This window comes from Chanodichthys erythropterus, chromosome 18 (genome assembly GCF_024489055.1).
Source record: "Chanodichthys erythropterus isolate Z2021 chromosome 18, ASM2448905v1, whole genome shotgun sequence".
In the NCBI taxonomy this organism is placed as follows: domain Eukaryota; kingdom Metazoa; phylum Chordata; class Actinopteri; order Cypriniformes; family Xenocyprididae; genus Chanodichthys; species Chanodichthys erythropterus.
Window position 1 is genome coordinate 9,500,483 of NC_090238.1, and position 144,179 is coordinate 9,644,661.

Below are 144,179 nucleotides of genomic sequence, written 5' to 3' on the forward strand. Positions count from 1 at the left end.
TGACCATTTGGACCTCTGTCGTCTGTAAAAACAGAAGAGTTTCTGCCTGATATTAACATTTCACACAACTTTAATTACATGTCCAGTAAAATAACTTCCCTGATCAGATCCCATATGATCCAGCGCCCTCAGAGAGGAGTTTGCTAACACTTTGTCCACTTTGTTTGTGGTTTTGTTGCAAAGGAAAATCAAAACTTATACTTCCTCTTGTCACTGGGTTACAGATCAATAGAATTGAATTTTTTAATTCATGTTTTGATCTTGAATGGATTTAGCCTATTCAAGATATGACAATCGGGTTGATTGTTTTAGTTAATATTGGGCATTGTAATTTTCTCATTAAAGATTCTTGCACAGATAGTAGATAAATAAGTTATTTTCCATTAATTTGATTCCTTCCTTCCATTTTTCTTTCTTAACAGTTTACAGTAATGCAATTGTGAAGCACATTGTAGCCTTATGGCAATTCTATGCTCCTGTACATGGTTTAACTGCAGCTATATGGAAGATAGCTGAGTGTTCCACTTAGGAGACTAACTAATTCAACATAGACACACATACAACTTGAAATTGTTGTACAATTTCAGTACTAGTTATTCCAACTTACACAAGACACATGGCCTAGAATGCATAGCATCTACAACCTTAAACCTAAGTGTGTCAACTCATCACTTACAGTTAGGCAGTCATGTGTTTTAAAGAATAAACTCAACTAGTCTAGGTGCACATGTAGTAGCACAAACAACTAGAATGTGTTTTCTATGAGAACAATGTGTCTAACACAATTACAAATTTGAATCCTTCCATTGATTCTTCATAATTCTCTCAGCACTGATAGTGCTTCCAACTTCTGTCTACATTCTGGTTCCATCTTACTACATTCTAATTCCTTCTGCTCCTCTCCAAAATCCTTTCTTCTTCCACACCATTGCTTGAATCATCATGAGATTAAAGGCCATCCCTGGCCATTATAATATAATATATCATGATGTGATCATAATATAAATTATATTATATTAAAATAGTATAAATTAAAAATAATTTTATTTGCTGGTATCAAGAGGGTCTTGGCTGAGTAATTTTTCCCAGAGTGACTTGTTTTCACCTCACTGATCTTTTAGAAGGCATTTGGCCCTGCAGCTACAGCTGTGATGGCATTACATTGTGTTCACAGCAACAGGCTAAACTGGAAACAGTTATAGACTTTGACGCTGTGAATATTGGGTCAAATCATTTGCTCAATTTTAAGATTTTTGTGACTACAATATAGAATTGGACACAATTTTCTTATTTTTGGGCTAAGATGTCATCAATTACACTCCTCTGAGAATCTATTTGGATATGAAAAGAAAGGTTGGACAAACACGGGTCTGATTGAGAGCACAAAGATTAATTGTTGGTCTGTTTGTTTTTTCAGTTTCTTTTGAGACACTGAACAACATACAAGAGTGCAATAATTTTTAAGTTCTGAACTAAGACCAAGGTAAAAGATGTTTTATAAGACTGAGCATAACCAGTGCTGTTTACACCATTTGTGACATCAGTCGTAAAATTTCTTAGCACCTTTTGTACAATTACAAAGTGATATGATTCATCTAAATTTCTTTTATGAAACAAAGACAAACTGAACATGTCCTCTGAATGGTTGAAACCCTCAGGCTTGGTTACAAGTCTCTCTGTAACATCATAATTATCATTATACACATCCGTTTTAACATTTAGTGTATTTTCCCAGTTGCAGTCTCTAGGACTTCTGCATGGCAGCAGTTCTCCAGGACTGAGACAGAATTATGTCCAAATCTTTTCTTTTGAAAACTTTTTAGTTTTACAACATTATTTTGTCCAGCTTAACATTCCACACACAAAGGATTCCAGTGAGAGATTTTTCTCCCTTGTTATCTTTTGGCTTATCCAATCACAAGATTTTCCCACAACGTGACCATTTGCTTATTTTCAGTGTTGCAACGTCGTTGCAGCAAGACAAATAAACATGTAGCTGGGCATTCTTTACCTCAGAATTTAGGTTTTAATTTACAGCCCTCTGTTGAATACCAGAATAAAATTTGGATGATGTTATTCCAATTTAAGGTTAATCTCTTGTTGCGTGGGCAAACAAGGAGATCTTTAAAGTTTTAAGCAAGGGATATCATTTCTCATCTACGCTGCCGCTATCATGTCCCTGATAACATGTGGTTTGTCTAATTCTCCAGCCCCACCGGATTTCGGTCTCCGGTCTTAAATCTATGGGTATGCCGACCCATTCTACAAATGTGTAGGATGCAATTATCTTTCCCTCAACACTTCTAAAAGGCAAATAAGAATGGACTTACCACAGCTGAAGAAAGAGAAGATGATCAAGCCTCTTACTTGTTGCAAATCCCAATTTTCCACTGAAAAGACACTCGCCAACAAGATATGGGAGATCACGGAGGGAACGTCACCACTTTGTAAGGCCCGCCTAATGGGTCCAATGACGGTTTCCCACAGGACAGGGAAGGTTTAAGCGTGTATGTCTTTTCAGCGTCTCTATGAAGTTCACTTAATTTCACTCGTTTAATCTGACTCCAATTTCAAATGATTCTTACACTTATGTTGTGTTTCCAATTAGAAATTCATCATTAGTTATGCATTAGTTTAGATATTTATGATTCTGGATATTCCATATTTCAATTGTTCAGTCATTAGGGACCCGATGCCGCACAGAGATACTCGCCCCGGGATTTCGCGGTAAACTCACGGACATAAACTCGCCAGTCTGATCTTCGTCAGAGGGTGTAATAAGTTGGCTAATACCTTTAGTCGGTTGCCTACTGCTCACTCGAACAAAAGTGTATTTTAATTTAGCCACTTCCATACAACTTGCTAAATCAGTGGTAAACAGAAATCAAAAGGTCTTCAGATGAGGTGTAACCTAGGTTACTATAGCAAAACCTGTAAAAAAAAAAAAAAAAAAAAGAGAAATTAAAATGCACATGAAAACAATTTTATTGATTTATTTTAATGTTTAAGAAATTAAATATTATTGTAGAAATATAGAAAATGTTACAAATTGAAAAAATAATTAAATGAAACAATTAAGAATAGCTCCGCCCTTAGTGTGTTGCATCATCTCTCGCGCTCAGCAGAGTTGCACAGCCTCTCGTCACGGAGGGAAGTGAATTGGCCGATTGAGCAGTGATGCATGTTAATCACGGTTCTAAAATACATAAAGTAAGTGAGAAATGTTAGATTAATTATTGAGATGTGTATTTTGAAACTTCGTTAACAGGAAAATGTTATTTAAATTGTTCTAATTGCGTTTGTATTAACTCTTAAGGATTGAGTAAGAAGTTGAGACGATTTGTCTGATGAAAACTGCATAGAGCAGATTACCTCGATATATCTATTCCATTTCTGATCTTTTCCGATTTATCCTTGGTAAGTGAGCTCATAAATGAACATATTTTTGGTTATGATTTCTGCATTTTTCCAGTCTTTTGTGAGTCAAGTGTTCTTAAATGATACTGTGATGTATGTTTTGTGAAATATGTAGAGAAATTAGTTCTTATGTGAATTTATTACCTAAATCAGCTGTTTATTTGCGGTTTAAAAGTGTTTATATCCATTTTCTAACTTTATGAGCACATTGAGTGTAACGTAGCTCACGTGGAGTTTTTGCTAACCATGCGGGCCATGTGCTACGAGCTACAAGCTAAACGAGTGCACATACGTCACTCCTAAGATGTTATTCTTTATTAATATAGTTATACTTATGTTAAGAAATGTGATAAAAGAAAGAGATGTGTTGAGAAATGTGTATTGATGCATTTTAGAGAATTTATTTTTCTATAAATGATAATTTGAAATGTTAATGCTGTTAAATGGGAATTAATTGTGACTTTTCTGCCTTGTCTTTGCAAGGTTGGGTTTTTTTTTTTCCCTTCCTTTTGTTTTTTTTTTCTTCTCCTTTTCTCTATCTTGATGTCCCAAACTTCTGCATCTTTTTGAAATTGAACGAGGAGTTTCTTGGAGTTCTGAGTTAGAACGTTTCTGCCTTCAATGAGGAGTGCTCGACATTGGTGGAAACTGGCGGGCCAACCTGGTTTTCTCGAGCTTGGACAACATTACATTTGTTCTTCGAAGTGGTAGGATCACACGTATTGTGAGAACAAGAACATTTTTCCTATTTTTCCTTTTTTTTTCCCCATAATTTTTCCATCTTGGAGTTGCGTACCAGTGTTCTTTACCTGAACACTGGAACAGGACACTGAACTGAGCTTAAGTCCTGTTTAATTTGCTTGAGTCATTTCCAGCAAAGACAATTCATTGAAAAGGACTCTGATTCGGTGTCATTTGACATTTTCTTCATTGACATTGTCCCATTACTGTAATTTTGTTTTTTATTTTTGTATTATTGATATTGTTCTGAAAAGAAACCACAAAGGTTGTTGAGTTGGTTACCATTTTATATATATATAAAAAAAAAGAAAAGGTTGTTTAAAGATACATAGCTATAAACCAGATTTAGAAACTAGTAAACTAGTAAATTAAGAATACTAAAACTAATTAAAGAATAACATACTAATTAAATAACTGAACTACTATAATATTATAAAGTATAAGATAAACTAATATAATACAACAATAATAATAATATATTATATATATAAATATTATGCAATCAACTACAGAAATAAAAAATACACAAAGTCACAGGGGTATAAAAAGCTTTATTTCGAGAAGTTCAACAAAAAGGTTTCTTTTGTGAATTGTATTATTGTTGTTATATTTTCCTGTTTTATTTTGCTGTCATTTTGGGGTTTTTCCAGTTGTTGGTTTTTTCCCCTTAACGAGACTATATGATAAAAGAAATACTAAAGAAAAATACTTACCTCTTCAATTATAATACTGTCCCCTTTCGTCATTTCCCTTGTCTTGCTGCAACGCTGGCTCAAGAGCGAACGTAGACTTCTGATCTGGTCCAAGGTATTAGAAAGTGGTTTATACATATTGTGGTCACGTGTGCTACACAAAAAGTTGGCGAGCCAGCCAGGAGTCAGCTCTTGCAGCGAGGGTAGCTGTTAAAGAAACAGAGAAGGGAAATTAGTAAAACAAGAGAAACAACTTATTGAAATTTTCAACCGTTATAATGGAAATCGTGAAGCGGGAAAACGTTAATGTAGCAAATGCGCTCATAGTTGAAGGCCTTACATTAACTGAAGTAGACAGTGAACTGGAAACGTACCTGCAGAGATATGGTTCAATTAGCCGTAATATTATCATTGATGACCCAGCTTCAGAGTTTCACAGAAATGCCATCATAGAGTATAACCATAACTCAGCAATCCAAAGTTTGTCCCCTTTCCTACCCTTAACTTTGGGGAGTCTCTCTGACCCAGATGTTACCTTCCGAGTGCGCGCCTTAGCTACTGTCTATACTCAAACTGCTAGCTGCACTGCCACTGAAGGGTATCTTGAAGAACTGAAGGCCATTGCCAAAGAGAGCGGAAGGTCTTTCCAAAGTGTGCTTCAAGAGGAATTGGAGAAACTCAGAGAATCCCATTCGGCAGATCAAGATACAGCAGAACATGTGAGCTGCAATGGCTCTAGCAGTGACTCCCAGAGTGCAGAAGCCATTGTCCCACCACCAATAAGTAGCTCCCAGACTCCCAACCTGACTCATTCAAAAGTGACAAAAGCTCAAAGCTCAGAACCTAAAAACCCAACCAAGTATAAAACTACATTTGTGTCTCCCCCTTCTCCAGAAACCACCACCGATGATATCACTGTGACAACCTGTCCTGCTTTCCCCACAAATATTGTGGACCCACCTGCTGTCCAGAGAATGGTGGTTGAACACATAGTGAAAACAAGCGAAGCTACCCTGTCACAGCAAACCTCAGTCCGTCTGAGAGTTTTCTCAGGGAGGTCTCCTCGTCCCCCACACGAACCAGATTTCGACACCTGGTGTGCAAGTGTAGACTTCTTGTTAAATGATCCTTCCATCTCTGACTTACACAGAACACGAAAAATACTTGACAGTCTCTTACCCCCAGCGGCCGACATTGTAAAACATGTGCGCCCTCCAGCCCTACCTGCTGTGTATCTTGAGCTGTTAGAGTCTGTATATGGTTCTGTCGAGGACGGAGATGAGTTGTTGGCCAAACTCATGGGCACTCTAAAAAATCAGAGTGAAAAACCGTCAGACTATCTCCACCGCTTACAAGTCATTCTGAGTGCAGCAATCAGGCGAGGTGGCATAGCAGAAAGTGAACGTGACCGTTACCTTCTGAAACAATTCTGCAGAGGGTGTTGGGACAATCGTCTCATTGCTGATCTTCAACCTGAAAAAAGAGAAACCCAACCGCCCACTTTCGCCGAATTAGCTGTGCTTATTCGAACCCAAGAAGACAAACACGCCTCTAAGGAGGAAGGGATGAGAAAGCATCTTGGGATGACAAAGCCCAATAATGCCTACCCCAAGTCACGGGCAGTCTCTAACCAAGTGTCATTTTGTTCATGCGATGTGCCCAACTCTGACAGTTCTGAAACCAGTCTCTTAAGAAAACAAATTGCGGAAATCCAAGCCCAATTTACTGCCTTGAAACAATCTCCAGATCATGAGTCCAAAAAGTCACTCTGAAAAGGCTGAGTTGACCGCTTTAAAGAAGATGGTTGAAGAATTATGCACACAAGTAGCGGTAGTGAAAGCATCGGTCACCCAGGGACTGAAACAAAACCAAGAAGAGTCGGAAATAGCTAGCCTGCAACGTCAGGTTGCGGAGCTACAAACTCAAAGTGCCGCTCGTAAGATGCCTCGAACTTCCACCACACAGAGACCGCTTGAAACTGAAACAGACAGGAGTTCCAGGACGGGCCAGCTGAGAGTTAACAGACCACGACTCTGGTATTGTTTCCGGTGCGGAGAGGATGGGCACCTGGCCATAAATTGTGAGAATGCTCCAAATCCTTCCAAAGTCGAGGAGAAGCGACTTAAGTTAAGAGAGCAACAAAGCCAATGGGACTCTCTGCATGGAAGGCCTGCCCAGCCTTTAAACTGAAAAGGGTCTCTGTAGAGGGGCATATGGAGACCAGAAGTTCAGACTTTCGCCCTGGATGTTATAAACATGATGTGAATAGCCATGGTGCACCGCCATTGAAACGCTTGCCAAAAGGGCTTGTGGGAATTAAATGCACAGCCAAGGTCACCATTGGAGAAAGAGAAGTAGATTGCCTTTTAGACACAGGGTCACAAGTGACCACAATTCCTCAGTCATTTTATGAATTAAATTTGACAAACTTCCCCTTGAAGCCATTGGAAAACTTGCTGGAGGTAGAAGGAGCTAACGGACAGGCTGTGCCGTATCTGGGGTACATTGAGTTAACCCTGAAATTCCCCAAAGCATTCATAGGAGCTGAAGTTGAAGTCCCCACTCTGGCCCTGGTGGTGTTTCGCAAATTCTAGTTGGAACCAACTCTTTAGATGTGCTTTACAGCAAGTGTGCTAAAGAGAATGCAGCTAACTTTCAGTCAAGCTTCCATGGTTACCAAGCAGTACTTAAAATTTTGGAAGCCAGGTGGAGACAAGCCAGCAGTGAGACTCTGGGTTGTGTTAAGTTGAGTGGAAACTCCCCTGAAGTTGTTCCTGCAGGAAGCACAGTGGTCTTGGACGGTTTTGTCCACCTACATGGCCCCCAGACAGAGAAGTGGGTGACACTCGAGCCTCCTTCAGTCCCCTTACCAAGTGGCCTGCTGATTGCAAATTGTTTGCACACCTTACCCTGTAAACGTCCCTCCAAATTGTCAGTTTTGCTGAGAAATGGAACACAAACCGACATAAAAATCCCTCCTAAAGTTGTGCTGGCAGAGATTCATGCAGTTCAGAAGGTCCTGGATCAGCAGCATCAGAGTTCAGGTATCAAAGCTGAGGAAGAAACACTTGCCTGTGCTAACCTTACCTTCGAGTTTGGTGACTCCCCCCTGCCCACAACCTGGAAAGAGAGGATATCGAAATTGCTGAACTCCATGCCTGAAGTCTTCTCCCTGCACGATCTTGACTATGGCCACACTGAGAAAGTCAAACATCAGAATGTTGAATGACGAAACACCGTTCAAACACAGAGCCCGACCCATCCACCCCCAAGACATTGACGCTGTGAGAAAGCACCTCCAAGAACTGTTAGAGGCTGGTGTCATCCGTGAGTCTGAGTCTCCGTTTGCATCACCAATAGTTGTAGTCCGTAAGAAGGATGGTACAGTGCGGCTGTGCATCGACTTTCGAAAGCTCAACTCGCAAACGATTAAGGATGCATACGCCTTGCCAAACCTAGAGGAGGTCTTTTCAACACTAACCGGCTCCAAGTGGTTCTCGGTGCTCGATTTGAAATCTGGATTCTACCAAATTGAGATGGAAGAAGCTGATAAGTGTAAAACAGCGTTTGTCTGCCCACTTGGATTCTGGGAATTCAACAGAATGCCGCAGGGAATTACCAATGCACCGAGCACGTTCCAAAGATTAATGGAACGGTGCATGGGAGACTTGAATAGGAAACAGGTACTAGTTTTCATCGATGATCTCATAGTATTTTCAAAGACTCTAGAAGAACATGAATCCCGATTGCTGCAAGTTCTTAACCGACTGAAGGAGTATGGGCTGAAATTGTCGCCTGAGAAATGTCGATTCTTCCAGACGTCAGTGAGGTATCTGGGCCATATAGTCTCACAAGATGGGGTAGAAACTGATCCGACGAAAGTTGAGGCCTTAAAAACCTGGCCAAGGCCGACAAACCTAAAAGAGTTGAGGTCCTTTTTAGGTTTTGCCGGATACTACCGGAGATTTGTGCGTGACTACTCCAAGATCATTAAACCACTCACCGACCTTACAGCGGGATATCCTCCACTCCGTAAGAGCAGTAATAAGAAACTGAAGTATGGGGGGTACTTCAACCCCAAAGAAGAGTTTGGTGATCGATGGTCTCCAGATTGTCAAAGTGCCTTTGACTCCATAATTGGCAAGTTAACATCTGCACCTATTTTGGGTTTTGCTAACCCCAAGCTTCCCTATGTGCTTCACACCGACGCCAGTACCACCGGGCTTGGTGCAGCTTTATATCAGGAGCAGGAGGGTCAGATGCGCATCATAGCTTATGCCAGTAGAGGATTGACCAAGGGTGAAAGTAGATACCCTGCGCACAAACTAGAGTTTTTGGCGCTAAAATGGGCGGTCACCTCCAAACTTAGCGACTACCTCTATGGTGCAGAATTTACAGTCATAACGGATAGCAATCCCTTGACATATATTCTAACTTCAGCAAAGCTTGATGCCACTAGTTACCGCTGGCTGTCCAGCTTGTCAACTTACAACTTTAAGCTGCAGTATAGAGCAGGTAGCCAAAATCAAGATGCTGACGGGCTGTCCCGACGACCACACAGTGAGCCTCTAGATGACCTGGTCTCACAAAAGGAAAGAGAAAGGATTAGGCAATTCACCTTACACCATCTCATGGGGCCAGGAGCTGAGTCATCTGTTCTCATGGCAGACACAATAAAGGCGATTTGTGAAAGGCATCAAGTGGTGGGGTCATCTGAAAATCCCAGTCTCCCTCACTCCTCACTTACCTTAGTTGAATCCCTTACTCACCATGTGGATGTTCTGCCAAATGAATTCCAACATGAAGATAAACATGGTCTTCCAGACCTTCCTCATCTCTCAGAAGCTTCCTTGGCAGATCTGCAGAGGAAAGATCCAGAAATAAGAATTGTTATTGAATGGATGGAGAAAGGCGTGAAACCTTGTAACCTGAGAGACCAGCCACCTATCATGAGTCTGTGGTCTAAAGAGTGGAACCGACTTGAGCTGAAAAATGGAGTGCTCTATAGGAGAAGGCAGGAGCGTGGAGCCTCTCACTATCAGTTGGCACTGCCCACCACATTGAGAGACATGGTGTTAAAGAGCCTTCATGATGACATGGGTCATCTAGGTATTGACAGGACCCTGGATCTCGTCAGGACAAGGTTCTTCTGGCCGAAAATGTCACAGGCAGTGGAAGAAAGGGTCAAAACTTGTGAACGCTGTGTCCGTAGAAAAACACCCCCGGAAAGAGCAGCTCCTTTGGTAAACATTCAAACTAGCAGGCCCTTAGAGTTGGTATGCATAGATTTTCTGTCCCTGGAGCCAGACCAGAGCAACATCAAAAACATACTGGTTATCACGGACCACTTCACAAAGTATGCCGTTGCGATACCAACTAGAAACCAAACTGCCCAAACTGTTGCTAAGAGCCTGTGGGACAATTTCTTGGTACACTATGGGTTTCCAGAGAAACTACATAGTGACCAAGGGGCAGACTTTGAGTCGCACACAATAAAGGAGTTGTGTAAGGTCGCAGGAATCCACAAGACAAGGACTACCCCATACCATCCGAGGGGCAATCCAGTGGAACGATTTAATCGTACACTTCTCCAAATGCTGGGGACACTGGAAAATGAAGTCTCGTTGGAAGGAGTTCGTAAAGCCCTTAGTACACGCCTATAACTGCACCCGCAATGACACCACTGGGTACACTCCTTACGAACTCATGTTTGGGCGACAACCCCGCCTGCCTGTTGACCTGGCTTTCGGATTGCCAGCAGACACTCCCATCAAGTCTCACTCTCAATACGTGCGGAATCTAAAGAATCGGTTGCGTGAGAGTTACGAGGTGGCTGCTAAAAATGCTGGGAAGGTAGCTGAACGTAATAAAAGAAGATTTGACAAGCATGTGGTTGCTTCAACCTTGGAGGAGGGCGACCGAGTTCTTGTAAGGAACGTGCGATTGAGAGGAAAGCACAAACTGGCTGACAAATGGGAGCAAGATGTTCATGTAGTTGTCAGAAAAGTTTGTGATCTGCCAGTGTATACTGTTCAACCAGAGAGAAGAGGCGGTCCTCTCCGGACGTTGCACCGGGACTTATTGCTTCCCTGTGGATTTTTGCAGCCAAGCAACTCTGAGGAACGACCAAAGCAGAAAGGCGTTCGAAGGCCTAGAACCAGAGCTTCTGCTGATAATGAAGGGATAAAGGAGTCAGAGTATGTTTCTGAATGCTCAGAGTCTGAGGATGAGCAAATTCCCTTTTATGTACCTGGAAGAACACTGGGCTCTGAAACTCAAATTATTACAGGCCCTGAGCACTTGCCTTGTGTCCAAGAAGTTGCACCCGACTTACCTGTCCTTGATCCTACTAGGAAGTACTTACCTGCTCAGGAATCTGTGGAGAATAATCCTGAAGAACCTACAAGGGAATACTTACCTGGATGGAATCCTGTGGAAGATGATGAACCTGCAGGAATGGAAACATGTGTGGATGAGCCTGGATCCAGTTGTACTAAACCAGATGTCACAGTGGAGCAAAGACCAGAACCAGAACAATCCACTATGTCCCTGAATGAACACACCACTCAAATTGTTGAGACAGCACCACTCAATTCCGAGTTAAAGAGTAAAGAAAGACATCTGACCTCAAATGAGAGGAGTCACACTAGAAACATTCAAAATGAAGAAAGGAGCACAGAACCTGAAGACAACATTGGCCCCAGACGCTCACAGAGAGAGCGACGCCCCCCTAAAAAATTTGAATATCCCCAGTTAGGAAATCCACTTACCTTAGTGATTCAGTCCTTGTTGCAGGGTCTTAACGAAGCTTTTAGTTTTTCTTTAGAAGAGTCAGTCGTTGCCCCAGTAGTCCACTTGTAGATGCAACGGGATGTGCATATATTCCAGAGGGGAGGGTGTAACCTAGGTTACTATAGCAAAACCTGTAAAAAAAAAAAAAAAAAAAAAAAAAAAAAGAGAAATTAAAATGCACATGAAAACAATTTTATTGATTTATTTTAATGTTTAAGAAATTAAATATTATTGTAGAAATATAGAAAATGTTACAAATTGAAAAAATAATTAAATGAAACAATTAAGAATAGCTCCGCCCTTAGTGTGTTGCATCATCTCTCGCGCTCAGCAGAGTTGCACAGCCTCTTGTCACGGAGGGAAGTGAATTGGCCGATTGAGCAGTGATGCATGTTAATCACGGTTCTAAAATACATAAAGTAAGTGAGAAATGTTAGATTAATTATTGAGATGTGTATTTTGAAACTTCGTTAACAGGAAAATGTTATTTAAATTGTTCTAATTGCGTTTGTATTAACTCTTAAGGATTGAGTAAGAAGTTGAGACGATTTGTCTGATGAAAACTGCATAGAGCAGATTACCTCGATATATCTATTCCATTTCTGATCTTTTCCGATTTATCCTTGGTAAGTGAGCTCATAAATGAACATATTTTTGGTTATGATTTCTGCATTTTTCCAGTCTTTTGTGAGTCAAGTGTTCTTAAATGATACTGTGATGTTTGTTTTGTGAAATATGTAGAGAAATTAGTTCTTATGTGAATTTATTACCTAAATCAGCTGTTTATTTGCGGTTTAAAAGTGTTTATATCCATTTTCTAACTTTATGAGCACATTGAGTGTAACGTAGCTCACGTGGAGTTTTTGCTAACCATGCGGGCCATGTGCTACGAGCTACAAGCTAAACGAGTGCACATACGTCACTCCTAAGATGTTATTCTTTATTAATATAGTTATACTTATGTTAAGAAATGTGATAAAAGAGATGTGTTGAGAAATGTGTATTGATGCATTTTAGAGAATTTATTTTTCTATAAATGATAATTTGAAATGTTAATGCTGTTAAATGGGAATTAATTGTGACTTTCCTGCCTTGTCTTTGCAAGGTTGGGGTTTTTTTTTTTCCTCCCTTTTGTTTTTTTTTTCTTCTCCTTTTCTCTATCTTGATGTCCCAAACTTCTGCATCTTTTTGAAATTGAACGAGGAGTTTCTTGGAGTTCTGAGTTAGAACGTTTCTGCCTTCAATGAGGAGTGCTCGACATTGGTGGAAACTGGCGGGCCAACCTGGTTTTCTCGAGCTTGGACAACATTACATTTGTTCTTCGAAGTGGTAGGATCACACGTATTGTGAGAACAAGAACATTTTTCCTATTTTTCCTTTTTTTTTCCCCATAATTTTTCCATCTTGGAATTGCGTACCAGTGTTCTTTACCTGAACACTGGAACAGGACACTGAACTGAGCTTAAGTCCTGTTTAATTTGCTTGAGTCATTTCCAGCAAAGACAATTCATTGAAAAGGACTCTGATTCGGTGTCATTTGACATTTTCTTCATTGACATTGTCCCATTACTGTAATTTTGTTTTTTATTTTTGTATTATTGATATTGTTCTGAAAAGAAACCACAAAGGTTGTTGAGTTGGTTACCATTTTATATATATAAAAAAAAAGAAAAGGTTGTTTAAAGATACATAGCTATAAACCAGATTTAGAAACTAGTAAACTAGTAAATTAAGAATACTAAAACTAAAGAATAACATACTAATTAAATAACTGAACTACTATAATATTATAAAGTATAAGATAAACTAATATAATACAACAATAATAATAATATATTATATATATATATAAATATTATGCAATCAACTACAGAAATAAAAAATACACAAAGAGTCACAGGGGTATAAAAAGCTTTATTTCGAGAAGTTCAACAAAAAGGTTTCTTTTGTGAATTGTATTATTGTTGTTATATTTTCCTGTTTTATTTTGCTGTCATTTTGGGGTTTTTCCAGTTGTTGGTTTTTTCCCCTTAACGAGACTATATGATAAAAGAAATACTAAAGAAAAATACTTACCTCTTCAATTATAATACTGTCCCCTGTCGTCATTTCCCTTGTCTTGCTGCAACGCTGGCTCAAGAGCGAACGTAGACTTCTGATCTGGTCCAAGGTATTAGAAAGTGGTTTATACATATTGTGGTCACGTGTGCTACAAAGTGCCTACTGCTCCTTCATTCATGCGCCTTCAGTTTTTTACCCTGGACACAGATTTACGGTAGCATTAGCCTCCCATAATTTACTGGTAATAATGATATCAGGAGAATCCAGAGCAAATCAAATATAACATTTTATTTGTCAGGTAACAGTGTATCGTGTCAATTACACAAATAACCAATTAAAGCCAATTCAGAAATGATGAATGCATAACATCGATTACTCAAAGAAATGCATATATACACAGTGATGGGTGAATGTCCTCAGACATTCACCCATCTCTGGGGGGCCTCTCCTACAGATGATCCCACATGACTGCTTTGCTCTTTACCTTTTATACCAGAACCAGAACAAAAGGATCGTAAATGTTTATGACACCAACACCTGTTTTGGGGGAGAGGAGAAGAGACACCACCCAAAAAGAGGACAGAATTTTCCTTAATTTTCCATCTTCTTCATAATTCTAGTGACTGCTGTGAAATTGAGACCGTTTTACCAATCGCACTGAGACAAATTAAATGATATCAAACATGAAAAGGGAAAAACAATAGATAAACAAGTTACATTATATGTTTTGAATAACTTTCAGTGACTTGAGGCAGGGGGAAGGAGAGTTTGTGTGTGTGTGTGTGTGTGTGTGTGTGTGGTGGGGGGAGGCGCTGTCCTTTTGGGGTTAGGGCGAGGCGTTGTCCATTGCTACTTCTTTGAGATCTTCTTTCCAGATTAAAGTTTTATTACTTTATTGCAGGACGCTTGATCTCAGTTTTTGTTTAGCAGGAAAATCAAGCCTTACACAACCAATCATGGCTTGCGAGAAGGCAGGATCTACAGAGAAGAGGTCAAAGTACTGTAAACATTTTAATGCATGAGGACTGTCAACTGGAACAGTGGCGTGCAGAGACCTCAGTGTAGAAACTGCATTCTGGGGGCACCTTTATACAACCGAAAATGGCACTTTCACTATTAAAGGGGCAGGGGCTCAAGCCATTTTAGGCTGTTGAGAAATCCTGGCCAGGACATTTAGGGAAAAAGAGGACACATGGTTACCCTAGTTAATGTCAAATTCAAAGAGTTCAGTTGCTACAACCTACCCCATACTAGGGTGAGTTGTAACATTAGCTGGGGATAAATGTAACAATGAGAGCTAATTTGTTGAAATAAGATCCACACAATCTAAATTTATGCAAGAATGTTATTAAAGAACAAAGAATGATCAGTTTGAACTAAGTGAATAATTTAAAGCGACAAAAACCAGTGTATTTTATTACTTTTATTACTTTAAATTGTGTCTATACTGTATTCCTGTCACATAGGGGTTTAGTCACTAGCTATTTTGTGTAAGGGAAAACAGGTCAATTTAACGCAAAGGGAATTAATTAATTAATTGATAGGGAATTTTGAAAGAGTCACTTATTTTACGACGAGCAAAAGAATCATCCAGCATTCATTTAAATGGGCCATAACTATATTTTCTGTACGGATATGAATATCTAAACTATAGTGAAAACACTATTTATCAGCAAGGTAACATAGATTGGCAGTTTAAGACATTAAATTCGTAAGCACATAACACAAAACACTTCTCTTTAAAAATATAAATGATTATTTATTATTCTAACACATAAACTAAAATCTAACACAAACACACACACACACACACACACACACACACACACACACACACACACACACACACACACACACACACATGAGTTACAGAAAGAAAGGAAGCAAGGAAAGGGTGAGTTTAAGAGAGTGAAATGATGAAATCCCAAGTTTCTAGCAATATATGCACCAAATCCCAAGTTTCTAGCAATATATGCACCAAATCCCAAGTTTCTAGCAATATATGCACAAGTTTCTAGCAATATCAGATCTGAGCGAACCATCAATCGCTGATTTCACCTTTCTCTCGCTTCTTAGGTGGGGTTATTAGACTTTATATCAATGCACCAGTTTAGCTACAATCTGGAGGTAAACTCTGTTGTTTGTTTCTTTAAATGGGGATTCCCTTTGCTATGCCCCTGCCTTTATTCCGGGCAGGATATGCTGAGCCTGCAACCCTTTGGATGCGTGCTACGGATGGGGCCTACGCCAAATAACTTTATCTTATTGTATAGCTTTCTGGTTAATTAATTTCTTCATTATGTTATTTTGCCCCCCGAGTCTTTCTGGTAGAATTGTTTTTAGATGATTTTATGCAGTTTAAAAACAACAGTCTCTGTATTCTTTCCTGTGGATTTCAACTTTGTGTCATTCAGGGTCACTCAGAAGAAGGTCTGTTTTGTATCTATGTTTTGGGAATCAAACAACCGCTGGCATTTATCTTCATGGGGCTCAAGCTGTGAGTCATAATGTGTTGCCATTAGTCTTGGGTTTACTGCCAAGTTGACAGCGTTTTTCCTCAGCTAGGAAGCGTGCATGGCCATAAAGTACTTAGCTGGGGGTTTCATTACTTAGCTCAGACGGCATGGAGCCCACTTCATTTATGGTCCTAGACTGTTGATTTGAGGTCTGTTGGGTTGGGTTTTTGTGTGGAATTATGTTTGAACAAATCATTTGGAAGATTCATTTGTCTGGTTCACCCTCAAATCCTACAGTTGCCATCCACATAACTTTATGTGAATTTTGGGATAATAAAAACGCTGGATGGAAATGTCAAAATGCACACAATTCCAAAAATGTGCACAAAAAACATATGTGTGTTGAGGCGGACAATAATTTTTTTGATAAGAACACATGCACATAAACTATGATGGAAACACATTTACCACATAAATCCCTCAATGCGCAACAAAAAAAAACCAAAACTTAATTTTGTCTTATTAGGGAATGTGATAACTGGTATCATCATAAGGGTTGGTTGTAATATTTTTACAGTTTTTTTCAATTGCTAAATGACAGTGGGCACAACTGGAGTCACATGTGCAAAACTCTAACTACAGTCTGCACAGCAGCAGTTCATGTGGACCAAACTCTAGTTCGTTTTTCATTGCTTGAACACAGTTTTCAAAACTCTACACACTTATCCCATGACTTTAACCACAACCTGCACAACACTGTGGATTTACAGCACTTTGTTCAAATGCTAACACACTGCTGTCAAAACTGTGAACCACACATTCAAAACAGAATAGATTTCAGCCTTGTGCCTTTCAAATATTGCAATTTCAGCTGAAAGGCTAAGCAGGTGTCTTGTTTTAGACTTGTTAGTGAACACACACACACATATATATACTGTATGTAACTCATTACTGTAATTTCGTAAATTACTACAGACTATTGAAGCAAACTGCTAATTTCCATTTACCTTAAAGAATTATGTTCTAAAAATTTAAATAAATCATGTGAAAGAATGTCACTCTGTATGAAGTCACTGAAATTGTTCAAAGTGTAAAGATGAAAAGTTTGTATTTTCTGTGTTGGTGTTTGATGCTAGTGTTTTTACTAGTGTGTTCTGAGTGACAGTGTGTGTTATCTCAGTGAGGGTTGTGCATAGTGTTTGGCTGCACTGAGCCTGTTTTGAGCCATGTGTTAACTGTTTAGCTCAGGTGACTGTTGGTAGTGCAGACTGTAGTTAGAGTTTTGCACATGTAGCTCAGTTGAATGGAGCACTGCATATTTTAAAACTGTACTCAATAGCGAACTGCAACTCAGCAGCATCAATCTCATCATGTATTTAGTTCTGGTGGCTTTAGTCGTGGCGTGTGAAATGCTGTGCTGTGGTCACAAAAACCTAACACTCTCTTGCCCTCTTTCTGTCTTTCATGTTGGTTATCCTCTGGAACAGCAAAGTGTGTGATTTGATTAAGTGGCGAGACTTCACAATGTGACCTCACAACCTCACAATTGCTACACAGTTAGTGCTACAAGATCTAGAAAGTTTAAATGCCAATTGTCACATAATCTCAGTGATGATTACGGTACAGTTTTCTGTGATATTGTTCTGGTAATGGCTAATCTGATTATATTTCAGCTTCCATGCCATGTAATAAAGAGATTTAGAAGTAACAGAAAAAATATTAATTATTCTACACTCATTAAAAAATGGTTGCCAAAGAACCTTTCATTGAACATTTCTTAAAAAGAACCATTTTAAAAGAACCATTTTTGAGAACATTTTCCACTAAAGAACCTTTTGTGCAATGAAAGGGAAAGTTCCATTGATGTTAAATTTTCTTCATGAAGCATTACAGTACCATTACAGTACATGGGAATTTTAATTTTTATTTGACAGTATAAAAAAAATCAACATATTGTTTTGTATTCTGTCCTTTTGAGTTTGAACCTGTAATAAATACAGTACATACACTCAAAAAAAATAACTTGTTGGTCTAACTTAATTCAATTATGACACCTATTTCCACACAGTTGAACTGATTTATTTGAACTTAAGATAGGTTAATTGTACTGATGAGTAAAATTCATCCTAATTGAATGAGATCACACCAGTTTCATTTGACATATTCTGTGAATGTTTCCTGAACATAATTCACTCTTGTTGATCCAACCAGTGCTATTGCAATTCAGACTGGTGCCCTTGTGCAGTGTTGCTCAAGTTTTCTGCGCTTTTAAGGAAATGGAAAGACCTGTTAGTATTTAAGTGTTTAATGTTTAGTTATTTTGAACATTTAAAAGAGTTTGTATAATGTATATATATATGTATATATATATATTTTTTTTACCATCGTGGTGAAGATGTGCGCTTGTGCTTAGGTTGTGTGAGTAGCTCTTGTACCCAGACATACATGTTTCATGACCGTTGAGAGGGGTAAAGCTGATGACCATATGTACACTGTGTAAATTATGTGCTGGCTCTCAAACTAATTTATTTATATTTCTATAAAAACTAAACTAAAATAATACTTTTTCATATGCTAAGTAACATTTATAGCATGCAAGTAATGATCAGGTAAAGAACTTCTCATCACTGGCTTTAACACAGTTAAAGCTTGTTGAGAACAACATAAATTTATTTTACGTAGCCAACTAGAGCCTAACTACAAGGTCTACATTTCAGCATAATGGTAACCTCAAAAAAATCGACATAAAATAAACTCTTTTAAATGTCAAATATAACTGAACATCAAACTTTAAAAGGTATTTCCCTTTACTAAAAAACACATTAAACAGCACTTAAGTTCAACATTTACTGTCCTGATCTTTCCCTACGGGAATGCTGGGAACTAGAAATCCACTGCCCAGTTTCAATCAATGCAACATAAATGATTAATGTAGTCCCAACACAAATGGTTTAGGTTAACCTAACATTTTGCAAATTTAATTTCATTTAACATAACTTGCATTTGCACTCATTTGTATTAAGTAAAAAACTAAAGATTTGTGTTGGTTCAGCTTATTTTTGAGTGTACTGAGTTGGTCTTTGTACACTAGGTTGTGCTGTTGCATTTTGCAGTTGAGTTAGGGTTAGTAAGGCTATATTCAGTGATAAATTTTGTAAAATTAAGGTGAATGGTGTGAAACACTTCTGTGCATGTTGGTTTGAGGGTAGTTCCCTTTCAGTCGGTCACGTTCGACGTACATCAGTAGTGACCGACGAATTGGGATATCGCTTAGAGAGCCCTATCATCTTCGTGTAAACTAAAACAAGCCAATGGAATTGGCGTGCGATATTTGCATAATGCGCACCACCCCCGACAGGTGTATATAAATAGGAAGCGGATACAATCGCACTCTGTCTTTCGCTTCGGAGCCATTCACTGGTGTCCTGTTCAGAAGATTCCTTTCTTCGTTTTGTTTTATTCTAAAACATTGCCTCAGAAGAGGATTTACAGCGAGCTTTCAGTGCTGGTGAAAGGGCACGTTCAGCGAGGTCGCGAGTCTCCGAGGAGCTGAGCTATAAGCTCGAAAACTGCTGTTTTCACAGCAACACAAAGAGTGTGTGCGTGTGTAGCGATTTGGGCCGGTTCCTCGGTGTGTCAGGGAGTGGTGTACCTGACACATCGCGTCGCTCCCTGGGTGCTTCAGCACGAGTGAGTTGACTTCCCCTTCTAAAAGAGCTTTACAGACGAACCCTGACAGTATGTCATTTCGTCTGTGCGTTAATGGGTGCGGTCGTTCCCTGGTCCCTGCTGATGGGCACAATCGTTGCATCTCGTGTTTGGGCATTCTGCACGCTGAAGCAGCTTTTGTGGATGGTTCATGTTCCCATTGCAGGAACATGACTATCGCGATGCTGAGGTCGAGACTCTCCTTCCTGAAGTCTCAGGAAGCGGGGGTCCCCTCTCCTACGCCGCGTACGACCTTTTTTTCCGGCCCCGGGAACCGGAATGACGGTACGGCGCTGTATAGGAAGGGTGACCTGAGGATTACGGTCAGGGCTTCCCCGCCGAGCGGAAACGCTCCTCGGGCCCCTGCCGCCTCATCAGCACCGCAACCCATCGTGCCACCGTTGGTTTCCGCTGGGCCCTCTACGGACTGTCCAGCCGTTACCTTTGGTGTGCCGGCGGCGGATCAGATGTCGATCGCTGCATCGGAAGGTGAGCCTGAGTCCTCGGGGGAGGATTCGGACGTGCTGCCGCCCGGGACTGTAGCGTTGCCCGAGTCGGATCCCGAGCTCACGGCTGTGCTCTCCCGGGCCGCCTTGTGCGTCGGGCTTGAGTGGAACCCTCCACCCTGTCCCGGCCCATCTCGGTTGGACGATTGGTACTTGGGGGGGTGTCGCGCTGGTCAAATCCAGCGTCCCGCCCCAATGCCTTTCTTCCCGGAAGTACACGATGAGGTGACCAGGTCTTGGCAAGCTCCGTATGGGGCTCGTACAGGGCCTGGTCCCTCGTCCGCCTTCACCTCCCTGGACGGCGGGCTAGCCAGGGGGTACGCGAGGATCCCGCCAGTCGAGCGGTCTGTTGCGACGCAGTTGTGTCCAACGGCCGCTGGCTGGCGCGGTGAGCCGCGTCTCCCGTCCCAGGCCTGTGAATTCTCAGCCGGTCTGACTGAGAAAGCTTACAGTGCCTGTGGGCAGGCTGCCTCTGCCCTGCACGTGATGGCCCTTTTGCAGGTCTATCAGGCAAAAGCGCTGTCGCAGATGCCCCAGGAAGGTCCTGACCAACAGCTACTTGGGGAGCTGCGCGCTGCCACTGACCTTGCCCTCCGGGCAACGAAGGTGACAGCGCGTTCTGTTGGCCAGGCGATGTCTACTCTGGTAGCCCAGCAACGCCACCTCTGGCTGACCTTGGCAGACATGAGGGAGACCGACAAACATCGGTTCCTGGATTCCCCCGTGTCTCCAGTCGGCCTTTTCGGCGACGCGGTGGAGAGCTGTGCCCAACAGCACGCGGTGGAGAGCTGTGCCTAACAGTTCTCCACTGCACAGAAGCAGGCTGAGGCTATCAGACATGTCATGCCACGGCGGTCCACTGCTGCCTCCACCCAGCCGCCCGTGGCTCAGCCTCAGCCCGCTCGTCACCGAGGGCGCCCGCCTGCGTCTTCCTCCGCCCCTGCTAAGTTGGCAAAGCAGCAGCCTACACCAGCCAAACAGCAGGGTGCCGGTCGCAGACGTGGTGCCCAGCCCGTCTCTGCCAGCCAGGTGGCAAGCGGTCGGGGAAAACTCGGCCCTGAGACGGGCGACCTGGAGCGGAAGGTTCCTGCCCTTTGGGAGAGTATTCCATCTGCTCTCCCACCCCCGGAGGAGGGCCGGGGGGGATTTTGTGGCGGCTGTCCATCTACCGCCGCTGGCTCTCCGGAGTCCAGCGGTACCCACTTTGCCACAAAAAGAGCAGTTTCCTCAAACTCCAGGTCACAACAAGGGGTGTCTGCCAGTGTGCCAGGCTCCGCCTCGCCGCTGACAGCTCCCTCCCCATTCGCCAGCAGGTGGCAGTGTGATGGTGCAGACCGCGTCCCGTGCGCTGTCTCCCATGCACACTGCTGCCTCGCAGAGTCCGACCCCACTCCGGGCCGCTCCCAAGCCGTCCGAGTCGGGTCCCTCTCTGCCTTGCTGCCCCACCCCCGGTGCGTCTGTGGTGCCTTTGGTCCCGCTGGCTCAGTGTCTGGAAGCGTGGATCACGCTCCCCAGCCTGTCCAGTTGGCTCATTCGTACTATCAGACTCGGCTATGCGATTCAGTTCGCCCGGCGTCCCCCGGTCTTCAGGGCTGTCCACTTCACTCCGGTGTCGTTGGATAGTGCACCTGTTCTCCGGGTGGAGATTGCTGTCCTCCTGGCGAAGGATACAATCAAGCCGGTCCCTCCAGCTGATATGAAGTCGGGGTTCTACAGCCCTTACTTCATTGTACCAAAAAAAAAAAAAAAGGGCGGTGGGCTATGGCCAATCCTGGACCGTCCCCAGGATTGGTTTGCAGCAATAGACCTGAAGGACGCGTACTTTCATGTCTCGATTCTGCCTCGACACAGACCCTTCCTAGGTCGGTCTGCGTTCGAGGGTCGGGCATGTCAGTACAAAGTCCTACCCGACATGGTTGTAGCTCCCAGCCGGTTGGGTCTTCAGGTCAACTGGGACAAGAGCAAACTCGCCCCCGGGTAGAAGATCTCTTGTCTCGGTCTCGAGCTAGACTCAGTCGCACGGACTGCGCGTCTCACCGAGGTGCGCGTCCAGTCGGTGTTGAACTGCCTGAGCTCGCTCAAGTGCAGGACAGCGGCTCCACTGAAAGATTTTCAGAGGCTCCTGGGGCATATGGCATCTGCAGCCGCGGTAACGCCGCTCGGATTGCTTCATATGAGACCGCTTCAACACTGGCTCCGCGGCCGGGTCCCGAGATGGGCGTGGCAGTGCGGCACGCTCCGTGTCTCCGTGACACTGAGCTGCCGTCGCACCCTTGTCCGGTGGTTGGACCCTTCGTTCCTGTGGGCCGGAGTACCCCTCGAACGAGTGTTCAGGCACGCTGTGGTCTCCACAGATGTCTCTGCCACGGGATGGGGGGCCACGTACAACGGGCATGCAGTGACAGGTCTTTGGACGGGGCCTCAGCTGCATTGGCATACCAATTGCCTCGAGTTGCTAGCGGTTCGTCTTGCGCTGGCCCGCTTCATGAAGCTGGTGTCAGGCAAGCACGTTCTAGTCCGCTCACAAAGCACTGCGGCCGTTGCGTACACCAACCGTCAAGGTGGTCTACGCTTCCGTCGCATGTCGCAACTCGCCCGCCATCTCTTGTTGTGGAGTCAGAAGGATCTGAGGTCCCTTCGGGCCACTCGTGTCTCAGGTGTGCTCAACCGTGCAGCCGACGAGCTGTCACGGCAGCATCTACTTGCGAGCGAGTGGCGGCTCCACCCCCAGGCGGTCCAGCTGATTTGGCAGCGTTTCGGCGAGGCCCAGGTAGTCCTGTTTGCCTCCCCGGAAACTGCCCTCTGCCAGTGGTTTTATTCCCTGACCGGCGGCACGCTCGGCACGGATGCCCTGGCACACAGCTGGCCCCCGGGTCTGCGCAAACATGCGTTTCCCCCAGTGAGCCTTCTCGCACAACTCATGTGCAAGGTCAGGGAGGACGGGGAGCAGGTTCTGTTAGTGGCTCCGTACTGGCCCACTCGGACCTGGTTCTCAGACCTCATTCTCCTCGCGACAGCACCTCCCTGGGCGATTCCTCTGAGGAAGGACCCCCTGACTCAGAGACGGGGCACCCTGTGGCACCCGCGTCCCGACCTGTGGAACCTCCACGTGTGGTCCCTGGACGGGATGCGGAGGTTCTGAGTGATCTCCCGCAAGCGGTCGTAGACACCATCACTTCCGCTAGAGCTCCTTCCACTAGGAATCTCTATGCGTTGAAGTGGAACCTGTTCGTCGAATGGTGCGCCTCTCGCCGAGAGGACCCCCGATCATGTTCGGTCGGATCCGTGCTTTCCTTTCTGCAAGATGGGTTGGAGCGAAGGCTGTCTCCCTCCACTCTCAAGGTGTATGTTGCCGCTATTGCCGCACATCACCATGCAGTTGAGGGTAAGTCCCTGGGGAAACACGATCTGATCGTCAGATTCCTGAGGGGGGCCAGGAGACTGAATCTTCCTCGCCCTTCCCCCGTACCCTCTTGGGATCTGACCCTGGTTCTCACAGCTCTCCGGGGTCATCCCTTTGAACCTTTGCAATCAGTCGACCTGAAACTAATGTCTCTTAAGACGGTTCTTCTGGTTGCATTGGCTTCCCTGAAGAGGGTAGGGGATCTGCTTGCATTTTCGGTCGACGAAACGTGCCTAGAATTCGGGCCCGGTGATTCTCACGTCATCCTGAGACCCCGGCCTGGATACGTGCCCAAGGTTCCTACCACTCCCTTCAGAGATCAGGTAGTGAACCTGCAAGCGCTGCCCTCGGAGGAGGCAGACCCAGCCCTAGCTTTGCTCTGTCCCGTCCGCGCTCTGCGCGTTTACGTGGACAGAACGCGAAGCTTCAGGACCTCAGATCAGCTCTTCATCTGTTACGGAGGCCAGCAGAAGGGAAAGGCTGTCTCCAAGCAGAGGATGGCCCACTGGATAGTGGATGCCATCGCCTTGGCGTACGAATCCCAGGGCGTGCCTTGCCCGCTCGGGTTGAGAGCCCACTCCACCAGAGGGGTGGCCTCTTCCTGGGCGCTGGCTCATGGCGCCTCGCTGACAGATATCTGTAGAGCTGCGGGCTGGGTGACACCAAACACGTTCGCTAGGTTTTATAGCCTACGTGTAGAGCCGGTATCCTCACGTGTACTCGCATCCACTAGTCGGTAGGCGTGTTGTACCCACTCTAAGTGTTGGCTTGCAATGCCATTCCCGCCACTGGCCGGATACGTGCATACTTTCACTCCAGTTGTGTTCCCCGCTTGGCGAACCCTGTTGAGTTCCTCCGCCTCCCCCTTCGGCTCGGACATTGCGGAGTGTCTGATGCCAGGCCTACATCCGTCGCTGACGCTGTCTGTTGGCTGGGGCCCATATGCCGTGACCCCTCTATGTGAGCGGTCCCATATGTGTATTTTCCACGGTTTAAAACTCCCTACGGGCCGAGTCCGTGTCTTTCCCTTAGCAGAGCCAGCTCTGCTGTCACCTGTCAGATGAGTCTCCCCCTACCAGGTGGAGCCATCCCAGGGACTCCATATGCGTACTGCCCCCCGGGCCAGTCCATGTGTGTATTTCCCACGTAAACTCCTCCCCCATTGGGTAGGTAGTGGTCTCCGCAGCGTCCCTTACGGGTTCGCTTCCCCAGTGTGTCTAGTTTACTTAGTGGGTAGTGGTTAGACAGCAGTAGACTCTCTCGGTGTAAGCTCGCCCCCTTCACCGCCAGCCGGTGCTATGGGCGGCTGAGCTTGCGCTGGGCACTGGAAGGGGTTTCGTAACTGTGGCGCTTTAGTTGGGATCCCAATTCGTCGGTCACTACTGACGTACGTCGAACGTGACCGACTGAAAGGGAACGTCTCGGTTACGTATGTAACCCTCGTTCCCTGAAGGAGGGAACGGAGACGTACGTCCCGTCGCCACAGTTTCTGTACCCTCGCTGTAGTGCGGACACCAGTTGTCTCCTCAGCGAAAAACAGAGTGGGATTGCATCCGCTTCCTATTTATATACACCTGTCGGGGGCGGTGCGCATTATGCAAATATCGCACGCCAATTCCATTGGCTTGTTTTAGTTTACACGAAGATGATAGGGCTCTCTAAGCGATATCCCAATTCGTCGGTCACTACTGACGTACGTCTCCGTTCCCTCCTTCAGGGAACGAGGGTTACATACGTAACCGAGACGTTCCAGAATAACCCAGAACATTCAACATTAACAGACTTCTTGTGTGTTTGCAGTGTTTGTTTGATTGTATCTGACAATGATTTCTATCTGTTTTAGCTTAGTTTACAGTTTTTTTTTCTAAACGACAGTGGGCACAACTGGAGTCACATGTGCAAAACTCTAACTACAGTCTGCACAGCAGCAGTTCATGTGGACCAAACTCTAGTTCGTTTTTCATTGCTTGAACACAGTTTTCAAAACTCTACACACTTATCCCATGACTTTAACCACAACCTGCACAACCCTGTGGATTTACAGCACTTTGTTCAAATGCTAACACACTGCTGTCAAAACTGTGAACCACACATTCAAAACAGAATAGATTTCTGCCTTGTGCCTTTCAAACACTGATGATTGCAATTTTGCAGGGTTAGCCCCTCAATTATTTGTTAGAATTACAGTATGTACTTTTAGTTTCTACCTTTTTTTCTCATTACTGTAATTCCGTAAATTACTACAGACTATTGAAGCAAACTGCTCATTTTCATTTACCTTAAAGAACTGTTATGTTCTAAAAATTAAAAAAAATCATGTGAAAGAATGTCACTCTTTTCTTTGAAGAAAATATTATGTAATGACTGAGGCAAATCAGACACAATTATTGGTTAGTTAACCAATAGTTTAAGCTCACTCTGGAGTCTGTCCCCATCCCCCGGGAAATTTTCAGTTACAAGTTTATTGCGCTGAGGAATGTGGTTGCCGCATGGAGAACAGAGTAGAGACACAGAAAATCTGCATCTTCCCTGCATTTTCCACACAGAACACAGACTCTATGGCATTAATGTATAGACAGACTGTGCTATAAATGAACCCTTCTCATGAAATGGTATCCATTATTACTGTTGTTGTATTGTACTCATCGTATTTACATGTTTTATGATTTTTAAGTGGTATGACATGCAAGGTAACTTCAATCATGCCATGTTTAGTGTCTACGGGTTCCCAGTGGGAAGATTTGAATGTTTGTGTATGCGGTATGTCCATACCTGCGCAACACATAAGTATTACAAGGATCTTGTAATAGTCCTTCTTCAAATCTCAGCCAGTTTAATCTTAATCGGTCATAAAAGCCCCAACAAGGGGAGGTGTATGTCACCCGGAAATACAACATCCTCATTGGCCCACATCATTCCTAAGAGGTTGGCTTTGACCAGAGGTTAAAAGTCAGTGGATAGTGCCACTCCCTCGCTTTCTCCTTGCTCCTGAACGACCGAACGGACTGTCCTTGCAGCCGGCCTAGGCGAGGCCTGCAAGGCCTGTAGGCCTCGGCCTACAAACAAGCCATGTGCTCCTCATCCAACATGGACAAGACTGATAAAAACTCCGGGCTGAATCCTCAAGACCTCTCCTCAGATGGCAGAGCCGATGCTCCTCAGCCTAAGGGCACCTTGCAAGTATCGTACATTTTAACACTAAATAGCAATTTAGTATTAATTTGTAAGATGTACCGTTGCTATTGCTGAGGAAACTGATGATTCCTTTCCAGATTGCCTTTGACATTTCATGTAGCTCTAGTAACAGCATCTCTTCTGGTTCAACTCTATCATTACTCATTCTGACTTGTGTATGTGTGTGTGACCCTTTGTGTATGTTATGTTACGTGTTTGTTAGTTTAGTTATGTGTTTGTGAGTTAGTTAATAAAGATTGTGCACAGGACATGTTTGGTTCTGACTCCGTCTGCTAATGAATTGCCGCTTAAGTGATAGATCCGGACTACCTGCTCTGAGTAGTACAGTACAATAAGAAATATTATTTTTCCATAACTTGGAAATTAACATTTCATAGAATTAATAAACAATCAACACTGAGCGTTCACTGGACGAACAGGTTAACTGATTGTAATATTAATTTTAATGTAGCTATGTCCAGTTAATCTGATTAACGTATTTGCATATTCATAATTAATCATAATTAATAATCATAATGAGTTATGAATAATTATTAATATTTCCCCTTTGAGTTAATTCGCTACATATTTGGTGGAGAACGAAAGGCATCATTTTAAGCAATCGTTTGCAGATGGACCAGTAATCAATCATGTGTTTTGATAATCTTTATTGACATCTTATACATGCACATACGAATTTCTGATAAAATCAGCAAAACTAGGGCTTGAATGCGCATTCCCTTGAACGGCAGAACGTTCCTCGATGCTATAATGCATATTTAAATGGCACGAAGAAGCTAACATGAAATTATCGAAGAAATCATAATTTCAGTTGCTAAACGAGCGTAAGACTTTTCTGACGACGGAATCGCAGATTAGCAGCGCATACAAAGGGTATTAGAATAAATTTACCTGAACTTGGGCGAAGAAACCCCCACTTTCAGCGGTAAACGCATAAGCCTTTTTCTGATGACGGAATTCCAGATTAAGCAGCATAAATTTACCTGTGTGACGAAGAAATCTCACTACAGAGTTTGTAAGGGTGTTCTGGGCGAGACTCCCCATTCACCGATTAAAGGCCTTTTTACTATTCGTTACGTCACCGTATTCATATTAATGCGCTGGACCGCACATATGAAACGCACGCAATGAATTTGTGGTGTAAATTCTAGCTTAGCTAACTAGCAATTCGCCACTCTCTGTGAAGTGATGTGTTGTTGTGATTTGTGAGTTATGCGTGACAACACTGGAGTTCTCAATGCGGACTTGCAGCACGGTTAGAATTCTGCTCTATTCTGATCATGTTGCAGGCTGGCATTGGTCTCCTGGCAACGCATGACAACAGAGCGTGGAGAGCAGACACCTCTGAAAGTCTGATAACAGCACCCACATCACAGACTGTTGTGCAAACAACAAACCTTGTGTAGCCAAATCTAGCTCTATAGAAATCCTACACGTATACCCTACAAGTTAAAACCCTTTAGCTCGACTAAAAGCTGCTAGCACCCTTCTAGCACCTAGACACGTACGAGCGCGAAGCATTCAAGCCGAAGACTTTATAGACTTTGGGATCCCTTTTAGGAGGGACTTTGATTTGAACTGTTGATGGGGACACAAAGCGTTGTGAAGCTCGGAATCAAATGAATCAATTGCGTCACAAACGATTCACTGTTCGAACCGCTCAAAACGCCCCTTTGCGGGTCAGAACAGTAAGCGTAGTGAATACTAGAGATATACGAATACGAGACATCTTTAATAAGCCATTCACAAATGGTTATTATTAAGTTGTAATCAATTAAAAGTGATCAATGAATCATCTAATATCCTTAAACATGAGGTTTCTGTCAAGACATGATATTTCAGTAAACGGTAGTGCTTGTTAATAAAAACTGAACTATATCAGACAAAACATGACAATACGTCACTTCCCTTTATCAAATGCGTCATTTAAATGTGTTAGACACATTTCATGTACAAATCATGTATAGACATGGGTTCATGGGACTTAGAGATGAACCATGGACATCTTGAAACACTTTGAAACTGCTAGGATGCATCACAAAGCCTCGTTTACTGAAATCACGTGACTGTGGCAGTTTGACATACGCTCCGAATCACTGATGCAAGACAAACAATTCACTTGAATTCCAAAGCTTCACATGGCACGCCTCAAAGGCACCCATCTCTGGTTTAAACCATTTGTGTGTGTGTGTGTCTGTGTGCGTGCGTGGCATCACTCACATCGTCAAGTCTGAGTATCTCTATTCAGTCAAGTTGAATTTAAATTAAATTTAAAATTTAATTAAATCAATTTGTTTAGTTTCCTGTCTCCTAAAGCTACAAGGAAATTCTGAGTTTACTCTTTATTTATTTATCTATTCATTTTTTTTCCTAACCCTATTTCTCTATCTTAGTTCTACTTCATGCAAATACTTTGTTCACCTGACTATCCCTATGCAGCCAAGTTGAATTTGGTTAAATTTGAAAAGTTAACTAAATCAATTTTGTCTGTTTACCTTTCCTTTTAGATTTCTAAATCTATTAGGAAATTCTAATTCTATTTTTGTCCAACTTCATTCCTCCTCTACAAGTCATTTCCTTCACCTCCTTTTGGTTTCAGTCTGAATATCTCTATTCAGCCAAGTTGGTTTTAATTAAACTTAGCATTTAATTAAATCAACTTAGGTGTTCACCTTCTCTTTAGGTTCCCTAGAGCTAAAAGGACCTTCTGTTTTTACCCTTTTTGTGTTATTCTACCATCACCCTCTTCCCTTTTTTTTTTTTTTTTAATAGGATTACAGTAGTTCTAGAAACTGTTGTTTCCTTAATGAGGCATAATGAGTTGTAGGTTATTACTACGCTAACACCTATCTCTCAGCTCCCCCTCCTCACTCCTTAGTGCTGACTGAGTACATGAAGTACGGTCACCTTCCAGTGCACTTTTGGCTCCGGAAAGGACTAGAAACTCTTCCCGTTGTTTCTTCTCCTTTCGACCTCAAGGCATCTGGTCTTTCCCTGTTTGTCTAGAGATTAGGTCATCACTTGAACCAGTGACACCTGCTTAACCATATCTCCTAGCAAGACTAAATGGCTAAGAAATCTCTTTCCTTCCTTTCCCTTTTCTTATTTCATTTTTTTTCTCTCTCTCTCTCTCTACCAGTTTGTTCTATTTATTTACCTTATGGTGATAATCTCTGGAAAGGAATCATCTGTGTTCTGAGTAATAGTAATGACGTGTACCAGCCCCGTCATCAGTAAACACCGCTTACAGCTGTCATCCAAGATAGTTAAACAACTTAGTCTCATGCTGGCTTCCTTCACTTCAGCTAGCCACTTCCTACATGGCCCACATAGCTGTACGAACTTGCATTTGCCTGTGCTATCTCTTTCTCTCATGTCCCCATAAGTGTGCCTGTCTGCCCAGTACATCCAGCCCTGCCATCCAGGACCCCTGGAGACCCAGCGGAACAATGTGATGGTTGCCCTTCAGCTAAAGCAGTCAACAAACCTGCAACAGCAGAGCAAGGGACAGCGAGATCGGCAGCACCAGCAGACACTTGACACCTGACCTGAGCCAAAAGGAGCTTCAATTTCTCCTTAGCCCATGCTCATACGGGCTTCCAACAGGAGGTAATTGAACGAACACTGCAAGTCACTGAGTTCCACAGAGAACCAACCCACTCAGCATGAGAAGGCACAGGACAGATGCAAGAACCATGACAGAGCAGAGCAATTGAGGGAGGTCACCAGTCCTCAGGAGGCTCTGACAGCTGTTGAACTTTGCCAGTTAAAGAACGTAAGGAACTGTTTGAATTTAAAGCGACACTAAAGCTAAGGCCCTTGAAGGCCACCCGCATGCAGAACTGAAAGTCAAACATTGACTCCACAATTCAGCAGCGTGAGAGACAAACACATTGTGGTCCGAAAAGAACTGAAACAGCCCGAACAACTACAAATGGACCACACAAGGAACCTGCAACCTGATGGACTTCGCAGCAGCAGCAGTAAGAGCTCCCCCAACCCTTCACAAAGGGGAGGGGCCAGAGCCTGCAGCCTAGGATACCACAGCGCTCATGCCAACTTATGAGACCTTCCTTTTTGCCCGAAGCCCCTGACTGGCGTGACCCACAGAGACAGGCTCTCTGTTCTTGATCTAACCAGAATCACCACGATTTCTGACTTAACAGCCAGTCAACCTCCAATCAGACTATTAGCAACTGAAACCAGTCAGCATAAAGGACTCCTCAGACCCATAAGTCTGAATGCAGATTGAGCGCTGCCCTCGACTCCAGGCAAGGCAGATCTGAAAGTCCCAGGGTTACTGCTACAGACTCAGACAAACCTGGAATGAATGGAGGACACCCACAGGACCTTTGCCTCCTACACCAGTTAGTCACCTCTTTGGACAGCACAACCTGCCCTCATACAATGCAACTCATGGGACCTGACACACAAGGTCCCTCAGCAGGGGTTCTTAAGACCCCAGTGACTGTGAACTGCAAACACAGTGCCTTCCACATTGCTTCTACAAAGGTTCCTAGTCAGCATAGGGCATAAAGCTTTTAAAGTAGATGAAAATGTGTGGTCGCAGAAATGCAGGAGTCCGCATTAGGAGTGGAAGGAAACCTTGTGTGAATGTATAAATCTCAAATGCTCATGACCATCCACGACGAGCTATCTTGAAATATGACACTAGATTGAGCTGGTTAAGCTAGCATGGCCTAACGCCACTCGCTTAAACCATCGTCCAACTAAAAGTGTGTTAAATAATTGATAATTCCGACATGACGTTTGACAACGCTTGATTCGCATGTAGATCGATGGTGCTGGCTGGTTAGGTGCAGATAAAACTATAGCTTGAAGTGACACCTCTGCTGTAACAGAAAGAGTCTTAAGACATTTTAGCATATGTTCAAATGGTATCAGTGTAAAGTTAATCTGATTTTAGCGAAGAAATCCTAATCTCAGTATTAAAGCGTAAGCCTGTGTTGACGAAGAAATCTCAGCTCCGCAGCATGTAAACTGTACCAGAATTGATTATTCTGCGTTGGTGGGAGAAATACCAATTGCAGTATTGCTTAACCTGTTTCTGATGAATGAATCTCAGTACAGTGTTATATAAATGTAGATTTGGGTAATGCTCCCCTTTTATAGTTAAGATTGGTGTCATTCATCTAAACTTTGGCTGCATCTACAAGCATAGCTACCTCTTGACCAAAACTGTGTTTCACTCGCTGAAAGGAATATCAGTATACCTGCACCAGACGGACTTAACTATATATGCTTAAACAAGCTTTGACTTACAGCAAACTGTGTAATTACCCTTTAAACAAGTACAAGACGTTGTTTAAAGTAGAGAGAAAGAGTTTACATGAGTAAAATTTGCAAAGGCCAAAACATATTTGCATTTTACTGAATGTAATATCAAGTTTTTGAAAATCTGAAAGTATAAGCATCACATTTTAACTCTGTACGTAACTAGTTTGAAATGAGCAGACAGTCTTCATGAACTGTTTGAATTGCTGTGGTGTGCATTGGTTCCCATGACAACGACTTGTCACAGGAAGTGCTAACTCATCACCTTGTGATGCCATGGTGTAAACAATCCAGGCTAGGTGGCTAAGCTTACCCCACCTAGCAACCCTTCCGCTCAGGCTAAGCTAACTAATAGCTTCTACAGTTAGCGGTTAGCATCATTTATGTGAAGCCTTTAACTACAGCTTGTGTGTATGCAGTGTGAACTGATCTAAACCTATTCTGCTGTTTTAGTCACTTTTTACTAAATCTTTTATTGATTTTAATTATGATAGCAGTCAGCGATTAATTTTTACTAGTATTATTTCTTTCATCTTTGTGATTTACTTACGTCTTCCTTTTTTTTCTGGTGTGGTTTAATTTCCCAATATAACCACAAGCAACTAGACATACTCTCCTTCTTGATTTTGTTTATTTACAACTGTTGCTTCAATTTTATGAGCCAGCTACAAAGTAATCTGAACAATTACTAGGGCATAATTTTGAGCACCACTAATAAGCAGAATCTAATAGGAAAGCTCTCCTCTTCCTCTTCCTTTTTCTTTCCTATTTGTTCACAGGTCAAGCCTGTCGTGAGCCATCAGTAAGAAATACTAGGAAATAATTTGACCACAAGAACCATCTTAAGTCATTTGTTGAACCTAGCTGTATTTTATACACCTGGCTGCTCACTGTGCCTTTAGCCCTAAATTCTGTTTGATCTTGCAGTAGTCTCTTGCCCTTACTCTCACCACAAGCATGCCTAAATGTTGCAGATGCTCAGCCTAACTGCCCAGATGGCAGACCAAAAGGACTGGCTAGGTGTCGTGAGGAACACCCTCCTTACCAGTGCTGCTGATCAATTATAGCACCAGAGCCAAAGCAACTGGACAAAGATGGAAGAGAAGTAAAGGCAGATGACTCAAACCAGAGGTATGGTCACAATGATCTGACTGAAGTCAACTTCTTCCTGACCCACATCCTCACTGTTTTGAAACAGGAGGTGAACAACCTCAAACTCCAGATCACAGAGACTCACAAGGAGCTGATGCATGCTAAAAGCCACATAGACCAGCTAGAGATGGAGGCTCGGGACAGACACAAGGACCCTGACAGAATAGAGACACAGAAGAAAAGCCACGAACTGCAAACGGCTCTGACAGCTGCTCCACGCAACGAGAGCAGCTGGAAAAGGCAGCCAGAGAAGACGTGATGTGTCCAGATCTGGGACTGAAGCTCTGACCCAGCAGCTGGACAACACCAAAGATGAACTTGACATGGCCCAATGAGAACTAAGACTCTCTTGCCTGCAGCAGAAGAACCTCCCCCAGCCAAGCACAGAGGTACAGAGGGGGAGCCAAAACCTTCTGCTTGACACCTTATCAGCTAGTTTCCTGAAATCCTCTAAAGCTACAGAAGGAGAAGGATTAATTCAGACAGACCCAGGCCTACCACAGGGAGAAGCCATGGACGGAAACATCCTCTTCCTGCTGACACCGCATGATCTCCAACAGCAGGTAGCACAAGGGTGACCGGACATGCCTGCATCGAACCTGTAGGAGCTCCTAACGCTAGTAAGGAGCCCCTTGAACAGTACTTACTTGAGAAGTACTCAGAAGCACAAGCTTCTGGCCACTCACACAAGACTCAGACCTGCTCAAGTTGGCGCTGCCACAAGAGCAGAGGGACACAACAAACTTCAGACTCCCTCGGACTGAGAGCAGAGGTAACAAACGCTTCTGTCATCAACCCTAGGTCAGTCTGAAACACTCTTCACACTACAACTCCCATAACTTCTTCCTGCAACCACCTGCTTCACGGGTGTCCGAACGACAGATGACACTGTCATGGCACCTGCTACCTCGACACCTGCTGAGCAAGCTCAAAGAGCTGATCTTCGCCACCAGCAAACCTCTTGCCCCCACTAACTGACTTTAGAGTGACAGGTGACACACTGTCAAGGCACTGGATGCTTTGATTCCTGCAGCACCAGCTCAGAGACCTGAGCTTACAGACTGTCTGCATCAACCGCCATGAATCGACCACCACTCCAAGAGACACACACAACCAGGGCCCATCACAGCCTTGCAGCCTTGTGTGCCAGTGATGTGTCTGATCTTCCGGCACCTTCAACGTCGCTCACTGTTGTCATAAGAGAGACAACAACGAGCGAAAGGGGGAATTATGTAATGACTGAGGCAAATCAGACACAATTATTGGTTAGTTAACCAATAGTTTAAGCTCACTCTGGAGTCTGTCCCCATCCCCGGGAAATTTTCAGTTACAAGTTTATTGCGCTGAGGAATGTGGTTGCCGCATGGAGAACAGAGTAGAGACACAGAAAATCTGCATCTTCCCTGCATTTTCCACACAGAACACAGACTCTATGGCATTAATGTATAGACAGACTGTGCTATAAATGAACCCTTCTCATGAAATGGTATCCATTATTACTGTTGTTGTATTGTACTCATCGTATTTACATGTTTTATGATTTTTAAGTGGTATGACATGCAAGGTAACTTCAATCATGCCATGTTTAGTGTCTACGGGTTCCCAGTGGGAAGATTTGAATGTTTGTGTATGCAGTATGTCCATACCTGCGCAACACATAAGTATTACAAGGATCTTGTAATAGTCCTTCTTCAAATCTCAGCCAGTTTAATCTTAATCGGTCATAAAAGCCCCAACAAGGGGAGGTGTATGTCACCCGGAAATACAACATCCTCATTGGCCCACATCATTCCTAAGAGGTTGGCTTTGACCAGAGGTTAAAAGTCAGTGGATAGTGCCACTCCCTCGCTTTCTCCTTGCTCCTGAACGACCGAACGGACTGTCCTTGCAGCCGGCCTAGGCGAGGCCTGCAAGGCCTGTAGGCCTCGGCCTACAAACAAGCCATGTGCTCCTCATCCAACATGGACAAGACTGATAAAAACTCCGGGCTGAATCCTCAAGACCTCTCCTCAGATGGCAGAGCCGATGCTCCTCAGCCTAAGGGCACCTTGCAAGTATCGTACATTTTAACACTAAATAGCAATTTAGTATTAATTTGTAAGATGTACCGTTGCTATTGCTGAGGAAACTGATGATTCCTTTCCAGATTGCCTTTGACATTTCATGTAGCTCTAGTAACAGCATCTCTTCTGGTTCAACTCTATCATTACTCATTCTGACTTGTGTATGTGTGTGTGACCCTTTGTGTATGTTATGTTACGTGTTTGTTAGTTTAGTTATGTGTTTGTGAGTTAGTTAATAAAGATTGTGCACAGGACATGTTTGGTTCTGACTCCGTCTGCTAATGAATTGCCGCTTAAGTGATAGATCCGGACTACCTGCTCTGAGTAGTACAGTACAATAAGAAATATTATTTTTCCATAACTTGGAAATTAACATTTCATAGAATTAATAAACAATCAACACTGAGCGTTCACTGGACGAACAGGTTAACTGATTGTAATATTAATTTTAATGTAGCTATGTCCAGTTAATCTGATTAACGTATTTGCATATTCATAATTAATCATAATTAATAATCATAATGAGTTATGAATAATTATTAATATTTCCCCTTTGAGTTAATTCGCTACATATTACTTTGTATTAAGTCACTGAAATTGTTCAAACTGTAAAGATGAAAAGTTTGTATTTTCTGTGTTGGTGTTTGATGCTAGTGTTTTTCCTCTCAGTGTGTTCTGAGTGACAGTGTGTGTTAACTCAGTGAGGGTTGTGCATAGTGTTTGGCTGCACTGAGCCTGTTTTGAGCCATGTGTTAACTGTTTAGCTCAGGTGACTGTTGGTAGTGCAGACTGTAGTTAGAGTTTTGCACATGTAGCTCCAGTTGTGCTCACTGTCATTTAGCAATCGACAAAAAATGTAATTGTCCTGAACTTTACTAATTAATTTTGCACACCTATCATTGTTCTGAAAGTCTGACCAACATGATGACCTACCAGTAGTTGTCCTTCATGTCTGAGGAAAAGTGTTTTCTCAGGATAAGCTACTTTACCATTACTTCATGGGGATCACATCTTTTCAGCAGAAAAGAAGTGAAACATCTGGAATCAATTGGCACAGAAATATTGTTGTTACCCCTGGACTGCTGATGTCAAGGGATTCAGGTTAAGTTTGGAAAATAATGCAAGTTAATATATATATAATTACACAGTAAAATATCATTATTGATGCAATTGTTACCTCAAATTAAGGCCAGGGTATATTGTGCCTTTAATTCCCAATATCAGTGTGTGTGCAACAGCAAGAAAGAAAATTTGTTGAAAATTACACGTTGCATTTAATATTATTAACAAATAGTTAGACATGATAAAGTGTGTGTGGATGTGATATGTAAGCCAGTGCAAAGTTCTGCTCAGGGTTATTGGAAAAAAGGGGGACAAATATTAACTTTTTTTGTGTGTGTGTTCCATAAATTGTGTGTATTTGGTACTGATATATCATTGCAAGTTTCAAGTTATCATTTTTTTTTTTTTTGTCAATTTAGGATTGTCAATCAATTAAAAGTATAATTAAATTAATCACATGATATGCAGATTTATTAATATCAAAATTTGCTGAGAAAATCCCCAAAAGGAAGACAATTAAAAGACATTATTGTGATAATTGAACAGACATTACAAACTTACTTTAGAAGTCAATATATTGTTTATTTTACTTCCATATAACTCAACATAAGCCTCTCAACTGGCAGTACACAGCAATTCATTTCGCAAGGTTCAGTCATGCATGCTTGTGCATTTTGTTGGAGTCTAAAATGTTAATTGTTGAATCAGACTGACGTCATTGGTCATTGCACCATGTCTGTTCTTCAGCGTCTGGTGCTGTGAGCAGTTTAAGATTGCATGTCAAACTAAAAGTACTTCAGTTTTAAAAAGAGACCCCTGCATTCTCTTTTAGAATGATTCTAGCAAGACATTTTTCGGCAATGTTGTCCCTCTATAGGTCAGAAACGCACATACAGTAAGCACAGTGTGTATATTCTCTAAAACTACAGAGAGTGCACAAATACTAACTTTTTTCCTGAGTTTGTGCAGTAGTCACAACTTAATCTCACATTTCATTTTTCATGTCAAACCCCCCAGCAGAGTTGCAACATGTACTTGATTAAGTGTAATTTAATGTGCAGTATTGAATTTGCAGTCTGATTTATAATGAAGAAATTACACTGTGCTTTTTTGTTCATGAGGTCAGCTGAATTCCTGTAGAAATGAGCAACAAAGACATGTAGTCCATGTAAAATATGACATTGGTGTCAGAAAGAGAGTGAGAGAGAAAGAGAAATGGAGACAAAAGAGAAAGTCAGAGAGAGATTTTGCAAGAAAAGCAGTTCATAGAGAGGCCGTTGACGTGGCAGAGAGGAAGTGGTTTCAGTCTGATGGGGGAATGAGGAGTGAGGAAAGGGGAGCCAGGAGGAAAAAAAAAAAAAAGTTAAGAGTAAAACAGAGAAAGAGGAACTGTAAAAAAGGGAATAAAACATCCCTTTGTCTGTACACTGTGAAGACTAAAAGTTGATCAAACTCCTCATCTGTGCAGGGGAGGACAAGGATGAGGACTGGAAAAATAGGGCTAAAATACAGTACATGGGAATTTTAAGAAATAATCTCTCTGAATAAGCATAAGCGTATAAGCATGAGCATAAATGCTCCAAATGTAAATTTGTTTAAATGAGACTGAATCTGTTTATTACAGTTTTAACTATGTTTTATTTACACAATATCACAAACAAGAGAAATGTTATTTTGAATATCAGCATGACTGTGATTTTGCCACAAAAGATAAGATAATAAATTCATTGATGAAATTACAATATGTGTACAGTAGTGCATTTAAAGTGGAAGACTATTGGATAATTGCACTGGAACAAACATTAAAAACATACTGTTTTAAAATATAGCCACAAAGACTATATTATACAAGTGATAGAATATACACCATTCAAAAGTTTGGGGTCACTAAGATTTTTAAATGTTTTTAAATGTTTTTGAAAGAAGTCTCTTGTGCTTACTAAGGCTGCGTTTATTTGTTAAAAAAATACGGTAAAAACAGTAATATTGTGAAATATTATTACATATAATAATAATATTATTATTTTAAATAACTGTTTTATATTTTTATATATTTTATTTTATGTTTTAAAATGTAAATGATTCCTGTTATGGCAAAACTGCATTTTCAGCATTACTCCAGTCTTCAGAGTCATATGATCCTTCAGAAATCATTAATGCTGATTTGGTGCTCAAGAAATATTTCTTATTATTATCAGCGTTGACAACTATATTTTAACGCTGCTTAATATTGTAAAATTGAAATACATTTTTATCAGCATTCTTCGATGAATAGAAAGTTCAAAATAACAGCATTTATTATAAATATATTTTTTGCAAAAAATAATAAAAAATACATATATTTATGTCTGACCCCACGTTTTTTAACGTTTGTGCATACAATCTTTCAACCTCTCTCATGACCATTGTAAAGTATTTAGCATTTGGCAGTTAGTCTCTGCTGCTACATGCTTACATATAGAAATGTCATTATATATATTTGTAGATATATGGACAGAGTACTAATACTTTTTTCTAAAAATAGAGAAGTATAGTTTCGAATGGTGCTCTTTTTGTGTCAGAGCAGTAGGTTGTGTTTCAGAGTTGGAGAGAATGTGAGTATGTGCTGACTGTGTGAGTATGCTCTATTTTCATAGGCCATATGTTTCTGTTTAAACTGTTTTAAAGGGGTGGAGCATCATTTGATTGACATCTGTTTCCCTTTTCTCCGTTTCCCCGCCCCTTGAGCCTTTAGCTCTTGGTTTATTTTCCTCTTCTCATCTTTCAATCCTTTCGTCAGCTACCCCTTTTCCTTTTCTCTCTCTCTTCATTTTCCCCCTTTGCTCCATTCCTTTATTTAGTCAGGCCTGTGTCCTGCTGCAGAAGGAAACTGAACCTCTTAGAGGAGATGCCAGAGTCCATATGAGTCTTGTCGTTGGTTGGACCCCTGGGCCCAGGGCCGGTAGGATGTGCTTCAGCTTGAACTGTGCTTGCTCAAAACCTTTTACCTTGGAACTATGAGGCGGGATGGAACTGGATGAATAGTAGGATTTGTTGTACCTGAGCCTTTTGATTGTTGAGACATTAACACCACATATCTGAGCCTCTTTGGGCCTTGTTTATTTTTGGATGACCCTTGATCTGTTACCACGTGCTGATTAGCTGGGGCTGTGTTGGTGTTGGTGAATGGCGCGGCGTAGTTCAGGTGGACATGGGCGGGGAGGCAGCTGGCTCACGGCCTGTTTTTTTCCGTCATCCTCAGGGAGAGAGCGTGGAGAAACCCTGGGTGCAGAGGAGTGTATGTGTGTGTATGTGGTGACGGCGGACTACCGGCGTCAAGAGAATACAGAAATCAGCCTGAAAGCAGGAGAGCAAGTGGAGGTGATTGAAAAGAGTGAGAGTGGTGAGTGACACACATCCACAACACACATACACAACATATTGTCATATGGAGTCCAAAATTCCAAGACAACTAGTGAAGATGTGTGTATTTTGCATTTTATAATGTAATGAAACATTTTTAATTACAACTTATTATTAACATTACATTTTGAGACAAAAGTTGAATTAAAAAAAAAGATCATGAATTTCAGAATGTCTTTGTATTTGATGACAACAGCACTTAAGCTGCGTGAACTCCACTAGTTTGTCTAAAATCTGATGATCATGTTCTGCAGCATGAATTAAGAGGATACATTTGAAATCTATGATTTAAGAGCATCTTGTTTATTTCCAGGTTTCAGTTAGATTTTTGGATCCCAGATTTTCAATGAGGACTCAAACTTGTGCCCTTTACCAACCCCATCCCAAATGAACAGACTCAAAAAGAAAAAAAGAAAAGAAAAAAAGAATACAAATAAATTTTTATAAAAGCTTCATCACCTCATAAAATGTCTTCTGTACACTACAAAAACATTTAAACAGTCTAAAGGCTTGGTTTAGCTTTTAACTTGAAAAGTTCCCAGATCTTTCTTAAAGCATCAACTTGGTCACATTGGTAGACCAACTTAGGGTTTTTAAACTACGCCTGTGTTGTTCATTATAGGGTGGTCTTAATCATAAGTCTGTTTTTGAAAATGTGTTCTTAAAAAATGCACAAGACATTCAAACTGTAATAATGATGAAACAAACTACTAATGCTGACCTTCAATTATTTGTCTTTCATTTTATTTGCTTATTTTTCTGATGTTACAATTGTTATTTTATGACCTTTTTGGAAGTGAAATGAGAAAAAGGATATATGGCTACTACAAAATGTATTAAAATTTAATTCCAAAGACCTCGTTCATTGTGGATCACCTTCACAGAAAAACTTGTGAAAATAGTTTGCCACTCTACTCCACAACTATTTGGATGCTGGAAAATTTGTATCACAACATGAGTTATGGATGAGTTTTGGTCATTTGGTAAACATTGCTTGGTTTACATTTGGATTTCATTTAGAGAAATTGAATTTTTTCAGCCGACAATGTGTTTGAAACAAATAGCATGTCTGGAGAGAATTCAGAATGACCTTTTTACTGAAATATTGCTTTGAATTTTGCAAATAAACATACACATATACACATGCAAAGACAGAGAACTAAACAACCATTTGTGAGCAAAACAATAAGACTAAGTAATTTTGGAGCTGTAGAAGAGTTTGTGTGTGTGTGTGTGTGTGTGTGTGTGTGTGTGAAAAATCCCACCACAGCCAGCATGTTGTACTTGAGCTAAGGCTTTTAGACCATCTTAACAGATCCTCCAGAATGTGTATGTGTGTTTGTTTGTTTGTGTGTAGATGTCTTTGTGTGAGTGTGTGTGGCTGAACTGTGAGCTTTATGTTAGTCATTATGAGCTTAATACACTATGCTCTCTTTCTTCCACTTACTGCTCTCTCTCTCTCTCTCTCTCTCTCTCTCTCTCTCTCTCTCTCTCTCTCTCTCTCTCTCTCTCTCTCTCTCTCTCTCTCTCTCTCTCTCTCTCTCTCTCTCTCTCTCTCTCTGCCATGTTTGATTTTCTCTATTAGCATGCTTTCTTACATTTGTTTGGAATATTCTGATTCTGTCCTTTAACATATATACACACACACACACAAACAGATGAAGGCATGTGAAGTACATGCTAAAAACAAAAAACAAACAAACAAAAATGCAGACATCTGAGGTACTAAAATTGCCAGTCAGTTTGTCCTTTTTATGTGTCTCACATTTCTCAGTATATGATGCTTTGGCAGAGCATGCTAGAGCAATGCAATGCATGCTAGGTAAAGGTCCTTAAGGTATTTTTTACACAGCATAATAAACTTGTTTGCTCCATAATAAATATACATACTAATAAAAATAAATAGATAAATGTGTTTGCTCCAATGAGCGTTTCACACTGTGAGCACTAACTCAAGGCAGGTGTTTGCAACTAGTGACAGTGTTCTTGTGATAAGCATAAACATTTTAAATATTTGGGCGGGATATTCTGCAAGTATGCATTAAATTGATCAAAAGTGATAGTAAAAATATTTACAGTGTTACAAAAAATGTCTATTTCAAAAAATGCTGTTCTTTTGAACTTTCTATTCAGTGAAAGAATCCTGAAAAAATATCACAGTATCCACAAAAATATTAAGCAGCACAATTGTTCTCAACATTGATAAGAAATGTTTCTTGAGTTCCAAATCAGCACATTAGAATGATCAGATGATCCTTCAGAACTTTTTGAGTACTTCACAGGAATAAAAAATATATTAAAATTGAAAACTGTTTTTATTGTATTTTTAATCAAATAAATGCACCATAACATATAATAATAATATCTGTATGCATCTATGCATGCTAATTTAGGACAGGTGCAACATTCATATTTATAAGTATTTTAAAGGGGGTCTTTGCTTCACCTCTGTATCCACCAAGAGGTCCTCAGCCTGAAAATGGTTGCATTAATCACGGATGCATTTTTCCAAATCCCTTTTCCTCAAAAGTAATATTTACAGTTTTTTTACAGACGCTAGGACACATTTCTCAATACTTAGGTCACTTTTGCAAAACTCTTCACACAGTGAGCACAACAGAAGTCTATGTGGGCTGAACTGAGGATCAATTATCATTGCTTTGGCACAAAATGCATTCAATGACTACATCTCTCAAATTTCATGGATTCTTTTCTTACTCAGACACAACAACTGCCAAAACTCTTTGTACGTACAGGTCAATTTGCACATGCTTACATACTGTTTTCAAAACTGTTAAACTTATGTTCAAAACAATAACATAATACAAAACTGAATAAGACAGCAATTTGCTACATTCCTACAGTAATATTTTAATAAAATATATTTTAAATCTTAAAATTAAATGCTATAAAAACAATTGAATTGTATCTGTATCAGTGGATGGTGTGTATACAAATTTTTGTATTTTGGAATTATAAAAAATTATAAAAATAAATAAACGACATAAAATATTGACAAATTCTGCATCATGTCTGATTCATTCCAGTAACATATATTGCAGTGAATTATAAACAGAGATGTGTCCTTGTTTTACATAAGAGAACATTGTATAATGCTACATGTTGTTAGTGTTTTTCAGGTCATTGTTTTGTGGGTGACAAAGTGTGTTTGTCGGCTGTCAACCTTTGCTAGTGTTCTGAAAGAATAAGTTGATTTGAGACCTGAATACAGTGTTTTGGTAGTTGTAGTGCATTTTGAATGTGAAATGAACTGCTTTGCCAAGATGAAAGTTGGTTAGGAGAACTGTGTGAAGAGTTTTGCAAAAGTGACCTAAGTATTGAGAAATGTGTCCTAGCGTCTGTAAAAAAACTGTAATGATCTGATTTTTTTTATTTTTTTGTTTTTGTTTATGTTGATGTGCGCAGGACTATTACAGTTTTTTACAGATGCTAGGACACATTTCTCAATACTTAGGTCACTTTTGCAAAACTCTTCATACAGTGAGCACAACAGAAGTCTATGTGGGCTAAACTGAGGATCAGTTATCATTGCTTTGGCACAAAATGCATTCAATGACTACATCTCTCAAATTTCATGAATTCTTTTCTCACTCAGACACAACAACTGCCACAACAACTCTTTGTATGTACAGGCCAATTTGCACATGCTTACATACTGTTTTCAAAACTGTTAAACTTATGTTCAAAACAATAACATAATACAAAACTGAAGAACACAGCAATTTGCTACATTTCTACAGTAATATTGTAATGAAATATATGCTGAATCTAAAAAATCACAAACCTACACAAGCATTCGTTTTTCAATTTCATTATCATCCATTCAAAGAGGAAAACTTCTGAATAATTTTGTACTGTTATGTAAACAAGGTTCATGTAACAAACTGCAGTGAATTATAGACAGTGTTATTCTTGTTTTGTTAAGAAATTTTACAAAAGAAATCATTGTATAATGATACCTGATGTTAGTGTTTTTATGTCAGTATTTTATGACTGACAAAGTGTGTTTGCTGGGTGAAAACGTTTGCTAGTGTTCTGGAAGAATGAGTTGATCTGAGACATGAATAAAGTGTTTTGGTAGATTTAGTGCATTTTGAATGTGAAATTAACTGCTGTGCCAAGATGAAAGTTGGTTAGGAGAACTGTGTGAAGAGTTTTGAAAAAGTGGCCTAAGTATTGAGAAATGTGTCCTAACGATTGTAAAAAAACTGTAAGACAGGGGATATGACCCAATTCAAAAGAATACAGCTGGAATCAGTTGCATCAGTGGTATGTACTCATTGTATCTGTATCTCTCTGTATCTCTCTGTATCTCTCTCTCTCTCTCTCTCTCTCTCTCTCTCTCTCTCTCTCTCTCTCTCTTTCTCTCTCTCTCTTTCTCTCTCTCTCTCTCTCTCTCTCTCTTTCTCTCTCTAGGGTGGTGGTTTGTAAGAACAGCTGAAGAACAAGGCTGGGTTCCTGCAACATACCTTGTCTCTCTCACAGGACGTCCAGACAGCCACAGAGCACTGAATGGAGAGAGTAAGGCAAAGATACACTGCTAAACTTCATATTTAATCACCCACACTGCTGTTAAACTGAACTAAGAAACATTGAAGAAACAAGGCACATCTTTTTCAGCAGATATCAGAGCTGCAGGCTTTTGTAAAACACAAGCAGCTGCCAAATGTCCTGTTTTTCTTTGTCTTGCGCAACCCTTAACTCTTACAGTTTCCATCCATTTGCTTCAAGAGATTTGTGGGTGAAAACTGTTGGTGAGTTATGTTATGGGCGCAATTTCATGCCATATCAGCACAAAGAGTCTTGCTTGGATGAAAACCATGCAATCATTAGATCATAGTCTAGGGACCCCCTTGTTCTGCAAACACACACACACACACACACACACACACACCTACACACACACACACACACACCTACACACACACACACACACACCAACACACACACACACACACACCTACACACACACACACACACACCTACACACACACCTACACACACACCTACACACACACACACCTACACACACACCTACACACACACACACCTACACACACACCTACACACACACCTACACACACACCTACACACACACACACACACACACACACACACACACACACACACATGAGCAAGAGCATGCATGCACACACAGATTTCTTGAAGCATTTAACAGCCTGGGAGTGGAAATTCCAGCAAAGATGTCAAATTTTCCATCTCTTGGTCCAGAAGGCTTTTGCTGTACAACTAGGTCCAACACACGCTGACCTATATTACACAAAGAGAATATGACTTGTGGTGGAGATATTCTGCAGTGTCTGCATGTTTTGGTTAGTTTTTTCCCTGTAAAATGAAAATGGCAAAGAAACTAAATGCACAAGCATTACATAAAATGGCACAAAGGAGTATTTTTATCACTTAAGGCATACTTAAAGATTTGTGAATGTTATTAGACCAAAAATATCACTACATACATTAGCAAAAGGTCACTTTTAAAAACCTTGACAATAAACCTGAATAGTGTCACCAATTTTAATCTTCAGAAAAAAAAGCATTTTTGTGTGTTGTATGCACTACTGTGTATTAGTGTGTTGTATCTTGCTGGATTACTAAATTGATTTAATTAATGATTCTGCAAAATGAATACATTTTAATATAATGGCTCAGAAATGTGACTTCTGTGAAAAGGATTAACAAATAATACTGGGTTTAATATTTGCATAACAAATTCAATAAGGATTTTCACACTGCGCTTAACCCCTCGTCAACCTGTATGGGCCTCAGGTTTTGAACTATTTGAATATCTTGGGGCTCAAAGAGCATGGTTATGGGGTGATATCTAAGGTGGAGCAGACGTAGTGAGCTATCTCTTCCCTGATTCAGCATCATCCCTCAAGGCCCTGATCCTTCCCTCCAGGCCACTAAGAACAATATCGGCTTTGGTTGTGACTTATATGGCAGGAGGTCAGGCTTGGTGCATGCTTGCATACTATGGGCATTTTGCAAGCATATCAAACCGACCTGCTTACAGTTTTTTTTTCGATTGCTAAACGACAGTGAGCACAACTGGAGCCACATGTGCAAAACACTAACTACAGTCTGCACTACCAACAATCACCTGAGCTAAACAGTTAACACATGGCTCAAAACAGGCTCAGTGCAGCCAAACACTGTGCACAACCCTCACTGAGATAACACACACTGTCACTCAGAACACACTGAGAGTAAAAACATTAGCATCAAACACCAACACAGAAAATACAAACTTTTCATCTTTACATTTTGAGCAATTTCAGTGACTTCATACAAAGTAATATTTTCTTCAAAGAAAAGAGTGACATTCTTTCAAATGATTTATTTACAGTTTTTTTTTCGATTGCTAAACGACAGTGAGCACAACTGGAGCTACATGTGCAAAACTCTAACTACAGTCTGCACTACCAACAGTCACCTGAGCTAAACAGTTAACACATGGCTCAAAACAGGCTCAGTGCAGCCAAACTCTATGCACAACCCTCACTGAGATAACACACACTGTCACTCAGAACACACTGAGAGTAAAAACACTAACATCAAACACCAACACAGAAAATACAAACTTTTCATCTTTACAGTTTGAACAGTTTCAGTGACTTCATACAAAGTAATATTTTCTTCAAAGAAAAGAGTGACATTCTTTCACATGATTTATTTAAATTTTTAGAACAACAATTCTTTAAGGTAAATGAAAAGGAGCAGTTTGCTTCAATAGTCTGTAGTAATTTACGGAATTACAGTAATGAGGAAAAAAAAGGTAGAAACTATATATAGCCTATGTGTGTGTGTGTGTTCACTAACAAGTCTAAAAAAAACAAGACACCTGCTTAGGCATTCAGCTTAAATTGCAGTGTTTGAAAGGCACAAGGCTGAAATCTATTCTGTTTTGAATGTGTGGTTCACAGTTTTGACAGCAGTGTGTTAGCATTTGAACAAAGTGCTGTAAATCCACAGTGTTGTGCAGGTTGTGGTTAAAGTCATGGGATAAGTGTGTAGAGTTTTGAAAACTGTGTTCAAGCAATGAAAAACGAACTAGAGTTTGGTCCACATGAACTGCTGCTGTGCAGACTGTAGTTAGAGTTTTGCACATGTGACTCCAGTTGTGCCCACTGTCATTTAGCAATTGAAAAAAACTGTAAAAATATTACAACCAACCCTTATGATGATTCCAGTTATCACATTCCCTAATAAGACAAAATTAAGTTTTGTTTTTTTTTGTTGCGCATTGAGGGATTTATGTGGTAGGTCACTTTTGCAAAACTCTTCACACAGTGAGCACAACAGAAGTCTATGTGGGCTAAACTGAGGATCAATTATCATTGCTTTGGTACAAAATGCATTCAATGACTACATCTCTCAAATTTCATGAATTCTTTTCTCACTCAGACACAACAACTGCCAAAACTCTTTGTACGTACAGGCCAATTTGCACATGCTTACATACTGTTTTCAAAACTGTTAAACTTATGTTCAAAACAATAACATAATACAAAACTGAATACGACAGAAATATGCTGCATTTCTACAGTAATATAGTTATGAAATATATTCTGAATCTAAAAAATCAAATACTATCAAAACAATTAGATGAAACTTAACACCTACACAAGCATTAGTCTTTCCGTTTCATTACCATCCATTCAAAAGGGGAAACTTAGGAATGATTTTGTTCTGTAATGTAAACATGGACCATGTAACATGTACTGCAGTGAATTATAAACAATAGAGAGTGTCATTCTTGTTTTATAAAGAAATCTTAAAAAAGAAAACATTGCATAATGCTAACTGATGTTAGTGATTTTAGGTCAGTGTTTTATGACTGACAAAGTGTGTTTGCTGGGTGAAAACCTTTGCTAGTGTTCTGGAAGAATGAGTTGATCTGAGATATGAATTAAGTGTTTTGGTAGATTTAGTGAATTTTGAATGTGAAATTAACTGCTGTGCCAGGATGAAAGTTGGTTAGGGGAACTGTGTGAAGAGTTTTGCAAAAGTCACCTAAGTATTGAGAAATGTGTCCTAGCATCTGTAAAAAACTGTAATATCTCATTTTCTCCATGGGACTTTGAGAATCAGGCCTGAAGCTCACACAAGGGTTCTGGCATGGGATTTGGCCTTAGTACTGGAGGGCCTTTAGGCTGCTCCATTTGAGTCTGTCGAGGAGGTTTCAGAAAAGTTTCTGACCTTGAAGGCTTTATTTCTGTTGGCCATTACATCTCCCAAGAAAATTGGAGATTTACAAGTTCTTTAGGGCACTTGATACTTACGTTCACAGAGCTGCCATGTGGCATAAGTCTGATCAACTTTTTGTGTGATTTGGGTCACCCAGGAAGGGGTACCCAGCATCTAAGCAGAGAATGAGCAAGTGGGTAGTTGAGGCTATCTCTCTTGCTTATGAATTGGCTGGTCACCCTTCTCCTTTGGCTGTTTGGTCCCATTCTACGAGGAGCTTGTTTTCAGGGGCTTCTCTTTATGATGTTTGTGCTGCGGCGGGCTGGTCCTGTCTGCACACTTTCATCAAATTTTATGACCTTGACCTTGGCTTCACTTCACTTCAGGGGCCCAAGTGCTGCAGTCCTAGCTGTGGTCCACACTGGACAGGCAGGGCTCAGCATGGCATAGTGGGTAATTACAGTTTTTTTCAACTGCCTACACACATTTTTAAAACTTTGGCTCTTTTTTTTTCAAAACTTTACACACAAATCTAAGAATTGCACACACAAAATGCAAAATCCCTTACATCTCTTGCAAAATGAAGCACTGCATTCAAAATATCACAAACACATCTCAAAAGCAAACATTTGTCTTACGTTGCAAACACTTTTGCCATAATATTCTATATGGATATCATATACACACAGTTATTCAAAACCTAAAGGTCTTCTTTCATGAGCTCCTATATTTCTGTATAAGATTGAAAGTAATTGGCAGAGAGATGTGGAAAATTCACAGTAAACATGAAAGCAAGACTGAAACCAAACTATTTTTGCTGTAAGCATTTGTGGTTGTGAATACAGTATTACACAGTACGAAATAAAAGAAATACATCAACCATGTGTAGTTGGACAGAAACAATGGTTGTGTTTGAAAAAGGAAATCAAGATACTTCCTGTTACATAGAGAATTGTGTGTTGTGTTTTGCAAAAAAGTGTTATATGAAATTGAAAACCAAGTTGAAGGCATCATCATTACACATTGCCAGTTGTAAGGCTCTTAGTGTCACAAATGCTCATAGTGTCATAAACTTACAACGCAGCATCTTGTTCCCTCTTCAGGGAACCAAGGTTACTGTCCTAACTGAGGCATTTTGTAGTCCGAAAAATTAATTCAGGAAACATTTATATTACAGTCGGCACTATGTAATGATGATGTGCAATGCTAGAGCCTTTATGTAAACAGGTCGAGTGCGTACAATCCACGAAACTGACACTGCAAATATGCAAATAAGAACATTAACCCAGGGTTTAGGGGTGTACAATGTGAAAAATCGGTTTATGAATTCCCAGGATTAATTGTTAACCCTGGGTAAATAATAAGCGGTGTGAAACAAGAAAACCCAGGATTCTTTTATCTGGGGTTTAGAATGACCCAGAGTTAACTATTTTAAGTTTGATAAGCCCTTTTTAAATGTGACTGTTAGTGTCAAATAATTTTGAGGGTACTGTATGAGTACGTTCAAGACACCTACTCACTCCTAAACAGATTTAAAATGGATTTGTGAACGCTTTTTTTCTGTCTGAGCATTGTATTCAGATTTCTATGTATCCTGTAGCAGAACAGTATACAATGTGCTCTCTTCCCTCTTTTATTTGTAGCAGAGTGGTATATTACAGATCAGTCCTTCAGCAGTTCGAGTCAGGATGAACTGGGCTTTGAGAGTGGCGTAATTGTTGAGGTCATCCAGAGGAATCTAGAGGGCTGGTGGTTCATACGGTAAACTCGTTTTCCACATGTTTCTTCTCTTTGAGCTACTTTAATATGCTTTGCTTTCTTTTTCTGTAATTTAGTCAATATTTAATAGGATTTTGCAGAAAAAGTAAATGTGATTTATAAAATTTGGTAGGTGAGCACTCATTAAAGTAAACAACTTGAAAAACACTCACTTAATTATCTGGTAATAGGATTTTGTTTCCTATTCTCTTTTTCTCTTTTTTGACCTTCTTGCCTCTTTGATTTATTATACTATAGTCAAGGGAAGATAGGAAACATTGGGCAGTATTGTTATATTAGACAGGGTTGTTATATTTTTAAACGTCATATTTAATGACACTTTATTTAAAGCATTTAAAGTAATTTATTTGATGGCAAAGCCGAATTTTCAGCAGCCATTACTCCAGTCTTCAGTGTCACATGATCCTTCAGAAACCTTTCTAATATGCTTATTTGGTGCTCAAAAAACATTTCTTATGATTATCAGTGTTGAAAACAGTCTGCTAATATTTTTGTGAAAACTGTGATAATTTTTTTTTTTAGGATTTCTTCATGAATAGAAAGTTTATTAGAACAGCGTTTTTATCTTTTTGAAATAAAAATCTTTTGTAACATTATAAATGTCTTTACAGTCACTTTTGAACCATTTAATCTTTGCTGAATAGGATTAATTAAATTACAGTTTTTTTCAATTGCTAACATACTTTTGTCCAATCTGTAGTCACATTTTCAAAACTCTAAACACATTTAGCAGAACATCTGTCTGTTGTGGCCATACTATTAATACAATTCATGTCGTTTTCATACAAAATGCAGTCAATTAACACTTTTCTAAAATGCTTAAATTTTCTTTTCATATAAGCATACCTCATACCAAAATCATGGATCTTTCTCATCTTATTTGCAAATGCTTAAACACAGCAAGTCAGAAATGAAGACCTAATGTTCCAATCATTAAATATAGGATAAAACCTATACTTCTGCAACAACAGCAGCAGCTCATAAGTATTGAAAATATACATATAACACATACTGAAACAATTGATAAGTATTTTTAATTAGCAGATCACTTAAATATTTGGCAGATTCCAGTCTCAGTAAAATAGGACTCTTTGAATTGGATTTGTTCAGTGTGTATGAAGAACAACAGAGGAGCAGAGAGAAAATAATATCTGGGTGAGGGAGAGGAATTGATGAAGGAGGAGAGGAGAAGTTTGATCAGGACAAGTGAGAAGAAGAGGTAGAGAAGAGGAGGAAGAATGTGTGCTGGATTGTGCATCTCTATGGTTTTCCCCCTTACACATGATGAACCTAGGAAAGCTTATTTCTGCCATAAATAGAAAATAAAAAAAGGTAATTGTGACTTTTTATCACAATTCTGAGAATAATAAAAGTCATAATTGTGAGACATAAACTCAGAATTGCAAAATGTATGTTGGATTTGTTGTTGATCAATGGCAGCAATTTCATGTTTTCATTTCAGTAAAAGCTTTATACTACAATGATTCCACAACCATTGTTTCATATTTACACAATATGTGGTCTGCACAGAGCACTAGCCTCCAAGTGGACACCATCCCACCCTCATGAGTGCACCATCAACACCACCCACCCACCCCCAGAAAGAGATTTCAACCAACAGGGACACTATAGTTCCGCATAAGGGACTCAATTGACCAGTAGTTGCCCTGAGCAATTCTGTTTCTTTCTTCTTCTTCTTCTTCTTCTCTTTTTCTACTGCACATTCAATAAAATAATGACTCTCTTCTGTTGCCAAGAATGCACACATTCAACACTCAACCAAACATGTAGAACGGCTTACATGCATTATACTTTTACTGCAGTAAAAGGAAACTGAATTTTAAAAACTATGAATTTCATATTTTCTGCAGGTAGAACTGAAACATGACAGTAATGCAGTTTTCATAATGCCATCAGCTGTTAGTATTTTGACAGTCATTGAACTTTGATTGACAATTTGTTAATGTTGGATAGAAAACTAGTGCTAGTGTTTGACAGAACGACTCGATTTTGAATCAGGTTTGCTGTGTTTTGATAGAGTTAGTATGTGTAGAAAAAGGTTTTTAGCATTTTGAAATGTAGAGTTTGTGTTTATATAACAAAATATGATTCTGAGCAGAAAATTAACTATTTGGCTAATTGTGTGATGTAGGTGCGTTGCTGTGTTAAGAGATTAGAAAAAGTACTTTAAGTATTGGTAAACGCTTGTTAGCAATTGAAAAAAACTGTAAATTAATAATAATATTATAATGTATATATATAATGTTTTTTTTTTTTTTTGAGTTCCCATGGTTTTTGGGGGCATATGCAATATCTCTATCTCTTTCTATCGTTTCCCCTGTCAGTTATGGCGGAAAGGAGGGATGGGCCCCAGCTGCTTACCTGAGGAAAATGCAAGATGGTGCCATGGCTGATAACCTGGCAACAGAGACAAATAAACCAGTTGTGCATGGTCAGGTGGAAATCATTGGAAATCTTATGGAGATCAGCAACCTCCTGAACAAGAAACCCGCTAACGAACAGCACTCACATACAGAACCTGACACCAATGTACACCTTAACAGCAACGCACTAATGCATTTAGCAAACACATACATGCACTCACAGACTGACACATATACACAGTACAATTGCAATGCAGGGCAGACTGATGCTTACAGTAACAATACACATGACGCCAGAAACAGCAGCAGCAGCATTAGCATAGCCGCTAACACGGGCAGTAGTAGCTCAGAGAGAGACTCTGATGATCAGGTCAGTCAGTACACAAACTCGAGTATGCATCTGTTTGTCTCAGAAAGCAGTGTGTCTGTGTCAGTGCCAGATGCTTGTGTATCTGCATCTGTTTCTGAAGCAAATGTGTCTTCAACACCATCCACACTAAAGACCAAATGTGTCCCTGCATCTCTGGCCATTGCTCGAGTAGCACCTCAGAGATTCCACAGCGTTGAGACCAGTGAGATTTTTACTTTCCTTTTTTTGTACTTTTTTCATTTTCTTTCTTTTTATTTCCTTTCTTTTCTCTTTATATTTCTTTATTCCATACTTCCTCTATTATGTGTCAAAGATAGTAAACACATTTAGTTTTTATTTGTTTTCTCTTTAATCCAGGATCACCATCAAACAATCAAAAACCACTTCCCCGTCGTGAAAACAGCCTGGTCAGTGTATTTTCCCTTTCTCTACGTTCCTTTTCCACTTTCTCTCCATTACACACAACACACACAAATAGGTCATTTTGTGGTTTGTATTATGTTGAACAGCATATTCTTTTTTTTTTTTCACGTTCAGGGATTTCAGTTACCGCAGCCTCCAGATCCCCCTACTGTTGAAGCTGAGTATTACACCATCGCTGAGTTCCGGTCCTGCTTGACAGATGGGATCAGTTTCAGTGGAGGACAGAAAGCTGACGTACGACACTATTCAGTACATGGGTTTATTTGTCACTTACAATTTAGGGGTTTTGGAGAATAATACACTGCCATTCAAAGGTTTGAGGTCAGTAAATTTTTGTAAGAAAGAAATTAATACTTGTATTCAGCAAGGATTGCTGGATTGATCAAAAGTGACAGTAAAGACATTTATTTTGTTACAAAAGATTTTCATTTCAAATACTGTAAATGCTGTTCTTTAGAACATTTTATTTATTAAAGAATCCTAAAATAAATGTATCAGTTTCCATAAAATATTCCATAAAAATAAGCAAAACGTTTTTATCATTGATAATAATAATAATAATAATAATAATAATAATAATAATAATAATAAATATAGCTGCAAGCAGCAATTCGGGGCCAAGCCCCAGAAGGGGCAGTAGCGCAATACGGAGCAGGAAGAGCAAAAACAGCAGAAATTGAATGTACATGCAAAACAGCTGGTTCAGAAGGACAGGTGGAAATGAAATGAAAATCAATAGAAGTTCAGAGAATGAACAGGGAATGAACTAAAAACAGTTGTATCTCATTCAAGAGGAATAAAGATTAGTACAATGCTTATTTGGATAAAAAAGGTATCAAAATGACTCATTACATACAATTGTATAAAGGAACCCCACACAGGATTCGAACCCACGACCTCCGAGTCCAGTGTCCATTTCTCATCTCATTGCACCACTGTGCAGGTGAATGTTGGCATACCTGCCGAAGTTCATTAGTTCATGTGAAAATGAACTCAAAATGAAGAATTTTTATAAAACTGCACTGAATGTTATATTTAATAACTACTTTAGATCATTCTGCAGCTCATCATGCTGTAGCGCAATACAGAGCAGGAAGAGGAAAAACAGCAGAAAATGAACAAACATGAAACAGCTGGTTCAGAATTACGGGCGAAAATGAACTCAGAATGTACATAAGCTTACACAAACACAAGCAAGGTCACATTCAGAGATGAATATCTCTGGAATGGTAGCGAATATCAAAAATCCGTTCAGTCATTTCTGTGCGGCTCGGTCCAAAGATCATCTGAGCTGATTTTGGACAAAATTGACCACAATTTGTAGGAGGAGTAGCGAAAAAACTGTTTTTCATTTACTTCAATATGACAGACAGGTACATTTAAGAAAAATGACAAATGATACATTGTCGGAATCGGCATAAACCAGGGAATAAAATGACAAAGCAGATAAATTTTGGATAATGTTTTCAAAAGTTATAAGCAATTTTGCAAAAATCATTATATCTGTGGAACACTAGGTGGCGCTGTGCTGAAACTTCTCATGTACCTTCAGGACACTCTGATGGTCATATGTACCAAATTTTGTGATGATATGTCAAATTGTTTAAAAGTTATTGCAATTTATGACAAAATTCAAAATGGCGGACACGTGGTTCATCCGATGTTGACGAATTTGATATCCTCGGATTCGGCATGGCACAGGGAATCCATAGACACCAAGATCTTGATTCTTCTAATAAAGTGTTCAAAAGTTATTGGCCAAAATAGCCATTTTTCAGATCTCATGACCTGTAGGTGGCGCTGTTCCCAAATTTGGCATGGAACCTCAGATCATGGTCTTGATCAAGTGTACCAATTTTAGTTTTGATTGCTCAAAGTTTGGCCGAGATACAGCCTCTATAGCAATTTTGGGTCAACCTCGTTAACTTCGTGACATCATAACTTTTGAACAAAGATGAATAAAAAAAATCTGTTCAGTCATTTCTGTGCGGCTCAGACCAAAGATCACCTGATCAAAGTTTGGACAAAATTGGACAAATTTTGAAGGAGGAGTAGCGAAAAAACGGAATACTGTACTTTTCAAAATGGCCGCTACTGTAATGGGCGGAGACTTAATGTAAGAATTTTAATAGAATCAGCATGAAGAGACGAATCAGATGTACTAAATTGTATTTTTCTAGAGCAAATGGTTCAAAAGTTATAAACTTTAGAATGTTGAATTTTTGAACTGGTGGTGGCGCTATAGAGTTGGTCCTAGAGACTCCAAAATTGGTCAGATTTCTAGACATGACCATCACTACAAGTGTGCCAAATTTCATCATTTTCTCATGTTCCGTTGATAGGGCTGCCATAGACTCCCATTCGGGAGGAAGAATAATAATAATAAAAGGGAAAACGTACAATTACAATAGGGGCTACAGCCCCTTCGGGGCTTGGCCCCTAATAACTTTAGTTTAGATCATTCTGCAGCTCATCATGCTGTAGTGCAATACAGAGCAAGAAGAGGAAAAACAGCAGAAAATGAACAAACATGAAACAGCTGGCTCAGAATTACGGGCAAGAATGAACTCAGAATGTACATAAGCTTAGATGAAAATGAACACAGCATGAAACAAAAAGCATTTATTTCTAATCCAAGAGGCAGTAAAGGAATCAAAACACACTATTTTATAAAACCGCTCCACCTGTGATTCGAACCCACTATCTTGGGGTGCAGAGCTCATCAGGTAACTGGCTTTACACATTGAGCTACTTGAGGATGCACATTCAACAACCTGTGGAAGAGAACTTTTAGTGTAAGAAAGAATTTACAAAAAAGCATTACTTAGCATGCTAACCATATTAGCATGCTAAGCTAACTTAATGCTAATGAAGCTCATGGTTAACTTGATAGCTGAAGAGCCACATTAAAGAGAATGACAACTGGTTAGCATGTTAAGCAATTAGCATGCTAAGCTAACTAGCATAAGACAACAAACACAAGCAAGGTCACATTCAGAGATGAATATCTTGGGAATGGTAGCGAATATCAAAAATCCGTTCAGTCATTTCTGTGCGGCTCGGTCCAAAGATCACCTGAGCTGATTTTGGACAAAATTGGACAAAAATTGTAGGAGGAGTAGTGAAAAAACTGTTTTCCATTTATTTCAATATGGCGGACAGGTACATTTAAGGAAAATGACAAATGACACATCGTCGGAATCGGCATAAGCCAGGGAATAAAATGACATAAAGCATACACATTTTGGAAAGTGTTTTCAAAAGTTATAAGTGGTTTTGCAATAATCATTACATCTGTGGAACAGTAGGTGGCGCTGTGTTGAAACTTCTCAGGTACCTTCAGGACCTTCTAAAGGTCATACATACCAATTTGTGTGAAGATATGTCAAATTGTTTAAAAGTTATTGCAATTTATGACAAAATTCAAAATGGCAGACACGTGGTTCATCCGATGTTGACGAATTCTAATAAAGTGTTCAAAAGTTATTGGCCAAAATAGCCATTTTTCAGATCTCATGACCTGTAGGTGGCGCTGTTCCCAAATTTGGCATGGAACCTCAGATCATGGTCTTGATCAAGTGTACCAATTTTAGTTTTGATTGCTCAAAGTTTGGCCGAGATACAGCCTCTATAGCAATTTTGGGTCAACCTCGTTAACTTCGTGACATCATAACTTTTGAACAAAGATGAATAAAAAAAATCTGTTCAGTCATTTCTGTGCGGCTCAGACCAAAGATCACCTGATCAAAGTTTGGACAAAATTGGACAAATTTTGAAGGAGGAGTAGCGAAAAAACGGAATACTGTACTTTTCAAAATGGCCACTACTGTACTGGGTGGAGACTTAATGTAAGATATTGAATGTGATCAGTATGAAGAGAGGAATCAGTTGTATTGACATTCATTTTTCTGGAACAAAGGGTTCAAAAGTTATAACCTTTACAAAAGTGAATATTTGAACTGGTGGTGGCGCTATAGACTTAGTCCTAGATACTCCAAAGTTGGTCAAATTACTTTTAATTACTATCACTACAAGCATGCCAAATTTGATAATTTTCCTTCTTATGGTTCATTGATTACCATACAGGGGGAAGAAGAATAACTACGAATTTGGACATAAAGGAATTGCATGTGATAGCTTCAGATTAGACCAGTTTTAGGCAGAATGCCTAGAACAGACACAAGTTCTGCATCTTTTCCTGCCACAGTACCTCATGCGGTCTGGGCATGTGTCACACTGAGTTTCGAACCCACGATGCAGAGCATTCGGGATCCGTGGCGTAACACATTGAGCTAATCAGCCATGCAAGTTCATCAGTATGCTAAGCAGAGGTTTCAGTGTGAGAAAGAGTTCACAAAAAAAAGCTTCATAGCATGTTAACCATATTAGTATGCAAAGTTATTTAATGCCAGCTAAGTTTTGGTTAACCTGTTGACTGAAGACCACATTAGAAAGAATAGCAATAGTTTAGCATGCTAAGCAATTACTGTGCTAAGCTAACTAGTATAAGACAACAAACACAAGCAAGGTCACATTCAGAGATGAATATCTTGGGAATGGTAGCGAATATCAAAAATCCGTTCAGTCATTTCTGTGCGGCTCGGTCCAAAGATCATCTGAGCTGATTTTGGACAAAATTGACCAAAATTTGTAGGAGGAGTAGCGAAAAAACTGTTTTTGATTTAATTCAATATGGCAGACAGGTACATTTAAGGAAAATGACAAATGACACATTGTCGGAATCGGCATAAGCCAGGGAATAAAATGACATAAAGCAGACAAATTTTGGATAATGTTTTCAAAAGTTATAAGCAATTTTGCAAAAAACATTATATCTGTGGAACACTAGGTGGCGCTGTGCTGAAACTTCTCATGTACCTTCAGGACACTCTGATGGTCATATGTACCAAATTTTGTGATGATATGTCAAATTGTTTAAAAGTTATTGCAATTTATGACAAAATTCAAAATGGCGGACATGCTTTTCATCCGATGTTGACAAATTCAATATCCCCGGATTCGGCATGGCCCAAGGAATCCATAGACACCAAGATCTTGATTTTCTAATAAAGTGTTCAAAAGTAATTGGCCAAAATAGCCATTTTTCATATCTCATGACCTGTAGGTGGCGCTGTTCCCAAATTCGGCATGGAACCTTAGATCATGGTCTTGATCAAGGGTACCAATTTTTGTTTCGATTGCTCAAAGTTTGGCCGAGATACAGCCTCTATAGCAATTTCGGGTCAACCTCGTTAACTTCGTGACATCATAACTTTTGAACAAAGATGAATAAAAAAAATCTGTTCAGTCGTTTCTGTGCGGCTCAGACCAAAGATCACCTGATCAAAGTCTGGACAAAATTGGACAAATTTTGAAGGAGGAGAAGCGAAAAAAACAAATACTGTACTTTTCAAAATGGCCGCTACTGTAATGGGAGGAGACTTAATGTAAGAAGTTGAATAGCATCAGCATGAAGTGACGAATCAGATGAACTAAATTTAATTTTTCTATGACAAAGAGTTCAAATGTTAAAACCGTTAGAATGTTGAAATTTTGAACTGGTGGTGGCGCTATAGAGTTGGTTCTAGAGACTCCAAATTTGGTCCAATCACTATTCATGAGCATCTCTACAACTGTGCCAAATTTCATCATTTTCTCATGTTCCGTTGATAGGGCTGCCATAGACTCCCATTCGGGAGGAAGAATAATAATAATAAAAGGGAAAGCGTACAATTACAATAGGGGCTACAGCCCCTTCGGGGCTTGGCCCCTAATAAAAGGGAAAACGTACAATTACAATAGGGGCTACAGCCCCTTCGGGGCTTGACCCCTAATAATAATAATAATAAATGTTTCTGGAGCACCAAATCAGCATATTAGAATAATTTCTAAGGGATCATTTGACACTGAAGACTGGAGTAATGGCTCACATCACATTAAAATATATTACAATAGTTGATTGAAACAGTTATTTTAAAATGTAAAAACATTTTCACAATATTACAAAAGAATGCAAAAATATTACAGACTGGAAACTTTTGAACAGTAGTGTAGATATGTTTTTGAAAATATATATATAATATATATATATATATATATGGTTTTAAAATGTTTTTGATTCTAAATCAGTGTAAAAAAATTCTAAAATATTCATGGAGTAAAAAGTGTGACAATTGATCCCAATGTTCCTTTTATTGTTGCAAATAAAACTACATATAAGTATTTCTATGGAAGACCTAAAGGCTGTATGTTTATAGGTCATTGAGAAGAACTCTGGAGGCTGGTGGTATGTCCAGATTGGAGAGAAGGAGGGTTGGGCCCCTTGTTCTTACATTGACAAACGCAAGAAGCCTACCTTGAACCGCCAAACCAGTACATTGACCCGGCCCAAGGTCCCACCTCCTGCTCCACCAATTACAAAGCAGAACTCGCTTCCATGTGTTGAGTCTGAGGTTGTGAGCCCAGCAAGTCCACGAGTGTATGAGGAACCAGAATATGATGTTCCAGCAGTGGGCCCTGAATTTGACACAGAGCTGGAGTTTCTCCCAGGAGATGCACCAACTAAAGCCCCTCCTCCTCTCTGTCAGCGTAGCATTTCCTTCACATTGGGCGAGGGGGATGAAGAGGATGATGAGGGTGTGTATGCAAATGGTGGCTTTAGAGCTGTGTCACAGTGTAAGGACAGTCAATCAGACAAATACTCACCCTCTGCGGCCCAACGGGCATCTATGTGGGATCCACCGGAATATGACGCCCCTACAATTGAGTCCAGCATCGACACCAATACTACACTCTACACACACTCAAAGCAACCTAAACTTAAACAGCAGGCTGATGAGTCTAAACCCAAACCATCTGTACATCCAAAGCCCACAAACCAAGACTGTAGTGCCCTCAGAAGTTCCCAAAATCTGGAGGAAACAGGCCAGATGCAATTCAGGACCTCCTGCACATCTGAGGAGTCAGAGAGCGGCTCATTGGACGACTTTCAGATGAGATTGTCAGATCCATCTTCCTTCTTGTACCGCACTACGGCGCCGTACCAACGAGAAGAGCCGTGTGAGCTCAGCTTTCCTGCGGGAGTGCAGGTGGAGGTGCTGGATAAGCAAGAGAGTGGCTGGTGGTTTGTCCGCTGGGGGAACGAAGAGGGGTGGGCACCCACTTACTATCTACAGCCAATCAAAAGCTCAGAAATAAGTGGTATAGAAGCCAAAACCACAGAGAAGCTTAATTCTGAGATGTCTTGGTATGTGGCTCCTGAGTTAGAGATTTCTGTGCAGGTTGATGTTGGAAAGATGGGTAAATGTGTAAGTTTGGAGAAGAACGAACAACGTGTTAACCAAAGCCTGAAGGGTGGAGACAGATCTAACCAGCAGAACTGCAGGGTTGGTGTGAAGCAGCTCGCCGTCAGACCTCAGAACGTCCTTAAGGACAACACTAATACGCACACAACTCCCACAGGATGGAGGAATGACATGCTGCCTAATCATCCTGCACTCCACAGCTACAATGACCAAACTTCCTCTTCCTGTGCAGGTAATACAGAGAGCATGAGGCGTAAGGTACCGGTGTCAATGGTGAAGCCTAAACCTCATCTGATCCACAACAACCTGCGTGAGGAGTATATTTCTATCGCCGATTACCATGGCGATGCGGAGACCATGAGCTTCCCTGTAGGTACGAGGCTGGAGGTCCTGGAGAGAAACCCTAATGGATGGTGGTATTGCCGTGTGCTCGACACAGCTAAAACACGTAAGGGATGGGTGCCCTCCAACTTCCTGGAGAGGAGGAGCTAGTGTTCTTTGATTATGCCATCAGAAACAAAAATGCAACCAGAATAAATTAATTCCAAATTTACCAAACAGAATTCATTTTAAACACTCTGTGACCCCAATCAAAATGTGTTCTCTTTTTTATTTCATACTAGATATGGTCGTCTCTGTTCACAAAATCTAAGGAACACAAACAAAGTAAGTCACAACTGTTGATTGACACCTTGTTTATATGCTGTACTCGCGCTTCTGCTGGATGATGTGATGTTATTGTCACTGAGCATGCTAGTTATTGCTCTTAGCTGGTCTTAATGTGCTGGAGAACGTTTCTTTTAAAATGTATCTCTGTTTTTTTTTTTTTACTAAATAAATATATTAAAGTCTGTTTATAGACTAGATGCACTTTCAAAATAAATGTCTATCTATCTATCTGTAAATCTCTCTTTGTTTGTGTAATTAAACATGGTACTATTCCTATTAAAATACTACATTTTCAAACCAAGTCTTGGCCAAGTGCTGTTTTACATCTTAATCACAGTAGCTGATGGTCTCTGTGTGTTTGTGTCTATACATTGATATATATTAAATAATCAATTCAAGTCAAGTCACCTTTATTTATATAGCGCTTTTTACAATGCAGATTGTGTCAAAGCAGCTTTACAGTGATAACTGGTATATAATTTTGGCTGCACAGCAGCTCTTAAGATAATGGTGTCTGTCATCTTAAGTAAATTCAGTATTGATTTATTCCGATGTAAGAATCAATAGTTATTAATTTAGTTAATTTATCTATATCAGCACTGGAGTAAACAGTGATGTCATCATCCCGCTCAGTTCAGTTCGCATACAATGGTGTCAATGCAGGCAGATCAAAACACTGTTGAATATCAAATGTCAAGTGTCCCCGACTAAGCAAGCCAAAGGCGACAGCGGCAAGGAACCCAAACTCCAACAGGTGACATCAGGTGGCAAACAGGTGTTAAAATGTAGAAAAAAACCTTGGGAGAAACCAGGCTTAGTCGGGGGGCCAACCCTCTGGTGAACAATGCTTTATTATGATTCAGGCAGCTATCATAAGTCCGATGGGATAGAAACAGTCAAAGTATTTATTCCAGTTCCATTCAGTTGAGGATCGTATTCATCACACCGGTATGGACGGTTTGTTGAGGAACTGTGCCACTGGCTGTTGTGTCGATGAGGCCTTCACAAGTGGATGATCTAGTTGACTCAATCTCTGCTGACATTTCACGGCTGCGTCGTGGTCGTGTCAAGGTGCAGGTCCTTGATCTCACCTGGATACGGTCCGGATCCGTCTGACTATCGTAAACCTCGGGATAAACAGAGAAACTAATATTAGCGTAGATGCCATTCTTCTTCTAAAGTGCAACGAGTACATCTGGTGTTATAGAAAGTGTTCCAGGTGGAAGTGATCATAATCATAATCATAATCAGTCAGTAAGTAGTCAATCACTGCATTATTCATAAAAAACAAGGTAAATGTGTGCATACAGATTACAAATGCTTAATATAAAAACACAGTCCCACAACATAAAAATCTAAACAAAAATAAGCTATTCTATAATTATATTGGTAACACTTTTACAAAAAGGTTTAATTTGTTAACATTAGTTAATGCATTAACTAACATCAACTAACAATGAGCAACAGTATCAATTCATCTTTTGCTAACATTAGTTACAAAATAAAAATATAACCATTGTTTGTTCACAATAGTTCACAGTGCATTAACTAATGTTAACAAATATAATTTTTGATTTTAATAAGGTATTAGTAAATGTTAATATTAACATTAACTAAGATTCATAAATTCTGTAGAAGTATTGTTCATTCTTAATTCATGTTCTTATAGTTAACTAATGTTAATAAAGTGTTACCATTATATTTATATTTTCACAGTAACAATAATAATAATAACAACAGACTTTGTTGTTGGATATCATTACAATAATAGTTTTATGCCACAATGAACATAGATAAAAGTTATTGGCACTAACAATATTGTGAATGTCAACTTTGGTATGTAAAACATTTTTTCAGTTTTTCATTTTGTTTTGCAGAAAAAAATAAAATAATTAGCAACATATCAAATCCATAATGCAGTTCGTATATTCTGATTCCGGATTGATTTAAGGTATACAAGGAAAATAAATATTTATTTTCTGATAAATATGAATTGTTGGTGGGGAAACAAACACTGAAAAAATAACGTGAACAGTTTTGTATGAAATTACTAGAACATTATCAAACTGAAAATCAGAATTAGATTCATAGTAGCTTGATTTTACACATCTATCCATAAATCAGCAGAGATTTATAGAATCTGGGATTATATTAATGACATTTTTAATGTTGTGTCATTTGCATATGCACAGTCACTTCTGGGTTTTCTCTGCATTTTTGGTCAGACATTTAGTAAATTAATCAGTCATTTAGTGCCTCTTCCTTGCTGAGCTCAAACACACAGCCTTTTAAATGGACGAAGGAAATCCTTTTCAAACAGGACAATGACCTTTGAAGGGACTCTTCAGAACCATCCAGGTACTGGGATCCTGTTTGTTGCCAGATTACAGGCTGCGGTAAATTTTGATGATGTCTCTAATTGGGCTGCGACACATGGGGCAAGATGGGTTTGACATCTCCGTTAGCTTCCCACCACACACAGAGCACACACACATGTGTCCACATGTGTACAGCACTGAGTCCACTGTCCTCTCACAGCAAATTAAACACTCCTCACCAGTAATCGCATAGCATGATGGGTTATTAGAAGATTCTGAGGACAGTGAACTGAATGTTGTGCCTGGTAACCACAGCAACCAAATAGAAAACAACAATGAGAAATACATTGAAGAATTTGGTAAATCAACAAAAGAATAACAGAATGAAAGACAGGAACACACCTGCAGAACTGCTGATGCTCTGTGGGTGGAGCTGAAAGATGTCAGTAAAGCCCCTGACTGCTGTACTGTGTCTCTGATTGGCTGAATGGTGACTGGCATCACTAAAGATGGACCTCTGTATTTCTGAACAGGATGGAGTGTAACCACAGGAAGTGCCTAGAAAAAAAACAAAATATTATTTATTGATTTTGAATATTTTTATATATATAATTAAAATGCAATGCATTAACTAATATTAAATATTTAAGAAGTTCAAATATATCTTTTATTTGGCCTAATTCATGAAATTCGTAAATATATGAGTAACTTGCGTGTAAAACTGACTTTCCCAAAAAACACTCCTCTGGATTCACAAACGCTTTGTAAACATCAGATATGATAGTTAAACGTGTGTATGTTAAGAAATTCCAATTATCTGTAAATAGGGCGCCATGCACGCTCATTCACAATCAACATAATCCCCGCATATGAATTACGGCTATGTAAATTACGGGTCCAGGTACGCTGTGGAATCTTCCGGACTCCCTTCTCAGGTTTGGCTCCAGTATATTGCATAAATGCAAAAGAGACTAATAGACCATATGCCTAGCAAAAAATATTAAATTAACATGTGTTCACTGATGACTTTTTAGCCAGCTGAAAAAAATGCCTGGTGTTCTTCAAAAACGGCAAGCTGGTGGCGCTTGAGAGTTCACATTATGTCAGAGCAATAATATATATATATATCATGGGCGTAGGTTTGGTCTCAGCTTTGGTGGGGACACCAAATTGCGCAAATCAAAAGTAATACTGCCCACCTAATGAAGAAAGGTTGGCTCTCCACAGAGTTTAGTTTAGTGATTTGATATCGCAGACTAAATAGCCTACCGGCAGGCAGGAATAACTATATGCTAATTTACTCATTAAAACCAAAGGTGTTCATCAGTGATTGTACATCAAGAGCAAGGACACGTTGTGTGCATTTTGTTTTGTGCTTTTACCACACCGAAACGCTCGATTGTCTGTGTGAAAACTGCGCGTGTGCATGAGCGCCAAGAGAACTGATAACAGCAGCAACGATCACTAACACAGACCTATGAATTTCTTATCGAAAAATGTTTTTTTTTCTTTTAGGTACAATTATTCTCTGAGTTTAAGTAAAATTTCTGAGACGTTCCAGAAAAATTCTAGCAGAGAGACAGCTGAAAGCGCACGCAGTTTTTTCATTTATTTATTTTATTTTACAAAAGTACAATGGTTTGTTGTTATTGTGAGCGTACACAAATAAAAGTACACCATTTGTAGTCTTGCACTGGTCTATAGGCTATCGCCAAAAATGAGGGAAGGCCTGTTTTCAGTTGTTTCAGCTGTCACAAGGAAAAAATCCATCAGAAAGCGCCGGCGCGTTCGTCGGCCAGAGGGATAAAATGTAGCAAATTTAGTTTAATATTTATAGTGGGCTATAGCCTATTATTATTATTATTATTATTATTATTATTATTTAATTTCATCTCGATGATTATGATAATTGAATAGCATGACGGATGAGCAATGTTGGGAGACATGCAGCGGGTCAGACTTGAGTTTGACCACTTCATTAAGTTTTGTTTTATAGTAGCCTAAGTCTTTCTTTAAAGTGAATTTCGTTTTGTAGAAATTGTATCTTAATTTCAATCAATGTTTCATCAACCAATTGCCTATATTTAATAAATGGGAAGAAAACCAAGAACGTCGAGTTTGGAATGGATTGAAGTGCATACGAAGCCATGTTTCCGCGGCCTTTGAATAAGGCTGAAGCAATAGACGTCTTTCTCTCTCTCTCTCTCTCTCTCTCTATATATATATATATATATATTTTTATAAATTTCTTTTATTACATGTCTTTATTACTTAATTAATCGATACGATATTTTTGGTCTAACAATATAGGCTATTTTAGCTGGTCTAACAATATATTTTCAGTAATTTCGATCGGTGCATCATGATAATTCATGTAGGGCCTATAGTAAAAAAATAAAAAATAAAGAAACAACTCTAGACTTATTGGCTAGGCATGGAAAAGTACCGGTAGCTGACCATTAGCAGAGCTGGCGATGGGGTAAATACGCTTGGGCGATATAATAATAATAATAATAATAATAATAATAATAATAATAATAATAATAATAATAGCCTAATAATAATAATAATAATAATAATAATAATAATAATGTCTCAGCAAAGACTGAAAATGTTTCCCCTTTTTAAAATGTTGCACTAGCCTATTTTCTAATCTTCTGCTTTCATTTTTGGGCTTCAGTTGGATGCTTTATTTTCATCTTTAGTCAATAGGTTGCTTCTTATGTCCCTTTTCTTCTTCTTGGGTGGCATCTACAAATCAACAAAACCCGGAATATTAAAATGTTTTTACTCTGGCCTTTGTATGTGGCAGAGAGACAGCCCTGGTAACTTACCGTCGGCGTCGTCAACATGTGCGCGCACGCACACACACCAACCGCCCGCTGCTAGTGCAGGCACAAAACTGACAAAAGTAGTCCCGGCCCGCGCGTGTAGCCTGTAAGATACCCCGCCGCCAATCAAATTACGGCGTTTCTTGTACTGACGTCGTCCTGGCCGTTAGAATCGATCCAAAAACCAGTGCAAAGATCCAAATAGCAGTTCAAAGGTGGGGACAAATTTGTCATCTCAAAATATTGATAGGGACTAGTACCTAGCGTCCCCCCCTAAACCTACGCCCATGATATATATATATATATATATATATATATATATATATATATATATATATATATATATATATATATATATATATATATTTTTTTTTTTTTTTTTTTTACCCAGTATGCTGATTTGCTTGATGTGTGTCTGTAAATCGAAGATTATCCACAGAGGAGTGGAATTATCCACACACATCTCTCTACAGGCTCTCTCTCCATTATGACTCACAAGCACCTCCCCTTCTGCAGTTGCCCGCAAACCGATGATATCCCCGCCCACAAGCGGTGAAGTCAGACAGCTAAAAGCCCAGAATTCTTTGCGGTCCAGCAGGTCATCGGGATTGACCGGCAGGTGCTTTGGGTTCAAATAGGCTGGGTTACAGGAAGTGAATCCGTAAGACAAAAATCCATTCAGGGCAGATGACTTCAACAAGACCTTTAGGAACACACACTCTCCACACAGCAACGGTCGATGCATGAACACTAGAGCACAATCCTCAAGTCTGTTGTAATAACGGACCACTATATGTTCAGTCAGCAGACGCAGACCATTGCCATGGACACAGTGAAAATGCAAGTCATCGTCAAGCTGATGTGACAGCACTGAGTTGAGGGCATTTGGAGAGCTTGAGAATGATGGCAGACCGTCCTGGAAGTCAAGCTCAGAGCAGTTGTTTGAGAGCTGCCAGTCATTCATCCCTTCATGAGTCAAATCAGGACAGAGATATTCAGCTGGCACCATCTTGCTGTCTGTCAAACAAACACACACTACATTTAAAATCAGAATTATGCTATTATTTTTCTAAGTGATTGCACTTACAAGGGACATGGGGGTGGGCTATGTGCCAATAAACAACAATCTAGCAACCAACCAGAAAAACAATTGCATTCTCATTTCCCCTATTACATTTAAATTACCACTTACCACTAAATTTTACGTCAGTAGGATTTTTTTTCCCCGAAAGGTAGGTACTTTTATTAATCAAGAATGCATTAAATCGATCAAAAGTGACTTTTACACTGCTACAAAAATTATTTTTCAGTTAAACTCTATTCTATTCTAACTTTCTATTCATCAAAGGCCATGTACAAACTTCAGCTAAATTCAGCTGTCAATTAACTTTTTTAATACTTAATCCTGTTCTGTACACACACAGTTTATTGTAATTTAAGTAATTTAAGGGAGTGACAACCGCATTCAACAACCGAATGAACTCCCGAAAAATGTAAGTAGTGACAACCATATTTACAAAAATTATATGCAGTGTTTACGGAACGGAACGGAACTGAACAACTGAAAGTGTTGCTAGGTTAATGATGTATTTTAAAGTGTATCAGAGATGTTTTTCTCTTCTTTATATACAGTGCAAGAAATCACAGGGAAAGCGGTACGAGCCTTGACGCATTCTTGTTGCCAGAACTAGGTAGAAAAACAACAAACAAGAACAAGCCAACAATAAACGTAAATAAATCCAAATGCTTTATGCTGAAAATTAGACCAAAATATCATAACCTGCACCTGCTCACTTTAATAACTCTGCAAATCATTAGGCTCAAACAATAGTGAACACTCAACACTTCCGGTGTGAGAACGCTGGCGCGATTGTGCAGCCGCTTCACGTTGGCTACCTGTCTGTTCGTTTGTTTGTTTATCGACTGATTTTCCGGACATATTTCTACTGGGATTCGACATATTTGGATTACCTTCTGGACTACTTTCACTTTCACTCAATAAGATTTGGATGACTAACCTGCCAGTTTTTCACTGCGGTCAAGCCAGCCGCCACCCAGAAATGAGCGGTCAATCTAGCCGCCCCTATATTTCGCGGTCCGCGCATACACTTGGTATTACGGTAAGACTGTCTGTGAACCGATCTGAACGTGATTTCACATTCATTCATTTATTCAGTCAGTCAGTCAGTCAATAAAAATAACTAAAAAAAATTGTTTTGCTCATATTTTCAGAAATTCATAAAAAATAAAATCCTAGTCTCCACAGACTAATTTCACCTCAGCTGGAGAGGACACATTCTCACAGTGTCAACTGCACCGTTTCAAGACATTCTGATGTTGCATTCCAAAATAAGAGCCCCTCAAAACTCATGTTTCTGCTGTTTTGCTCATATTTTCAGAAATTCATAAAAAATAAAATCCTAGTTTCCACAGACTAATTTCACCTCAGCTGGAGAGGACACATTCTCATAGTGTCAACTGCACCGTTTCAAGACATTCTGATGTTGCATTCCAAAATAAGAGCCCCTCAAAACTCATGTTTCTGCAGTTTTGCTCATATTTTCAGAAATTCATAAAAGATAAAATCCTAGTTTCCACAGACTAATTTCACCTCAGATGGACAGTTCACATTCTCACAGTGTCAACTGCACCGTTTCGAGACATTCTGATGTTGCATTCCAAAATAAGAGCCCCCCAAATCTCATGTTTCTGCTGTTTTGCTCATATTTTCAGAAATTCATAAAAAATAAAATCCTAGTTTCCACAGAATAACTTCACCTCAGGTGGAGAGGACACCTTCTCACAGTGTCAACTGCACCGTTTCAAGACATTCTGATGTTGCATTCCAAAATAAGAGCCCCCCAAAACTCATGTTTCTGCTGTTTTGCTCATATTTTCAGAAATTCATAAAAAATAAAGTCCTAGTTTCCACAGAATAATTTCACCTCAGGTGGAGAGGACACATTCTCACAGTGTCAACTGCACCGTTTCGAGACATTCTGATGTTGCATTCCAAAATAAGAGCCCCCCCAATCTCATGTTTCTGCTGTTTTGCTCATATTTTCAGAAATTCATAAAAAATAAAATCCTAGTTTCCACAGACCAATTTCACCTCAGATGGACAGTTCACCTTGTCACAGTGTCAATTGCACCGTTTCAAGACATTCTGATGTTGCATTCCAAAATAAGAGCCCCCCAAACTTCATATCTATGCGCTGTTTTGACTATACGTTCAGAAAATCATAAAAATAAAAGTCCTAGTTTCCACAAAACAAATTCACCTAAGATGGAGAATACACCTTCTCATAGTGTCACCTACATCGTTTCAGGACATTCTGATGTTGTGTCCCAAAATAAAAGCCCCCCAAACTTCATATCTATGTGCTGTTTTGTCTATACATTCAGAAAATCATAAAAATAAAAGTCCTAGTTTCCACAAACCAAATTCACCTCAGGTGGACAGTACACCTTGTCACGGTGTCAACTACACAGTTTCAGGACATTCTGATGTGGCATTCCAAAATAAGAGCCCCCCAAAACTCATGTTTCTGCTGTTTTGCTCATATTTTCATATTTTCAGAAATTCATAAAAAATAAAATCCTAGTTTCCACAGACCAATTTCATCTCAGCTGGAGAGGACACCTTCTCACAGTGTCAACTGCACCGTTTCAAGACATTCTGATGTTGCATTCCAAAATAAGAGCCCCTCAAAACTCATGTTTCTGCTGTTTTGCTCATATTTTCATATTTTCAGAAATTCATAAAAAATAAAATCCTAGTTTCCACAGACCAATTTCAACTCAGCTGGAGAGGACACCTTCTCACAGTGTCAACTGCACCGTTTCAAGACATTCTGATGTTGCATTCCAAAATAAGAGCCCCCCAAAACTCATGTTTCTGCTGTTTTGCTCATATTTTCAGAAATTCATAAAAAATAAAATCCTAGTTTCCACAGACTAATTTCACCTCAGGTGGAGAGGACACATTCTCACAGTGTCAACTGCACCTTTTCAGGACATTCTGATGTTGTATTCCAAAATAGGAGCCCCCCAAAACTCATGTTTCGGCTGTTTTGTCTATACATTCAGAAAATCATAAAAATAAAAGTTCTAGTTTCCACAAATCAATTGCACCTCAGCTGGAGAGAACACCTTCTCACAGTTTCAGCTACACTGTTTCAGGACATTCTGATGTTGTATTCCAAAATAGGAGCCCCCCAAAATCTCATATATACACTTTGTCTATAGGATTTTATTTTTTATGAATTTCTGAAAATATGAGCAAAACAGCAGAAACATGAGTTTTGGGGGGCTCTTATTTTGGAATGCAACATCAGAATGTCTTGAAACGGTGCAGTTGACACTGTGAGAAGGTGTCCTCTCCAGCTGAGGTGAAATTGGTCTGTGGAAACTAGGATTTTATTTTTTATGAATTTCTGAAAATATGAGCAAAACTGCAGAAACATGAGTTTTGGGGGGCTCTTATTTTGGAATGCCACATCAGAATGTCCTGAAACTGTGTAGTTGACACCGTGACAAGGTGTACTGTCCACCTGAGGTGAATTTGGTTTGTGGAAACTAGGACTTTTATTTTTATGATTTTCTGAATGTATAGACAAAACAGCGCACTTTGTCTATACATTCAGAAAATCAGTTAAAAGAAAAGTCCTAGTTTCCACAGAACAATTTAATGTCAGATGGGGTGTACACCTTATCACAGTGTCAAATACACCGTTACAGTACATTCTGACATTGTATTCCAAACTGTGTATGAAGTTTGGGGGGCTCTAATTTTGGAATACAACATCAGAATGTCCTGAAACGATGTAGGTGACACCGTGACAAGGTGTACTGTCCACCTGAGGTGAATTTGGTTTGTGGAAACTAGGACTTTTCTTTTTATGATTTTCTGAATGTATAGACAAAACAGCGCATATATATGAAGTTTGGGGGGCTTTTATTTTGGGACACAACATCAGAATGTCCTGAAACGATGTAGGTGACACTATGAGAAGGTGTATTCTCCATCTTAGGTGAATTTGTTTTGTGGAAACTAGGACTTTTATTTTTATGATTTTCTGAACGTATAGTCAAAACAGCGCATAGATATGAAGTTTGGGGGGCTCTTATTTTGGAATGCAACATCAGAATGTCTTGAAACGGTGCAGTTGACACTGTGACAAGGTGAACTGTCCATCTGAGGTGAAATTGGTCTCTGGAAACTAGGATTTTATTTTTTATGAATTTCTGAAAATATGAGCAAAACTGCAGAAACATGAGATTTGGGGGGCTCTTATTTTGGAATGCCACATCAGAATGTCCTGAAACTGTGTAGTTGACACCGTGACAAGGTGTACTGTCCACCTGAGGTGAATTTGGTTTGTGGAAACTAGGACTTTTATTTTTATGATTTTCTGAATGTATAGACAAAACAGCGCATAGATATGAAGTTTGGGGGGCTTTTATTTTGGGACACAACATCAGAATGTCCTGAAACGATGTAGGTGACACTATGAGAAGGTGTATTCTCCATCTTAGGTAAATTTGTTTTGTGGAAACTAGGACTTTAATTTTTATGATTTTCTGAACGTATAGTCAAAACAGCGCATAGATATGAAGTTTGGGGGGCTCTTATTTTGGAATGCAACATCAGAATGTCTTGAAACGGTGCAGTTGACACTGTGACAAGGTGAACTGTCCATCTGAGGTGAAATTAGTCTGTGGAAACTAGGATTTTATTTTTTATGAATTTCTGAAAATTTGAGCAAAACAGCAGAAACATGAGATTTGGGGGGCTCTTATTTTTGAATGCAACATCAGAATGTCTTGAAACGGTGCAGCTGACACTGTGAGAATGTGTCCTCTACACCTGAGGTGAAATTGGTCTGTGGAAACTAGGATTTTATTTTTTATGAATTTCTGAAAATATGAAAATATGAGCAAAACAGCAGAAACATGAGATTTGAGGGGCTCTTATTTTGGAATGCAACATCAGAATGTCTTGAAACGGTGCAGTTGACACTGTGACAAGGTGAACTGTCCATCTGAGGTGAAATTATTCTGGGGAAACTAGGATTTTATTTTTTATGAATTTCTGAAAATATGAGCAAAACAGCAGAAACATGAGTTTTGGGGGGCTCTTATTTTGGAATGCAACATCAGAATGTCCTGAAACGGTGCAGTTGACACTGTGAGAATGTGTCCTCTCCACCTGAGGTGAAATTATTCTGTGGAAACTAGGATTTTATTTTTTATGAATTTCTGAAAATATGAGCAAAACAGCAGAAACATGAGTTTTGGGGGGCTCTTATTTTGGAATGCAACATCAGAATGTCTTGAAACGGTGCAGTTGACACTGTGAGAAGGTGTCCTCTCCACCTGAGGTGAAATTATTCTGTGGAAGCTAGGATTTTATTTTTTATGAATTTCTGAAAATATGAAAATATGAGCAAAACAGCAGAAACATGAGTTTTGGGGGGCTCTTATTTTGGAATGCAACACCAGAATGTCTTGAAACGGTGCAGTTGACACTGTGACAAGGTGAACTGTCCATCTGAGGTGAAATTAGTCTGTGGAAACTAGGATTTTATTTTTTATGAATTTCTGAAAATATGAGCAAAACAGCAGAAACATGAGTTTTGGGGGGCTCTTATTTTGGAATGCAACATCAGAATGTCTTGAAACGGTGCAGTTGACACTGTGAGAAGGTGTCCTCTCCAGCTGAGGTGAAATTGGTCTGTGGAAACTAGGATTTAATTTTTTATGAATTTCTGAAAATATGAGCAAAACTGCAGAAACATGAGTTTTGGGGGGCTCTTATTTTGGAATGCCACATCAGAATGTCCTGAAACGGTGCAGTTGACACTGTGAGAATGTGTCCTCTCCAGCTGAGGTAAAATTAGTCTGTGGAAACTAGGACTTTATTTTTTATGAATTTCTGAAAATTTGAGCAAAACAGCAAACATGAGTTTTGGGGGGCTCTTATTTTGGAATGCAACATCAGAATGTCTTGAAACAGTGCAGTTGACACCGTGAGAATGTGTCCTCTCCAGCTGAGGTGAAATTAGTCTGTGGAAACTAGGATTTTATTTTTTATGAATTTCTGAAAATATGAGCAAAACAGCAAACATGAGTTTTGGGGGGCTCTTATTTTGGAATGCAACATCAGAATGTCTTGAAACGGTGCAGTTGACACCGTGAGAATGTGTCCTCTCCACCTGAGGTGAAATTAGTCTGTGGAAACTAGGATTTTATTTTTTATGAATTTCTGAAAATATGAGCAAAACCGCAGAAACATGAGGTTTGAGGGGCTCTTATTTTGGAATGCAACATCAGAATGTCTTGAAACGGTGCAGTTGACACTGTGAGAATGTGTCCTCTCCACCTGAGGTGAAATTATTCTGTGGAAACTAGGATTTTATTTTTTATGAATTTCTGAAAATATGAGCAAAACCGCAGAAACATGAGGTTTGAGGGGCTCTTATTTTGGAATGCAACATCGGAATGCCTTGAAACGGTGCAGTTGACACTGTGAGAATGTGTCCTCTCCAGCTGAGGTGAAATTAGTCTGTGGAAACTAGGATTTTATTTTTTATGAATTTCTAAAAATACAAAACAGCACAAACATGAGTTTTGGGGGGGCTCTTATTTTGGAATCCAACATCAGAATATCCTGCTGAAACGGTGCCGTTAACACTGTGATAAGGTGTCCTCTCCACACGAGGTAAAATAGTTCTGTGAAATGTATTCAGTTTCACAATGTATGGACAAAACAGCGTATGAGTATTGGAGGGCTTTAATTTTGGAATTCAGCAGCATACAATGTCAGGCTTTGAGGTTTACTATCATTTTCAGGTGAAATTGAGCTGTGAAATATTTTTTTTTAGTTATTTTTATTGACTGACTGACTGACTGACTGAATAAATGAATGAATGTGAAATCACGTTCAGATCGGTTCACAGACAGTCTTACCGTAATACCAAGTGTATGCGCGGACCGCGAAATATAGGGGCGGCTAGATTGACCGCTCATTTCTGGGTGGCGGCTGGCTTGACCGCAGTCATTTTTCGTGATCCTGTCACAGTCACACTGATTGGCTGCGAGCCCTCTCCATTCCTTTTCACATCCTCGCGATCTCTGATACAGTGAGTCTCCACTCTCTTTATCATTCGCCGACCTCGCTACATACACCGTTCACGGAAGAAACTTCGGACTTATCACTGCTCGTCTTCAAATAGTATTCCGGTTATCTGTACTAACACCGGTACTTCTAGCAAAATACAACAGGAAAATCGTTTAATCAACTTTGGGAATCTGAGACCATTACGCTTCGATCCCGTCCTTGGACACTGCAATATTTCATCTTCAGATATGCGATGTGCACTACTAAACACTTGCTCTTTAACGGATAAAGCATCAGTGCTAAATTACATTATCACTGACACAAATCTGGACATGCTGCTTTTAACGGAAACCTGGCAGGTGCCCAATGACTTTTTCAAACCTCCTAACTCCACCTGGGTACATCTATTTCTCTCAACCTCATCTCCATCGTAGAGGAGGAGGGTTGGCTGTAGTTTGCCGTGAGAGTATCAAAATATCTAAGATTGAGTTACATGACGTTGTATCTTTTGAATATCTTGCATTGAAAATAACTGGCATATCATCAGTGGCTGTAATCTTAATCTATCGACCTCCAAAATTGCATTCAGACTTTTTCTCAAAGATTAGTGAGCTACTTACTCTTGTCTGTGCTAGTTATTCATCTGTATTTTTTCTTGGTGACTTTAATATACATGAACACACTGTACAATACAATGAATTGATGTCTGTTCTGGATTGTTTCAGTCTAACTCAACATGTAACTTTTGCTACTCACTCCAGGGGTCATATATTGGATCTCATATGTACATCTGGCTTATATACACTGCGTTCCAAATTATAATGCAAATGACATATCAGTAAGATTTTAGTACAATACACATTCAGATTTTAGTTTTTCTAAGAAAATGTTTGTTTGTTTGTTTGTTTGTTTATTTATCCATGTCTTTTTACATAACTGGTATCAATCTCAGACAAAATAATTTGCCAGATCTATGGAAACCCTACTTGGAGGTTGTTCCACATTATTAAGCAAGTCACAGTTCTCATGCAATATGGGGAGGAAGAAAGATCTTTCTGAAGATGAAAAGCATGAAATGGTGCAATGTTGTGCAAAAGGCATGAAAACAACTAATATTGTGTGAAACTGAATGGAGATTATTGAATTATCATAAGATTTGTGAGTGATTTGGAGTACAGCAGATCTCGGTCAGATAAAGGCTTATTAATGAAAGTTCCTGTCAAAAAACATAATTGTATTAAAAGAGCAGCTATAAAAAAGCCAGTGTTGAGCAGCAAACAGGTATTTGAAGCTGCTGGTGTCTCTGGAGTCTCAAGAAGCTCTCCCTGCAGGCTGGCAGTTGTGCGTAAAGATGCATTTCAGCCACTCCAAACCAAACCTCACAAAGAGAAACATCTACAGTGGGTGTAAAAATAAATTTTCAAACAGTTTTATTGCCGTGGTGTTTTTTTTGCAGCATGGGGTAGTGCATAGTGCATTGTACAATAGTGCATTGTACTATGCACTATCCTCCTTTTTAGACGATAGCTGAAAATGGCCAGTTATGAACTCCACAAAAGTCATTTTAATACCCTCAGAGGCCCTATAGGAACCTTCCAGCTCACTTCCCAATATTCCAGCCCAAATTATCACCCGCCAGCTCTTTGCTGACGTCACAGTCTTGTTGGAACGTGGTGGCAATTCACCAACCATCCAGAAATCCATCCATTTAGACCATCCACTGTAGTATGGCATTAGTCAGTGAATAAAACTATTTAAAAATGAGTCTTCATGTATTTCTAAACCCACTGTAAACATTTCTCTTTGTGAGGTTTGATTTGGAGTGGCTGAAATGCATCTTTACGCACAACTGCCAGCCTGCAGGGAGAGCTTCTTGAGACTCCAGAGACACCAGCAGCTTCAAATACCTGTTTGCTGCTCAACACTGGCTTTTTTATAGCTGCTCTTTTAATACAATTATGTTTTTTGACAGGAACTTTCATTAATAAGCCTTTATCTGACCGAGATCTGCTGTACTCCAAATCACTCACAAATCTTATGATAATTCAATAATCTCCATTAAGTTTCACACAATATTAGTTGTTTTCATGCCTTTTGCACAACATTGCACCTTTTCATGCTTTCCATCTTCAGAAAGATCTTTCTTCCTCCCCATATTGCATGAGAACTGTGACTTGCTTAATAATGTGGAACAACCTCTAAGTAGGGTTCCCATAGATCTGGCAAATTATTTTGTCTGAGATTGATACCAGTTATCTAAAAAGACATGGATAAATAAACAAACAAACATTTTCTTAGAAAAACTAAAATCTGAATGTTTATTGTACTGAAATCTTACTGATATGTCACTTGCATAATAATTTGGAACGCAGTGTAATATTCTTTTTAGTGGAACTGATTTTTCCTTTTCAGATCACAAACTCCTAAACTTTAGTTTTAGATTTCCTACATTTATATCACCTGTGAAAAAAATGCTCACTTATCGTAAAATCTGTTCTGTGGATCCATCTGCTTTTTCTGAGTCTATAAGGTCTTCCACCTTGTCAGCTTGTTTACTATCTAACTGTCCATCAGAAATATGCAGCATCTATAATAATTCCATTTCTCAAGTACTTGAGAAACATGCTCCTGTTAAAACTAGACTGGTTCCATCTACACGCTTCACCCTGGTTCACTCTGGAACTTCGAGCAATGAAAGCTATGGGACGTCGCTTGGAAAGACTGTACAGGAAAACTGGACTCATTGTGCACTCTTTGGCTCTGAAAGAACATCTGCTCAACTACCGTACAGCCCTCAATGCTGCAAGATCCTCATATTTCTCTTCTACTATTAAGAACTCTATGTGCAGGCCCAAATCTCTGTTTGCTATGGTCAACAAACTCAATAACCCTCCACAACATGTTATTTCTGGCTCTGAGGTGCTTGTAAATAATTTTTCTCATTACTTTTCAGATAAATTGAAGTCAATTACTGAATCTATTTCCAAAAACACCCCCGATATATCTGACTCAAGTGTTCACTTGATGTCAACTGACTCAGCTCACTCCGCAAATTCTCTCTCTGCTTTTACTCTCACTACTTCTTCTGCCATAAGTGATCTAATTGTGAAGTGTAATTCCACATCCTGCCAGCTAGACCCAACACCTACTGTTTTGCTTAAGATGTGTGTTCCTGAGGTTGAACATTTCATAACACATATGATAAATTGTAGTTTAGCATCTGCCATTGTTCCAGCAGAATTAAAACTGGCTGCAGTGACCCCCATTCTTAAAAAAACAGGCCTTGACCATCTAAACATGAATAATTACAGGCCAATCTCAAATTTACCATTCTTAAGTAAAATTCTTGAAAAATTAGTGGCTTCACAATTGAGATCTTACTTAAATGCTAATGGCCTTTTTGAACCTTTTCAGTCAGGATCTCGTTCTTCACATAGCACTGAAACGGCTCTTCTTCGTGTGGTCAATGACATTCTTCTGTCAATGGATTCTGGGTAACTAAACATCCTAATTCTTCTCGATCTAAGCTCTGCATTTGACACAGTCTGCCATGAAATACTAATCTCTCGCCTTTCTGATATCGGTATCACTGGTTCAGCTATTTCCTGGCTCATTTCCTATATTAGTGACAGAAAATACTATATCACCATACAAGGTTATAAATCTGCCATTGCTCCAGTCTAACAGGGTGTTCCTCAAGGTTCAGTTCTGGGTCCACTTCTGTTTATCATTTATATTTCTCCACTTGGTGACATCATACGCATGCATGGACTTCAATTTCATTGCTATGCTGATGACATTCAAATCTACCTTACCACCAGCTCTGATAGGCCATCCTTGCCAGACTCACTTACTGCATGCATCAAGGATATCAAGCATTTGATGTCCTTGAATTTCCTTAAACTAAATAATAACAAAACTGAAATATTAATGATTGGCTCTGCTACCTCAGTCAAAAGGATGGACCTGTCCTTTGAATTTGACAAGGTTCATGTTAAGCCTTCTTCCTCTGTCCATAATCTTGGTGTCTTATTTGACTCATCTCTATCATTTGACTCTCACATTTCTTCTGTCGTCAAAAACTCTTTCTTCCATCTTCGTAATATTGCACGTCTTCGATTTTCTCTAACTCTAGCTGATGCTGAAATCTTAATTCATGCATTAATCACTTCACGTTTGGATTATTGCAATGCTCTATTTCTTGGTCTGCCCAAAAAACTCATAGCAAGGTTACAGTATGTTCAAAACTCAGCAGCAAGAGTTCTCACCTCCACCAGGCGCTCTGCCCACATTACTCCTATATTGCATGATCTTCACTGGCTACCTGTGGCATCACGTATTCACTTTAAGATATTGCTCCTAACGTTTAAAGCATTAAATGGTCTTTCACCTCCATATGTCTGAACTACTCCACTCCTACTCACCTGCCCGGTCCCTCAGATCATCTGAGCTTGGTCTTTTGTCCATTCCTCGTTTTCGGCTGTCCACTGTAGGTGGTAGGTCATTTAGTGTTATTGCTCCTAAATTATGGAATTCCCTACCCCTTGCACTCCGTAACGGATCATCTCTGTCTGCCTTCAAAACTCAGTTAAAAACATATCTTTTCAATATGAATTTTGGATAATGTGGGTATTTGTATTGTGTTTGTGGATGTGTAAATGTATGGTATAGCTCTATGTGAAGCGACCTTGAGCTATGGAAAGGCGCTATATAAATAAAACTTCTTCTTCTTCTTCTTCTTCTTCTTAGCTTTATAAGCCAAGCATAAACAACAAGCCCAAATACACTTATAATAAGTGGATATGGCAACACAAGAGCACGTTCAAGAGGCGATCTGACGTAGAACCCAAAGCGCTGCACTGTGTTAACTACTTGAACAGTGTAGGAGACTGACATGGAAGAGAAGAAATTGTTGAATAAAGTCATTATTTTTGTAGTTTTTTTTGTGCACAAAGTATTCTTGTTGTTTTAACATTAAGGTTGAACCATTGACTATTTTAACAATTTCTTTACTACCTTTCTTGGCCTTGAAAGTAGTAATACCACTGCTGTCTATTGGAGGTCAGAAAGGTCTTGGATTTCATCAAAAATATCTTAATTTGTGTTCCGAAGATGAATGAAGATCTTCGAGTTTGGGACACATGAGGGTAAGTAATGACAGAATTTTCATTTTTGGGTGAACTAACCCTTTAAATGCGGTTGTCACTCCTGAAACTTTACAGTGTGTACGTGGCCAAGAAAAAAAGGTATCATGGTTTCCACCAAAATATTGAGCAGCACAACTGATAATTTTTTTCATCATTGGAAATAATAATAATTAATGACCATACACAATGACCTGGCACTGTGGCAGTAAGTTTTGCATGGCTAATCACCATTCATATTTTTTTCATGTAATGTAAAACTCTATTGCTTATGTAGCCTGCAATCAGCAACATCAGTATTATTGTACAGGGTGGTTTTTCATTTTGACTTCAGTCAGTAAGAACTTTGCCACTGGCCATCCACGGGTTAATGAGAACACCAGAGCTTCAGTGATGGAAATTACTGGTCTGCTATAACTTTTATCAGCAGAAATGTTCTCAGATGCAATGGATGTTCCTCTTTGGGTTGTTTTTAGGTTCCGGGTTTGACGTTGCATGCCATCCACTGAACTGCCTTCAGCTGACACTGACTAGTCTGAACAGGAATTTTGGAGACATAGAAGCTTCAGAGACACTAGGGTCATGAAACCTAAAATCAAAAGGAAGGAGGCATGTGCATTGGTTCTCTTTACATATTTTAAATTATTTCTGTTATACTGATATTTAAAAATTAAAAAAATGTATTTGTAAATAATATGTATATAGTAATATGTGATGACCTACAGTACAAGGGACCTTCTATCTAGAATTGAAACACTTTGACAAAATGTCAGGTGTGATCTACATTAGTTAGAACAGGAGGTGATTTTAGTCACAGCATCTGGCCATTTGACAATAAACACATTTTGGAAGCGGCAGAGATAACGTGAGAGAGCACAGTGTGCGAATTGCTTGAGGATTGTTGATCTATAAACCAACTATGTCTGTCTATTTATACAGAGGCAAAGTGCAACTGAAAATAAGCTTGAATACACATAGCGGATGTTGCTAGTTGGATAACAGAAGCAAAATATGACTTGATGTGTGTATGTGCATTTGCTAGTAGGTTTGTTTTTGTGAATTGTGGGAACATTCCATAGGTGTAATAGTTTTTATACTGTACAAACTGTATTTTCTATCGCCCTACACTACCCCTACCCCTAAACCTACCAATCATAGGAAACTGTGCACATTTTTACTTTCTCAAAAAAACTCATTCTGTATGATTTATTAGCCTTTTGAAGAATGGGGACATGGGGTAATGTCCTCATAAGTCAACCTCTCCTTGTAATACCTATGTCATACCCATGTCATTATATATATATGCTATCTGACTGTAACGGAAACATTGACTGTTTTTACTCAAACGTAAGAAAGAGAGTGTGTGAGAGAAGACCTCTCTTTTCAAAACAATGTAGCTTCTCCAGTAATTTTTCAAAATGGTAGTTTAACTACTTTAACTTATGACGTTTCAAAGTCACTTCCAAAACACTGTTAACCTTTGACCATATTAACTGCCAATCAGTTTTTTTTTTTAGATGAAGTAAACTGCTGAATAATAATACTAAACATCAACAACAACAACAAAAACAACAACAGCTGTATTGTGAATCTGTATGTGTAATCTTGTTTAAATAAAGATTAAAGCATAATTCTTCTCATGGTCTCTTGGAGTGTTTAATTGGCTTAATTGGCTTTAATTGACTTTGTTTCAACAAAATCTCACAAGAATTATGAATGGAAAAACTCTGTTTTCTATTCATAAATCTAGGATTCTATTTTTAAATGTTGTGAATTTTAAATTGTTTAAATGTGCTCGGCACAGCGAAAAAACAAACGGCCTCTGTGAACTTTACAACTCATCAAGCGATCAGCACGTGCTCAGTGAAGCGCAGCTCAGATACTGGCCCACATTACACGCCAACCTGGAGCTCAGCAATTCCACTTGGAACAAACTCTGAATGGCACATCATCTGATCTGCATAGAGTGTTATTCACAGAGATGTCAGAAATACCAGCTTCAGGCAGTTTGATGACTTCTTGGTTTAAATTTGCAAAACTTTATATTTCATATGATGCGTCTTGGTCAATAGGCTTATGAGTAGGCGAGGGAAACTTACATCTGGTGTTTTAATCCATCTCTTTTGTCCACTTTCAACCACTTCTGTCCTGATTTATTTGAGGGGAGGGTCTATGGGAGGGTAAATGTATGTTTATTTCAGATCTTTTTCATCTTCAAAACAAACTTGGGTCTCCAGCTGACAAGCATGCTTCCTATAAGGTTTATGCATTAGGTCAGTAGGCAGAGAGTAGGGGCCCTTTTGTGGCTTTTTGAACACACTCGTCCACATGAGCATGTACACTACGAATGTGTTTTCAACTACCTCTGGAAGTTGTCGAAAGTGGAGAAGTTCAAAATGTTTTAGACCCCATTTACACCTGTATTTATCGTGTGATCCGATTGACCAAAATGCTTCTTAAAGGGTTAGTTCACCCAAAAATGAAAATTCTGTCATTAATTACTCACCCTTATTTTGTTCCACACCCATAAAACCTTTGTTTACTTCGGAACACAAATTAAGACGGGAGTACTTTTTGTACACAAAAACAAAACAAAAACAAAACAACTTTATTCAACAAACTCTTCTCTTCCCTGTCATTATCCTTATGCAGGTGACGTATTAAGCACAGTGAAGGCTTCCGTGTTTACATCCGAATGCTGGCTCAGTATTGGGCAGCCAATAATGAGTCGCCGTCTGGATCCTGGAAGCGCTGGACGTAAACAACGCTTGAGAATGACACAGAAGAGAAGATATTGTTGAATAAACTTGTTATTTTTGTTTTGTTTTTGCACACAAAAAGTATTCTCATTGCTTCATAAAATTAAGGTTGAACCACTGCAGTCACGTCAATGGTCTTAACAATGTCTTTAGTACAGTTCTGAACCTTGAAAGTGTTGATTATATTGCTGTCTATGGACAAGTAATACACCTCTCGGATTTCATTTCAAACATCTTAATTTGTCTTCTGAAGACGTGTGTTGAACGAAATGAGGGTGAGTAATTAATGACAGATTTTTGGGTTAAATAACCATTTAATACCAGGTATGAACAGGGCCTGAGCGGAATGTGAACTCACCAAGCAGCTGTACTTCACGTGTCAGCCCGTAAATGTCAATGATTGCCCATACTGGCTCTCCGGTTGGGACACCAATGAAGAAGAAGATCGGAGAGCCGCCATTAACCCGGTAAAACACTCGTCCTGTGTTATCTAACCAGAAGGACAGAATGGTTCCTTCTTCACATTGTTCCTCAGGAAGTGCTCGGGCCCAAAATCCTGTCTCATTGACTAGATCTGGGCATGCAAAACGTGGCAGCCACGCTGAACTTAAGTCAGACGGGTCCACTGTACTGAAACCCACTCGCAGGGCACCACTCCAACATCCCTGTTTCTTTGTGATCTAAAAGAAGATACCAAAAGTCAGAGAAACCGATGGAGTTAGCTAAAATGACACTTTTTAAAAGAATATTTATAAAACTGCCATATATTTATATATACAAGATTTTTAATATTTATAAAATCTATAAAAAGAGACCAGCAGACACATTTATCAGAAATGGATTCTTGTTTTTTTTTTTTTATTCCCAAACAACCTCATTCACCAGAAAAAGATAACAGACACAACCTCACATGTTAGTATTTCTAGCATTCTCTTTCTGTTTTTCCTTTGCTGGGAAAGTTTGAGATGGAGTTATATGAAAGAGGGATATGTGAGGGCTATTTTGGGACAACACAGGATGGAATGTGGAAACGGGTGAGCGTTAGGTTTCCATACCTTCAGCCGGACCTGTTCATTGATTCTGATTGGCCGGTTGGTGAAGGTGATGGCATTACAGAAGCTGGCAATTCGGCGCACACTGCGCTGTTTTTTGTCCATCACGATCTGAGAGCCTTTAGTGTTGGCATGGAAACAAAGCGGCAGGAAGGCTGGCAGCTGTGGGCACATACTCGCCTTCAAGGGGTGGCAGTGAAGTGTTCTACCATCTGAGAGATGGACAAAAAAGAGTTACATTATTTGCAAATATATACAGTATGTATATAGCTTATATAGGTATTCACACCAGTGTAAATTCTGACTAGTAGCAACTGTTATTCTCAGTGTTGGGGAAAGTTACTTCTAAAAGTAATGCTTAATAAGTAATAAAGTGAGATTAAATACATAAAGTATATTTGTGTAATTTAAAATATTTAATTATGGCAGGTTTGCGTAATAGCCTGAATTTGCATTTTACTGTTTTTATTCATTTTGAAGAATACTGAATCTGTTTTTCTGTAAGTGAGATGAGTAAATGCCTGCTCACATTTAGTATAAAACTACAATAATCATGTTCACCCAGCGCACCTCTGCACATACTCACTATTTCTCTCAACATGGGGACAGTAGAGGTGTCAGTCAATTAATTGAAAAAACAAATCTACTTGCGTTACTTATTTGAAAATGTAACTCAGATATTTTGTTGTAAATTTAAAAGTATTGCATTATTTTACTAGTTACTTGAAAAAGTAATCTAATTACGTAACCCGCATTACTTGTAATGTGCTACCCTCCCAACACTGGTTATTCTTTTTAAGAGCTTTGTGCTGTGTTTACAGAACAGAGGGAGAACAGTGGCTACCATCTCTGAATGAAAATCTTTATCAAGAACAGAGAGACAACAAAAGAGACACAGAGATACAGAGAGAGAAAGAACGCAGGTTTCTGCTATCCAGGCTGCCAAAAATGAGGTTATGTCTCCACACACACACACACACACACACACACACACACACACACACACACACACACACACACACACACACACACACACACAATTCAACAAAGACATCTCAATTCAACATCAGACTACTTCATTCGTTGATTATACATTTGATTTTATGCCTTACAAACTTTGGTTTACTGAACATTGTTGTTTTGAACTCTCACAAGGGCAAAAGTTATCTAGCTGGCTAAGCTGATGTTTTGTCACAGTTATCCGAGAATGGAAGCAGTTTGAATGTGTTAAAAATGAATCAAGTCACCATACTGTACAGTATATCATTGTTTTCAACTAAAAGTCTATAGTCTGTTTATCACTATATAGTTGTCTACTAAATTACATTATAACAGTATAATTTCCAGCTATTTCTGCAAAAAAGAGAAAGCATAAGGAAACAAAGAAAACATTTTTTTGAAGAAAACATTTACTGAAATATATAAATATTTTGATGCAATTTGTTGCTAAAATATTTTTTTTTTTGTCATTGCTATGTATCTTTTCTTTGCGTGGTGGAGTCAGTTATACAACCATGAATTATTAGACTGACTGGGCCAGGATAAAAACAAAAAAACATAAATGAAGTGGTATTGCTATTTTAAACAACTAAAATAATTTGCTGTGATTTAGAACTGCAATATGATCAGTTTCGGAACTACTCCATAGCCGTGTAGTTATTGAAAAACAAAAATTATACACCTTAGATTAGAATGTCTGTCAGCCAATCAGAATCATGCATTCTACAGTGCTGTGGTATAAAGGGTGCAATGTAGTGTCTGGTATTGGTAGTTGAGTGACAAAATGCTGTGATAAACAGTTCTGGGATAGTAGATGGTCCTACACAATCCCATGATGATGAATAAGACAAACAAACAAACAAACAAATAAACAAATAGCCATTACAAAATTTGTGATGCACACTGATTCTCACAGACGAAACTGGCTTGTGATCAAACACTTGCTCCTGAACTCCCTTGAATATTTTCCCAGACCTCTCCGAAGGATTAAGTCAAGGACATGGTCCAATTTCAGAGACATTTTTCTTTTTAAATAACTGCTTTTGGCTTATCACTGGGTGTGGGTCAACAACTGAATATTTGTTGAGAGACTAATTCTACATACTTCTTTCACTTTATCCGCATGAGCTCTGTGTGGGCAAATGAGGATATATATTTGCAGGTAGTTGCAGGTGTATGAACTAATTATATTTTCTATCCCGTAACTTAATCCTTAGAGAAATCATTTTGCATTTTTATCTTTTCATTAAGACAATATTTTTCCTTACAAAAACAAACCAATAACTGAACTCTTGATAGTCAACTATGCCAAGGTAAATTCAATTTTCAATTCTATGGTACCTCTAACTTAAAGGTGCCCTTGATTTAAAATTTGAATTTACCTTGGCATAGTTAAATAACAAGAGTTCAGTACATGGAAAAGACATACAGTGAGTATCAAACACCATTGTTTCCTCCTTCTTATATAAATCTCATTTGTTTAAACGACCTCCGAAGAACAGGCGAATCTCAACATAACACCGACTGTTACGTAACAGTCGGGGTGTACGCCCCAATATTTGCATAATGCCAGCCCATTATGTTCCCAACATTATAAAAGGCATTAGACAAGGGCAGCCAGTATTAACGTCCGGAGCTGCACACAGCCGAATCATCAGACTAGGTAAGCAAGAACAACAGCGAAAAATGGCAGATGGAGCAATAATAACTGACATAATCCATGATAGCATGATATTTTTTATTGATATTTGTAAATTGTCTTTCTAAAAGTTTCGTTAGCATTTTGCTAATGTACTGTTAAATGAGGTTAAAGTTACCTTTCTTACTGTATTCACGGAGACAAGAGCCGTCGCTATTTTCATTTTTTAAACACTTGCAGTCTGTATAATGCATAAACACAACTTCATTCTTTATAAATCTCTCCAACAGTGTAGCAATAGCCGTTAGCCACGGAGGACAGCCTCAAATTCACTCAGAATAAAACTTTAACATCCAAATAAATACTTTACTCACATAATTCGAAGCATGCATGCAAGCATGCATGACGAACATCTTGTAAAGATCCATTTGAGGGTTATATTAGCTGTGTGAACTTTGTAAATGCGCTGTAATATACTCGACAGCTGGTGTGGCAGAAAGCACGCGATTTAAGGGGGCGGCGCCAAGTGTAAATCAGTGCATTGTTAATCATGCCCCAAAATAGAGTGCCCCAGGGATGACGCGTTTTTGTAGGCAAAACCCGGAAGCGAGTTAGCATTTTAGGACTTCCGGTTCCAACGCCGTAAAGTCTATGAGTTTTTTGAATGGGTTTTTGCTAAATCGCCTGAAATAAGGTCTGTGGTTAACAAAGCCTCTAAGTACTTTCACGTTTTGATCTATGATATAAAACACACCAGTTATAACCCACTTGTGATTTTTTTTTTACTTTTACTGTGTCTTAAAATCGGCGGTTGCTAACAAATTGCTAAAAGGGACTACTTCCTTTGGCAGGGACTTTAGACGTCATCATGACAAACAGGACATTTGGACAGCATTTCTCATGAAAAAGTGGATAAGTATTCATACACAGCACAGATCATAATCAGCGAGCATGTTTTTAAATAGAGTTGTTTTCTAAATAAAGTTTGAGGACCCTTGGTGGTGACGAAGTTGGTGTGCTGTAGTCCGTTTATAGCCTACTGTTAGCCTTTTATATCTGACGACTTTATTTAGGCTTCAAAATCTATAAATGTTGTGTTAACTTGTAAAGATTATCTTAATAGACAAAACGTGTAATTGTCATAACCCTTTGTTAAACACAGAGCTTATTTTCTGCGATTTTCCATAAGTCTATGGGAAAAATTAATAGGCTTTCAGTCGAGGGAACCCGTGCGCCGCTAACTTCCGGGTTGGCCTACAAAAAAGCGTCATCCCTGGGGCACTCTATAGGCAGTTAAACAAATTAATAAAAAAAAAATCTATGGGGTATTTTGAGCTGAAACTTCACAGACACATTCAGGAGACACCTTAGAATTATATTACATCTTGTGAAAGAACGTTCTTGGGCACCTTTAATGGGAATGTTTGCAAAACATTCTTTGTGCAAATATCTGTTTGGGTAATCACTAATCACAGATTCCAATATCCCTTATTTTACCTCTTGGTTCAAAGAGATGTTAGGGATGTTCTCTTGATAATAATGTCATATCCCATTATATGTGTGGACTCTTTCTCTCAGTGCTGTAGGCAATAGCTGGCCTAAGTGTCAGGTTGACTCAGTGTCAGCTTTGTTTACTAAGTGGCTATAAACCTGAAATAGTTTATTATGCCTACTTTTCTTGTTTACAGCAAAAAAAAAAAAGAAAAAAAAGAAAAAAGAGTGAAACCTATAAAATACACATAGTTTTAGATATGTCTAAGTGTGTGGGGGATAGAAGAACAAAATCATCCCTTTGGGGACAAAGTACAAATTGCTCAAAAATAATGTAAATAATGTTTTTAATTATTATTAAAAATATCAAAACATTCTTTCAAGCTTGGGGTAAGGTTTGGATAAGTTAATCTGTAGTAAATATATATTTCTTATCTTATTAAAAAAATGCTCACTGAAAGACAAACTGTTGATCTGTAGCCTTTTGATCTACAATACAAAGTCTCAGACAGAAATGCATTTAAGTTGAAGAAACGGAAGAGAATAAAGTAACTTGTTTGATCAGAGGATTTTGAGCAACAAATATGCTATGTTTAGCACGTTTTTAAGTTACAATATGGTCTTTACGATATGAGCTCAGTAGAAAACTAATTTCCATTCAGATAAACTGGAAAAATGCAGACACACAATTTATAGTAATATATAGCCTGATATTAGTTCACATGGATTCTTAGAAATCAGAATGAACTATAAATTAGACTATTTCATCGTCACTCACCTAAAGCGGTACGGGTAACCTGCCCACCCATTTCAGCGATGTTCACACAATGAAGTCCTGAAAAATGCGTTAATTCTGGTCTTCACCAGATTTGCATTTTAAATAAAAAGTAACTCGCTATATGTGTCAGATACTACGCTGCTGTGTGTTATTGTACAGCGGCTGTACACATGCAAACGCCCTCCCATTCGGTTAGAGTCAGATCCTTCAGCGGATTCTTATTAGCATAAGAGGCGGGGCTTGTGGGGTCTACTAGTCAAGGATTGGATTATGAAAATGAATTAGCTTACTTGACTAGACCATAGGGACTAAACGCTAAGCAACTAAGCAACGTCTGAATGACCCGGAGCTCTTCTGATGGATCCGTACGTTTAGCCTTTCTGCGCTGCCTATAAAATGACAATAAGTGAGTTAGCACTAAAATAACCATCGTAGCCAACTTTCACTCGCAGGAACCATAATGCCCGTTGTTTCAAGTAACGTTAGACTGAAAATACGAAGTACGTGGAGATTGGTCTGACGAAACGTGTCTTGATCAAATCAGCTTCACTTAAAATGATTATCCTATTGATAATTATTGAATTCAGTAGACATGTAGGCCTTTTATTCTGTGAGGGTGTGTGTGTGTAAAAAACAATTGTGTACTAAAAAATCATAAATCAATAATATCCATAAGTAGTTTATATTTTCCACAATTAGCTCATAAACATAAGGTGCATTTTTGTCTCAACTGTACCCATAGTGTACAGTTGAAACAGTACCATTGCAATTGTAATAAACTTTTAAAAATGACAAGTGTGCAAAATGTTGTAATTCATATTTATTCATTCCATTTATTTCAGTCAGATTCAGTTAAAAGAAATAAACCAGGTACAATATATTTAACACTGGAAAAGATATGGCAAACAGTACAAATGTAAGCATAACAATACAATAATAAGCAAATTTAATGGAATGTATGCAATGTAAAAACAAAGAAACAAACAAAAACCTCACCTCACAGTGTGTATATGTACACACTCACACACTGTATATAGCTGTGGCCACCAGGGGGTATTCCAGAAAGCAAGGTTAACATACCATCACATATACCCTGAACTCTCTGTTGATTAACCCAAACCTTGCCTACTCCTCGAGATATGGTGGTTCCAAAAAACTCATCCGGGAGTAAGTTCAGTCAACCCAGAGCATGTTCACGGTTAACACACAAGACATTCTCAACAGAGCGACAAATTGACAAGTCACCATGGAAACGGTTGCTAAGAAAAAACACGCAATACTACCTTCTTCTTCTTTTGTTTAATGGTGCTCAGCGCTTCCAGGTTGTACGTCAGAATGCCGGATATGGGATTAAATTCCCAGCTAAAGTATTGAGGTCACGGATCAAAAAATAATCATGAATCAAAATTTTAAAAACACATGTAAAATATTGCACAAACAGAAACAAATAAGGCAAAATGATCAGAATAGCAAAGAACGTGGTCACGGATAAAAATATAATTAGCGTGAATTGAAAAATTAAAAGCGCATTTAAAAAATAACAAGCATGAATCAAAACTTTTAACACATTAAAAATTATATTGCACAAATATTAAACTTGCATTCATGTGTTCTTAAAAGTTGTTTTCCTTGGTTTTATTACTCTTTAATTTGTGCTCTCTTACATTTTCTGTTCATATTTTACTCTTTTGTACGTTTGTGCTGTTTTTCTCTTTGCTCTTCTTTCCACGTTCTGCTCTAGCTTTTCCAAATGTTGCAGTTCAATTTTCATGTAAATTAGGGTGGGCTTAAGCATCACCATTGGTCCACTAGTTCAAGATTGAGAGCTCCTCCTCTAGCCAATCAATTGAAGAGAGGAAGATGACATCAATGCGACTCATGGCTACTGATGCCCACACTCATACAGGGGAAGATAACCATCACAGCACCTGACCCGCCATGGCTGCCCGAGGCCCCTGACCCGCCATGGCATCCCACGGCCCCTGACCACCCCATGGCCACCCGAGGGCCCTGAACTGCCATGGCCGCCCGAGGCTCCTGACCCGCCATGACTGCCAGAGCTCCGTACCTGTCTACACCTCCCCCCTCACCTGCGTGTAGGTCTCCAGGGCACCCACCTCCCCTCCCCTGTAGTTACATCTTAGGCGCGAGGACGCGCCTACCGGGAGGGGGAGGTAATGTTACAGTTCACGCCTGTCCCAGACTCAGTTTCCCACTATCCTCCATGTTCCACACCTGAACTCTCTTCCCTCGTCATCTCTCTCGCTTTCCCTGGATTCCCTGCACCTGGTCTTCGTCATTAACACTCCCTTTATTTTGGACTCACTCCCTGCACTCCTTGTCTGTTCTTGTTGTTAGTATTGTTTGTAAAGTGTGTTTGGTAACTGTTCTGGTTCCTTTGTTTGAATAAATCCCCCGTGTTTGTAGAAGACCTATTTTGCTTTATCCTTGATACAACCACACTTGTAACAAAAGTATACTACCTCAAAAATATACATAGGAGTTTTATTAGTGTATTTGTTAAAAGTGTGCTTTAAATGCTTTAAAAATTAGTTCAATCTTAGTAGACTTTTATGTAGTATTCCTAAATTTGAATGAAATTAATTTTATTACAAATATATTACTAATGTTCTAGTTATAAGTACATTTTCCCAACTGTGGTACTTAAGTACACTTTATATAAATGCACTAATTAGCACTAACACTTAAATAGTTTATTAGTGCATTGAAATAAAGTATACTACCTCAAAAATATACAGAAGAGTTTTATTAGTGTATTTCTTAAAAGTGTGCTTTCAATGCTTTAAAATTAATATCAATCTTATTAGACTTTTACATAGTAATTCTAAGTTTAAATTACATTGATATTATCACAAATATATTACTAATGTTCTATTTGTAAATACATTTTCCCCAGGGACGTGCACAGACATTTTGGGGGGCAGGGGCTCAAGTGGAAAAAAGGGCACTTCTCATAATTATTTATTTAAAAAATAATGACCCCTTAAATATATTAAGACATCTTTGACTTCCCTTACACTCACTCAATTGTTTTATACTCCACAGATTTCTACAAAATCAGTTCACACAGAGACCATGGTCTTCTTTAGCATTCACTAGGTTTATCACAAGAGAAGTCAACAACAACTATTTTCAAGTAGCTACCTATATATATTTAGAATAAATGACTGGACCAAGGAGAGGGACATAGTTTCACTAATAATTTGTTTATTTTGCACAAATCAATAAATTGTTTTAATTTTTTGGTGTTATTGGAATACTTCTTTCATGAAGTGGACAATTTCAAGATTTTACAATTTTACAATGTTAAGGTCCATTTTTGCTGCCATGTCTTTACTCTAATGGAAAGAAAACTTAACCCTAACCCTACACATTTAGATGGAGTTTGTTTTAAGCGTACTACCCTCCGTCTGTTTGCATCTGTAGATTTCTTCTAAATTAACCAAAATAAGCTAATCTGCATATTTAAACACATCAAGAATTTTTTTTTTTCCTGAACTGTTAATACATTATATATTATAACAAATGCCTGCAGAGGACGCCAAAAGCCTGCTGATTTTTGTTGTTAGACAGCACAGCACGATCAAAGCCACCATGATTGAAAATATATTATTAGTTAAATAATAATATTCGGCCACTTCTTTGTGATAGAAATGCTACAGCGACTGTAATTTCTTCAGCAGGAATATATGGACAGAGCGAGGGTTTAAACTTTTATTGATGTATTATCCTGTGTAAGTGTAGATGTAAGAATAGCATTATGTAGCTGATGCTGTATTATGATTTTTAAATAGTTTTAATAAACCATGCATCCTTAGAAAACTGTCTAATAATGTGGTTCATGGATGTGCGTCCATGGAATGCTCCTCTTCTGGTATTGACAGCCCAACCAATATCTTTACCATGGTTCAAAACGCAATGCATAGCCCAATAAAATGATTGAAATTATAATATGACATAAATTTCGTTAGTACCAAATCAGGCAGATGTGTTGATCGTGGTCAAACTATTAATGCAGCATTAAATGTATAAATAACCCTTAAATAGACAAAACGTTCAGGTTTGTGAACATAGGCTAGCCTACCTGAAAGAAGTGCACGGTATGCATCCATCTAGGGCTTTTTTCTTTTTCGCTTCTCATCGCCAGACAGCAGTTGCATTTTTTTTGCGGGAATAGTTGTCACAAGTTTTCAGCCAGCAGCAAACATGAGGTGAGGTGGGGCGGGGCCGACCTGATATAGTATTTTTTTTTTTATTATTTGTTTTACACTATAAATACTTTTGTTTGACAGGGAAGCTGTGCGCAAATAGGAATATATATTCATTTATTAAAAAAAAAAAAGCACCCCAGAAAAAAGGACACTTTCTCTCCAGGAAGAAAAAGGGCAGGGGCTCAAGCCCCTTTTTTGTCTATGTGTGCACGTGCCTGATTTTCCCAACTGTGGTACTTAATGTATGCAGAAGTTATAACACTTTGTTTCCCTTTTCTTGCTATAAATTCGTTGCCTCGCCACGGCCAACCTGTTTGAGATATCCAAAATCCATTTGCAATTAAACAACTTCAATGTATTAGTACCAAGTTAAAAAAGCTTGGTGTACATTGTATAAACCCTGTAGGAGTAGTAGTATAAAATTTATAGACTGTTTTTAAAAAAAAATAACATTCAAACCAAAATAGCTGACTTCCTGTTGGTCAGAGCTAATGAATGTAAATTAGAAAATTGTCCGGCTTGACGAGAACAATATGTGTACCGAGTTTGGTGACTGTAGGAAAAACTAACCCCCCACTTTTGTCAAAAGGTGGCGCTACTGAGCTCCTCCACCACGCCCATTTCTATGGCTTTGTCCATGTCTACTGGTTGACAATACTGATGTGTGTGTGTCAAGTTTCATGCAGTTTGAAGCATGTTAAGAGCCTCAAAAACACACAGCCAAAGATTCATCAAAATCAATGAACGTATTCAGAAGTTATAACACTTTGTTTCCCTTTTCTTGCCATAAATTCATTGCCTCGCCACAACCAAACCGTTTGAGATATCCAACATCCGTTTGCAATTAAACAACTTCAGTGTGTTAGCACAAAGTTAAAAAAGTTTGGTGCAAATTGTATAAACCCTGTAGGAGTAGTAGTATAAAATTCATAGCCTGTTTTTTCATAAAATTAACATTCAAACCAAAATAGCTGACTTCCTTTTGGTCGGAGCTAATGAATATAAATTAGAATATAGCTGCGAGCAGCGATGACGGGCCAAAGCCCGGTGGCACCGCCCCCTGGTGGCTTCAGGTCAACTGTGCACGGCGGGCAATGGGCTTTAAAATGGTTAAACATAAAAGGACTATGTCAATTTTACACCACATTTACTGCAGCAGCTTTTACTTCAAACTTCAGCCATGCTTTTAGTGTTTTTGGTTCAAACAGCATATTATTAATTTTTAACCATTTCAGCTGCCAGAAGACTGCTATTACACTACAATTGTCTGGAGCTGAGGGCTCGGCGGCGGCGGCTGGAGCGGGTTGCTCGGCGGCGGCGGCTGGCGGCCAGGAGTGGGCAGGACCGTTGAAGCGGTATGTGCAGGGTTTTGGGGTGAGGTGAGCTGGTGATGCCCGATAAGCTGCTGATGGGGCTGGACAAGGACTCTGGTTCTCAGGAGCTTTATCTACTTCAAACTTAGAACCATTTAACAGGAGAATCACATTCAGGGAATCGACTAAGGAGAAATGACAGGCTGGTTCGTTATAACGAATAACGTCCTTGTCCAGTCCCATCAAAAACACAGCATTAAGACAGGCATCAGGCCAGCTCACCAGATGAGAAACCTCCAAAAACTCCTCCACATACCTCTCCAACGGCCTGCCACTCTGCCGCAGATGGCAAAGTTTTTCGTCCGCCTTGAGGGCTACAGGAAGCACAGGAGTCAGAAAAATACCCATTATATGAGGTGGAGGTCCAACGGTTTGGGTCTGTTCTTCTGTTACGGGTGCTGGTTGCAATAGACGAGTCGTATACGGACATCCACAATTAATGGGTGTTTAATGAAAGCAGGAGCATAACAAACAACCAAACACTACAATAGAACATTTAGTAACATTTAGTAACGTTTAGAACAGACAAGAAGTGAAGGGAGTGAGTCCATATATATAGGGAGTGCAAACGAGGAAGTCCAGGTGATGGTGATGGGTGATGATGAGGAGCTGACGAGGGAAATGAGTGCAGGTGTGGAAACACGAGGATAATGGAAAATGGAGTCTTGGAGACGAGGGAACTGTAACAGCATGCTTTTGCAGTTTGTTTTTATATTTGAATTAACCCTAATTATCAAAACTAATAATGCAATACTATGTTGTCAGTGGCCTACAAATGAACTGGCCTGATTAGCTGCTTCAGATGTGTTTGATTAAGGGATGGGAATAAACTCTTAAGCACAGTGAGTCTGCAATAAAAGGGTTAAATAACTGATCAAGGCTGTAAAACTCTCTCTCTCACTTTCACTCACACACACATACACACACACACACACACACACACACACCCACACATGTTTGTTTTTGTGAATTGTGGGGACTTTCCATAGACTTCAATGCATTTTACACTGAACAAACTGTACATTCTATCCCCCTACCCTGCCCCTACCCCTAAACCTAACCCTCACAGGAAACTGTGCAAACTTTTACTTTTTCACAAAAACTCATTCTATATGATTTATAAACCCATTTACATTGTGGGGACCGCTGGCTGGTCCCCACGATGTAGGTGAACTCAGGTTTATATTACATCATGGGGACATTTGGTCCCCACAATGTAATATAAACAAAAGCACACAGACACACACACACACACACACACACACACACACACACACACACACACACACACACACACACACACACACACACACACACACACACACACACACACACACACACAAACAGAGGGAGGGGGAAGGGGGACAGAGAGCCTACGTCTAAGTGCAATGTTCCCTCTCATTTTTTTTCTCGCTGAGCAAAACTTTTCTCTGCTGAGCGCACATTTTGGCCACCTGAGCAAAAACATACTTTATATCAGACATGTACAAGGGACGTAAACACACACAAAAAAATGGTTTTATCATGCAACTGTAACATTTAACAAGCAGTTCAGTCACTAAATTAAGCACATTTTAGGTTACTTGAGATTTTTTCACATTGCTGTATTAACTGTACCAGTCTTAATCAAGAAATTCTATTAAAAATAATTTCTGTCCTCCTGCAGGACAGTTCAATTCTTTATAATAATATAATATGAGCAGTTACAATGATGGTTTGGGACAACCATAATGTGTTTTTGTACAGTAAATTATTAGCAACAGACAGTGTTAAACCATCAAAATTACATGTTTATTGCTCATGAATTTCAAAAATATTATATACCAGGAGGTTTCAGGAATTTTTGTGGCAAGGAGCACTAAACAATCCCCTTGTGAGATCAATGTTTTATTAGGCTTACATTATAATATAATATAATAAAATATTTAAGTATTTAAACTGATATACAGTATTATATATATTAAGTGAAAACAAACTGAAGCATTTAAACAGATCTGATAAAAAGTGAAGAAAAGTGATCATGTTGACTCTTTTATAATTATCTAAACATCCTTGAAACCCACACCACACACAAAAATCTATTTAAACGGAGGTATATCACTGATGTATTTTGAGTTTGCAAGCTACACCTAATGGGTGTGTGATTGTAAATGTCTCACAGTTTTGTTAGCATTCTATGCCCATCATTCTTTATTTCCACCACTTTTCATTAAAACATGACATTTTATTTCACATTTATTTTCGTTTCGTGTTGCCTCTCGTATTGAGGTATTTATTCCGCAAACATGACAGTATTCTTACTGCGACTGATTTGGCTCAGGCCCGCTCACACGTGCTCACATCGTTCTCTTTCTAGGAAAACGTCTTGGGTTACGAGTGTAACCCTTGTTCCCTGAGTAAGGAGCACTTGGCTCGTTTATCTGACGCGGAGCACCGGCAGATAAGCGAATCACGTGCTGGCCAATCCTCCTCGAAGGATCGATGGGGACTGCTGCGCCCTGTCGCACACTGGGTGGAAGGGTTGGCAGAACAGCCTCCTGAGGGCACCGATGGGGAACGATGGATATTAATTGTCGAACCCCTTCGGAGGGGACTGCCCTCAGAAACCCTGACCCATGAATGTCAGGATTTCTTTTGGGAAGCCTTCCGGGAAATAATGACGGTCCTCAGATCTGCCCTATCCCCAGAAGGCTTCTGCTGTACAGCGCGCACCGGTCCCCAAGCTTTCCGCGGGGGAGCACGGGCGGCCACACTAGCCTTTTGCTGGGACCTGTGTCCCGAGGAGCCGGCTGTCGGCTGAGGCTGCTCCCGCCCAGCAGCCTCAGGGGGATGAGATTTTCGGGGGAGGAATCTTTGGAACACCGCTTTCTGTTTTTTCGTCTCCTCGAACCTGTCGACGACAGTTGTAACTGCGTCACCGAACAGGCCCTCGGAGGAAAGCGGCGCATCCATAAGGATATGTTTGTCTTTATCCTTGATGTCTGCAAGATTGAGCCACAGATGTCTCTCCGTGGCCACCAGGGCTGCCATAGAGCGGCCTACTGACTTGGCCGTCTCCTTGGTGGCACGAAGAGCTAAATCTGTGGCTTTCCTCAACTCTTGGATGGTTTCAAAAGTAGCCTCCCCAGTCTCGTCAATCTCCCTCAGCAGATCAGCTTGGTATGCCTGCAGTATGGACATTGTGTGCAGACATGCCGCAGCCTGACTAATAATAATAAGCCTTATTATTATATAATAAGCCTTGCCCACCAGATTCGATGTTTGCTTTAGTGGTCTGGTGGGCAACGTCGGGGATTTCAGGGACGATGCAGACTCGGGCGAAAGATAGCTTGCAAGCGTCTCCTCAACCCGAGGCATCGCCCCATAACCGTGTTGCTTCAGCCCCGTGATATTGCTGTACACTGTCGTTTGTGAGCTGAAGACACGGTACTGCATGGGTCTATTCCAGGACCTCGACACCTCGGTGTGGAGGTCGGGAAAGAACGGCAGTCCCCGACGCTGGGGTAGTGACCTAGCTGGGAGGAAGCATTCATCTAACTTGCTTTTTATTTTTGGAACGCTTTCCTCCGCGAGCCAGCTTATTTTCAGTTTTTCCACTGCCCGGGTCACTACATCCATAAGCTCCTCATGGGCTGGAGATGAGGGTGACGGTCCCTCATCTCCACCCTCGACACCTTCAACATCAACCTCGTCGGAGGAAGATATATTCAGTGTCGGTGCCTCCCTTTGGGGGGAAGAAACCGCAGTGCTTCCACCACCAACGGAGAGACACTAGATCTAGCAGGTAAGGGGAGCGATAAGGCAGAGCCCGTCTCTCCCCCCTCTACTAGATCCATTTGTGAACCCCACGAGTGCAGCCTTCGCTGTGCCTCGGCAGCAGCGGGACCAGACCCGCGGGGAACACTCACCGCAGCGCCATGCTCAAAGAGCGCTCGGCGTGAGCGCAGCGTCCTGAGAGTGAGCCTCTCACAGTGCACCCAGACAGCCCCCTCGAGAGCTGCCTGTGGGTGCTCAACTCCTAGGCATCTCACACACATCTCGTGTGTATCCCCCACCACGATGAATCGCGGGCAAGGAGGTGCACACTTAGTGAAATGCTGGCTTTCTTCCGTCATTTTATATATGTGTATGTGTCTTATTTCACTTGCTTTTGGAAACTCTTGTCCTCAGACGAAGAGATCACTTTTGGCGAGATGGTAGACAAACAACAGTAAATAAGACAGACAAGATACAAATAGCGCTTACTGAAGACAACAGAAGCTAGCGTTCTTTGTTTCCGGGCATGCTTTATAGGTTCCGGTCTGTGACGTCACCCGCCTCTGACGTCGCATTCTCTCATTGGTTAGATACAATAGTGCTTCACGAACACAAAAATGCAGAGGATTCCCATCACGTCACTGACGTAGCGTCGATAGTTCCCACGAAAGGGAACTGTAAACCGCATTCTAACTCTATAGCGATAATAACTCTATAGCGGTTGACCAGAGCACTGCAATTATTTCTCATTTAAACTACAATCAAATGGATTTCCCTACACATGATTTCATGTCTGTTCTCTGCGCGGCAATTATTCTTCCTGCACGGCTGCGTCTTCAGAAGTGCGCGGCTGTGCACGCGCGCAGCTTAGAGGGAACATTGGCTGCAGCCGGTGATGAGGTCAAAACCAGCACATCCAGTGCAAGTAGGCGTTTAACTATTTAACTTTACTTAATATTAATTTATTTATCCGCTGTATTGACAAGACCTTTTTTGAAGGATATTGTTTACTTATGGCATTTTTGTGCACTTGAGCTTAACTGAGACTAGAGAGTTTGTCGATGTTTAAGAGGCTGTTGTGTCGACCTTGATTTATTGCAATATTGAGGTGTTCAGTTTTATTTTAGAAAATAAACATGATTTCTCATCTTACAAATCAATTGTTTCTTTTTCACCAGCATGTCTCTCAGGTGTCGAGAACTAGTGCATCTCTGAGCCCATATTTACTATGAGTAAAATACTTAAGTCCTGTCAAAATCAGTTATTCTAAGACTTTTACTTAAGTTGTATTGGAATTGGTGACTTGTAAAGACCCCGGTATACTTCAAACGAAGTTCTCTCTTTTTTTTTTTACAAGAACAACTTCATTTTGTACTATAAAGCGGCTATCCAGAGTGTTCATGTTTTCACCCACAGAGCTCTTACCTCAACAAACTCAAACACACAAAATTAATCATCCCATGCGAGTGAAGGCGGAGCTTCAGTGCACACCTCCTATTACTGTCACTGACCAATGGTAGTATGAAGGTGTTTTGCAGCTGGAGCGAACCTTCCTGAAAGTTCGCTTTGGCAAGCCGTTTCTATGGAAGGCCGTTTCAGCATAAAAACGTTCCAGCGTTACTCGTCGTAATTATATTTTTACTAGTAACAAATTAAAGAGATCTATAATTTAATTTGTACTAGTAACAATTACAATTATAGAGCTCTATGATTCAATTTATACTAGTAACAATTATAATTGTAGAGCTCTCTAATTCGGTTTTTACTAGTAACAAAAACAATTATAGAGCTCTACAATTAAATTGTTACTAGAAAGAATTAAGTTACAGAGCTCCATAATTCAGTTCTTACTAGTAACAATTAGAATTAGAGAACTCTGTAATTGCAATCTTACTAGTACAAATTGAATTACAGAGCTCTACAATAGCAAATCTTACTAGTAACAATTGCATTACAGAGCTCTGTATTCGGTGACATATCATTATGCTAATCATGCCTTATGCATATTCAACTGGGGTCAGTGGTGTAACTTTGTTTTACAAAGTGGGTGGGACAAGAATGTGTATGGGGGGGGGGGGGTGTATGTTGTATTTTTATTACAATAATAATAATAATATGATATTAAAATTATAAATGTGTTCAAATATTATAGTTTTCCTACATCTGCTATAATATAATGTCGTTAATCTTGAGAGTATGTACATTAGTTAATAAACATGACAATCTGCATTTGGTAATTGAATGTCCTGATGGGCTAGTGGCAGTATCTCTGTTTAGGGTGCAAGAGGTTCCTGGTTCTAATCGAACTATGTGGAATTTTTTTTCCTCATTAAAACCAAAGATTTAGAGCTCTGCAATAGAGTGCCCCAGGGATGATGCGTTTTTGTAGGCCAACCCGGAAGTTAGCGGTGCACAGGTTCCCTCGACTGAAAGCCTATTAATTTTTCCCATAGACTTTTGGAAAATCGCAGAAAATAAGCTTTGTGTTTAACAAAGGGTTATGACACTTACACGTTTTGTCTATCAAGATAATCTTTACAAGTTAACACAACATTTATAGATTTTGAAACCTAAATAAAGTCGTCAGATATAAAAGGCTAACAGCAGGCTATAAACGGACTACAGCACACCATGGTGGCGGATCAACGTCGTCACCACCAAGCGTCCTCAAACTTTATTTAGAAAACAACTCTATTTAAAAACATGCTCACTAATTATGATCTGCGCTGTGTATGAATACTTATCCACTTTTTCATGAGAAATGCTGTCCAAATGTCCCGTTTTTAATGACGACATCCCCGCCAAAGGAAGTAGTCCCCTTTAGCAATTTGTTAGCAACCGCCGATTTGAAGACACAGTAAAAGTTTAAAAAATCACAAGTGGGTTATAACTGGTGTGTTTTATGTCATAGATCAAAACGTGAAAGTATTTGGAGGCTTTGTTAACCACAGACCTTATTTCAGGCGATTTAGCAAAAACCCATTCAAAAAACCCATAGACTTTACGGCGTTGGAACCGGAAGTCCTAAAATGCTAACTCGCTTCCGGGTTTTGCCTACAAAAACGTGTCATCCCTGAGGCACTCTATTGTATTCTTACTAGTAATAATTGAATTACAGAGCTCTGCAATTGAATTCTTACTAGTAATAAATGAATTGTAGAGCTCTCTAATTGGAATTGTTACTAGTAAAAACTGAATTATAGAGCTCTACAATTCAGTTATTACTAGTAAGAATACAATTGCAGAGATCTATAATTCAATTAGAGAGCTCTACAATCATAATTGTTACTAGTAAAAATTGAATTATAGAACACTATAATTGTAATTGTTACTAGTACAAATTAAATTATAGAACTCTTTAATTTAATTGTTACTTTAATGTAATTGGAACGTTTCTATGCTGAAACGGCCTACCATAATTGTTACTAGTAAGAATTCAATTAGAGAGCTCTATAATTGTAATTGTTACTAGTAACAATTGAATTACAGAGCTCTATAATTGTAATTGTTACTAGTAACAATTGAATTAGAGAGCTCTATAATTGTAATTGTTACTAGTAAGAATTCAATTAGAGAGCTCTATAATCCCAATTGTTACTAGTAACAATTGAATTACAGAGCTCTATAGTTAAAAATGAATGGAAGTCAATGGAGACATATGACTAGTAATAAATTAATTGTAGAGCTCTCTAATTGGAATTGTTACTAGTAACAATTGAATTAGAGAGCTCTATAATCATAATTGTTACTAGTAAAAATTTAATTAAAGAGCTCTGTAATTGTAATTGTTACTAGCAAAAATTTAATTGTAGAGCTCTATAACTGTTATTGTTACTAGTAAAAACCGAATTAGAGAGCTCTACAATTATAATTGTTACTAGTAAAAATTTAATTATAATGCTCTGTAATTGTAATTGTTACTAGTACAAATTAAATTATAGAGCTCTTTAATTTAATTGTTACTAGTAAAAATATAATTACGACAAGTAACGCTGGAACGTTTTTATGCTGAAACGGCCTTCCATACGTTTCGAACTTCCAAAAAGAACATAAAACGAACTTCGTTTTGGCCTGATTTTGTTTGAAATGACGTCACATCAGTTCGTTCTTCGATTTTGTTTGAAGTATACCGGGGCCTTAACTTGTAATAAAGTCATTTTCACTGTAAGGTATCTGTACTTTTACTCATGTATGGTTTTCAGGTACTCTTTACACCTCTGCTCATAAGTACCAAAGCGGAATTTATTTGTGAATCGCACTACAGTGGCCGCTGTGTCAGTATTGCTGAATTTGAAACTGCATACTAGCACACAATTATTACTATTTCTGCCATCAAAATATACTGTAAAATAGTAAGAGCATTTTAAAAAGTTGTTCTGATAACTTCCGAATGCAGCACGTTTTTCACTGATAAAAAAAGAGCTGCGTCATAAGAGTAATTTGTTAGTGATTGAGATTTCAGTAGTCCCGCTGTATGTTTCTTATTCAGTAAAAAGAACCGACTCATAAGAGTCATTAGAATCATTTTTCAGTGGTTCCTGCACTGCTTGAACCACTGAAAAACTAAAATGTATTTTAACACAGCAATGGCAATTAGTAAATACATCTTAGTTTTAAAGTGGTTCAAGCAGTGCAGGAACCACTGAAAAACTAAAATGTATTTTAACACAGCAATGGCAATTATAAAAATTAAGTTCATTCATGTTTATGTGTTTTAACTCAAGTGTCATGTAGGCTATATGAGGCAGCAAAGAACAACAGGAATTATTTCTTATCTGACATGCAGTTTCTATTTCATCCACTGAAGGGTGCCCTATGCTCGTTAAACATTTTATTTGGCCATTCACATTTCAGTCATTCACATGACCAGTCCTTACGATTTTATGCAATATCATCAACAACATTGGTTGTTTCCACCAAGGGCAAACTTTGGCAAAACATCAGAATTTTGCTGTAGCTGTTATCTGATACTTCATTATATGTGTGAATATGGCATGTATGTATGTGTGTGTGTGTGTGTGTGTGTGTGTGTGTGTGTGTGTGTGTTTCCCCTCTAGTGATGTTCTGCTGCCCCTATGCTTGCCCCCAGCACCCTCTCAGACACAGTCTAATTTTGTGTCCAGTAGTTTGAACAATTTCTACTGCAGGGAAGCAAAGGACATATAAATAAATATAAATATGTGGTGTGTGTGTGTGTGTGTGTGTGTGTGTGTGAGAGTGAGTGAGTGAGTGAGTGAGAGAGAGAGAGAGAGAGAGAGAGAGAGAGAGAGAGTGAGTGTGTGTGTAAACTAATATGTCCACAGCTGGAGGCTCTGGTGAAGGCAGTTCTGACACTGATTAAGCCTCTTGAGGACAGATACAGAAGCTTAAGAGTGAGAGATAGAGGGAGAGGAAATAAGTAAAAGGAATGAAATTCAGACATAGAAAAAGAGAAGGGGACAGAGAGAAAGTCAGCAGTGAAAAGTTGCAATAACAGGAGATGGTATTGGAGACTTACAGTCCAGACACTGGGTCTTGTGGCTGACCTGAATCAGAATATAAGAAACTTGTATAAGGATGAAGTTCATCTAGGTTATCCATAGGCACCTCAGGACAAATAACAGATTTTTTAAAATTAAATTAATGCACTTTGAATGCTCCGTTTCAAAGTAATGTAAAAACCAGTAAAGTAATGCCAGTAGTGATTATAATAAAGATAAAAACAAATATTTTAAAATATTTTATAATAATATAATAACAATAATAATAACAGTAATGATAATAATTTTAAGTACTATTAATTTCTTTGTGTAAACATTTTAAATTAAGGAAAGATGACAATACTAAATTCATGTTAAATTACTAAAATGTTTGTTTGTCTATCTATCTATTTATCTATCAATCATTATTATTAGTATTATTGTTATTATAACACTTAAATATTTTTATTATTATTATATTATTATGTATGAATTTTCTTTAAACTGCATTTAAAATAATAATACATGACAATGATGTACTAAAAACGGAAAAGGTTTTGCTTTGTACAGATGACAACAACATCTCTGTTCACACAAATCCACGCAAACAACCAAAATGCATGTGTCATGGAGATGAACTCCATAGTTTCCTCCTCTGACCATCGGAGGGAGCCCTCTCCCGAATACTGACACTCCACTTCCCCGTCACACTACATTTCCCATAAGCCCGTGCCTTGGACTAATTACCCTACAGCTGATGCTCATTACCAGGACTATAAAAGACTGCCATACACTCCAGTTAGTTGCGAAGTCTTGTTTTGCCGTGGTGAACATTACTGAGTGTTATCTACCTGTCTGACTGCCTGTTATTAATCCTGTTGCTACCCGTTAAAGACCCTTTGCTGCCAGCCCCTGATCTCTGCCTGTTATCCCGGTACTGTGAGTGTTCTCTGCCAGCCCTGACTTACTGCCTGTTATTTGACCACGTCTCTGCCTATTCCTTATATACCTTTTGCTCCTGTTTGACCCTGCCTGTATGACTATGAGTGTATTTAATAAAAGCATGCAAATGGATCCCAGCCAGTGTGATGATTCGTTACAGAAGACTTCGCCAGCCCAAGATCCAGCTGCTTTCACTCACCAGTGTGCTTCCATTTCTGCCCAAGCCAGCCAACTCGCTGCCCACCAGCACCAGCTCAATCGACTAACCAATCTCACTGAAGAACTGGTAAAAGCACTTCAAGGTATTCAACTCACTGTGCCCACGGCGTCTGCTCCACCTGCCGCAGCCGACATTACCCATGCGGCAGGCACGCCACCACCGATGAATCCCCGCCTAACGCTGCCAGAGAAGTTTGATGGTGATCCTACTAAATGTAAGAGCTTTATCCTTCAATGTTCTCTCTTCATTAACCAACAACCCGCCATGTATCCCACAGACCGTGGTTAGATCGCCCTAGTTTGTTCATTGTTTACGGGGAGAGCTTTGGATTGGATAACGGCAGTATGGAATGATGACAGGTCTGCTTTTCTCAGTTATGACTATTTCCTGCAGAGATTTAAAGTGTTCGATCACCCTAGTGACGGAAAGGGAGCTGGTGACCGCTTGATGGAATTGACCCAGGGACGTCAAACTGCGGCTGAGTATGCTCTCGCTTTCCGCACCCTCGCGGCTCAAACTAACTGGGTGAGTGACACTTTAAAGACATGCTTCAGAAGAGGTCTAACTCATGAGTTACAGACAGAACTGGCCTGCCATGATGATGATAAGAGTCTGGATCAATTTATCGAGCTCGCCATTCAAGTTGACAACCTTATTCGCTCTTGTAAAGCAGCGCAGGGACATATGTATACAGGCACCTGTCGATCCTGAAACTTCTGAACCCATGCAAGTGAAAGCTTATCACCTATCTGATGAAGAGAGAAGTCGTCGTCTGACGCATCGCTTGTGTCTGTACTGTGGCAACCCCGGGCATGTGAGGAATAACTGTCCCGTACGCACACGTCCTGAGAACCCCCGCTCGGTGAGTGATGTTAACCCTTATTACACTGCAGATACATGTGTCACTGTACCCATAATCTTACTATTCAACAACAAACGTCTTGAAACCAGCGCCCTTCTGGATTCCGGGGCTGCAGGAAACTTTATGTCCCACAACTTTGCAGTTCATCACCAGATTACATTAATTAAATGCTCTTCTCCCCTCAGAGGCAATGAAGAAATACAGTATATAGAGGAGGAATTGGCAAAGGGTTTCATCCGTCCGTCAACCTCACCTTCTGCGGGCTTCTTCTTCGTGGGCAAGAAGGATGGGGGTCTCTGTCCCTGCATAGATTACCGAGGTCTGAATGAAATAACTATCAAGTTCCGTTACCCGCTCCCTCTGGTTCCTGCGGCTTTGGAACAGTTTCACCAAGCTCAATCTGCGCAGCGCTTACAATCTAATCTGCATCAAATAGGGAGATGATTGGAGAACTGCATTCTCTACAGCTACTGGGCACTACAAATATCTCGTTATGCCCTTCGGCCTTGTCAACAGTCCGTCAGTGTTCCAAGCCTTCATCAACGATGTATTTAGAGACATGCTCAATCGATTCATCATCGTCTATATCGATGACATCCTAATATATTCTGAGACACATTAATGTCCTAAGACACGTGTAACCCTGTGAATATTTGTACGCCTTTATTTTATTTTCATTTGTTTTATTTCAATATTATGTGTACATAAATTGGATTTTGTATATTATGTATAGATATTTAAAATACTACTGAATAAGATATATTTCATTGGGTTATTGGTGTGTTCACATGCAACCAATCGTAATGGATGGGGGGAGGAGCTACGAGGGGTTTGGCAAAACGGAGGAGATAGAGATTGGCGATGGCGAGCTGTTGACGGAGTTAGATTGGGAAATCTGTAAAGTTTATTTTAGCGACAGTATTTGTGTCCTATATCCGATACAGATAACCTATATCTATATATTTTTCTGACAACGGGAAGGTTTTCTGTGTGTTAAAAAGAAACTAAAGGGATTAGGTATGCTCTGTCCATCGAAACAGCCGCCATATATTGGAGAAGACTTTTGTTGCTCATTGTTTCTTCTGGACTCGAGGACCTATTGAATCTCGGACCATATCGGAGTGTTTTCCTGCGGGCATATGCGGAACGTGAACTGTTTGTGCTGAGGGAGATCGCACGCCTTTGTGCACCACTCGTCGGCCATTTTCGGGTGTGTGACGCATCAGCTATTTCAGGTTTGGACTGTTTTCCCCGTGCATGTGAAGCTGAGGAGGATCAAAGCATCACATAATCACTTCTCGGCGCGACTTGGAGTGTTTCGTTGTGCCTGAGTGAGTAGCGAACCAGTTTGACAGTGTACTTTAAAATCTTCATCATCTGTTTGAGACTGCTATAAGTGCACCACCGAATAAGGGCCCCAACAAAATCCAAGCGCTTGGTTTACGAACATTTGAGCACGTAATAAGTGAATGTATAATTTCAGTTACAGTTTAAATTCATAGAGGTTTACAGCTGCAATTTATAAGTGATATCACGTTTATTTTGCTCTGTGTCTATCCTACATAATTTACATTATGTAAACGAGGGGGTTTCATTTGATTCATTCTAAAAGAAAGTGAACATTTTATTTCCATTTTAAGTTTCAGAGCGTTTGTTGGGTAGAATAAATAATTATCTTTATTACTACTTTTGTATCTGTTTCACTGTATTTTTGCATTTAATAATTTGATTACAGTGTGGTTTATAAAGAAAACAGCCCATAGCAAATAGAGAAATTCACTTATTTAATTAGGAGAACAGCATACAAAATTTGTTTCCTTGGTGTATAGTTTACACACATTATTGGAGGCACTGGCAGCGAGATTGTAATTTCTAAAAAAAAAAATAATTTTCCAGAGATAACCCAGCCAACTCACCATCAATTGCTGAAACCCAGGTCTTGCTGTTGTAACAGTAGGGTTACACACGAAACGATCGGTTTGTGCGAGAAACCGAACATTATTTATATAATTTTTACCTCTAATACACAACTATGTCCAACTTCGTTCAGCTTCCTGTTAGTGAGGTCAAAAAACGCATTCTGATGACGGAAGTGATGTCTCGCCCATATACTTCAATGAGCGCGAGACATCACTTCTGCTGTCAGAGTGCGATCAGACCTCACTAGCCGGAAGTATATATATAAATACTGTTCGGTTTCTCGCACAAACCGATCGTTTCGTGTCTTAGGACATCAATGTGCCGTCACGAGCCGCAGGGTTTAATTTTGATTTGTCTATGGAAGTTTTTTCGACTCTTATTGTTCAAGTTCCCAATCACTGCTATTATTTGACTGACAGACGGCAGCGGTTGCAGTTAAAAATCATAATTTGCGTTCGACTGAACAAAAAAAAGTCATCTACATCTTGGATGCCCTGGGGGTAAGCAGATAAACATCAAATTTTCATTTTTGGGTGAACTATCCCTTTAAAACGATTGATTCAATTCCAACTCTATGCCAAAGCCGAAAAGTGTGAATTTCACAAAACTGTTACCTCTTTCCTTGGTTACATCATCAGCCGGGACGGTGTGGCCATGGATGAAAAAAAGGTGTCAACCATCCTCAACTGGCCGCAACCCAACACCATTAAAGAGTTGCAGCATTTCCTTGGCTTCGCTAATTTCTACAGGCGGTTCACTCGCAACTTCATTACCATAGCTTGCCCGCTCACCACCATGGTCAAGAAGGGTCAGTCCCGTCTCAAGTGGTCTCCTGCAGCCATAAACGCCTTCCAACAACTAAATGAGTGCTTCACTACTGCTCCCATCCTGCACCATGCTGATTCCTCTCTCCCATTCACGGTCAAGGTCGACACTTCTAGCACCGGTCTTGGAGCAGTCCTATCCCAGCATCACGGTAACCCGCCTAAACTGTATGAACAAAAACTCTCGACTGCTGACCGAAACTATGACGTTGGAGACAGGGAGCTGCTGGCTGTGAATGTGGCATTTGAGGAGTGGCGCCATTGGCTGGAGGGAGCTCAACATCCATTCACTCTTCTGACTGACCTTAAGAATCTCGAGTACCTCCGTCCTCGTCAGGCTCGGTGGTCCCTGTTCTTCTCAAGATTCCATTTCACCGTAACCTATTGTCCTGGGTCAAAGAATGGTGCCCTGTCCCGTCAGTTTGAAGGTGAGACTATTCTTGCAATTCTTGCAAGTCTTACCTACCTCTCTCATTGTTGCACCCATTCAGTGGGATATCATATCAGAACTGGAACAAGCCAACACAGAGGGCAAGGTTCCCGCCAGCTGTCCACCTGACAAGGTTTACGTCCCAGAGAATTACCGCACCCGTGTCCTCGAAATGGTCCACACCTCACCTGCCTCTGGTCATCCGGGCATTGCCGCCACCATTCAGATGCTGCAGAACCGGTTCTGGTGGTCATCACTTCCCAAAGATACCACGCAGTTTGTCAAAGGCTGTCACACTTGTAATATTAACAAAGCATCTCATCAAGTTCCCGCAGGTCTGTTACAGCCACTTCCACTACCACGCTGCCCATGGTCCCATACATCTTAAACTCCCCTGTAAGAAGCTGAGTCCAAGGTACATTGGTCCATTTAAAATTATTAGTCAGATTACACCTGTCTCATTCCGTCTTGTTCTGCCTAACCATTTCCGCATCTCTCCTACATTCCATGTATCCCTGCTCAAACCTGCCGATGGCCCGGCGAGGAGGGGGAGAATGAGGAAATCTATCAAGTCCGTGAACTCATGGACTCCAGGCGCTGAGGACGAGTGCTCCAGTACCTGGTAGACTGGGAGGGGTTCGTCCGGAGGAACAATCTTGGGTCAACGCGGATGACATCCTGGACCCCATCCTGGTGGAGGAATTCCACACTGCACACCCGGAGTAGCCTGCCCCTCGGCCTCGTGGAAGACCTCAGCGTCGGTTGCCTCCTTGCGCCAGGAGGCGCCCACAGAGGGGGGGCTCTGTCACAGAGACGAACTCCGTAGTTCCCTCTGACCATTGGAGGGAACCCTCTCCTGAATACTGACACTCCACTTCCCCGTCACACTACATTTGCCATAAGCCCGTGCCTTGGACTATTTACCCTACAGCTGATGCTCATTACCAGGACTATAAAAGACTGCCATACACTCCAGTTAATCGCAAAGTCTTGTTTTGCTGTGGTGAACATTACTGAGTGTTATCTACCTGTCTGACTGCCTGTTATCCCGGTACTGTGAGTGTTCTCTGCCAGCCCTGACTTACTGCCTGTTATTTGACCACGTCTCTGCCTATTCCTTATATACCTGTTGCTCCTGTTTGACCCTGCCTGTACGACTACGAGTGTATTTAATAAAAGCATGCAAATGGATCCCAGCCACTGTGATGATTCATTACAGCATCCCAGACAATGTAGTTGGCGGTGTCACTTTGTAAAGAAAGACTATGCGCATGCACATACGCATTCTTTTACAGAGCACTTGCCTCGCACATGCCTATCCATCTTATTTTTACGGTACCCCTAGAAAGGGAACTCACACTGCGTCCTAGAACGCTTATGGGGAACGCTTCCGCGTGACAGAAGTCTGAAGCAATAGTTGAATCATGCCAATCCTATTGGCCGGCGACAGCCTATGACGTAATACTAGCGCAACCAGCAAGTATATAGGAACATGTCATCTTCTTTTCGTCTTCAGTGACTGTTTTGTCTGTTGCGATTTGTCGCCTTGCAAGGTAAAAGAACCCGACCTGTGTCCAAGATATCTGACACTGGAAGACACACACGACTTGTGCGTTCACTGCCTGGGTGAGGAACACGTGCATTCAGTTCTCGAGGGAGCTGTTTGTGTTCATTGCGAAGGTTTGCCTATGCAAACGCTCTGCTCTCGCCTGTCAATCTTCTTGAGGGGAGAGGGACAGGCATCTGCACCTGGCGGCTTGGGTCCTTCTCGTGCTGAGGCTGAGAGGATACTCCAGTCACGGGGCTCGCAGGTGGAACTCGCTGAAAAGTTTGAGAAAGGCGTTTCTCTTTCTCGTGATTCAGTGGCTCGCTAGAGCGATCTGCTCAATGAGGATGCCATTTCTCTCGAATCCTCTGGTTCAGTAGATAGTGCTCTTCTGGCCTCTAGCCAGAGTGAAGAGCAGGCAATGGCTGTTGAGGGCAGTGACAGTGTTATGTCTGAGCCCTCGCGTCCATCCTGTCCCGCTTATGTTGAGCTGTTGGATGTTTTGGAGCGTGCTTCAGATAGATTAAAGCTATTGTTGGCGCACGCCCGGGAAGAGGCTGTTCGAGGGAGATTAGATGGCCAGATATCTTTCTAGCCATACTCCTCCAGCTCCCGTGAGCCTTCCATTCCTTCCAGATCTCCATTCTGCCCATATTCATCGATTATGGGCATGCAAATTATGCCTATGCTGAGGGGATACGTGAGCATGGATATGTGGTGAGGCCCCCTATTGATGAGACGTTCACGAACTATCTCATTGGTGGTGGGGCATCAACTCTTAAGGCTACGGCCCTGCCTACTAAGCCACTTAAGACTAATTCACGCTTAAACGGCAAGGCATACGCAGCTGCAGGTCAGGCTGGTGCTGCACTGCATACCATGGCAGTGCTTCAAGCATACCAAGTGGACCTGTTGAAAGACTTTGACCAGGGCCAGGCTCTTTCCTCTGACACGGTAGCCAAACTGCGCTACACCACAGATCTAGATCTCCGCGCCACTAAACAAACTGCTGATCGATTGCGGCAATGGAGAGACACCTGTGGGTGAACCTGGCTGAAATCGGGGAGAAAGAGAAGGGTTTTGAAATTTTATGGACTTCTGTCGAGGCAGTGGTTGGGAAGTTCAAGGAGGCGAGGGCACGCTCGGTGGCTTTTAAATCTTGTATACTGTGCCGGTCCGAGTCTGTACCCAGGCAGCCAGGGGGACCTGGCCCGTCTTGGTCTTAGGACTATAGACAGAGCCAGGAGTCTAGCGAATGCACACACGAGGACCAATCAGGATCAGCATTCTTTGACATGTTGCTGTGATAGCAGAAGAGAGCCCATAAAAATGCTAAATCGGTGAAGAGAAGAATAAATAATTTCACACAACATGATGTTTAATAGAAACCTCATGATCTACTATTTTATTTATGCTCTTGTCAATGACAGCAGCTCAAATTCCAGGGAATTACAGTCTATTTGTATGTTTTGCTGTATCTGTTGCTGAGGAGTTATTTTCAGTTAGACACCACACTAACGTAAGCCAGCAGTGCTATTAAGAGGATAGGTTTGGGTTTTGTTGTCTCTTTGCTTATTTCCAGTCATGTCATTGTCATACGAGGGAAAGTTATGTATATATTAAGTTATGTTTTAACCTTGATCCATCCTGTGTACTTGAATTGAGCTGTATAGCTATAAAGCTCTATCCTATGGCATACTGGATTAAAGTGTGTGGAATTACAAATTTAAGAATCTGTTTAAGATCTGCGGATCCTACATCCTGACCATTTGGCAGGACAAGCTTAAGATACAGCAGTGTCTTTGTCTCTATGATAATGTAAAGGTATGGGCGATACTGTCAGACTGATTGGATTAGCACCTATGCATTTGAATGACACATTTATGTTGATTAGATCATGGCTGGGAAATGTAGAGAATGGGCTGATTTGACTTTATTACAGTAAGGATTCAGTGGGCTATATAACACTTAATTTTTAAGAAATTACTTCTTACGTCTGACTAAGTAAAATAAGCCTGGCTTGTTTTCTAATCTTGTTTTATGAAACAGCCCTCTGATGAATCCAAACAAAGATCACAACATAGCGCATCTCACAGCAACACTCAATCGTGTTTTGAATGATTCAGTGTTTTGAACAAATCGTTTGAGTCAAAGAATCAATGACCCATTCACAAACATCTGTCTCATTCTTAATGAATATGTCGTTTGAACGAATCGTGAATGAACAACTCAATGACTCGCCTAATAAAACTGCTTATCACCTGCATTTGCGCTCACTATCGACAAACCAATCAAAATGGTTCAAAACTTTTTTTTTTAATCAGTCCAAACACATTTGAATTTTTATTCAGGAGTTATGTATATACAAAACTATAACTTTTTATGACAGTAGTTTAGTGATAAAAAAAATTTAGCAAATTTTTTTTTTCAGGTTTTTTTCCTTCCATTCAGTAGCCACTCGCCAATAACCCGACAAAGAGGAGAGAAGAGCATGAGAACTAAATAGCCAGGTGATCAGGGCAACAGGTGATCAGGAGGAACAGGTGAGAGAAATGTGCAGAGCACGACTGCTGATTAAGATAGCAGACAGCTGTGCGAAAGTGTATGTGCAGTTCAGAGAGAAAGGAAAAGAGGAATCAAACCAAACTCCTGACAGTACCCCCTCCCCGGTGGGCGCCCCCTGGCACCCCAGAGGAAGACTGACGGGAACAGAGGAAGTCCTCGATAAGCGAGCGGTCCAGCACATCCCTTCCTGGTACCCAGTTTCTCTCCTCCGGTTCGTATCCCTCCCAATCGACAAGATACTGATGGCCCCAACCCGGGGTCAGACATCAAGCAGCCTCTTAACCCTAAAGACAGGGGAGTTAGCGAGAAGAGCAGGAGGAGGAGAAGGAGGGGAACGAGAGCGAATTGCAGGCTTAATGCATGAGACATGGAAAACAGGGTGGACACGCTTGAGGGCATGTGGAGCCGTATTGCCACAGGACTGATAACTTTAGTGATGGCATAGGGACCAATGAAACGGGGAGCCAATTTCTGAACGGGGGTCTGAAGGGGTAAATTACGTGTGGAGAGCCAAACTCTCTGACCACACACATACCTGGGTGCTTTAGCGCTGTATGAACCAGAATCGCTGGCAGATGGCTGCCAGCGTGCGCCCCACCCACGGATGTGCAACAAATTTAGAGGTGTGACTCCAACGAAGAACAGCTGGATGAACTGACTCAATGACAAAAAGCCTACCCTCAGGACACCTGAGAAATACTGTCAACCAATAGACATGCACAAAGCCATAGAAATGGGCATGGTGTATATCTCAAACACAGTTGCCTTGGCAACGCATCAAACTTTTATATTGGTTTTGAATGCTTTTGAGACACTTAGCATGCTTCAAATTGTTTGAAACCTCACACACACATCAGGATTGTTAGCCAGTAGACATGGGCAAAGCCTTAGAAATGGGCAGGGAGGAGGGGCTCTATAGCGCCATACCTTGTAGTGCAGTAAATGTGGAGTGAATTTGACAGTCCTTTTATGCTTAACTGTTTTAAATGCCCACTGCCCGCAATCAGGGATGTGCACAGACATTTTGGAGGGCAGGGGCTCAAGTGGAAAAAAGGGCACTTCTCATAATTATTTATTTAAAAAATAATGACCCCTTAAATATATTAAGACATCTTTGACTTCCCTTACACTCACTCAATTGTTTTATACTCCACAGATTTCTACAAAATAATCAGTTCACACAGAGACCATGGTCTTCTTTAGTATTCACTAGGTTTATCACAAGAGAAGTCAACAACAACTATTTTCAAGTAGCTACCTATATATATTTAGAATAAATGACTGGACCAAGGAGAGGGACATAGTTTCACTAATAATTTGTTTATTTTGCACAAATCAATAAATCGTTTAAATTTTTTTGGTGTTATTGGAATACTTCTTTCATGAAGTGGACAATTTTAAGATTTTACAATTTTACAATGTTAAGGTCCATTTTTGCTGCCATGTCTTTTACTCTAATGGAAAGAAAACTTAACCCTAACCCTACACATTTAGATGGAGTTTGTTTTAAGCGTACTACCCTCCGTCTGTTTGCATTTGTAGATTTCTTCTAAATTAACCAAAATAAGCTAATCTGCATATTTAAACACATCAAGTTTTTTTTTTTTTCCTGAACTGTTAATACATTATATATTATAACAAATGCCTGCAGAGGACGCCAAAAGCCTGCTGATTTTTGTTGTTAGACAGCACAGCACGATCAAAGCCACCATGATTGAAAATATATTATTAGGTAAATAATAATATTCAGCCACTTCTTTGTGATAGAAATGCTACAACGACTGTAATTTCTTCAACAGGAATATTAGGACAGAGCGAAGGTTTAAACTTTTATTGATGTATTATCCTGTGTAAGTGTAGATGTAAGAATAGCATTATGTAGCTGATGCTGTATTATGATTTTTAAATAGTTTTAATAAACCATGCATCCTTAGAAAACTGTCTAATAATGTGGTTCATGGATGTGCATCCATGGAATGCTCCTTTTCCGGTATTGACAGCCCAACCAATATCTTTACCATGGTTCAAAACGCAATGCATAGCACAATAAAATGATTGAAATTATAATATGACATAAATTTGTGTGTTGATCGTGGTCAAACTATTAATGCAGCGTTAAATGTATAAATAACCCTTAAATAGACAAAACTTTCAGGTTTGTGAACATAGGCTAGCCTACCTGAAAGAAGTGCACGGTATGCATCCATCTAGGGCTTTTTTCTTTTTCGCTTCTCATCGCCAGACAGCAGTTGCATTTTTTTTTGCGGGAATAGTTGTCACAAGTTTTCAGCCAGCAGCAAACATGAGGTGATGTGGGGCGGGGCGCGTGCGCGCACATGAATGGCGTGTCGCGGAGTGAGGGATCTGAACTGACACAGCCGACCTGATATAGTATTTTTTTTTTTTATTATTTGTTTTACACAGTAAATACATTTGTCATTCATTTATTTTTAAAAAAAGCACCCCAGAAAAAAGGGCTCTTTCTCTCCAGGAAGAAAAAGGGCAGGGGCTCAAGCCCCTTTTTTGTCTATGTGTGCACGTGCCTGCCCGCCATGCACAGTTGCCCTGAAGCCACAGGGGTGACGGTGCCACCGGGCTTTGGCCCATCATCGCTGCTCGCAGCTATATTTATTAGGGCCCGAGCACCGATGGTGTGAGGACCCTATTGGAATTGCTCCGTTTATTAGGGCCCGAGCACCGATGGTGTGAGGACCCTATTGTAATTGCTCCGTTTATTATTATTAGGGCCCAAGCGAATTAGCGTGCAGGGTCCTCTTGTTCTTCTAAGTATTATTAGGGCCAAAGCCCTGTAAGGTGCTAAAGGCCCTATTGTTTTCTTTAGGATGATTATTATAAGGGCCAAAGCCCTGTAAGGGGCTGAAGGCCCTATTGTTTTCTTTAGGATTATTATTATTATTATTAGGGCCAAAGCCCAAGGGGCTGAAGGCCCTATTGTTTTCTTCAGGATTATTATTAGGGCCAAAGCCCTGTAAGGGGCTGAAGGCCCTATTGTTTTCTTTAGGATTATTAGGGCCAAAGCCCTGTAAGGGGCTGAAGGCCCTATTGTTTTCTTTAGGATTATTATTATTAGGGCCAAAGCCCTGTAATGGGCTGAAGGCCCTTTTGTTTTCTTTAGGATTATTATTAGGGCCAAAGCCCTGTAAGGGGCTGAAGGCCCTTTTGTTTTCTTTAGGATTATTAGGGCCCGAGCACCGATGGTGTGAGGACCCTATTGGAATTGCTCCGTTTATTATTATTATTAGGGCCAAAGCCCAAGGGGTTGAAGGCCCTTTTGTTTTCTTTAGGATTATTATTATTAGGGCCAAAGCCCTGTAAGGGGCTGAAGGCCCTTTTGTTTTCTTTAGGATTATTATTATTATTATTAGGGCCAAAGCCCAAGGGGCTGAAGGCCCTTTTGTTTTCTTTAGGATTATTATTATTATTAGGGCCAAAATAGCTGTGTTAGGCACTGATTAAAGTGGATTGATTCTATGTTTTCATTGTATGAGTTTTAATGAACTTTAAAACTTGGAAAATAAAACTGCATTGTTTAGGGTACAATGCAATATTTTGTGTGTAGTTATTTATTTGTAAATATTATGATATAATCAATGTTAAAATAATAGTTTGGTATAACACAACATTTACTTATAGTGCACAGCCTTAATATGGTTTGAAAGAAATATGTGTATAAATTTAATAAGGTAGTAGCAGTAGGAGTAAAAAAAAAAATCATGTATTTGTCATCTTAAAGGAGGCAAGCTGAAAGGGAAATATATGTACGAAAATATTTGTTATTCTAAAACTTGATCTATAGTGGACAATTGTAGTGTAATAGCAGTCTTCTGGTAGTTGAAATGGTTAAAAGTTAATAATATGCTGTTTGGACCAAAAAACACTAAAAACATGGCTGAAGTTTGAATTAAAAGCTGCTGCAGTAAATGTGGTGTGATATTGACATAGTACTTTTATGTTTAACCGTTTTAAATGCCCATTGCCCGCTGTGCACAGTTGACCTGAAGCCACCAGGGTGGCGGTGCCACCGGGCTTTGGCCCGTCATCGCTGCTCGCAGCTATATTTTTTCTAAGTTTTTGGGGTTTTTGGGGCCCTTAACATGCTCAAAAACTCTTGAAATTTTGCACACGGATCGGAACCCGCGGCCATTACAGCCGTAGAAAAGCTGGTACCCGGGCGTGGCAGAGGGGCTCGACAGCGCCCCCTTGAATTGAGTCAGAAAACTTGGTCTATATATCAAACACGGTTGCACATACAAGTATAAAACTCGGTACACATATAGACTTTATCGGGCCGAACAACTTTCTTACTCTAAGTTATACATCACCTCAACAGGAAGTCAGCTATTATGGGTTGTTTGAAAAACGCATGCTCTGGAATTTGATATACTCCTCCTAGACAATTAATCCGATCACCACCAAACTCGGTCAGCATGAAGTCAAGACATTGATGATGAAAAATTGCCAGCAGATTTCTGATATCTCGAACGGTTTGGCTGTGGCGAGGCAACAAATTTATGGCGAGAAAAGGGAAACAGGAAATGTGTTATAACTTCTGCATACATTGATTGATCTTTATGAAACTTCACGAGTGAATTGGTTGTAATAGTCTGATCACATGGATGTGACTATTGTGAGTCAAAGTTATACTGCCACCAACTGGCAGCAGGAAGCGTGTCACTTTCAAAATGCTTTGAAATCAACATTTTATTTTTATCCGATTTGCTTCAAACTTCACCACAATAATGTCAAAACATGGCAGATGTAGACCTTTGAAAATAATTGTGATATCTCAAACATAGTTGCCTTGGCAACGCGTCAAACTTTTATAATATTCTTGGGCGTTTTTGAAGCCGTTAACATGCTTCAAATGGGATGAAACTCAACACACATATCATTATTGTCATACAGTAGATATGGACAAAGCCTTAGAAACGGGCGGGGAGCAGGGGCTCTGCAGCGCCACCTTTTGACAAAAGTGGGGGGTTTAGTTTAACCTACAGTCACCAAACTCGGTACACTTATTGTTCTCATTAAACTGGACAACTTTCTCATTTACAGTCATTAGCTCTGACCAACAGGAAGTCAGATATTTTAGTTTAAATGTGGATTTTTCTTAAGCTCTCTTAGACGTAGGGTCTCAGTCCCCCGACCCCCTCCCTCTGTGTGTGTGTGTGTGTGTGAGTGAAAGTGAGAGACAGAGAGAGTTTTCCAGCCTTGATCAGTTAACCCTTTTATTGCAGACTCACTGTGCTTAAGAGTTTATTCCCAACCCTTATTCAAACACATCTGAAGCAGCTAATCAGGCCCGTTCATTTGTAGGCCACTGACAACATATTATTACATTATTAGTTTGATAATTAGGGTTAATTCAAATATAAAAACACACTGCATAAGCATGCTTTTGGTGCATAAGATTGGGGCACAACAACAGCTCAGGCAGGTCAAAAACATGAAGTGTGAGGATTATTGACTAGCCTTGTTCCTGACTAGCCTACTGCGTTTCAAATTACAGGTTCCACTTCCAGTTTGGTGAACTTCCATTCAAAAAACCTGAAACTTATCATTTCAAATCATATGGTTGCCCTACAATTAAAGCTTATCTGTCAGCTTGACTGAATCAGCTGTCAATTTCTTTCATGTTTTATTTTCAGACATCATGAGAATGACATAACGCTTGGTATTGTAATATGTTACAACAAAAATATCTATGGCAAGAGCTCTTTTTAGCAGCTGCTTTCTATCCTCCAGAATATTTTATTTTGTCTCTTTGCATACTGCTGTAATAGTATGAAAAAGGACAGCATATACTGTACATTTGTGGTCTGTTCTCTCTATATAATTTACAATACATCCCATTAATAATTCACTGGAATGCACAAGAATCTCCTCAAAGCCTCACGTCTCTTTCCAGGTTTGTTTCACAGGTATCACACAATGCTGAAGTTCATGACCTTTTTTATTAAGGCAATGTATTACATAATGCATATATATATTACTATAGCATATGTTCAACCCATCCGTTATTGCTGTGGAAAAAATCACACCTTTACATGGCTTGTTGAAATTACGTTGTTGATGCTTTCACACTTTTAAATGTCCATTTATTGTTCATTGGTTGAAGGGTGAGTAGAATAATGTCATCTTATTGTACCCAGTTTAAAAAGATCATAGTGTCTATCACTGACCGTTTACAGTTTAACGGAAATTACTCCCATAATTTGTGCAAAGCGTCATGGGGCATTGGAATAAGGTGGATACAACATTAGCAATCACAGACATTCGCATTAAGGCTTTGAAAAGAATAGTGATATCACAAACACTGTTGCCATGGCAACGCATCAAAGTTTAATATTAGTTTTGGAAGCTTTTGAGACTCTTAACATGCTTCAAATTGCATGAAACTCAATGCACACATCAGAGATATCAACCAGCAGACATGGGCAAAACCGTAGAAACGGGCGGGGAACAGGGCCTCTATAGAGCCACCTTTTGACAAAAGTTGGGAGGGTTAGTTTAACCTACAGTCACCAAACTCGGTACACTTATTGTTCTCATTAAGCCGATAATTTTTTAATTTACAGTCATTAGCTCCGACCAACAGGAAGTCTGCTATTTTTGTTTGAATGTGGATTTTTTGACTAAACAGGCTCTGAATTTTAAACTACTACTTCTAGGGAGTTTATTCCATTCAGACCAAACTTTTTTTACATGTTGCTAAGACATTGAAGATGTTAAATTGAAAACGGATAATGGATATCTCGAACCGTCTTGCCATGGTAATAGATTGAAGTAATGTAAAAAAGGTAGACGGAATGACTCATTTTCTCTATTAAAAAAAAAACACTATACACAATTAATTTATATATAGAATAATATAGATGTTTGAAATAAACACATTTTATTAATTTTCTTCCAATTCAAAAAGCATGTGTAATTAAAAATAGGCAGATTAATCAATTTTTCAATCAAATATAATTAATGTAATACATAGAGTAACAACTAGAGGGCAGCATATATCTATTTTTAAAACAGGGTTGGATAAGTCAAACATATATAGAACAAATAATTTGTTTTAATTATACTGTTTGTGCAGGTATATTAAAAAAATTATCAAAGACTGTTTTTGTCTCAGTCTCTCTCCCTCTCTCTCTCTCTGTTCTCCCCCATATTACCTCAGAGGGGGGGGGGGGGGGGGTCGGGGGGTTGGGGGATGTCTGTGTGTGGGTCTATGTCTGTGTCACACTGTCTATATGTATCTTTTTCTCTCTCTGTGTATTCATATGTGTGCATTACAGTCTTATTTTTTTCTAAATATTGAGTTATTTATTTTTAACAATTACAATGAGAATTTTTTTAATTATTTATTTCCTGATATAATTCAAATTTATTAAAAAACCCTGTTTCAGTAAAATTTCACATGATTATGAAAGTGGCTGTTTAAAATAAACTTGCAAAAGTGAGCAGAAAATTCAAGATATGAACCTTATTAATACCTGAGACTGACATCAAAATTGTCTTTGCAGGTTCTGTGATTTGGCTCTATTTATTATTTATTATTTTTCCATTTTATTTTTTATCTTATACCACACATATTAAAATTAAATGAATGCATGCTTTTGGTGCATAAGATTGGTGCACAAACAACAGCTCATGGAGGTCAAAAAACAAATGAATAGAAGAGTGAGGATTATACAACATCAGCAATCACAGACATTCACATTATGGCTGGATTAGTTATTTCAGAGCATTGTGGAGTTTGCACAAATAACAGTATATAATTTGGTCTAGAATTTTTATAGGGGTTGTCTGAAGCCAACTTCAGACTGCATGATTTTCAAACTAGTCTGGTCACTGTCCTTTTCACACTGCATTACTTTCGCTTTCAATTCAGTCGCTGTTGTGTTCAAAATGCATGATGGATCGGCGACAGAAGGTTTCACACTGCATGAATTTAGAATAGGAAGAATCGCCGACACATCTGTCTGACACTCAAACTACGTTTCACAACCAAACACATGGGAGATGTGACAAGGAAACAACACAATATCACGTATGCAAGACCGGAGTTCTCAAGTGAGACTGGGTTTATAACTAAAAACGGTAACCCGCAAGAAGCTTGCAATACGAATGGCCTGTGTGCTGATTTGCAGCGAAAACAAGAGAAAAAAAAAAGAAGAATATGGAGGAGGAAATGGTTGGAGAGACTGTGACTGTTACATGTACTGTGTCCTGTGACCTAGTTTTTCCCCAGTCTGTCTGATTAGTTCATTTGATCCACCTGTGTCTCGTTCATTATCCCATCACCTTGTTTAGTTCCTTTGTTTAGTCTCTTGTATTTATATCCTGTGTTTGCCCTTACTCTTTGTCCGTTCTCGTTTGTATCTACACGTGTGTATGCTGTCTCTCTCTGTTTGGAATTAAAGTATTGTTATATTCATCATCTTCATCGTCGTTGTGCTTGTCCCTACAACCACACGTAACAGAAGAACGGACCAAAACAGTTTTTTCTTTGGCGGCGTTTTACTTCAGTTTTTATTTTTTGTTTTTCCTTCATGGCTCTACCCGCAGTACAGCTCCTCTGCCTGGAGCAGGGAGACCGCTCGCTGGAACAGCACACCAGTGACTTTCTCCAGCTTGCGTGCCTGACTCACATCCCGGACCGCTCGCTCTGTATTTACTATCATACCGGCCTGAGCGAGCGGTCCAAGGCACGCATTCCAGCGGGCGGTCCAACTGAGGATTTCGCCGCATACGTGGAGTGGGTGCTGATAAACAACAACTCTCCGTTCACCATCGGCCCTGCTGAGGACGACACCAGCACCACTCCACATCCAGAGACCAACCATCCGCCATCGACGTGCACGACGGAGAAACGAGAGCCCACCACAGACCGCGGAGATCAACCTGCCGGGACGATTGAGACCGAACCTGAAGAGAGGACGGAAGGAGTCGTCACCCCGGGATGTGAACCGCTAGGTGTGTCTGACCAGGTGCGTGAGTCCGCTACATCGTGTGCTGTCGAGGGAGTGTTAGTGGAGTTCGAGGGCTGGGAAGAGAGCCCCGACCACATCAACACGGCGGATGGCATCGTCATGTCTACAGGAACGTTTCTGGATTTATTGGATGTGTTTGAGGAGGTAAATTCCCCTTGTCTTGTTTCCCAGCTGGTCCCGTCCAGCTCAGAACTGTCTGTCTCCCCGCTGGTCCCGTCCAGCTCAGAACTGTCTGTCTCCCCGCTGGTCCCGTCCAGCTCAGAACTGTTTGTGTCCCCGCTGGTCCCGTCCAGCTCAGAACTGTCCGTGCCCCTGCTGGTTCTGTCCAGCCCTGTGTTCCCTCCCAACCTCCCTCTCCCGCCTCCTCAAACCATCTCATCTCTGCTTCCCCTGGTACCCTTCAGCCTCTCATCAACTCCATCACGTAAACGCATGGATCCGACTCGACGCTTCAGGCTACCAGTGTCACCGTGGACTGAGGTTCTCCTGGCTCCGCCTCCAGCCTTCAAGTCCAACACTCCACCGCGGCCTGTCGACGCTTCGCCTTCGCCGTGGCTCCTCCCTCCCTCGGCTCCACCGGATACCTTCAGCCTCAAGACTCCACCGGGCTCCCTCGTCCCACAGGCTCCGACTTGGTCAGACGTCGTCCAGCCTGCACCTACGGTTTCGCCTGGCTCCTCCTTCCCCCCGTCTCCTCCTTCGTCCTCGGTCGCACCGCCTCCATCTCAGTCTTCAGGTTCCCGGATTCCACCTCGGATGCTCGTCGTCCCGGCTCCAGCTCGGTCTCCAGATCCAGCAGTGTCGGTTGGGCTCTCCGGCATTCCAACTCCACCTGGATCACCATCATCGGTGGCTTCTCCATCGGCCGTCCCCAGGGTGGCGCCTCTCATCTCCCCACGATGGTTCTTCCTGTCCTCGACTCCACCCTGGGGCCTCATCATGGTTGGTCTCTGGACCAACATCTGGCTCCTCCTGCTCCAGGCTTCCCCTTGGCTCCTCCCACCCTCCACTCCCCCCTGGACTATTTTTGTTTTCTATGGACTCTTGTTTGTTCCTTTGCCCTTCGCCCTCCCCCCGAGCCCCCCCCCCCCCCCCTCTGTTGGACTCCATACGGCGCGAGGCCGCGCCTACCCGGAGGGGGGCGATATGTTACATGTACTGTGTCCTGTGACCTAGTTTTTCCCCAGTCTGTCTGATTAGTTCATTTGATCCACCTGTGTCTCGTTCATTATCCCATCACCTTGTTTAGTTCCTTTGTTTAGTCTCTTGTATTTATATCCTGTGTTTGCCCTTACTCTTCGTCCGTTCTCGTTTGTATCTACACGTGTGTATGCTGTCTCTCTCTGTTTGGAATTAAAGTATTGTTATATTCATCATCTTCATCGTCGTTGTGCTTGTCCCTACAACCACACGTAACAGAGACAGAGCACTCGCATAACAGAGCACTGATTTGCCTGTGATTTTGGGCATTTGTCTGCGATTTCACAAAACCTGTCTGCGAGATAAAATCGGGGCTAAAATCATGCAGCCTGAACTCGCAATGAGAAAAAATCCAGACATTTCAGATTATGATGATATTCTGCACTCATTTGAAATAGACTTATAACATTCTATGACATGAAAGTCATCTCAATTTAAACGATCTCATGCATGTGGCTTTTGTGGTTTGTCATCATAGGAGCATCAGCCACTGCAGTGAATGTGGTTTGAAATCGACATAGTCCTTTTATGTTTAATTGTTTTAAATGCACATTGCCCGCCGTGCACAGCTGACCTGAAGCAAACAGGGTGGCGGTGCCACCGGGCTTTGGCCCGTCATCGCTGCTCGCAGCTATATTTAGGGCCAAAGCCCTATAAGGGGCTGAAGGCCCTATTGTTTTCTTTAGGATTATTATTAGGGCCCAAGCGAATTAAGCGCGCAGGGCCCTCTTGTTCTTCTAAGGATTATTAGGGCCCAAGTGAATTAAGCACGCAGGGCCCTCTTGTTCTTCAAAGGATTATTATTATTATTATTTTTTATTTTATTTTTTTTCGTCTTCCGGGGCTTTTTGGGGGCCTTAACATGCTCAAAAACTCTTGAAAATTGGCACACACATTGGAATCTGCGGCCATTAGGACGCCGCAGAGGCTGGTACCCGGGCGTGGCAGGGGGCCTCGTCAGCGCCCCCTTGAAAAAAGTCTGAAAATTTGGTCCATATATTAAACATGCTTGCACGTATTAGTATGAAACTCGGTACACATATAGACCTCATCGGGCCGAACAACTTTCGTGCTCTAAGTTAAACGCCACGCCAACAGGAAGTCAGCTATTAAGGGTTGTTTGAAAAACGCATGCTCTGGAATTTGATATACTCCTCCTAGACGATTAATCCGATCGCCACCAAACTCGGTCAGCATGAAGTCAAGACACTGATGATTAAAAATTGGCAGCGGATTTTTGATATCTCGAACGGTTTGGCCGTGGCGAGGCAAGGAATTTATGGAATGGGCATGGTGAAGGGGCTCAGTAGCGCCACCTTTTGTCAAAAGTGGGGGGGTTAGTTTTTCCTACAGTCACCAAACTCGGTACACATATTGTTCTCATCAAGCCGGACAATTTTCTAATTTACATTCATTAGCTCCGACCAACAGGAAGTCGGCTATTTTTGTTTGAATGTTAATTTTTTGAAAAAACAGGCTATGAATTTTATACTACTACTCCTACAGGGTTTATCCAATTTACACCAAGCTTTTTTTAACTTGTTGCTAACACATTGAAGTTGTTTAATTGCAAACGGATTTTGGATACCTCAAACGGTTTGGCCGTGGCGAGGCAACAAATTTATGGCGAGAAAAAGGAAACAGGAAATGTGTTATAACGTCTGCATACATATATTGATCTTTATGAAACTTCACGAGTGTGTTAGTTGTAGTAGTCTGATCACATGGATGTGACTATTGTGAGTCAAAGTTATAGCGCCACCAACTGGCAGAAGGAAGTGTATAACTTTTTGAAATGCTTTGAGATCACCCTCTTATTTTTACCTGATTTGCTTCAAACTTCATCAGTGTAATGTCAATACACAGCAGATGTAGACCTATGACAGGATTTTTAATATTTGAAATATTGTTGCCATGGCAACAGGTCAAACTGTAATAATATTCTTGAGTGTTTTTGAGGCTCTTAACATGCTTCAAATTGCATGAAACTCGACACACACATCAATATTGTCAACCAGTAGACATGGACAAAGCCATAGAAATGGGCGTGGTGAAGGGGCTCAGTAGCGCCACCTTTTGACAAAAGTGGGGGGGTTAGTTTTTCCTACAGTCACCAAACTCGGTACACATATTGTTCTCATCAAGCTGGACAATTTTCTAATTTACATTCATTAGCTCCGACCAACAGGAAGTTGGTTATTTTTGTTTGAATGTTAATTTTTTGAAAAAACAGGCTATGAATTTTATACTACTACTCCTACAGGGTTTATCCAATTTACACCAAGCTTTTTTTAACTTGTTGCTAACACATTGAAGTTGTTTAATTGCAAACAGATTTTGGATATCTCAAATGGTTTGGCCATAGCGAGGCAACGAATTAATAGCAAGAAAAAGGAAACAAAGTGTTATAACTTCTGCATACATTAATTAATTTTGATGAATCTTCGGCTGTGTCTTCGTTCTACAAGGCTGGTCACATAGATGTGACTATTGTGAGTCAAAGTTATAGCGCCACCAACTGGCAGCAGGAAATGTGTTACTTTCAGCATGCTTTGAGATCACCATCTTACGTTTACCCTGTTTGCTTCAAATTTCATTTAAATAATGTCAAAACATGTCAGATGTAGGCCTTCAAAAAGAATTGTGATATCTCAAACACAGTTGCCTTGGCAACGCATCAAACTTTTATAATGGTTTTGAATGCTTTTGAGACTCTTAGCATGCTTCAAATTGTTTGAAACTCCACACACACATCAGGATTGTTAGCCAGTAGACATGGGCAAAGCCTTAGAAACGGGCAGGGAGGAGGGGCTCTATAGCGCTACCTTGTAGTGCAGTAAATGTGGAGTGAATATGACAGTCCTTTTATGCTTAACTGTTTTAAATGCCCATTGCCCGCTATGCACAGTTGCCCTGAAGCCACAGGGGTGGCGGTGCCACCGGGCTTTGGCCCGTCATCGCTGCTCGCAGCTATATTTATTAGGGCCCAAGCGAATTAGCGCGCAGGGCCCTCTTGTTCTTCTAAGGATTATTAGGGCCCGAGCACCGATGGTGTGAGGACCTTATTGGAATTGCTCAGCCAATTCTTCTTCTTCTCCAAAATGAATCGCATTTTTGAGGGCCTAAACGTTCTCAAAAACTCATGAAACTTTGCACAAAATTTACGTCTGATATGGGTTTCAGAATTAGGTGTGGCAAAATGGCTCGATAGCGCCACCTACAAAATTTCAATTAAGCGCCCTTCGTGCTACGTTTCACGTACAGTTATGAAATTCGGAAGACAGATGTAACAGCCCAATACCTACAAAAAAGCCCCCGTGTGCAAAGTTTGTAAACCCAACAGGAAGTCAGATATTTTGAATTTTCTCTACAAAATTTTGGCAGTTTTTGCCATTTCCACATGCTGTACTTTACCAAACTCCTCCTAGAGCTTTAATCAGATCAACATCATATTTGGTCAGTCTAATCTAAAGGCCTTTGAGATGTTAAATTGCGAAGATCTAGAGTTTTCGATGAAGGGCGTGTCTGTGGCGGCCTGGCAAAGTTCGATGTTTCACCATGAAACAGGAAGTTGTTGTAACTCGGGCATACAATGTCTGATCTGCCCCAAACTTCACATGTTTTATTACAGTCCTGACTTGAAGACATCTATTTGACAATTTTCAGTTACAGTCATAACGCCACCTGGGGGCAACAGGAAATGACATGTTTTACACTGTGATTAACTCCTCATAGAGATTAAACCAGATCAACATAATATATGGCCAGTCTAATCTTAAGGCCTTTGAGATGTTAAATTGCAAAGATCTTGAGTTTTCGTTGAAGGGCGTGTCCGTGGTGACCGTCAAAGTCTGATGTTTCGCCATGTAAGGTGAATCACTTTTTTGAGGGCAGAAACATACTCAAAAACTCATGAAACTTTGCAGATGTGTCAGAAGTGGTGAAAATTTACGTCTGATATGGGTTTCAGAATTAAGTGTGGCAAAATGGCTCGATAGCGCCACCTAAAAAATTTCAACAAAGTGCCCCTGACACTACGTTTCACATACAGGTATGAAATTAGGTACACACATCTAACAGCCCTATACCTACAAAAAAGTCTCTTGGAGTGAAATCTGAAAACCAACAGGAAGTCAGGTATTTTGAATTTTCTTTGCAAAATTTGTGCAGTTTTTGCCATTTCCAGACGTTGTACTTTAATGAACTCCTCCTAGAGCTTTAATCAGATCAACATCATATTTGGTCAGTCTAATCTAAAGGCCTTTGAGACGTTAAATTGCGAAGATCTAGAGTTTTCGATGAAGGGCTTGTCCGTGGCGGCCTGGCAAAGTTCGATGTTTCGCCATGAAACAGGAAGTTGTTGTAACTCGGGCATACAATGTCTGATCTGCCCCAAACTTCACATGTTTTATTAGAGTCCTGACCTGAAGACATCTTCATGACAATATTCAGTTACAGTCATAGCGCCACCTGGAGGCAACAGGAAATGACATGTTTTACACTGTGATTAACTCCTCATAGAGATTAAATCAGATCAATGTTATTTTTGGTCAGTCTAATCTAAAGGCCTTTGTGAAGTTAAATTGCGAAGATCTAGAGTTTTCACCAAAGGGCGTGTCTGTGGCGGCCTGACAAAGTCTGATGTTTCGCCATGAAAAAGGAAGTTGTTGTAACTCAGACAAACAATGTCCGATCTGCCCCAAACTTCACATGTTTTATTAAAGTCCTGACCTGAGGACATCTTCATAACAATATTCAGTTACAATCATAGCGCCACCTGTAGTCAACAGGAAATGACATGTTTTACTCTGTGATTAACTCCTCATAGAGATTTAACCAGATCAACATCAAATGTTATCATCTTAAGACCTTAGCAATGATAAATATCAAAGATCTTGAGTTTTCGCTGAAGGGCGTGTCCGTGGCGGCCTGACAAAGTCTGATGTTTCGCCATGAACGATAAAGCTGTTGTAGCTGAGGCATACTATGTCTGATCTGCTCCAGTCAGCTATTAAAAGTCCTGGCCTGAAGACATCAACATGGCAATATTCAGTTACGGTCAAAGCATTTCGAAATGACTTTGGCATAATTCTCCTGTATTCACTCGCTTACATGCATGTCGCCCACTGTTCACTGTTTTCCTAAGGCCAACAGGTGGCGGTGAGCCCGGGTGCGAGGGCCCTTTCATCGCTGCTTGCAGCTTTAATTATTATTAGGGCCAAAGCCCTGTAAAGGGCTGAAGGCCCTTTTGTTTTCTTTAGGATTATTATTATTAGGGCCCAAGCGAATTAAGCGCGCAGGGCCCTCTTGTTCTTCTAAGGATTATTATTATTAGGGCCCAAGTGAATTAAGCGCGCAGGGCCCTCTTGTTCTTCTAAGGATTATTAGGGCCCGAGCACCGATTGTGTGAGGACCCTATTGGAATTGCTCCGTTTATTATTATTATTATTATTATTATTAGGGCCCGAGCACCGATGGTGTGAGGACCCTATTGGAATTGCTCCGTTTATTATTATTATTAGGGCTCGAGCACCGATGGTGTGAGGACCCTATTGGAATTGCTCCGTTTATTATTATTATTATTATTATTATTATTAGGGCCCAAGCGAATTAAGCGCGCAGGGCCCTCTTGTTCTTCTAAGGATTATTAGGGCCCAAGCGAAAATTCGCGCAGGGCCCTCTTGTTCTTCTAAGGATTATTATTAGGGCCCAAGCGAAAATTCGCGCAGGGCCCTCTTGTTCTTCTAAGGATTATTATTAGGGCCCAAGCGAAAATTCGCGCAGGGCCCTCTTGTTCTTCTAAGGATTATTAGGGCCCAAGCGAAAATTCGCGCAGGGCCCTCTTGTTCTTCTAAGGATTATTATTTAGGGCCCAAGCGAAAATTCGCGCAGGGCCCTCTTGTTCTTCTAAGGATTATTATTATTTTTTTTTTTTTTTCGTCTTCCGGGGCTTTTTGGGGGCCTTAACATGCTCAAAAACTCTTGAAAATTGGCACACACATTGGAATCCGCGGCCATTAGGACGCCGGAGAGGCTGGTACCCGGGCGTGGCAGGGGGCTCGACAGCGCCCCCTTGAAAAAAAGTCTGAAAATTTGGTCCATATATTAAACATGCTTGCACGTATTAGTATGAAACTCGGTACACATATAGACCTCATCGGGCCGAACAACTTTCACGCTCTAAGTTAATCGCCACGCCAACAGGAAGTCAGCTATTAAGGGTTGTTTGAAAAACGCATGCTCTGGAATTTGATATACTCCTCCTAGACGATTAATCCGATCGCCACCAAACTCGGTCAGCATGAAGTCAAGACACTGATGATTAAAAATTGCCAGGGGATTTTTGATATCTCGAACGGTTTGGCCGTGGCGAGGCAACAAATTTATGGCGAGAAAAAGGAAACAGGAAATGTGTTATAACGTCTTAATACATATATTGATCTTTATGAAACTTCACGAGTGTGTTCGTTATAGGAGTCTGATCACATGGATGTGACTATTGTGAGTCAAAGTTATAGCGCCACCAACTGGCAGCAGGAAGTGTATCACTTTTTGAAATGTTTTGAGATCACCCTCTTATTTTTACCTGATTTGCTTCAAACTTCATCAGTGTAATGTCAATACACAGCAGATGTAGACCTATGACAGGATTTTTGATATTTGAAATATTGTTGCCATGGCAACAGGTCAAACTGTAATAATATTCTTGAGTGTTTTTGAGGCTCTTAACATGCTTCAAATTGCATGAAACTCGACACACACATCAATATTGTCAACCAGTAGACATGGACAAAGCCATAGAAATGGGCGTGGTGGAGGGGCTCAGTAGCGCCACCTTTTGACAAAAGTGGGGGGGTTAGTTTTTCCTACAGTCACCAATCTCGGTACACATATTATTCTCATCAAGCCGGACAATTTTCTAATTTACATTCATTAGCTCCGACCAACAGGAAGTCAGCTATTTTGGTTTGAATGTTAATTTTTTGAAAAAACAGGCTATGAATTTTATACTACTACTCCTACAGGGTTTATCCAATTTACACCAAGCTTTTTTTAACTTGTTGCGAACACATTGAAGTTGTTTAATTGCAAACGGATTTTGGATATCTCAAACGGTTTGGCCGTGGCGAGGCAACGAATTTATGGCGAGAAAAGGGAAACAGGAAATGTGTTATAACTTCTGCATACATTGATTGATGTTTATGAAACTTCAGGAGTGTGTTGGTTGTAGTAGTCTGATCACATGGATGTAACTATTGTGAGTCAAAGTTATAGCGCCACCAAATGGCAGCAAGAAGTGTATCACTTTTAAAATGCTTTGAGATCACCCTCTTATTTTTACCTGATTTGCTTCAAACTTCATCAGTGTAATGTCAATACACAGCAGATGTAGACCTATGACAGGATTTTTGATATTTGAAATATTGTTGCCATGGCAACAGGTCAAACTGTAATAATATTCTTGAGTGTTTTTGAGGCTCTTAACATGCTTCAAATTGCATGAAACTCGACACACACATCAATATTGTCAAACCAGTAGACATGGACAAAGCCATAGAAATGGGCGTGGTGGAGGGGCTCAGTAGCGCCACCTTTTGACAAAAGTGGGGGGGTTAGTTTTTCCTACAGTCACCAAACTCGGTACACATATTATTCTCATCAAGCCGGACAATTTTCTAATTTACATTCATTAGCTCCGACCAACAGGAAGTCGGCTATTTTGGTTTGAATGTTAATTTTTTGAAAAAACAGGCTATGAATTTTATACTACTACTCCTACAGGGTTTATCCAATTTACACCAAGCTTTTTTTAACTTGTTGCTAACACATTGAAGTTGTTTAATTGCAAACGGATTTTGGATATCTCAAACGGTTTGGCCGTGGCGAGGCAACGAATTTATGGCAAGAAAAGGGAAACAAAGTGTTATAACTTCTGCATACATTAATTGATTTTGATGAAACTTTGGCTTAGTCTTCGTTGTACAAGGCTGATCACATGGATTTGACTATTGTGATTCAAAGTCATAGCGCCACCAACTGGAAGCAGAAAATGTGTCACTTTCAGCATACATTGAGATCACCCTCTTATTTTTACCTGATTTGCTTCAAAATTCATCAGAATAATGTTAAAACTTGGCACATGTAATCCTTTGAAAATGGGCAGGGAGGAGGGGCTCTATAACGGCACCTTGTAGTGCAGTAAATGTGGAGTGAATTTGACATAGTCCTTTGATGTTTAACCGTTTTAAGTGCCTATTGCCCGCTGTGCACAGTTGCCCTGAAGCCACCGGGGTGGCGGTGCCACCTGGCTTGGGCCCGCCATCGCTGCTCGCAGCTATATATATATATATATATATATATATATATTTTTTTTCTGTCTTCCGGGGCTTTTTGGGGGCCTTAACATGCTCAAAAACTCTTGAAAATTAGCACACACATTGGAATCCGCGGCCATTAGGACGCCCCAGAGGCTGGTACCCGGGCGTGGCAGGGGGGCTCGACAGCGCCCCCTTGAAAAAAAGTCTGAAAATTTGGTCCATATATTAAACACGCTTGCACGTATTAGTATGAAACTCAGTACACATATAGACCTCATCGGGCCGAACAACTTTCGTGCTCTAAGTTAAACACCACGCCAACAGGAAGTCAGCTATTAAGGGTTGTTTGAAAAACGCATGCTCTGGAATTTGATATACTCCTCCTAGACGATTAATCCGATCGCCACCAAACTCGGTCAGCATGAAGTCAAGACACTGATGATTAAAAATTGCCAGGGGATTTTTGATATCTCGAACGGTTTGGCCGTGGCGAGGCAACGAATTTATGGCGAGAAAAAGGAAACAGGAAATGTGTTATAACGTCTTAATACATATATTGATCTTTATGAAACTTCACGAGTGTGTTCGTTATAGGAGTCTGATCACATGGATGTGACTATTGTGAGTCAAAGTTATAGCGCCACCAACTGGCAGCAGGAAGTGTATCACTTTTTGAAATGTTTTGAGATCACCCTCTTATTTTTACCTGATTTGCTTCAAACTTCATCAGTGTAATGTCAATACACAGCAGATGTAGACCTATGACAGGATTTTTGATATTTGAAATATTGTTGCCATGGCAACAGGTCAAACTGTAATAATATTCTTGAGTGTTTTTGAGGCTCTTAACATGCTTCAAATTGCATGAAACTCGACACACACATCAATATTGTCAACCAGTAGACATGGACAAAGCCATAGAAATGGGCGTGGTGGAGGGGCTCAGTAGCGCCACCTTTTGACAAAAGTGGGGGGTTAGTTTTTCCTACAGTCACCAAACTCGGTACACATATTATTCTCATCAAGCCGGACAATTTTCTAATTTACATTCATTAGCTCCGACCAACAGGAAGTCAGCTATTTTGGTTTGAATGTTAATTTTTTGAAAAAACAGGCTATGAATTTTATACTACTACTCCTACAGGGTTTATCCAATTTACACCAAGCTTTTTTTAACTTGTTGCGAACACATTGAAGTTGTTTAATTGCAAACGGATTTTGGATATCTCAAACGGTTTGGCCGTGGCGAGGCAACGAATTTATGGCGAGAAAAGGGAAACAGGAAATGTGTTATAACTTCTGCATACATTGATTGATGTTTATGAAACTTCAGGAGTGTGTTGGTTGTAGTAGTCTGATCACATGGATGTAACTATTGTGAGTCAAAGTTATAGCGCCACCAAATGGCTTAGTCTTCGTTGTACAAGGCTGATCACATGGATTTGACTATTGTGATTCAAAGTCATAGCGCCACCAACTGGAAGCAGAAAATGTGTCACTTTCAGCATACATTGAGATCACCCTCTTATTTTTACCTGATTTGCTTCAAAATTCATCAGAATAATGTTAAAACTTGGCACATGTAATCCTTTGAAAATGGGCAGGGAGGAGGGGCTTTATTCCTATTCGCATAATATAACTTTCTTATTTTTCACTAGATTACTTAACCTATTGCATAGTATTACTAAACGGAACGATTTATTACTAGCAATCCACCAGCGTAATCACCTAGTGTTAGCCATAGCCTGCTAGCTACCGTCTACTTTCTTTTTTTTTCCTCTAAACCAACCTTCCTTGTCGATTGAATGGCGGATTTATCCGATGTATGTTATTCTGATCTGTCCTCGCCAGATCGGGAAGCTGTGGAGACGTTGCTGCCCGGCATTCATCGATCCACCGCGAGGTACAGCGTCCCGCACATCACCCTCGCCCCAGGCACCGGCAAGCGACCGAGACATCCAGCCAGCGAGTCCCGTGTGCGTTGCAGTTTTTCGGACGGCGTTCATCAAACACACGGTCAGTCATGTCCGACGATTATCATGTGTAGTAAATGCAACATGTACAGCTTAGCTCTTTCTGTCAGCAGTGAGACTTACACATGTGATAAATGCAGGGATATTGTCAGGCTGACAGAGAGAATCTCAGAATTAGAGACACGCATCCAAACTTTAATTGAGGATAGTGAGAATGAAAGGGCCTTAGATACTGCTTTGGATGCGACTAGCCTAGTAAACACTACACATTCGGTTCCGGTTGTAGAAGCCACGCAGCAGGCTAACTGGGTGACTGTGAGGCGGCATAATGGCAAGAACAAACACCACTCTTCCGTTCCGATTAGAACATCAAACAGGTTCTCCCCACTCAGTGACGCACCCACTGAGAATCCTGTTGAAAGTGCCCTAGTAATTGGCGATTCTATTACACGGAACGTGAAAATAGAGACACCAGCCACCATAGTCACATGTTTGCCGGGGGCCAGAGCACCTGACATCAAAGCAAATTTAAAAGTGCTGGCTAATGCTAAACGTAAATATTCTAAAATCATTATCCACGTCGGCACAAATGATGTTCGACTTCGCCAGTCGGAGATCACTAAAATTAACATTAAAGAGGTGTGTGAACTCGCAAATTCAATGTCAGCAAAAGTAATTTGTTCTGGCCCTCTTCCTGTTCGTCGGAGTGATGAGATAGTTAGCAGGTAATCATCACTCAACGGCTGGCTGTCTAAGTGGTGTGCGCAGAATAATATAGGTTTCATAGACAATTGGAAAAGCTTTTGGGGCAGACCTGATCTGTTGAAAAGAGATGGTATTCATCCCTCCCGGGATGGTGCTACTCTTCTCTCTAGAAATTTGGCAAATAGTCTTAGAGCTGAAACATGACAAACCAGGGCCCAGATCAGGACGCAGACAAACTGGCTAAACCGACCGTCTGCTAGCCGCCTCACGTCACAGAACTCAGATAATTCACAGCACATAGAAACACTTTCACCTAGATATTATCACATAGAGACTGTGTCTGTACCTCGAACTAGTAAATACAAAAAACTTCCAAAACCTTTTAAGGGTAAAAATTTAATTGATGTTCAAAAAATGAAAATCACAGATAAATCAGATAAACAAATGATAAAGCTTGGGTTACTGAATATTAGATCTATTTCTTCAAAAGCACTTATTGTAAATGAAATTATCACAGACAATAAACTAGACTTGCTGTGTTTGACAGAAACCTGGCTAAAACCAGACGATTACATTACTTTAAATGAATCTAGTCCTCAAGGTTATGATTATCGACACAATCCTCGACAGAAAGGCAAAGGGGGAGGTGTTGCTGTAATTTATAGTAATATATTCAGAATCATTCAAAAGAATTTCAAATATAATTCCTTTGAAGTGATGGTGCTTTATGTAACATTATGTAAGTTGACATTTGTGCTGGCTACTGTATACAGGCCACCAGGGCACCATACTGACTTTATCAAAGAATTTGCTGAGTTTCTATCAGAGTTAGTACTGGCTGCGGATAAAGTCCTTGTTGTTGGTGATTTTAATATCCATGTAGATAATAATAAAGACGCATTTGGATTGGCATTTGCAGATATTTTAAACTCTATTGGAGTTAAACAACACGTGTCAGGACCCACTCATTGTCGTAATCATACCCTAGATCTAATACTGTCGCATGGAATAGATATTGATGCTGTTGAAATTCTACAGCAGAGCGATGATATATCAGATCATTATTTAGTCTCGTGTATAATACAATTAGCCAAGGCTACAAAACCACCACCCAGCCATAAATATTGTAGAACAATCACGTCTGCCACTAAAGATTGCTTTATAAATAATCTCCCCGAGCAGTTTCATCGCCTTAGTATACCTGACAACTTAGAAGAACTCGATGCTGCAACAGAAACTATTGGCTCTCTCTTTTCCAGCACATTAGATGCGGTCGCTCCTTTACGTCTAAAGAAGATTAAGGAAACTAATCCAACGCCGTGGTATGATGAGCACACTCGGGCTCTAAAACGAACTGTTAGAAAAGCTGAACGTAGTTGGAAGAAAACAAAACTAGAAGTTTTTCGCCTTTCGTGGAAAGAAAAAATGATTGAGTAAAGAACAGCCATAAGAAATGCTAGATCTACTTATTTTTCAAATCTCTTAATAGAAAACAAACATAATCCTAGGTATTTATTTGACACAGTGGCTAAATTAACTAGAAACAGAGATTCAACTGCTGACGTTTCCATAGAGCACAGCAGTAATGACTTTATGAACTTCTTTACTTGCAAGATTGATAATATTAGAGAGAAAATTATAAACATGCATCCGTCTACAGTTTCTCTTCAGACAGTGCACTGTAGTGTCCCTGAGGTAAAACTAGAATGATTCGCCGCTATAGGAGAGGAAGAATTATCTAAACTTATCAAATCATCAAAATCAACGACATGTATGTTAGACCCAATGCCGACTAAACTACTGAAAGAAATGCTTCCAGAGGTCGTAGGTCCACTTCTTGATATAATTAATTCATCTTTAACACTAGGACACGTGCCAAAAACCTTTAAGCAGGCTATTATCAAACCTCTTATTAAAAAACCTCAACTAGATCCGAGAGATTTAGTAAATTACAGGCCAATCTCGAATCTACCTTTTCTGTCAAAGATACTAGAAAAGGCAGTTTCAACACAACTGTGTTCCTTTTTAGAAAGAAATGGAATCTGTGAGGATTTCCAGTCAGGATTTAGACCATACCATAGTACTGAGACTGCTCTCGTTAGAGTTACAAACGATCTACTCCTATCATCCGATCGTGGCTGTATTTCTCTATTAGTGTTATTAGATCTCAGTGCTGCTTTTGACACTATCGATCATAACATTCTTTTAAAAAGACTTGAAAACTATATTGGCATTAGTGGAATTGCTTTGGCATGGTTCAAATCATACTTATCTGACCGTTATCAGTCTGTGGTAGTTAATGAAGAGATGTCGTATCGATCACAGGTTAAATATGGGGTACCACAAGGCTCAGTATTAGGACCGTTGCTTTTCACTCTGTACATGCTGCCCTTAGGAGAGATAATTAGGAAGCATGGTGTTAGTTTTCACTGCTACGCTGACGATACTCAGCTCTATATTTCCTCGCGCCCTGACGAAACCTACAAATTCACAAAACTAACAGAATGCATAGCTGACATTAAAAACTGGATGACAAGAAATTTCTTATTATTAAATTCAGAAAAAACTGATTTCCTAATCTTTGGACCAAAAACTTCCTCACGAAAAAACCTTGAATACTCTCTAACACTTGACGGGTGCTCCATTAAACCTTCGTCCTCAGTTAGGAACCTGGGTGTGCTCTTTGATACCAATCTTTCATTTGAAAGTCATGTTTCTAGTATCTGTAAAACCGCCTTCTTCCATCTAAAAAATATATCTAAATTACGACATATGCTCTCAATGACAAATGCGGAACAGTTGGTTCATGCATTCATGACCTCAAGACTAGATTATTGTAACGCTCTACTGGGTGGTTGTTCTGCTCGGCTTTTAAACAAACTACAGTTGGTTCAAAATGCGGCAGCTAGAGTTCTTACTAGAACCAGAAAGTATGACCATATTAGCCCAGTTCTGTCAACATTACATTGGCTCCCTATTAAACATCGTATAGATTTTAAAATCTTGCTACTTACTTATAAAGCTCTAAATGGTTTAGCTCCCCAGTACCTAAGTGAGCTCTTAATGCATTATAGTCCTTCACGTTTATTGCGATCTCAGAATTTAGGCCAGTTGATAATACCCAGAATATCAAAATCAACTGAAGGCGGCAGATCATTTTCCTATTTAGCACCTAAACTCTGGAACAATCTTCCTAGCATTGTTCGGGAAGCAGACACACTCTGTCAGTTTAAATCTAGACTAAAAACACATCTCTTTGCTCTTGCATACACATAACACATTATCAATACATTAACATTTTTCAAATCCGTTAAAGGATTGTTACGCTGCAATAATTAGGTCGGCCGGAACCGAGAACATTTCCTATAACACTAGATATACCTGTACATCAGAACAAGAATGGCATCTACGCTAATATCTGTCTCTCTGCTTATCCTGAGGTTAGCCGGGTGCTGGATCCAGGCCGTATCCAGGTCAGATGGAGAACCTGCGTCTGGACCTGACTACAACGTAGCCCAGGATCCCCGTATCCGCTTACATATATTTATATATAATCGATTTTTAAACTCTATAATAAAAATGTACAATTCAGATTTTGATCTCCATATACATTTACATATATATATCTTCCAAGGGGTTTTTTCCCTCCTAGGACTTTTTTCCCAGTGCTAGCACGCTGGGTTTTTCTCCTAGGGGGTTTTTTCCACCCCTGGAAGTCAGCCGACATTGGCTTAATGTAGCACCATCTTGTATATGTTACATATTACCACGCTTGTTTGTACAGTTTTAACCACTTCCCTTTTTTTTTTTTCTGTGCTTCTAATATGTAAAGCTGCTTTGAAACAATTACCAATTGTAAAAGCGCTATATAAATAAATTTGACTTGACTTGACTTGACTATAACGGCACCTTGTAGTGCAGTAAATGTGGAGTGAATTTGACATAGTCCTTTGATGTTTAACCGTTTTAAGTGCCTATTGCCCGCTGTGCAGTTGCCCTGAAGCCACCGGGGTGGCGGTGCCACCAGGCTTGGGCCCGCCATCGCTGCTCGCAGCTATATTATTTATTTATTTATTTATTTTTTTATTTTTTTTATTTTTTTTCCGTCTTCCGGGGCTTTTTGGGGGCCTTAACATGCTCAAAAACTCTTGAAAATTGGCACACACATTGGAATCCGCGGCCATTAGGACGCCCCAGAGGTTGGTACCCGGGCGTGGCAGGGGGGCTCGACAGCGCCCCCTTGAAAAAAGTCTGAAAATTTGGTCCATATATTAAACACGCTTGCACGTATTAGTATGAAACTCAGTACACATATAGACCTCATCGGGCCGAACAACTTTCGTGCTCTAAGTTAAACACCACGCCAACAGGAAGTCAGCTATTAAGGGTTGTTTGAAAAACGCATGCTCTGGAGTTTGATATACTCCTCCTAGACGATTAATCCGATCGCCACCAAACTCGGTCAGCATGAAGTCAAGACACTGATGATTAAAAATTGCCAGGGGATTTTTGATATCTCGAACGGTTTGGCCGTGGCGAGGCAACGAATTTATGGCGAGAAAAAGGAAACAGGAAATGTGTTATAACGTCTTAATACATATATTGATCTTTATGAAACTTCACGAGTGTGTTCGTTATAGGAGTCTGATCACATGGATGTGACTATTGTGAGTCAAAGTTATAGCGCCACCAACTGGCAGCAGGAAGTGTATCACTTTTTGAAATGTTTTGAGATCACCCTCTTATTTTTACCTGATTTGCTTCAAACTTCATCAGTGTAATGTCAATACACAGCAGATGTAGACCTATGACAGGATTTTTGATATTTGAAATATTGTTGCCATGGCAACAGGTCAAACTGTAATAATATTCTTGAGTGGTTTTGAGGCTCTTAACATGCTTCAAATTGCATGAAACTCGACACACACATCAATATTGTCATCCAGTAGACATGGACAAAGCCATAGAAATGGGCGTGGTGGAGGGGCTCAGTAGCGCCACCTTTTGACAAAAGTGGGGGGGTTAGTTTTTCCTACAGTCACCAAACTCGGTACACATATTGTTCTCATCAAGCCGGACAATTTTCTTATTTACATTCATTAGCTCCGACCAACAGGAAGTCAGCTATTTTGGTTTAAATGTTAATTTTTTGAAAAAACAGGCTATGAATTTTATACTACTACTCCTACAGGGTTTATCCAATTTACACCAAGCTTTTTTTAACTTGTTGCTAACACATTGAAGTTGTTTAATTGCAAACGGATTTTGGATATCTCAAACGGTTTGGCCGTGGCGAGGCAACGAATTTATGGCAAGAAAAGGGAAACAAAGTGTTATAACTTCTGCATACATTAATTGATTTTGATGAAACTTTGGCTTAGTCTTCGTTGTACAAGGCTGATGACATGGATTTGACTATTGTGATTCAAAGTCATAGCGCCACCAACTGGAAGCAGAAAATGTGTCACTTTCAGCATACATTGAGATCACCCTCTTATTTTTACCTGATTTGCTTCAAAATTCATCAGAATAATGTTAAAACTTGGCACATGTAATCCTTTGAAAATGGGCAGGGAGGAGGGGCTCTATAGCGGCACCTTGTAGTGCAGTAAATGTGGAGTGAATTTGACATAGTCCTTTGATGTTTAACCGTTTTAAGTGCCTATTGCCCGCTGTGCACAGTTGCCCTGAAGCCACCGGGGTGGCGGTGCCACCGGGCTTGGGCCCGCCATCGCTGCTCGCAGCTATATTTAGGGCCCAAGCGAAAATTCGCGCAGGGCCCTCTTGTTCTTCTAAGGATTATTATTAGGGCCCAAGCGAAAATTCGCGCAGGGCCCTCTTGTTCTTCTAAGGATTATTATTATTAGGGCCCAAGCGAAAATTCGCGCAGGGCCCTCTTGTTCTTCTAAGGATTATTATTATTATTATTATTTTTTTTTTTTTTTTTTTTTTTTTTTTTCCGTCTTCCGGGGCTTTTTGGGGGCCTTAACATGCTCAAAAACTCTTGAAAATTGGCACACACATTGGAATCCGCGGCCATTAGGACGCCAGAGAGGCTGGTACCCGGGCGTGGCAGGGGGGCTCGACAGCGCCCCCTTGAAAAAAGTCTGAAAATTTGGTCCATATATTAAACATGCTTGCACGTATTAGTATGAAACTCGGTACACATATAGACCTCATCGGGCCGAACAACTTTCGCGCTCTAAGTTAATCGCCACGCCAACAGGAAGTCAGCTATTAAGGGTTGTTTGAAAAACGCATGCTCTGGAATTTGATATACTCCTCCTAGACGATTAATCCGATCGCCACCAAACTCGGTCAGCATGAAGTCAAGACACTGATGATTAAAAATTGCCAGGGGATTTTTGATATCTCGAACGGTTTGGCCGTGGCGAGGCAACGAATTTATGGCGAGAAAAAGGAAACAGGAAATGTGTTATAACGTCTTAATACATATATTGATCTTTATGAAACTTCACGAGTGTGTTCGTTATAGGAGTCTGATCACATGGATGTGACTATTGTGAGTCAAAGTTATAGCGCCACCAACTGGCAGCAGGAAGTGTATCACTTTTTGAAATGTTTTGAGATCACCCTCTTATTTTTACCTGATTTGCTTCAAACTTCATCAGTGTAATGTCAATACACAGCAGATGTAGACCTATGACAGGATTTTTGATATTTGAAATATTGTTGCCATGGCAACAGGTCAAACTGTAATAATATTCTTGAGTGTTTTTGAGGCTCTTAACATGCTTCAAATTGCATGAAACTCGACACACACATCAATATTGTCAACCAGTAGACATGGACAAAGCCATAGAAATGGGCGTGGTGGAGGGGCTCAGTAGCGCCACCTTTTGACAAAAGTGGGGGGTTAGTTTTTCCTACAGTCACCAAACTCGGTACACATATTATTCTCATCAAGCCGGACAATTTTCTAATTTACATTCATTAGCTCCGACCAACAGGAAGTCAGCTATTTTGGTTTGAATGTTAATTTTTTGAAAAAACAGGCTATGAATTTTATACTACTACTCCTACAGGGTTTATCCAATTTACACCAAGCTTTTTTAACTTGTTGCGAACACATTGAAGTTGTTTAATTGCAAACGGATTTTGGATATCTCAAACGGTTTGGCCGTGGCGAGGCAACGAATTTATGGCGAGAAAAGGGAAACAGGAAATGTGTTATAACTTCTGCATACATTGATTGATGTTTATGAAACTTCAGGAGTGTGTTGGTTGTAGTAGTCTGATCACATGGATGTAACTATTGTGAGTCAAAGTTATAGCGCCACCAAATGGCAGCAAGAAGTGTATCACTTTTAAAATGCTTTGAGATCACCCTCTTATTTTTACCTGATTTGCTTCAAACTTCATCAGTGTAATGTCAATACACAGCAGATGTAGACCTATGACAGGATTTTTGATATTTGAAATATTGTTGCCATGGCAACAGGTCAAACTGTAATAATATTCTTGAGTGTTTTTGAGGCTCTTAACATGCTTCAAATTGCATGAAACTCGACACACACATCAATATTGTCAACCAGTAGACATGGACAAAGCCATAGAAATGGGCGTGGTGGAGGGGCTCAGTAGCGCCACCTTTTGACAAAAGTGGGGGGTTAGTTTTTCCTACAGTCACCAAACTCGGTACACATATTATTCTCATCAAGCCGGACAATTTTCTAATTTACATTCATTAGCTCCGACCAACAGGAAGTCAGCTATTTTGGTTTGAATGTTAATTTTTTGAAAAAACAGGCTATGAATTTTATACTACTACTCCTACAGGGTTTATCCAATTTACACCAAGCTTTTTTTAACTTGTTGCTAACACATTGAAGTTGTTTAATTGCAAACGGATTTTGGATATCTCAAACGGTTTGGCCGTGGCGAGGCAACGAATTTATGGCAAGAAAAGGGAAACAAAGTGTTATAACTTCTGCATACATTAATTGATTTTGATGAAACTTTGGCTTAGTCTTCGTTGTACAAGGCTGATCACATGGATTTGAGTATTGTGATTCAAAGTCATAGCGCCACCAACTGGAAGCAGAAAATGTGTCACTTTCAGCATACATTGAGATCACCCTCTTATTTTTACCTGATTTGCTTCAAAATTCATCAGAATAATGTTAAAACTTGGCACATGTAATCCTTTGAAAATGGGCAGGGAGGAGGGCCTCTATAGCGGCACCTTGTAGTGCAGTAAATGTGGAGTGAATTTGACATAGTCCTTTGATGTTTAACCGTTTTAAGTGCCTATTGCCCGCTGTGCACAGTTGCCCTGAAGCCACCGGGGTGGCGGTGCCACCGGGCTTGGGCCCGCCATCGCTGCTCGCAGCTATATTTATTATTATTTTTTTTTATTTTTTTTTTTATTATTTTTCCGTCTTCCGGGGCTTTGTGGGGGCCTTAACATGGTCAAAAACTCTTGAAAATTGGCACACACATTGGAATCCGCGGCCATTAGGACGCCGGAGAGGCTGGTACCCGGGCGTGGCAGGGGGGCTCGACAGCGCCCCCTTGAAAAAAGTCTGAAAATTTGGTCCATATATTAAACATGCTTGCACGTATTAGTATGAAACTCGGTACACATATAGACCTCATCGGGCCGAACAACTTTCGCGCTCTAAGTTAAACGCCACGCCAACAGGAAGTCAGCTATTAAGGGTTGTTTGAAAAACGCATGCTCTGGAATTTGATATACTCCTCATAGACGATTAATCCGATCGCCACCAAACTCGGTCAGCATGAAGTCAAGACACTGATGATTAAAAATTGCCAGGGGATTTTTGATATCTCGAACGGTTTGGCCGTGGCGAGGCAACAAATTTATGGCGAGAAAAAGGAAACAGGAAATGTGTTATAACGTCTTAATACATATATTGATCTTTATGAAACTTCACGAGTGTGTTCGTTATAGGAGTCTGATCACATGGATGTGACTATTGTGAGTCAAAGTTATAGCGCCACCAACTGGCAGCAGGAAGTGTATCACTTTTTGAAATGTTTTGAGATCACCCTCTTATTTTTACCTGATTTGCTTCAAACTTCATCAGTGTAATGTCAATACACAGCAGATGTAGACCTATGACAGGATTTTTGATATTTGAAATATTGTTGCCATGGCAACAGGTCAAACTGTAATAATATTCTTGAGTGTTTTTGAGGCTCTTAACATGCTTCAAATTGCATGAAACTCGACACACACATCAATATTGTCAACCAGTAGACATGGACAAAGCCATAGAAATGGGCGTGGTGGAGGGGCTCAGTAGCGCCACCTTTTGACAAAAGTGGGGGTTAGTTTTTCCTACAGTCACCAAACTCGGTACACATATTATTCTCATCAAGCCGGACAATTTTCTAATTTACATTCATTAGCTCCGACCAACAGGAAGTCAGCTATTTTGGTTTGAATGTTAATTTTTTGAAAAAACAGGCTATGAATTTTATACTACTACTCCTACAGGGTTTATCCAATTTACACCAAGCTTTTTTAACTTGTTGCGAACACATTGAAGTTGTTTAATTGCAAACGGATTTTGGATATCTCAAACGGTTTGGCCGTGGCGAGGCAACGAATTTATGGCGAGAAAAGGGAAACAGGAAATGTGTTATAACTTCTGCATACATTGATTGATGTTTATGAAACTTCAGGAGTGTGTTGGTTGTAGTAGTCTGATCACATGGATGTAACTATTGTGAGTCAAAGTTATAGCGCCACCAAATGGCAGCAAGAAGTGTATCACTTTTAAAATGCTTTGAGATCACCCTCTTATTTTTACCTGATTTGCTTCAAACTTCATCAGTGTAATGTCAATACACAGCAGATGTAGACCTATGACAGGATTTTTGATATTTGAAATATTGTTGCCATGGCAACAGGTCAAACTGTAATAATATTCTTGAGTGTTTTTGAGGCTCTTAACATGCTTCAAATTGCATGAAACTCGACACACACATCAATATTGTCAACCAGTAGACATGGACAAAGCCATAGAAATGGGCGTGGTGGAGGGGCTCAGTAGCGCCACCTTTTGACAAAAGTGGGGGTTAGTTTTTCCTACAGTCACCAAACTCGGTACACATATTATTCTCATCAAGCCGGACAATTTTCTAATTTACATTCATTAGCTCCGACCAACAGGAAGTCAGCTATTTTGGTTTGAATGTTAATTTTTTGAAAAAACAGGCTATGAATTTTATACTACTACTCCTACAGGGTTTATCCAATTTACACCAAGCTTTTTTAACTTGTTGCTAACACATTGAAGTTGTTTAATTGCAAACGGATTTTGGATATCTCAAACGGTTTGGCCGTGGCGAGGCAACGAATTTATGGCAAGAAAAGGGAAACAAAGTGTTATAACTTCTGCATACATTAATTGATTTTGATGAAACTTTGGCTTAGTCTTCGTTGTACAAGGCTGATCACATGGATTTGACTATTGTGATTCAAAGTCATAGCGCCACCAACTGGAAGCAGAAAATGTGTCACTTTCAGCATACATTGAGATCACCCTCTTATTTTTACCTGATTTGCTTCAAAATTCATCAGAATAATGTTAAAACTTGGCACATGTAATCCTTTG

At 40.2% G+C, this 144,179-nt stretch overlaps 2 protein-coding genes across 5 annotated transcripts; one reads left to right on the top strand and one right to left on the bottom strand.

Annotated features, from left to right (window-relative positions):
- The first annotated feature begins 39,218 nt into the window (after positions 1 to 39,218).
- On the top strand, positions 39,219 to 61,318 carry sh3pxd2ab (SH3 and PX domains 2Ab). 4 transcript variants are annotated; one of them, XM_067368155.1, is made up of 8 exons: positions 39,219 to 39,566; positions 39,785 to 39,925; positions 44,383 to 44,487; positions 49,818 to 49,935; positions 52,299 to 52,909; positions 53,065 to 53,114; positions 53,245 to 53,364; positions 59,388 to 61,318. In XM_067368155.1, exons 1-8 carry the CDS (start codon positions 39,560 to 39,562, stop codon positions 60,924 to 60,926), a joined length of 2,691 nt encoding a protein of 896 aa, XP_067224256.1. In that variant the 5' UTR covers positions 39,219 to 39,559; the 3' UTR covers positions 60,927 to 61,318. The 4 variants fall into 4 exon arrangements, with proteins under 4 accessions (XP_067224256.1, XP_067224255.1, XP_067224253.1 ...); XM_067368154.1 differs by having other exon boundaries at positions 39,219 to 39,484; XM_067368152.1 differs by having other exon boundaries at positions 39,219 to 39,925.
- A 2,169-nt stretch (positions 61,319 to 63,487) lies between these two features.
- neurl1ab (neuralized E3 ubiquitin protein ligase 1Ab) lies at positions 63,488 to 88,267 on the bottom strand. The gene is made up of 6 exons (XM_067368291.1): positions 88,237 to 88,267; positions 83,333 to 83,541; positions 82,636 to 82,957; positions 66,640 to 67,269; positions 63,824 to 63,979; positions 63,488 to 63,723 (listed from the first exon to the last, which is right to left on the bottom strand). The coding sequence occupies exons 1-6, from the start codon at positions 88,265 to 88,267 to the stop codon at positions 63,488 to 63,490; spliced, it is 1,584 nt and encodes a 527-aa protein (XP_067224392.1).
- Positions 88,268 to 144,179: the final 55,912 nt, after the last annotated feature.

Bases quoted from the DNA above. Each gene is read 5' to 3' on its own strand.
- sh3pxd2ab (XM_067368152.1), top strand. From the start codon at position 39,709: ATGGCGCGGCGTAGTTCAGGTGGACATGGGCGGGGAGGCAGCTGGCTC. The intron at 44,488-49,817 runs GTAAGGCAAAGA...TTTTATTTGTAG, and splicing joins CAGAGCACTGAATGGAGAGA to CAGAGTGGTATATTACAGAT. The intron at 53,365-59,387 runs GTACGACACTAT...GTATGTTTATAG, and splicing joins GTGGAGGACAGAAAGCTGAC to GTCATTGAGAAGAACTCTGG.
- neurl1ab (XM_067368291.1), bottom strand. From the start codon at position 88,267: ATGGGTGGGCAGGTTACCCGTACCGCTTTAG. The intron at 83,542-88,236 runs GTGAGTGACGAT...TCCATCTCTCAG, and splicing joins GGTTACCCGTACCGCTTTAG to ATGGTAGAACACTTCACTGC. The intron at 63,980-66,639 runs GTAAAAAAAAAA...TTTTTTTTCTAG, and splicing joins CAAGCAAATCAGCATACTGG to GCACTTCCTGTGGTTACACT.